The 144,179-nt window shown below is 39.9% G+C and overlaps 5 protein-coding genes across 9 annotated transcripts in view; 1 reads left to right on the top strand and 4 right to left on the bottom strand.

Annotated features, from left to right (window-relative positions):
- Positions 1 to 4,570: 4,570 nt before the first annotated feature.
- On the bottom strand, positions 4,571 to 38,365 carry LOC124128232. Its single transcript, XM_048388833.1, has 7 exons — positions 38,300 to 38,365; positions 34,609 to 34,691; positions 13,827 to 14,975; positions 10,077 to 11,270; positions 8,823 to 8,879; positions 8,156 to 8,252; positions 4,571 to 5,777 (listed from the first exon to the last, which is right to left on the bottom strand). Exons 2-7 carry the CDS (start codon positions 34,673 to 34,675, stop codon positions 5,570 to 5,572), a joined length of 2,772 nt encoding a protein of 923 aa, XP_048244790.1. The 5' UTR covers positions 34,676 to 34,691; positions 38,300 to 38,365; the 3' UTR covers positions 4,571 to 5,569.
- A 2,802-nt stretch (positions 38,366 to 41,167) lies between these two features.
- LOC125376982 lies at positions 41,168 to 52,933 on the bottom strand. The gene is made up of 6 exons (XM_048389736.1): positions 52,876 to 52,933; positions 48,609 to 49,760; positions 46,857 to 48,047; positions 46,091 to 46,147; positions 45,352 to 45,445; positions 41,168 to 43,010 (listed from the first exon to the last, which is right to left on the bottom strand). Exons 1-6 carry the CDS (start codon positions 52,931 to 52,933, stop codon positions 42,803 to 42,805), a joined length of 2,760 nt encoding a protein of 919 aa, XP_048245693.1. The 3' UTR covers positions 41,168 to 42,802.
- Positions 52,934 to 62,423: 9,490 nt separating this feature from the next.
- Positions 62,424 to 88,150, bottom strand: LOC124142484. The gene is made up of 8 exons (XM_048388832.1): positions 88,097 to 88,150; positions 84,926 to 85,008; positions 68,659 to 69,810; positions 67,021 to 68,217; positions 66,177 to 66,236; positions 65,751 to 65,807; positions 65,082 to 65,178; positions 62,424 to 62,778 (listed from the first exon to the last, which is right to left on the bottom strand). Exons 2-8 carry the CDS (start codon positions 84,990 to 84,992, stop codon positions 62,571 to 62,573), a joined length of 2,838 nt encoding a protein of 945 aa, XP_048244789.1. The 5' UTR covers positions 84,993 to 85,008; positions 88,097 to 88,150; the 3' UTR covers positions 62,424 to 62,570.
- Positions 88,151 to 91,083: 2,933 nt separating this feature from the next.
- On the bottom strand, positions 91,084 to 102,140 carry LOC124142488. Of its 5 annotated transcripts, XR_007219269.1 has the most exons (7): positions 101,125 to 102,140; positions 99,048 to 100,193; positions 97,196 to 98,383; positions 96,392 to 96,439; positions 96,110 to 96,312; positions 95,796 to 95,889; positions 93,521 to 93,539 (listed from the first exon to the last, which is right to left on the bottom strand). XR_007219269.1 is itself a non-coding variant. In XM_048388834.1 (6 exons), exons 1-6 carry the CDS (start codon positions 101,180 to 101,182, stop codon positions 93,443 to 93,445), a joined length of 2,628 nt encoding a protein of 875 aa, XP_048244791.1. In that variant the 5' UTR covers positions 101,183 to 102,140; the 3' UTR covers positions 91,084 to 93,442. The 5 variants fall into 5 exon arrangements, 2 of the variants coding, with proteins under 2 accessions (XP_048244791.1, XP_046366935.2); XM_048388834.1 differs by lacking the exon at positions 96,110 to 96,312 and having other exon boundaries at positions 91,084 to 93,539; positions 95,796 to 95,886; XM_046510979.2 differs by lacking the exon at positions 96,110 to 96,312 and having other exon boundaries at positions 91,084 to 93,539.
- A 25,636-nt stretch (positions 102,141 to 127,776) lies between these two features.
- Positions 127,777 to 144,179, top strand: part of LOC124142489 (glutamate receptor ionotropic, kainate 5-like) — a 24,309-nt gene continuing 7,906 nt past the window's right edge. Inside the window, exons 1-2 of the mRNA XM_048388837.1 lie at positions 127,777 to 127,837; positions 134,804 to 134,985. Of these exons, the coding sequence (XP_048244794.1) occupies positions 134,860 to 134,985 (126 nt within the window). The 5' untranslated portion in view covers positions 127,777 to 127,837; positions 134,804 to 134,859. The remainder of the gene's footprint in view (positions 127,838 to 134,803; positions 134,986 to 144,179) is intronic.

Genomic DNA, 144,179 nt, shown 5'->3' on the forward strand with positions numbered 1-144,179 from the left:
TGCTGACCTCCCTTCTGCTGGGTGCACTCTCACTCAGTGACACGGCTGCTGACCTCCCTTCTGCTGGGTGCACTCTCACTCAGTGACATGGCTGCTGACTTCCCTTCTGCTGGGTGCACTCCCATTCAGTGACACGGCTGCTGACCTCCCTTCTGCTGGGTGCACTCACTCGATTAGTGACACGGCTACTGACCTCCCTTCTGCTGGGTGTACTCTCACTCAGTGACACGCCTGCTGACCCCCTTCTGCTGTGTGTACTCTCACTCAGTGACACGCCTGCTGACCTCCCTTCTGCTGTGTGCACTCTCACTTAGTGAGACGGCTGCTGACCTCCCTTCTGCTGGGTGCACTCTCACTCAGTGACACGCCTGCTGACCTCCCTTCTGCTGTGTGCACTCTCACTTAGTGAGACGGCTGCTGACCTCCCTTCTGCTGGGTGTACTCTCACTCAGTGACACGCCTGCTGACCTCCCTTCTGCTGTGTGCACTCTCACTTAGTGAGACGGCTGCTGACCTCCCTTCTGCTGGGTGCACTCTCACTCAGTGACACGGCTGCTGACCACACTTCTGCTGGGTATACTCTCACTCAGTGACACGGCTGCTGACCACACTTCCGCTGGGTGCACTCTCACTCAGTGACAAGCTGCTTACCTCCCTTCTGCTGGGTGCACTTTCACTCAGTGACACGGCTGCTGACCTCCCTTCTGCTTGATGCACTCTCACTCAGTGACACGGCTGCTGACTTCCCTTCTGCTGGGTGTACTCTCATTCAGTGACACGGCTGCAGACCTCCTTCTGCTGGGTGTACTCTCATTCAGTGACACGGCTGCAGACCTCCCTTCTGCTGGGTGTACTCTCATTCAGTGACACGGCTGCTGACCTCCCTTCTGCTGGGTGTACTCTCATTCAGTGACACGGCTGCAGACCTCCTTCTGCTGGGTGCACTCTCACTCAGTGACACGGCTGCTGACCACACTTCGGCTGGGTATACTCTCACTCAGTGACACGGCTGCTGACCTCCCTTCTGCTGGGTGCACTCTCACTCAGTGACACGGCTGCTGACTTCCCTTCTGCTGGGTGTACTCTCATTCAGTGACACGGCTGCAGACCTCCTTCTGCTGGGTGTACTCTCATTCAGTGACACGGCTGCAGACCTCCCTTCTGCTGGGTGTACTCTCATTCAGTGACACGGCTGCTGACCTCCCTTCTGCTGGGTGCACTCTCACTCAGTGACACGCCTGCTGACCTCCCTTCTGCTGTGTTTACTCTCACTTAGTGAGACGGCTGCTGACCTCCCTTCTGCTGGGTGTACTCTCACTCAGTGACACGCCTGCTGACCTCCCTTCTGCTGTGTGCACTCTCACTTAGTGAGACGGCTGCTGACCTCCCTTCTGCTGGGTGCACTCTCACTCAGTGACACGGCTGCTGACCACACTTCTGCTGGGTATACTCTCACTCAGTGACACGGCTGCTGACCACACTTCCGCTGGGTGCACTCTCACTCAGTGACAAGCTGCTTACCTCCCTTCTGCTGGGTGCACTTTCACTCAGTGACACGGCTGCTGACCTCCCTTCTGCTTGATGCACTCTCACTCAGTGACACGGCTGCTGACTTCCCTTCTGCTGGGTGTACTCTCATTCAGTGACACGGCTGCAGACCTCCTTCTGCTGGGTGTACTCTCATTCAGTGACACGGCTGCAGACCTCCCTTCTGCTGGGTGTACTCTCATTCAGTGACACGGCTGCTGACCTCCCTTCTGCTGGGTGTACTCTCATTCAGTGACACGGCTGCAGACCTCCTTCTGCTGGGTGCACTCTCACTCAGTGACACGGCTGCTGACCACACTTCGGCTGGGTATACTCTCACTCAGTGACACGGCTGCTGACCTCCCTTCTGCTGGGTGCACTCTCACTCAGTGACACGGCTGCTGACTTCCCTTCTGCTGGGTGTACTCTCATTCAGTGACACGGCTGCAGACCTCCTTCTGCTGGGTGTACTCTCATTCAGTGACACGGCTGCAGACCTCCCTTCTGCTGGGTGTACTCTCATTCAGTGACACGGCTGCTGACCTCCCTTCTGCTGGGTGTACTCTCATTCAGTGACACGGCTGCAGACCTCCTTCTGCTGGGTGCACTCTCACTCAGTGACAAGGCTGCTGACCACACTTCGGCTGGGTATACTCTCACTCAGTGACACGGCTGCTGACCTCCCTTCTGCTGGGTGCACTCTCACTCAGTGACACGGCTGCTGACTTCCCTTCTGCTGGGTGCATTTCCACTCAGTGACACGGCTGCTGACTTCCCTTCTGCTGGGTGTACTCTCATTCAGTGACACGGCTGCAGACCACACTTCTGCTGGGTGTACTCTCATTCAGTGACACGGCTGCTGTCCTCCCTTCTGCTGTGTGAACTCTCACTTAGTGACACGGCTGCTGACCTCCCTTCTGCTGGGTGTTCTCTCACTCAGTGACACGCCTGCTGACCTCCTTCTGCTGGGTGCACTCTCACTCAGTGACACGGCTGCTGACTTCCCTTCTGCTGGGTGCACTCCCACTCAGTGACACGGCTGCTGACCTCCTTCTGCTGTGTGTACTCTCACTCAGTGAGACGCCTGCTGTCCTCCCTTCTGCTGTGCGCACTCTCACTTCGTGACACGGCTGCTGACCTCCCTTCTGCTGGGTGCACTCTCATTCAGTGACACGGCTGCTGACCTCCCCTGTGCTGGGTGTACTCTCACTCAGTGACACGGCTGCTGACCATACTTCTGCTTGGTTCACTCTCACTCAGTGACACTAATCCCGTCAGCCACACTATCAAACAAGCTTTTATATGTATTTCAATATCTGTCCCGAGTTGAATAACCTTTTACGTTTTACCTGTCCTTATTGTTCCCTTGTTAAGTTCGGGGGAACAATTGATCATGACCAGCCTTTGAATTTGACTTTTCGCTGGCACCTGATTAGGACTATGGAAATGGTTGTGTTCCTTTTATCTGTAACGTGTATGGTTCGGTTTTGGTCCTGTTATTGCATGCAATGATCCACTTTGATTTCAACCAGATTAAGTTTCCTTCCGCAAGTAATCACAACACACCTAACCTCATCTTCCTCATCTTATACCAATAACATACAGGCGACACAGCCCTTTGCCTTAATCACAAGAAACCTCTGCTGAAAGAAAGATACATTGTACGCTTTCGTCTTTATGATGAGCATGTGTTTCTAAATCATTATCAAATAGTGATGATGCATGGCCCCATCTGCGGCACTTGTCACAAACACACGCAGAGGAAGTCAATTATTCACCTGAACAAACACAGGCATATATGATGGTACAAGTCAAGACAAGTAAGGAGTCTGCAGTACCCCGCAGCTGTTACAAATGATGAACGCCGCTTCATACTTTGCAAAGAAGTTTATTGAAAGATGTAAATAAGCTAATTCTAAGAAAATAAAACATTTAAGAAACATTTATGGTTCTAGCATATTAAAATGGGAATGACAATCAATGACAACAATTTGAAGACATCAGATCTTAAACCAAATCATCTCTCAAAAGCATCAAGGTGATTTAATGTTTTTAAGGGGTGGTCTTTAAATTTAGAAATAACCTCTCGCAAATTAAAGAGATACCAATATATCATATATAAAGATATGCATATATGAATAAATGACAAAACTATAAATATAACAAGAGTTAATCATTAGAATGTATTTTAAATGTTGAATCGTATAAGTAAACAATAAACAATATAATCATAAGAAACATGGTCAAATACAATGAAAGGTTGCTAGTCGTGTTAGTCAGTGAGAGTACACTCAGCAGAAGGGGAGACATCAGCCGTGTTAGTGAGAGTACACCCAGCAGAAGGGAGGTCAGCAGCCGTATTAGTCAAGAATTAAACATCTTCAACCGTCAGTTAAAGCTATCCTCCCACATCACCGTATGTGACATAATTTAATCACTGTCAAACTGACACTAGTAACTCAAGTAACCAATTTAAGAAAACTTTAAAAACAAATCTAGCTTGAGACTGCTATAGTGTTGCTCTGTCCCGCTTACATCAATATAGTCACACAGCTTGGGTATAGAACTCTGCAAACTCTGGAATTAAACATAACTATATAATAATATCGATTTAACCCCAGTGCGGTGCTTTTCCTTGAAATGGATGTCAGGGATACTCACTACAACAACTTGAAATGTGTTTTTAAAGAGAGATGCTTTAAGGACGCCCCTTAACACCAAATAGCCTTATCGTGAACGATCCGCGCAACAATGCAATATCTACAAAAACAACACATGCAGATGGGACCAGTTCATAAAGACTTCCTCGAGTACCGCCATATATAACTGGTTTGTAATCAAGTTGGTTTGAGCATGCTGAAAAGTCTTATGTTGAGCATTTTACATAACCTCTTAATATATGGTTACAAATACTAGCTGAAAATGTATTATCTTAAAAAAACATATGTAATAAATGTAATATTAAGTCATTGTATAGCAGTGAAAATATGATAAAACAATCAAACATAACGAATATAATACAAAGTTGCTACACCCAAAAATAAAAAGTATTAAAATCTCCACTGCTGTCAAATCGATACCCAGATTCACAATTGTAGCCCAGTGAGGGAAATGGTACCCTAAAAACTAAAATGAGGCTTCACAATGTTGTTTCCGAAATTCATTCTTCCTTTTCCAATGAGTAGAGGTCGGGGATACTCCTTTACACAAAAACAATTTTGATTAATTATGGTGAGAGAAAGCAGCCTTTCACAGATGCCGATTTAATCAACTGGCAAATCGAAACAAAGAAACCGTTTCCATCTTCAACATGTTGTAGCGGTACTGTGAATGATCCTACTTTACATGATGATATAAATAAAACCACATTTGGTCTGGAACCCGTTCAATAAATACTCCCTCATCTGACAGTTCTAAAAACATATTAGTTAAATGGCACGGTCAGAGATTGTTCCTGAAGACAAAGAACACATTGAAATGTTTCATTCTGTGTTATATAAATTTCAGTTGTTGGGGGCAGCTATGTCCGTGAATCATGTCCTGGTTGATGCCTTGTACTTTACTCAAATTGTAGCAGATGCAATTTCATTACCTTAATACGACAGTACTTACCTTTTGAAATTAAATGTAATACAATCAAAGCTCTTTGTGCCTTCTGATACATGTCCTAATTGTTAAATAAACTCTTAAAAGTCACATGAATACGACTTAAGATTTATCCTTATGAAAATAAAACATATGTACATTTATAACATGAATGTTTACTCAGTGTGTTTGAGAGAATGTATCTACAGTAAAGTATGTTTATAACGAACACGCTTATAACGAACTGACGGATATAACGAAATGATTTTTTGGTCCCGACTATTTGCTATAGTTATGCTGTATATATGCTTATAACGAACTACGGTTATAACAAACTAAAGTTAGTGGTTCCTTCGAGTTCGTTATAACCGTAGTTTACTGTATTTACAATAAGACAGCTAAATGTCTCAGAATCGGTTTCTATAACAGTTCTAATTCATGTTTGCATTGTTTCGAGTTATTTTCCGCCTTCGAAATTGACATATATGGCAGAACTGTCAGCGATGCTAACGTCGACAGGTGTGCAGTTAGTTGTAATCTCCGTGTAGGTGGCCTCATCTGCTACTCCTTCAGCGACACTGTCAGGCACCGTGTAGATATTGGAGGTCGAGGGAGCATCGGCGCCTTGTGCTTCAGCTCTCTTAACTGGCATCATCTTCCTGCGGCTTAAAAAGAGAAACAGTCACAAAAATTACCGTAGTTAATCCAACGTAAGATACATGCAAACAGCGAGTATTAAAGTATTAAATCATTTTCTTCAGATTCACAATGATAAACAGAATAAGATACGCTTGTATCCTTCAAAGAATATATGTGTAGTGACCCCAGAACTTCTAAGGTGTCCAGTGTACAGATTAGCTGATTACCTTATCTGACCAGAAAGACAAAGGGACTTGAAAGAGGAAGGGATTGGACTACAGTGTTAGGCAGTGCACAGGGTGTATTAGAGAGAGAAATAATCTATCATAAAACTCATCACGCAGAAGCTTGCTCAGTTAAATGGCTGTTTGTTATGGTTTATGTTTGAGGGGGGTTGAACAAATAATATAAAAAGGTAGCTAGAACTGTAACTGAGAAAGGATTTCTATATTTACATGACTCATAGTACCTAAGACACTCATATCAAGAAAACTGAAATAATCATATGCTTGTGATACCAGACATATTTAAAATCTGTTACTGCCAGATACATGATATTTAAAAGGGCATGAAATAGTTTCTATATCCTATCAATTTCCTTGTTCACGAAAATATTATTGGGTTTCATCACGCACATACCCTACGACTGATACCGCTATAGTATCACACATATCTCATTCTGTCTGTGTGTACTCCACAATTAACTATGTATGTTACCGGTGGGACAGGATAAGACCGCTGATATCGCGAGCTGTTTCTGTACATGTGATCTTGAATAGAGGTACAGAATACGTCCAAATGACACCCTGTTTGTCATTACAGACGACATAAATTCGGTTCAGATTGTCACAATGCGTGACGTGGCTGATTCCTCATGCTCTCAGTCGCTTGTTCTCATTTATGTACTTACAGCAGTCATATATGCTGCTACTGGCTGCATGCATAGCAGCACTAACTTTATTTTGTTTGGAGTCTTAGTCTTCCAATTGCTGAATTGTAGTTATGGACGATCACTTTCATAAACTATACTCTTAAAAAATTGAGGGGATAATGAAATATAAATGTTAATACCAGTAAAAGAACAGGTGTTGACGACAAACATCCTATGCAAGAACGTTTATGTCTAAAACGTGACGAAAAGACGTATCCCGCAGTTAACACGTGACCCACGCAGTAGCGCCACCCAAAATGTGACAATCGTCAACTTTCTGGGCGTTCCAGGAGGTCAACGACAAGAGTACAGGATCGACTGATCCGAAACCAGACTCTACAAAATCGAGCTCAAACGGCGAATCAAGCTGCCGCAAACTTCAGGCAACTGGAGTACGGGTCAAACGATTAGAAATCGCCTACACGCAGCTCATCATCTATGCTCAGCAGCCACGTGTTGTGCCGCCACTTACAAATCGTCATTTAGCCAACAGAGGTCAATGGGGTAGACAACGTCAAAACTGGGGTAATCGTCGCTGGTCACGTGTCATGGGTTCAGATGAGTCCCGATTCACCTTGCACGTCCTTGATAGGTGTGGTCGTGTCTGGCGACGTCGAAATGAACGTTAAACCTATGTCAACCTGAGACCTCATGACAGACTTGGCGATGGGTCGTTTTTTTGGGGGGTGGCATCACTATGACTGAACGAACCCCACTCCATGTTGTGCAAGGAAGGGTCACCGGAGAGTACAACAGGACAACATACTGAGCCAAGACCTTACCCCCATTAAACACGTCTGGGACGTGATAGGGAGACGTGTGCGTCAACGTCATAGGTAGCCGACCATGTTGGCTGAACTTGGCCAGGCACTGCAAGAGGAGTGAGTCACACTACCACAAATCGCCATTGGGAGTCTCATACGCGGTATGCCTCGTTGATTGAATGAATGTTTGACAAACGTGGTGGTAGTACGCACTACTGATCCAAAAACATCAACTCTCATACTTCACTACCGGTTGTAATGTGTTCCCAATTCGTTATTGTTATTATGCAATTATTACTCGAAACTTAGATCTCATACAAGTTTGGAAATTCTAAGTTATTTCCAAGTATCCCGTACTTTTTAAGAGGGTATTGCTAAGTAACATGTTTAAGAGATAACGTCTTTAAGTGGCTTTTCGAAGTTTGCATAACGAACAAGGGATACAGTTCTATGGATATACAACTTCTTTATTACAATAAAAGCGACGTTCCGGTGTAAGTATCAACACCAAAACGCCGCTTTCATTTTAATAAAGAAGTTGTATATCCATGGAACTATATCCCTTGTTCAAGAGATTGTAATACGTTTCGACGATTTGAATGTTGTGGTTATCGACTTATTTAAGAGTTAAGAACGATCACGTTTGGAAACAAATCTGAGTTAACTACAGTTTTTAAACATATAAACACTTACAAATATAAACACTTACATGTAGAATACATATGATATAAAGGCGACCAGGAGAGCCACAATAACAGTCCCACAGATTATTCCCACGATCAGTGCTGCGTTGGTCGGATTGTCTGCTGAAATGAATATAATTTTTAGAATAATTAAATGTTTTTACACATCAAAAGGACTGTAATATTTCCTTAAAGGCCACATGTCAAGATATACACACATGGCGTTTTGCACTCATCACGTGACTGAATGATGATGTCGTTGGCATGGCAACTATCGTTTTATTCACTGACATTAACGTTGTTGTTTTTGACACAGAAATAATGTCGTTCATGTTTCAGACATAACAAATCAACAGTATAAATGCCGCTGAGCATTGGGGAAGAAGATAGTGAAAGAACATCACTTACAACTTTGTTATTATGCCCTGTCTGCTTAATAAAAGTCTGGTAGTCCAGCGTGTCTGTGACAGCTAATAATCAATCCTTGGCTTTGTTTCACAAAACAATCGCAAATCTGTGTTTAAGTTGTACGATATAATGGTGGTAACTTTTATGATCAGCTCGGAAACAGGTCCGCGTAACGAATACATCAATATATGTTTATAAATATAAGTTTCAAGGCAAAGTAGAATGTAGATACACATGGCAGATGGTGGATGACGGACGAGAAAAGGAATAACATTAAACATTCACCTTGTAAGGAACCCCCTGTATTTAACTTGTTTCCAATTCCATCTGGCGTAGAGGTCGCTGGAATGATCAGTGAAGGTATTCAATGTAAGGAGTGTCTGGCTAAATGACTTAAGAATGGAAGTATACCGAGCAGTACACAGGTTAAAACATACAGAAGTATGAGCTTGTTTGGTTTGAGGCCACTTTGAACATTACTTCAGTATTCAGTACCTACAAATAGTAGACACAATGACTGTTACGCATTATTCAGAAAGTTGTTAGTGGAGACCTACTATTTTTTTCTTAACTCCTTTGACACATTGGTAATATAATATTATATATATATTCATTGGCAAAGAAGAATGTTGATAAACATGGCAGACGATGGACGACGGACGGGAAAAGGAATAACATCACACATTTACCTTGAAAAGAATCACCTGTATTTAACGTGTTTTCAACAATTCCATCTAGCGTGGAGGTTTCTGGAACGAATCAGCAAAGCAATTCAATGTATGAAGTGTCTGGATAACTGACATAAGCATGGCAGTATACCGAGCAGTATATATTACAGAGGGGTGAGTTGGCTTCGTTTATACGAATAATAGGCACAATGATTGTTACATATTATTGACAACGTTGCGTTTGTGGGACCAACTACTATTTTCATCTAAACTCCTTTAACACAATTCCGCAGTCACACGGCAATAAGAGAGTGAGTAAGTATAAGTTGCTTAACGCTGCAATAAGCAATATGTTAGCCTGTAAATAATTATGCTTAGAACAGGCAAACCAGTGACTGAAAGAACGACCGACGATCTCCGTATTCAGGACACAATAACAATCAGCAAAGTCACAGATATCGACTACCCGACCCCAGTTTAATCGGTACATACTGTGTTTATTGTTCAATACACACAACAATATTCCAGGTGTATAACGTTAGCCTAGACATAATCTAGACTGAATCAATCAAGCCAGTGATTAATATTATGAGCATCGGCACATTAAGTACTTGAAAACCATTCCGGTGCGAAATCACCACATGGCATTGGACCTACAACGTCAGGTGTGTTCTCAAATGGCCATGCGAATTCTGTTGATTCTTGCTTCAAAGAATTGCCCTTGCACATCTGTAGGTACATGGACATGTGTCTTGAGGAGAAGGTTGACTCCAAGTGAAGAACTGAAGGACCTACCTACATAAAACAAATAATGCATCGAAGGAATGTAGGCTTTTAAGTTTTACGTATAAATGTACATCAAAAGACCTACCTGCATCAAGATATGTCCTAAAATTGTATCCTCCGTTGTATATGGCATATCTACCGTATCCAAGGACAGCAAAGGAAGAATTTGAACTAATTGTTGTTATGTGTTGACCACTTTGTAATGTTCCCACTTTGTATCTTGTACCTGGAACTTCCTTCCACTTGATTGAGGGACTCAAAACTGTAGAGAGAGTGCTTGAGGTTTCGTGAACGTGTACATTGTTGTTGTCTTTATCTGTCAATATTGTCCTGGTAGCTTGGGCTATTAGGGTTGCTTGTTTAGAGTAGAGGGACACTGGTGGTACTACAATTAACCCATCAGGAAGAAAATTATAATAGGTCCCAATAGTACACAATGTGACCATGGCTGGCCTTGTGGTGTTGAAGTAAAATGTTTCAAAACTTCCACATTGTTCACGGTACAGTCCACCTTTACCCACAGAGACGGAAGAACCGTTATTAAACATGATGCTTGCGTCACTGTGGCCAGTAACAACTTGAAGTTGGTATGGCAGGGTAACCCTATGCATTCGATGGTAAGAAGGATCTTGGATAGCGATAATATACCCACTTCCATAATGTTTCACAGGCAGTAACTGCTCGTAGGTAGAGAAGGCATTGTAGGTCATATCGTATGTTCCACTGTAGACAGCTATTGTTTCCGTTGTTTTAACAATGGTTCTGGTCATATCAGATGAACTGTTTAAGGAGAAAGTCTGATACTTATCTAATCTCATACTGAGGGTGTCCCCGTTGCTGTACGTTCTGTCGTCATAGGTTACGTTGCCCTCCAATCTGAAGATAATGTCAACATCCGTCTTCTTGCTGTGTGTGGCTATCACTAAGATTGCTATGAACCCTGTGTTTCTGTACATGTTGTCAGTAGGAAGACAGGAAGACATGATGTACTTGGTGCCTAGTGCGGACACAGGAAGGGGAGAGAATAATGTGTGATGGGTCATTCCACCACTGATCTGAATAGCCTCATCTCTCACATGCACAAGCATTACATTGGTTGTTGTGGTATTAGGATAAAAGTAGTCTGTGTTGTAAGGATTGAAGCGCCGAGACCAGACACGCCCGGCGAGAGGATCCTGTACCTGCCACTGACCTCCTGTTTCCCCAGCAGTGGCGAGTATAAGGGGACGATCATAAGAGGAGGGACCGTATTCCACCACTGCCATCAAGTAACTTTCACCTGTTGGGCATGTTAATATGTTAATGTTTATGTATTGGATAACCTAATGATTAATGAATTAAAGACGAAGAAATACCAGTGTCGTCTCTGGCACAGATGTATATATTAGAATAAACGATTTAATTTGATTATTACAACATTAAGTTGTTAAAGATTATCAAAAGGCAACAGTCAAAGAGACCCCATCCTTTGACAAGTTTCCTACATGCATAGGTCAAAAAAGAAATTTGTCACAAGTACAGAATTGTGTTTGGCTTTCGACCATTTGTAATGAAATGAGTCTTTAAAGGGGCACTAATCTAAAGCAATTCCCCGGGACTGGTTGTTTCCTTTGTTATTGTTTTTTCCCCATGAGTGCCCGGATGATACGCAACGCAACTTAGCGTGATAAGAGACTGGGCTACCGTCTGTAAACTTGAAGGCAATATTTGTTTTACGCATTTTTGAACACTGATTGATCTATAAAGATTTCGACAAAGGGCGCATATTAATTTATTCCTTCAGTCTAAACAAACGGACAAAAAGAACGGCGGAGCTCATCGGATGTCGTCATTTGGAAATACCCCAGATGGTTATTGTTTAATAATAAAAATGTATTCATGCAGCGAAAGTATTTTCGGATTTTGGATTGCGTCGATAATACGATTACTACTCCCCTGTTGTGATCCACGTTTTCTGGTATAACCCTGCACTTGTGTATTTGTCGTCATTCACTTGATGCTCAGTTAATGCATTTATTACAGGTACAATTAGTGGTAGCATCACTCAGATTACCCGACAAAGGTTCCCATTTGGCATTTATTGTGTCTGGGGTAATTATTCAATCTAAATCCAGGTTTGTAGTGAGGTGAAATGTGTGTAATATAATATGCACGTGGCAGCCCAGCAAGAGATGAACGATCAGTTGATATACTTTTTTTGTAAATCAACGGATCGTTCCTAGTCATCAAAGGATTAACAGAAAATACGTTGATTGATTAATCACTGTTATCTTGTACAATGGATATGTCAAAAGTGAGTGTTTACATGTCTAGGTTTACTAAAAAAAGGGATAAAACTCATGGCGTGAAGTGCCGATGTAAAAACAACATACTTAATTACGATACTACGATAATACGCTGACTGATTTCTCATTGTTATCTAACTCAATGGATTTTTTTAGGAACCGCGGACGTTATGAAAATAGTTGTCACGTGGGCTTTCTCAGCCGACCCTTGAGACTTGACACCTATGTGAAACACCTGAAACAATCTAAGTGATCAGTTGAGAAACGAACACGGGTTATAATATCCCGAAACGAGATATATATTTTAAAATATTTGATTGTTACAGAGACAAGTGACATCGAATAAGTTTCATTGTACAGATGCAGACGTGTGGGATATTGTTCCTTTGCGTGGATATTCACGGATTCATTCCTTGAACAAGGAAGCTGCCTAAAATTATACACATAAATTTGGTAAGTTGTAATTATGATATTTGCATTTTCCTTTCCCTCATTTGCTGTAGCATTGTACAGATTCATTCTTGTTCCCATACGTCTTGGTTGGGAAATTCTTCGATGCGCGATAGACGTTATTTTCACAAGTCGTTTCCTTTGTAAGCGTGAATATATTACAGTCAATTTGTAAAATGTGATTCTTTCAGGGAATTTATAAAATGTGAAAATATTTCAGTAATTTTCACTGAAAAATCTGTCCATTTCATTCACAGATTGACTAAAATTGATTAAGACGATCAAAAGGGCCTAAAACATCACAATAAATTATTGTGTAGGATAAGAAGCCAAACAATATAGAAATGTACTTTTCATCATAGCATTTTCAGTCTCTTGGTGATGATATTAAACGTAAAAATGTTTGGAATTCGTTCAACTTGTCAGAATAATACGGATGGACTTATTTTTCAGTCGATTTGTAAAATAACTGATTATTTAGGCGTTTAATAAAATTCCTAAGTGAAAATTTTGCACATTTTGTCTGTAAAATTATAAACACGATAGAATAAGCAATGCTCAGGAGAAATATTCATTTGTGTTGCAAGTCAAAATAGTGTAAACGAGAATCGCACAATTACCAAGCAAGTGACTTATCAAAACGTCGTCATCATTACCGATGCTACCCACAAAGATACCTACATTTCCTTATTATTTCCAAACCAATATTTCATTTTGTTGATCATTGTGACCATACGCCCTTATACTATCAAATATCAAAAGTGACAAATGCGCTTACGACTTGCGCAGCACAGGTCGCGAACTAGTTTTGATTTCTGCTACATCACCCGGGTACTCACGGGAAAAAACAATAACAAAGGCAACAACCAGTCCCGGAGAATTGCTTTAGATCAGTGCCCCTTTACTTCGCTTTTAAAAATAGTTTAGTAATATAATGGTATGTGAGCTAAATGACACGGCGCCGTAGACAACTGGACACACCATGAAAACATTACACACATGTCCTAACTACACAGGCCATAAACCTTTATCAATGTATTCAAAACGTTGTTCGTTGATAACTATAATTCCATTATCATAACAGAAACTGTGACACATACCTGTATACTGCACTGCTACCTCTGCAGACAAATTGTAGCCGATGTTATGGACCGATCCATTATAAAAGGACAGACCTGTGAAGGGGATGTCGCTGGAAATGAATGTATAAGATGTATACCCTTTGGTTGACTTCACTGTGCCAACTTTGTATCTGCTGCCCGGTACATCCATCCATGTCAGAAGATCGTTTAGTTGTTTGTTTTTAATTAACACTCTCGCTGTCTTCACAGTTATTATCTTTAATGTTGAATTTAGATTGTTACCTTGAAGCCAAACACCCCTGTGTGTGACGTAAGAGTGTACAGGTGGTACAGTTGTGAAGGCACTGCTGTAACCATCTGTTCTACTGAGTGTCACCAGTACCGGGCGTGTGGTGGTGAAGTGAAGACTCTCTCCCTGTTCAAGTGTGCGGTTATAGAGACGACGCTCACCATTAGAGACTGTGGCCCCGGTACTGAACGTGATGTGCACGTGGCTGTGCTCACTGATGATCTGCAGCTCCAGCTTGGTGTCATCTACAGCAACAACATACTCCTGTCCGTGGTGCTTGACAGGCAGTAGTTGGTCATACACAGTGTACTTCGAGGCATAGTCTATACCACTGTAGACGGCCACATTGTGTTCACTGTTAATTACTGTTCCATTCAGATCATGTGGGGTGTGTATCATCAACGTTTGATATGGATCAAGTTTGATGGACAGAGTATCGCCGTCACCATATTCGTAGTTGACAACGTAAACACTTCCTTTTCCCATTTGAAAGAATATTTTAACATCAGTGCTCATGTTGTGTGTAGTTATCAGTAGCAGGGATCGATAATAACTGTTAGGTGCAAGACTGGAAGGTACAAAGTACTTGGTCCCAAGGACAGATACAGGAAGAGGAGAGAATAAACCATCAGCTTCTACCAGAATATTTACATCTTCGTCACTTCCGCTTACAACGACAGCTGTATTTTCTACAACACTAGTGATTTTCATCTTATCGGTTACACTGCGTGAACCACCACTGAAAGGACGCACTTCAATGGATGCTCTGTAGACGAAGTGTGGATACTGTATCTCCATCAGGCCCCCGGTTTCTTCAGCTGTGTACCTGATGTACGAGTATTTGCCTCTATATGCCAGTGCCACCACGTAGTCTTCACCTGTAAAGTCAATTCAATACGATATAACATCCATATATTATGTACTGAATTCTGGTATTGTTAGCGGCGAGATCAAAAGATGACAGATGTGCTGTACCCTTGAACCACACCCTTCGGCAGGACAATGTGCAGAACTAAAAAAACTGTGTCCTGGCTATGACGTGGTCAATATCGCAACAGTTTGAGGAATGTCCGTCACAGGGCAAAGAAATCCTCCAAGTGTAATAACATTCTACAAGGACAGTGCCAATGAAATAACCCCATTATGTACGTCGCTCTATTCAACAACGGCCGTCGATCTGCCGGCTACGGTGGAACCGTCGGTCACAACGACAGACCAACTCAGTGTACCTGATTATTTTAGAGGGGTGCTCTGCTCACATTATGGTGCTGCATGTACTACAAAAAGCTACTCATGACGCCACAAACACTTTCACTTCAATCTCTATATTGTCAGCAGTAAGCGAGAGGAACTGTTGGAGTTACTGCGAAAATGCTTCAAAATTCATCAGGGCCATGGCCACGCAGTGACAAGAACTGAAAATCACCCCTTAATACTTTTGCATTTTGGCGTGTATCCTGGCCCCTTTACGCTTTCGTCATGTCAACAATACTTTTTTAGAAATATTTCATGGATTTATGTGTTAAGTAAAATAATAAAATGACCCTTTTATAAAAATAAATCCTGTATTACCGTCAGTAAGTTAACTAAATGTAAGAGCCAATAGTTGTAACATTCGTGGATGTGTAATAGTAAGGCCCCGCAGTCACAAGATGAGAAAGTCACCAATAAGGGATCAATCAGTTTTTAAAACTAACTTTATTATCATGATCATCTATAGTATTAGTATTATATAGTGTTATTTTTTTGTCGGGATTCCGGTTAAGAATGTGTAGGTCCCCAGCAACCTATTATGGTCGTAAGAGGAGACTGTATGGGTTGGGTAGACAGGTTCGGTGACTTGGTTAATTGCATGTCGTCGTGTCCCAATTACGTTATATAACAAACAAACAAACAACAATTCTGCAGCTAAATTAGCTATATCAATAATCGAATCTGGATCAGGCAAGCAACTATTGAAAGCATGATTGGTGTCCCAAGGCGTCGGGGCAAGTCACACACCCTGACCACTGTTCCTTGCTTTACATGCATGTGAACCAATGCATGTGGTACTGTGAACCTATTCGTACCCGTATTGACCATAGGGAACATGTGTAGAACACGTCCCATTATAATTCTTGAAACCCAAATGTCCAGAAACTCTACGGTCTTTGCCCAGTCTCGGTCAAAGGTATTTACAGAATTAAACATGCTGTTTTCATGGGGACATACCAAGGAAAAAAAATTAAAACAAAATTGTTCAAAAACTCGAAGATTGGCCCATTGTAGGCCCATGGGCAGGTCCATGGGCGAGAATATGTTCCTTTACTTAAAACTCATGTTTTTTTTTCGCAAATACATAAATTTATTTATTTCAAGTATCATGACACAAAATTTAACTCATTTTAACTTTAATTTGCTCCCATTTCATGTTACATTTTTTGCATAAACGGCCGAGTAATTAAAAATAGGTACGAAAATTCATGTATCATAACTTATTGGAACGCGTGATGTTTAAACCTTATTTTCCAGTGGTTTCTGAGTCAAATTTTAACGTTTCGGACAACAAGGAGCATATGTTGAGTCCCACTACCAAGGAAATACATTGTGAAACAGTGTCGACCAAACATTACACAAGTTGCGTAAATTATAATCTTGCCTCAGTTTTGATACCTAAAACCTGTAATACCGACAGTAAGTTAACTAAAAGTAATTGCTTACAGTTGTAACATTCCTGATATCAGCGAGGTGGCTCTTTGGGTGATGTGTAATTGTCATAACATGTAAAATGTAACAAAATCAATTATAGGACAAGACAATAATAGAATCGAAAAACATATGTCTCAGCATATTGTAATAGTTCCTGGCCTGAGAAGAACATCGTCTAATAGACAACAAATAATGCCAAGACATATTAAATTTCTTGGATCGCCAAGGCGAATCTGGGATCATAAACGATCATATGCGTCTTGTTCGCCTGAGGGACTCAACTGTGACAACGAATGGACGATTTTACAATCCTGTAACTTCAGTTAGCGGGTACCCCGTTGCTTCAATCAAACATGCCCCAGACAAACCCCAGAGGACGATCAAGGCAAGGCCGCCACTGTGCTACACCCGCACACCCACCTGAAAGGAATGACATGATTGCTCTACAGATTGGTATATCTTTTGTGAACACAATTATTGTTGTGGTTTGCACCAGGTTTTACCATGTGGGCTTCCCGTGAAAATCAGCCACTTTATCGGAACAACTTTACTATATTATCATACATAGTATTTTAACAATTTCTTTGAGATTCCGGTATAGAATATATAGGTCCCCTGCAACCTATGGTGGTCGTAAGAGGCGACTGGTCAAGGTCAAGGTCATCAAGGTGTGTTGTTTACTTCAGGCTGACAAGAAATTAGTAACGTTCTAAGTATTCACAAACGGTAAGCGGGCAGTTTTATGTATCAACACCGTCTGAAAGCTTCGGGAACGTAAGTGTGCAAATAAGACGCCATGATCGACATAGAAACATGGAGAAAACGTATTGGAAGTCACCCCACCCCACCTGGGACAAGACAGATTGGCAAGATGGCTACCCGCTACGACGCTCGCTCACACTGGTCATTTTGCACAGATCTGAACTTCCGAATGGTAAGCTTACTAATCGAGCCTACATTCTCGATGCTATTCATAACATCGTGTTTTCGGATTCTGTTTGTACATTCACCGATGGCCTTTGTGGACGATATAACATAGCCACAGCAAGTTCTATGTTCCAATATAGGTCATGCACGGACTGCAGTAGCAACGCGTCCAGTGATTTCCTCGTGTCGGGTGAACAGTTTCAACTACCTGTGTCAGTAAATTTACTGTTACTGTGTTCCGGCGATGTTGAACTAAACCCTGGACCAATCAGTCCACAACATCTTGATAAAACTAAGGTGACATCATTGAGGAACTTAGAAACATGAAAACACTCATAAAACAGGACATCACTCAATTGAAAGATGAACTTAAACACGTGCAAGGAGACATAAAGAAAGTAACTGACAATATTGTTGAACTAAAAAATGATATTTCACAAATGAAAGAACAACATATTACGCAACTGGATGTGGATGTGTACACGAGCAACTACAACAACAGGATTTAGCACATAGATAAGACATTAGTGCCATCGAGAACAGGGTTTTGTTTTGTTGATTTCACTAAGGCATTTGATTCCGTTCAAAGAAAAACACTCTGGCACTTATTTGGTAAACATGGGTGGGCATCAAAGATTGAAGAATCATTAAAAGCCATTTACGAATTAGTTAAAGCTTGTGTACGAACCAATGGCAATAACCTTACAAGTATGTTTGATTGCCCTTTCGGAGTGCGTCAGGGTTGTGTATTAAGCCCAATCTTGTTCTCTTTCTTCATAATGAACTCAAAATCTAAAAATGGCATCCAGTTATATCCAGATCTAATAGAAATATTCCTTTTACTTTTTGCTGACGATGTTGTCCTTTTTTCTGATTCGGTAATTGGTATTCAACGTCAAATCAATATTTTGGAAAATTATTGTGATTAGTGGTCACTGTCCGTCAACCTAAATAAAACTAAAGTTCTTGTTTTTAAAAGCGGTGGGAAACTATCAAAATTAGAGAAATGGATATACAAAGACGCACATATAGAGGTAGTTTCATCTTATACTTACCTTGGAATATTGTTTACTAGGACTTTGAGTTGGAATAAATATCTAGAATCTACATCTGTTAAAACAAAGAAAGTGTTGATGTCAATCCTACAAAGTTTGTTAAAATATGATAATCTGCCTTGTAATTTATACTTTCAAGTTTTTGTTAAAAGATAATGCCAATTTTACTTTATGAATCAGAAATATGGGGTTATAGAAAATATGAGTGTGTAGAAAAAGTTCATTTTTATGCGTGTAAACGTGTAATTGGGGTTCGATCCTCCACCCCAAATGGTATTGTACTTGGGGAATGTGGCAGATATCCATTGTATATATTTTCGCTGAAGCGCTGTATATATTGCTGGTTAAAACTAACATGCTGTTCTATCTGGATCAAAATGCCAGTCACTCACGCAATAAAAATAATTGGGCAACAAATATCAAAATCACCCTTTTCAGTTTAGACCTTGGATACGCATGGATGGATCAGGGTGTTGGAAATGTCAAGATGTTTATGTCATTATTACTCCAAAGAGCTAAATATTGTTTTCAGCAAATGTGGATAGAAAAACTAAGAAATAGCAAATGTACATATACCTATTCTCTCTTCAAACAACAATTTATACTCGAAGAATATCTCATATCTGTTTGAATAAAAAAACTTCGAGTATCGCTAGCGCAGTTCAGAGCAGGATATTATGATTAAAAGATCTATAAAGTTATATTTTAAAAGTCTAACAATATCTGTACATCTTGTAACCTTAATGTGTAGAAAATGAGCACATTTTATGCTTGGGTGTAAACTCTATCGTCAATTCAGAAACAAGTATATTCCAAAGACGTTTATACATCATGCACATACATCATGCATTGTTAGTAAGAAGAAACACCCATACCTTGTAAAAACGTTGAACTATGGGCCTATTGCCTTTCAGTTTGCAGTGAATAAAACCATTTGAAGAGGCGACAGGTTCGGTGACTTGGTTAATTGCATGTCGTCGAGTACCAATTGCGTTTCACACCAACAAACAAATAAACAAACAGAAATTTTGCAGCTATGTCACGTCAACCTGTCAATAATCGAATCTGACTAAGGAAAGCACTGGTTGACGCCATAATCAACGTACCAAGTCTTCGGGAATACGACGATTCTAAGCAAATTAACAGTCAGATACTGACCACACGGTCCCCGCTTTACAAGCAAGTGGTACTGTGGACCTATTCCAACCCTAATCCCCATAGGGAACATTATTAAATTATTGTTAGTTACCTTTTGTCTAATACCCAAATATATTAGCAATTGTGGCTGGAGAAGCAAAAAATATGAAGTCACTCCAGCAGACTGCCAATGATTTCGAATAATATCCAAAAAATATCAACAAGTCTTTACTTAACTGAAGGTCCCATTGTTTCACTTATATTTGTAATTCAAACCGTCAACGCCAGAGAAAATGTAAAAAGCAAAGCAGTAAAGAAAAATATATGAATGGATCACTGAAAACCAGTGATGGCGCGTCTGTTTAATATGACGTTCAGACGATCCATTATTTTTCACGAATTGGTCGCCCAACAATTATCTGGTTCTACATTATCTCAATTAATGTAAACATAGAGTTAACAGAAGTATTTTGTTTATATTTTGACACGCAAATCAATGATTTAAAAAAAGTAGGAAAAAATGTGTCGTAAGTAGGACTCGTACCCACACAATATGACTTTGATAGTAGACTTCGATTACGGCGACACATATCAGAACCTTGTGAACTGATAAATATTTTCAAAAGTGTTTAAAATGCATAAAGGTTTAGAAAATAAAAAGCCCATTTTTTACACCCCACGAAATTGCAAGAGCCTTGTTCAATGCATTGTAAAGACTTGGTGATCAACAGGTAACACATTTTCTTTTGAAATCGTGTATGACAAGGTTTAGATTTATCCTATGTTTCTTACGCTCTTAAATATTCGGTCATAGGTAAATGGAAGATTACCATTTTGACAAAAATATTGCAATTATTTCAATGGTTGGGTAATATAACTGCGGCATATTGCCAGCAATGGCTCGTTTGTGTGCAGCAACCACATATGGAGAGGAGATCTACTTATCCACAGACCATTGAAGGTTTCCGTTTACGCTGAGTATTTGTTAACCCTGATTTCCTCGACGCACTGCATTGAATTGCTGTCAGCTTTTTAAGTTACCAATGGCTTTAGGGTGTATACTGAAAAGATTGTGAAGATGACGTGAAACTATAAACATGCTTAAGCATGTGGGTTAACTCCCTCACACGTTGATATGCATGCTGGTTGTGTGTTGAAGCTTTATATAATCTAATGACTATACTCTTGTGTTATGAACAGATATGTTTGTTTTAGGGGATAATTCACATAATTACGTTTCCATAAACATATAAATAATCCTCGCTCCGACATACGTTACCCTCAGAATATTTAAAAGTCAGTTCCTGAGTAAATTCGATGTTATGAATTTTCATTTTCGGTGGACAAATAGTTAAACCAAGGTACCGTCCGTCCGTCCGTCTGTCCGAAAAGTTTGTCCGCTCGATTTCTCTTAAACTATTCAGTGGATTCATCTGAAACTTAGTACTTATAATCTGTGTCATATGGAGGGGTGCAGTCAAAAGAAAAAATGGTTTTGATTAATTTTCCATTTTTTTAATGAATTTTTCAAACCCTAACGTCCGTCCGAAAACTTTGTCCGCGCTATTTTTCTTAAACTATTCAGTGGATTCATCTGAAATTTAGTACATATAATCTGTGTCATATGGAGGGGTGCAGTCAAAAGAAAAAATGTTTTAATAATTTTCCATTTTTTTAATGAATTTTTCAAACCCTAACCCTATCCTAGCTATTTAATTTCAAACTACTGACACACTAGGCGGATCAGGGGTATTAGTGAGCCACGCTCACTTTTTTCTTGTTAGTTTTAGATCTAGTCTGTGTTTACAAAGGAAATTCTTAGTCTTTCACCATCTGCTGTAATTGCCGCCGTGAACAATTCAATAATATGCAAGCTTTTTAAAGGATTGTAGATATTCAGAATAAATTCAGTTGAATACTAAACCAAGTCTAAAGTTTTATTCTATGACTTTTCTGGAGTTTATACAGAATTACAGCTTTTTAAACATTCTGACAACATACACAAACCTGAAATCCACACGTATATGGTACTATCCGGGGGAACTACATGCATTCTTAAAAGAGGGATATGTCCTTATAAGTGAATTTGTAACATCGTACTTGACAGTAACAATATTACAAGTGGTGTTTCAATTTAATCCTCTAGGTCACACTTACTAGCATACAACAGTCTTACCTTATTCGCCTTCAAACTCAGATCTGTACAACTAAGGATACTCTTTCACAGAATGCAGGCGAATGTATTTATAATAATTTATTATACATGCAAGTGTTTTATGCGTAATGTTTTCCTTTATCATTCAAATTAAAGTTCCATATAATTTGTCATTCTTGTTGAGTCTTCGCTCACAACAGAAAACGATTTTCTCGTATCCTTTATTGCATGTATATTTTGTATTGGAATAACGATGATTATTTTTCAATGTCTGTAAAATGACTTTTGAAGATATTGGGATACTCAAATAGCATAAAGTAATCTAATGATCTCTTTCTTTATATTAGAAGTGGGCACTTCCTTTTCCTAGAAGACGTCTAATTGGAAACAACGTTGTAAATAGTGTTTAATCCTTGCCCGATAAGTTAAACGGGTTTTAATGCCTAAATATGTTTGTATCCTAAGCTTGTGTTTGAATTGTTTAGAATGAAAACGTTTCAGATTTAATAAGCAAAGCGAAATGATACGAGAATCATTTAATCAAGTACATTTAATATCGAAATGTGTTTGTGTCGGACGATATTATCTAGTAAGTATATGTGATTGATCACTTACAGTCGTTAATGGTGTCACAAAACGATCGACATTTCTCTTCTGATACGCTTGATTTCATTGCGATTAAATTTCTCCAAGACCCCATGTGTAGACTTTAAGATGTTGAGATCGCGGCATAAGTCATACATGACAAAACATGTTCAGTTAAAATAATCAATAGTCTCTGATCCTTTTGGGACTTAAACATAAAGCTTAAGCACCAGTTTTATACCTCAACATATTTTTTCCGTGTATTAATGTGGTAATATCGTTTGGACACGACCCTTAACATTTTATTATTGCAGCAGATAGCAGAGCAAAATACGAGCAGTTGATATATAATATGATATAATAGATTTGAAAGTGATGCTTAAACAGTTAATTTGAATCTGAAGGGTATTATGTTCAAGTGGTTTCTGTGATTCTGTTCATGCGCGTACATGTAGTGAGTGAGTGAGTGAGTGAGTATGGTTTTACGCCGCTTTTAGCAATATTCCAGCAATATCACGGCGGGGGACACCAGAAATGGGCTTCACACATTGTACCCATGTCGGTAATCGAACCCGGGTCTTTGTCGTGACGAGCGAACGCTTTAACCACTAGGCTACTCGACCGCTCCCGCGTGTACATGTACATGTGGAACGCAATAACTGAGAATATTGATACAGGGAACCTTTCACTGCTATTATTAACTTAATATATACAAACACTTGGAAGGATAATATATGTAATAAAATCATTTTCATTTACGAGAAGGAAGACAAAGACAAAAACTATCACTATTGTTATAATAATATGCGATAACATCTAATCTGATAATGGTGTAAAACACTTTTGGCAATGCTAAATCTGCCCTGGAAATTTCGTATAATACAGGACCGAATCTGGAGAGCAGAACGGGAACACTTCTTACTAAAAGACTTTGAAAGATTGTACTTGTTGTCGGCATGGTACCTCATGATCAGTGGGCTAGCATTATTAAACCGACATTAGTTATGACGAGTACAAACCGTGCTACTAAACCGTTCACTATTAGTTTATAATTTAGAGAGGAACTGTGTCTTCAACGCAGCATGGCCACATATTTACACTATTCTTTCATGTCATGAGAAAATATATTTCTATATTTTTCGATTTTACACTTTTCCCTTTCCTCTGGACATATAATTATTATTCATTTGTTGTTGGTACTTTTTAATAATGATAAGGATGGTGTAAAAGAGTGGATAAATAGAATTTAAAGTCATTAGGAGAAGCTCTTGGAAATCTTGCAGGGAAAGCTGCCTCTGCACTTCATGGTATATTAAGAAGTATTGTATCCTGGCTCTAGATTGTATTCGCTGAGACTGCTACTTAGCTCAGTCAAAACTATTTATCCAAATCATGAATAAACCTGCCGCAATTCCACCTACTCTAAGTGTTGTTTTCTGATCGATATGTTGTTGATTTTGAGTAACAATATGTGGTGTTTATTCAATTATTGAACGTGGTTGAGATGTTTCTTCTGTGTTTGGCTGAATTAGAACAGATGGCTGTGGTTTGACTATTCCTGTCTCACCCGTGCTTGGGTGAGTTATTAAGACAGTGTTAATATCTGAACTAATACCTAGTGTTTGTTTATCAGTAGTAATTACAATTTTATTATTATAACCTACCACTTGAACAATCTAAAGTTCCATGTTACTCGGTAACCTGTCCCCAAAACATAGTCTACATTACCACCAGCATACTGTAGAGCATCTTGATATGGGTTGTTAGCCGAAGGTGGATCAACAGGTGACGAAATAGCATCTTCTACGTTTTCAGCAAACTGTTTTTGTGCAACAAATGCTGCGCATCCACCAATGATGTTTGTACGTGTTTGCGCCTGAGCCCCAACAACAGCCCATACATACGTTCTGACTGAGTCATTAAGTCTTTCAATACCGGGGTGAGTAATAACTTCTGATTTATTTAAGATGAATTCCAAACATTTTCAGCATCTTGTTGCTGCTCAACCTATTGAACAGCGAATACAACTCCACCCTCAAAGCTCATAGGATCATCTCTCCACTCGTTACTCGAGAGAGCAATGTCCTATCGAAGCCAACCACTTTTCAATGAACTATTGCTGACTTCTTGAACAGAACGTGTGCCACTGTATGGGATACCTAGACCATGATTAACTCCATGCAGACGCCAATCTATATGTGTTGAAATAACGAATTCACCACACATATGTTCATATGCCCGCTGATTGTATTGATTAAATTGATGGATTCCACCCTGGGGTAATGGTTGCCTTATATCTGCAAGGATACGTCTAATCTGATAGTATATATGAAAAAAGAAACACACACACACACACACACACACACACACACACACACACACACACACACACACACACACACACACACACACACACACACAGAGAATATGAAATTGTCAGTCCTTTATGGTGTAAAAGACCTATATGGAGTCTCCCTGATCCACACATCATAGTAATTGTAGGTATATTGCGATCAGATCATCTCTGTGCCTGAGATTTCGGTTTAGTCTGTTAAGGTATTAAAAAAACAAGGTGCATTCGCGCATTTACTCTAAAGATATTTCTATCATGTTTCCCGTTCAAGTAATTAGTGTTTACATGAGTTCAATACACAATCTCAGTCTTGTAACTATTTGGGTCTGACAGTACCAATATAATATATTAAGGATTTTTATACCAATTCACTATATTGTTGATGTGAAATTCGTCATTATCAATAAATAGGACAGACTGAATAGGTTATTACAGACAGATGTTCAAAAGTCGCAATGGCCATGGATACTCGTTATGTGTTTTATGTCATGTTCATGTTGTCATTTATGTCAAGTAGGCAGGCACATTCTTGGTATCAATAATCGTGTATATGCTCAAACAGTTTTTGTTTTCACATTGTCAATTCAATTTGAAGGAACATTTCACTTCGTTCACTTCTGTCTCCAAAGTCTGTAGACAACTTTCTGGTTCCACTAGACGGTTACTGTAAAATAATTTGGTTTATCAGGGTTGTGTTATGTACTCCAAGTTGTGGGGAAAACTGATGAAACATATGGCTGACATAATAAAAGCTTTCTGATCCTTTGTTTGTCGTTGTACTAATGACTATGATTCACTGATTGTGGCCAATGGTAACAGTAGCCTCTGTCCCGCTCAGAGACAAACATCAACACATAGAGGTCAGGAAGTTATGTAACCGTCAAGGCAATGAGAGACATGTGGTGGAAGGAATAGCCTTGCTGTGGACCTACTGACATCATGATCAGTCTGGCCAGAATGATTGGAGCGCCATTTTATCTCATTTTGCTGTTAAAATTCTGTGGAAATATGTTTGTCCTATGAAGTAGGACGACTTTATCACTATAATTCGGGTAATCGGGCCACAATAGATAGATCTCATGTGTTAACAATGAAGACCATACACAAGGAGACAGTCCTTGGTTAAAGAATAACACCCGCTGTCCCTGTAAATACATTGACGTGCAACGTGTGTGCAGATGTTTCTACCACTACATATTCGTGTAACACGCATTTAAGAAACAAAATCATATCTGGAAGGTTATTTCGGTATGAACTGCATGTCACCATGATACATGTCAACTTATGAAAAATCGTCAAATTATATATGCGCATAAAGTTAAACTGAAGCAATTTGAAATAATACCACAGATATTATTTAGGTTTTAAGTCTGTGTTGTAGTTATGAATGTAGGACACTGAAATTTAAATAATCAGTCAGGCGCTGTGAAGGGTAAAATGATTAAGTTTATTACCAATTAATATAACGCATTATTTTGGCAATCTTACATTATTCTAATTCAAGGGGCTTTCTTCCCCTGCTTTTGTGTTCCACGGTCAAAGGGACGCTACTCTTCCTGGTTTAATAGTGCAAGGCACGTTATTAGTGTATTATTCAGTCTCTGTTCTTCACATGCACTAAACAAAGTGAAGTAATCCATGTCGCAGCTGAATTTAGTTGCTTCATTCTTTTTTTCATTCACACAACCACACAAGTAACACGCATTTTTATTTCCACACGTAATTTTGTCAATGTTGTTGGGAAGAGAGATGTCGGGTCGTCGGAGAAGCAGGCGGAGGGGTAGTGCACCAAGCAGGTAGTCGTCGTAAGCAAGAAGGTCTGCTCAGTGGCGTCGAGGGTCGCAGAAAGTTGCTCCAAACGATGCGACGTCTGAGAGTGCTTTTCATAGAGACCACGTGGTCCCAGAGGCTATCGACGAGATAACGCCTGTTACCACTACTCCTTCCGGAGGTGAGTCGGTGCAAATTGTTTTTTTATCCTAACAATGCATATACCCCATCAGTTAACTCACAAATGTATCCTCCCGGAATTTCAAATCATGCCCCTCAATCCAAGTATCGTAACAATACTCCTAGCATGGTTAGTAACCCAAATCATGCCTCAATCCAAGTATCGTAACAATGCTCCTAGCATGGTTAGTAACCCAATTGCTCTTCATAATTCACAAGGCATTCCCATGTTTCAAAACGTTGATATGTTAAATATGCCACCACCTACAACAACACAAAGTGTGGATGATAACCTGGATTGTAATGTCGCTGTCAATATTAAAAACAAAATATGGAATGGTGAGTACATTTATTTCGCACTATTGCTTAAACAAGACAGAGATTTGATGGATTGTATGCCAACTTCGGCAGTATTCATCAGTACAGATGGACAGCTGGAGTTGAGGCCCAAGTTTTAAGGCAGGAGAATTGAGAACATTTTTGATTGGACAACGGCTTTCACAACTTACATGAGTATTTATGTCTAGCACAGGATGGACATGGTTCAAGGTTTACTGAAGCACATGAATACTGTCCCTTTAGCAGCGTCTCGTCATACTGGATTTGGATGGAGAACCTATGATGAACAATATCGTCTTCGCCAGGCTCGTGACCTGTCTCTACCCTGGGGAAAATTGAATGTGGATTTGTGGATGTTGTTTGTACAGACACCTTACCATCAACAGGTCAGTTCTGAGTTTTCTGGATTTCAAAAACGACACGTCAGCACATTTCAGGGCAAATTACAACGACCGGCAAGGAACACATGTAACAACTTCAATCAGAGCAAGGGCTTTAGACAAAAGTGCAAGTACCGACATAGCTGTTCCGCGTGTGGAAGCGATGCCCATTCAGCCTGCAGATGTACATCAGCCAGCACTCCTGCCAGAGTTATACAAGCTCGGTCGAACACCAGGCAGTAGTCGAGATCATTAACAAGATGACCTCAAGATCAGATTCAGTTATGTCTTTGATTAGGCACCTTGTCCTAAGTGTTGTTTGGAGTCGAATATCACAATTAGAGGCGAGTACATTGAGGGGAAAAGAATGTTCTTGCTGATGCACTTTCACGTTTTCAGTTAGAGAAATTCCGGCAGATTTGGCGGCAACTTTTATACCAGACTCAGTTTGGAAGATTGTGGAAGAGAAGTAAAACGATTACTAGTGGCGGCTATTTCACACAATATGAGGAAGGCTTACCAGGGAGCAGTAACCAGTTTTTCACGCTTTCGACAACATTTCAACTTTCCTTATCTTTGGCCGGCACCGTCAGGACAACTTACAACATTTATTGCATTTTTGGCCCTAAAAGGTTTGGCCCACTCGACACAGTGTCAGCACCTATCAGCGGTAAGCTACCAACATAAACTCACAGGATTTTAAGATACCACAAGCAATTTTTATCGTCTGAAAGATGTTGGAATGCTCCAAACGACTCAAGGGTCATAGGGACGGCAGGGTTCCAATCGTGTATTCCATATTGATTAAGATGCCTCAAGCTCTTGATGCTCTTTGAAGTTCTCTATATGAAGCTATTTTGTTTACAACAGCATTTTTTCTGGCCTTTTTAGGTTTCAGGAGAGTTGGCGAATTGGTTTACACTGACCATCTTCATTTGGAACGACCTCTTAGGATTTCAGATATCACAGTCCAGAGGACATTTTTAGAAGTAACCGTGAGATCGTCAAAGGCAGATCAGTTAGCAAGTGAAATATGCCGACTAAAAGCAATGAAGCAATACCTTGCGTTTCGTCCAGCGGGTTCAGTTTTTCTGTTTTGCCATTGGAACTGTCAACCTTTAACAAGATACCAGTTTGCAGCTATGGTTTCCAAATGCATCAGATATATGGGACTCGATCCATGTAAGTTCAAACACACTCGTTCCGCATTGGAGCTGCCACTACTGCCGCAGATTTGTGGGGTCGATGGAAGTCTAAGGCGTACTCAACTAACATTAGACTCTTAACTTTGAATGCACAATCAATAACTTCAGGTAATTTGATATTTATAAATGATAACATCTTTCCGAAGTGGGAAATGCATTGTTTGTAAACACTTTACAAGAGGCTTTTCAGCACTTCATGGCAGATACTGAAGTAAAAAGTAAGGTATGTTTTGGCTAATTAATATCTTACACCATAACAGTAATCACACTGCAAGTATTGGAGGAGATGTGTATAGACACATCTCGTGGCGGAACACTTTTGGGCTGGGAGTAGTGATTTTTGTGTTTTTAGGTCTTTGGGGCATACCCTCTAGGCCCTATTGTATAATGGTGGTTGTGGAGCCTACAGCAGACCCCCTATGCGCTTTTCCCTGGGGGGTCCCATCATTTGGCTCCGTATGGATTTGCTGTTCTGTCCGGGCACCTTCGGGTTGACAGTCAGCCTTGTTTAGCGTTTCCCAGCCCAGGAGTGTTCTCCAGTCCTTGTACTTTTCTGTATATAAACCTCTGGCCTTACATCCAACTCAAGTCTTTGTGTTTTTTCTTGCAATGGTGCAGCATCTACTTCTGCAAAAGCATTATCCTAAAATAATTTGGAACAAGAGGTATTTTACTAGATGTTGTTTCAAAGATAATTAATATGACACATCACAGATATTGTCATAAGGACGAAAAAAACATTTTAGCCAAATATAGGAAGAGTATTCCATGTCAGCATCTGTGCTATCGGTGTTTATGTAAGTTGTCACAGATGATTTGTATCACAGCATGAACTCAACAGATCATTATTATATCCCAGTGTTTTTTTAGAGTTATTCAATCTCGTATTCCTTTTTTAAACCTACAAGGTTCTTGTAAACTCACACGCACAAACACACATACACGCGCGCACATACACACCAAAATTTGAACATAGCACAGCACCATTGGTAGATCCCGATTGCAATTTTAACTATATCCGTATATTAAGTGAGCACAGGTCGTTCACCAGAAATTCCCATAGACGACGACAATCACATTGCAGAGAAGTGTTAGTTTGCTAAAGTTTGATGTAATTCCTTTTATATTGATGCATATTCATATCAGCCAGACATGTATTTTATCCGTAGAAAGGCGGTCAAGCCTACCGTACAATTCACAGTTACAATTAATTTATAAACTACCTCGGAACAAAATGAAATGTTTCTTCCTTTATCCTTTCAAACTTGAGAAGCCCGCATGACGTAAATATTTTTAAAATAGATCTCTTGTCTCTGTCCAATAATTAGATTCATGATTTACAGTATTCGTAAAGATTATTTAACAATTAGCCACAATTAGAGCCTTTGGTAGGAGTAGATGATAAGCATAGATTTGCTAAGTATTTTAAGATATTCATGCTAGCTCAAAAGAAACTTTGATTTATGTTTGTAGTACACCCCCAAAATAGGGATTACACAAGTGATATATTAAGATGACATACAACTTATACTTACTTACGTGTATAAACTACTATCAAACAGTGAGGATAACAGGTGTTTGCAAAAAGGTGAGAGTATCCTGCACAACCGGTGGAACAAACACATGCAAAGGCAAGTTAGTTGTTAAACACGAAAAACACGGAAACGTATGGCACAAGTCAAAACAGAGAATTTCATCGGACATAACTCCAGTTGCTATGTGTTGCTGATTAAGCGCAAAGATATAAACTCTCACTGACTGCTCAGAAACATTCATGTAATATTAGTAATATTCAAATAGGTGTACTTATTCTTGGTGTGTGTGACGTGGATGCATATATATATATAAGCAACCAATTTATTTGGATTAGGGTCCACTGGTATCCCTTCAGCAAGTGCGAATCAGGTCCTAACACATCTGTTTTGTCATGTATCACGCGGTATACAGTCTAATCTCGCTTATCCGGACAATTGCTTTTTCTAAAAGGTCTTGAAAGGAAAGTTAACTTACAAAGTTGTAATATACGTGAAAGGCTTATTGTTGCTGATTAAGCGCAAAGATATAGACTCGCACTGACTGCTCAGTGACATTTATGTAATATTAGTAATATTCAAATAGGTGTACTTATTCTTGGTGTGTGTGTGACGTGGATACATATATATAAGCAACCAATTTATTTGGATTAGGGTCCACTGGTATCCCCTTAGCAAGTGCGAATCAGGCCCTAACACATCTGTTTTGTCATGTATCACACGCTGTACAGTCGAACATCGCTTATCCGGACAATTGCCTTTTATAAAATGTTGTCCAGATAAACGAGTTTCTGGATATCTGAATACCTTGTTAATTGACCAGAAGTCCTTCCCCTACCTCAATTCTACCGAGGCATGTGTGAAATGAATGGCAAAAATATGATTTATGAAGGATCGACCATTTACTAATAAAATACATTGTGCTGTACAGACCTACACAGAATGCTTGTGACAGCACACTGCATTATTGAAACGGCTAAAGAAATGCATATGTACCCTAGTTTAGACTATGCACTTGTTTTGTGTACAGATGTGACGGCGAGGTTAGGGCAACCTGACACACATGAGCATTAATAGCCATGTTTACCTGTACTAGTTGACTGCTAAGGTTGAACTCATTCATGTGTGAAAAATGTTGTGGAGGCATCTGTACATCTTCTTTGCATTGTTAAAGTACATCAAGATGAGTCATCATATACATTCATACATATTTGTTGAGCTCGCAACCATGAAGTGTAGCCAGGACATTTCCTCGAAAGTATGGGCGGCCATGTAGCTTCAATATCTTAATAAGTTATATCACTGAACATTAGTCAAGGTGTATTCAGTAAACAAAGATCTGAGGGGCTGTATTTCCTTCATAGAACACGCGCTGCGTTCATCACAGTTTGTGACTTTCTAATCTAATTGGGAATCATGCAGTTGTTAGGCTTACGGATACTAACCAACTAGCACCTGATTCGCAGGTAGGTTTTGTTAAGATTTGTTATCTTGTTCTCTCTCTACCCTCTACTTCCTTAATCACAATTTAAATCCTAAATAGACTTTCGGGCCTAACACTGTGGCAATTTTAGACCCTCTGCTTCTGTATTTACTTGAGCTCATTTCCCCTAATGTTTACATCATCTCATAAGACTAAGTCATCAATGATGTCAAAGCTGTCTGACATGTTTCTTATGAACAGTTTATGAAGCTAAACAATGTCCAATTGATTTAAGCACACAAATATGCGCTATCCATTTGATCGACGTTTGTATGTGATTTTTGGGGAGAGGAGGTGCTAACTACTACTTAAAAACAGCGATCATATTGGATTACAAATGAGATGGTGATAAGGCTCAGGTTATGAAACAATCTGAACTCACAGTATTGAATTACTACACAATACACTGCCTTGGACCCCAGCTTCAATGGCTACATGATCAGAGTGCAAAGATTGTTTGTCAATGAGATAAGCTATATTGTTAGATTTAGTTCTCAGGATATTAGTTCTTGAAATGCATGACGTAGCAGTCCCCTCATGTACTCAATATATGCTATTTCGGTATCCAAGTATCTTCAGGCGACATTTCCCAGACAGTGGAAAATATTCATCCTTATTCCAACACAATATTTACAAGCAAATGAGGAAAAGAGACAAACGATTTCTGTCCACAATGACTTCAAGTGTTCATTTCCGATGTGAGATATTGTGTTTAATTGTATATAGTGAGTGAGTGAGTTGGGTTTAACGCCGCTTTTAACAGTATTCCAGTTTTATCACGGCGTGTCAGCTTAATGTGGGAGGAAAGCCCGAAGTGATGCAGGTCTCAGACGTTTACCACTTCGGTGAAAACCACGAGCACGGGTATGGTTCTGACAAACCTAGACACATAATTGGGGCGAACCGGGATTCGAACCCACAATCATAGGTTTCTGGCGTGCCCAAGGGACGCAACTCTGCACAGCGAATCGCGGCGCCTTAGACGACTGGGCCACCCGTGCCCCCTTAATTGTATATAGCGTGGAAGTGGCAATAAGTATGGCACTTGTGCCCCATCCCTTTCTTTTCTTGGACAATAAAATATATTTGGTACAAATAAGAAAACCCCACATACATCATATCATATTACATGTCTCTTATTCCTGTGTGTAGTATATTAGATAAACTGCAAAAAACAGAATATTATTATTATAACATGGTTTTTATTTGTATTGTTTAGGATGTTACAAAATTAAACATATCTCTTTCTTTTGAGTCATTGTTGTTTAACGCCGCATCAACAATCGTCTAGCTATTCTCGTCTATTGTTTCCAAGAATTATGGCTCACATTTAACCGTCCCGTTATTTTGCAGATTGTTCTCTTCATTGGTGAAATGGCACACACCTAAATCATATTCGCTTCCCCCAACATTGTTAAATATGTATGCAAACTGATCAACATGTCTTTATGATATTTGATAAGAACGTGATTTTATGGAATGTGTCAAGGCTACCATATCGCTTTACTAAGACGCGTGTGCGAGCATGTGCACGTGCATGTATATTTGTATATGCGAGGTGCTCGCGTCTCAGCTTGCATTATAGTGTTTTATTTAACCAGAACCTTCACAGAAAGGTTAATGGGGGCATATGAACCTTGTTGGCAAAGGTTTCAGCATAAGTGAAATTATAGTTAACCCAATATTTAAAATGTTGGAAACGTATCATCATCTTATTTTAGTACCGATAATATGAGCATTAACTATTCAAATGCAAACCCTCGATATCCGGAATGATACATAACTTTCTAAGGCGTGAAAAGATTTGAAAATTATATATTTACAAATGTTTTCCCACCTAAGGAAACGTTCATATTTCAAAACCTAGTACACTTATAAAGGACTAGGAAAGCTCAGTACCTATTACAATTAAAAGGTATGCATTCGAATACTTTATGATCAAGTATTTACTTGGGTATTATTTCGTACCTTGGAAATGTCTAAAAGTCCGGTCAGAGCATTCAGGACAATGGTGCTTGTGCATACAACAATACACGGTGATCATATGTCTCAAAGTTGAAGCTCCATATCAAATAAACGCCCAAAGTGAATTCATATCGGAAAACACCACATAAAGCCGGTCACAGCATACATTTCCTATTATATTTGCGTTTGTTTCAATGGTGTTAAATCCGGCTTTTAGAAACTTCTAATGTGTTTCAAGATAGAGAGCAAACTTGTTACGATTCAAAATATGTATATCAAATACTAATCACAAATAATCAGTCATTGTGTTATGTGTTTAAAATACTACATTGACAATTATCTGGTCATCTCCATTTTATTGAATAACAGTAACTCCAACGTATGTTTCTTGACATCCCCTGAGGCGGTCTGGTAGCTGGGTGGTTAAAGCGTTCGCTCGTCATGCCAAAGACCCGGGTTCGATTCCCGATATGGGTATAATGTATGGAGCCTATTTCTGGTGTCCCCCATCGTGATATTGCTGGAATATTGCTAAAAGCAGCGCAAAACCATACTCACTCACTTGACATCCCCTACAGTGTGAAATCCAAAGCTGAGTGAAAAGCTGACTTAAAGGGCATGTCATTCTTTGTAATAATACAGTTAATGTATAAATTCCAAAAAGAAATTTACTCTGGTAAAGGATCCGTATCAAATGGATGATACATGTTTTTATATTGCAGATACTGGGGTAATAAAGCACAACAGAGATACTTACCCATGCCACTCTGCAGGACCGTCAAAAGAACCACCAAACTGAAGCGCTTGTAAATCATCCTCTCCATAGTCTGTTCCTGGTTCCTATCAAAACAAAGGATGAAGATCCTAAATGTCTACAGAGATGGCTGGTGGGAAAATCATTCCGCATCTGAGGGAGAGAACATCCCGTCACTGATAAGGCCTACATATACATGTACACCAAGGTGTTACATCCTTGTTTTGTTAGTGAGAATATATCAGAAAGAATGTTTCAAAGTCCATGTGTGTCAGATGGCTACAAGGAAGTTCTATTTCATCCCTGCGAGTGAGTACTTTGACGACGCAGTCAACAACGTTCAAGCCAGATCAGGAATCGAATCGTAGAAGTGTGACAGCAGCGATAGTACGACACGACAAGTTGATAGCGTGACACGACATAGGGATAGAACGACATGTTATGGTGATAACATGACATGCTATCACGATGAAGCAAAAGATCCATAAAGCGATATGGTCACGCGATACGATGATATGGCAAAAGAACAGCACGGCAATAGAGTAATAATTTCATATGACAATATGATGGTATGACAACAGACCGATATTGTGTAATTGCGGTATGACCATGTGAGGACATGACAACACTTTTAACTGAAACTGAGGCTGACTGGCCAATTGCAAATGCAAGGAACATAATATTATGGAAATGACCCAAAGTAGTGGCAGAGCGACATCATTACCCGAACCATAAAAATATACATGATATATTTCATACCTTGCTGTCTTCACATACATAGTTAATAATTAAATTTTCATTGTTCGAATCGTTCAAAGCGCAACAACAAGAATGGTAACACCACATTACAATAGGATCAATGCGCGTTCATGGTGGGGTGGTTTTGACTGGTAGCATCTGTTTTACCTGTGACGTCTCACTGATGCTCAACGGAACAACCTCGTAGGTCGATTGGAAACAGAAGACTTGCAGTCAGTTGTAGCCAGGATATTGAAATGTGTGCGAAGACACAAACAATTCCTCTAGTATCGATTCGAAAAGCATGGCACGTCAATTAACTGACCCAGGTCGAGCCGTCCCCGTGTTACAATGGCTTCCAAGGTCCGCTTCATACGGCTACGTTATTTGCAATTCTCAAATTGCGAAAGATATCTGACCAGACAGCGTCGAAACGCCTTCGTAACGCAGAGCTCGACGGCCTGTCAGACAAAGGTGTTGTTTTGACGTCAACTGAGCCGCAAGCAGTATCTGCCCCAAACAGCGATGAAACATTGTTCAGCGACGTTTGGTTAAGTGATTTATGCCGTACTAAGAATATGGGTAAGCCAGGATGCACCAACATCTGCAGATCGACAGATTTGGCTTTGGCAGCAAAATAATGTAGGCGAATTTCTCTCTCACTGGTAGAATATACCTAGTGCCAGGCAACTGAACGACCAAACGCTATTGTGATGAAACACTTCAGCCGCATGTTGTTTCCACCAAGTTATCCTTCAGCACGACAATGCTAGACAGCATACAGCTACATGTGTAACTGTTGATCTAACTTATTTGAAATCAAAAGGCAGGAGAAGTACTAGTATTCTCATCTTTCGGGAAATAAAACATGCAAGAGAAAGAGTTTGAAAGAAAAACAGGCCGCAAACTTTTGAGAATTTATTTTACGCTGCTCCCCATAGTACATAGTGCTTTTTGAAGCTATCTTCTTGGACAAAATAAATGTACTTACCGCAAGCTCCCACTTTGATCTTGTCACTTCAGACAACGAATCGTAAAAGAGAACTCCTGTATATAGACGAATATACATATTATTTTAACAGACGTGTTGTACATGAATACAAAAGAAGGCGTCAAAATCCTTTTTATATACAACCTCGATCAACTTCTTTTCCCTCTTATCAAAATAGGTTCCATACAAATATCTTACATAAGACACAAAACGTGGATTCATAATTCATTGTTAACAATTAATTATAACGAAGCAATGATTATTTTCGACGTTTTTCCGTGGGGCTTCGGGGCAGTATAGGTATCAGATTTGGGCACAGCGTCATTGTTGTCCTAATAACTAGTTTATATCAATCAGCCGTAGCATTTAATGCTCTTTGGTTGATAATCTAAAATACACTTACACTTGCTGCACATTTTAAGTGAGACTGATACCTTAGATTACAGATTAGGTAATTTTAACTGTAGCCCTATCAAGTTAGTGAGCACATGTTTGTGGCCCAAAATTCACGTTCACTACAATCACACTGTAGAGTAGTAGAAGTTGGTGAGCTAAAGGTTCATTTCATTCCCTTTATATTAATGTATATTCATAGCAAACAGACAGGCACTATATTCGTACGAATGTCATGAGGCCCACAGTGCAATTCACACTTACGATTAATTAATAAACCATCTAAGAACGAATGTTTTTTTCTTCTTTTAGCCATTTAAATATAAGTAGTACCCACTAAAATCACTAGAACCATGACCAGTGTATTTAAAACTTTAGTTCTTTGTTCTTAGATGTATGTAATGAAAGAACACTATTTATCAACAATACTTGTTTTTGTGTCAGATATGGATCTATACCTCAATTTTAAGTATTCGAATACTTTTTTTTGTCTTTTTTCGGTAAAAATACATAGTTTGTGCCATTTTATAACAAGAAAAAGATCAAATATAATTTGCTTCCCAAATATTTGTTCAATGAACCGGCAGGTGCGATGAATAAGCCAAACATGGCTTCTGTTGTTGTCGCCCAATTGGTTTGACTTTATATCACCATACCATAAGTGCATATTGTCTGTCAGGATAATTAAAAAATATGACATCTATATGCTGCTTATGATACTAAATTATGTTAAGTACATATGATTGTATGAAGGCTATATCATAAACGTTCTTTCATCTGAAACACTTTTTTGAACTCCAATGTTCAACGTGTGACTGTGAATGTGTCAAACGTAGATTCCTACATGTAGGTGAGGTGAAATTGAGTTTAACGTCGCGTCCAAGATTATTGCACTTATATAGCGACGTGCATGCACGTGTATGTGTGTGTGTGGCTGCTTGTACTAGTCCGGACTGATGCCGATTTATAGTGCTAGCTCACTGAGATACCATGCCGCAGTTTAACATGAATACCCCACTCAGACACAGTATACTGACTCCGAGCCGACCAGTCCTTGTTTTAGCCCCTTAATGCCGAGCGCCAGACAGGGTAACAACAAGTACAATCTTTTAACGTCTTTTTGTATGACGCGGCCCGGGATCGAACCCTGGACCTTCCGCTCTCCGGGCGGACGCTCTACCACAAGACCACGGAGGCGGTCTCCTACATGTAGGTGTACACCTTGAAGAAGATTAAGGGTAGTCCTGATTTCTCAAGCAGAAAGGGCATGTCAAACAAACAACACACCAGGGACTGTCACGTCAAGGCGGAATGACCTACTTTATTTTGTAACTGATACTTCCGCGTTGCCAACTTTGTTAGATCGTAATACGGCCCAGTGATAACACAACAATGTCTTGAGTCAAGGTTGTTTATTCGGTTGTATATTCGATAACATGTGTGCACACATCAGCACTGTCAACCAGACTAACGTTTAACCGCCCCTCAATCACCCCACCCCACCGCACCCCACCAAACACAGCAACTTACCTACCTTACGTCATATATACTATCACATTGAACATTACTTACCAGTTACAAGTTATACTGGCGACATCTAACGCGATCACTCGCTGGGCGCCGTTATCTTGAATGGAGTCTCGCGAGATCTCTTTATATATTTAAGACCTAACGCTTAACATCCCCCCCCCCCCCCCCCCAGCACACACACACACACAAACACCCCTTTGAAACATTGCCCACGCCAGCTACAACAGCTCTAGTGTCAAAGATTAATTCGTCTTGAGTAATCTACATGAATGGAGATAGTCAAAATGAGCTCACAAAAGAATAAGTACTTAAGTATGTATATATACATACACACGATAGGTGCTTTACGCATTGTCTGACAACAATAATGAACGAGATTAATGTAACAGTAAAGAGTTCACATTCAGTAAAATCGCAGTTCATAAAGCATTTAATAAAAGATGCAAAGAAATAATCACAAAAACAACGAGACACTGACATCATAGAGTCATAGTGGATCACTGTTCATTGGACACAGTCCTTCAGCCACAATATGCCGTACGCCTGTGACGTATACATGTTACAGACATTACATATTCACAGTTCATAGTTCATGGTTCACTGTTCACTGAACAGTCACGGCGGGGGCCGTCTCATTCTTCTCCCTTCCTCTAATAGAAGACTGCTGGGTAACACAGGCACAGAGAAGTCAATTTCTGTAAAGGAATGTTACTCATTTCACCGTTGAGAAAGACAAAATCCATTACTACCCGGTACTGTTTTTCACTTGAATGAACAATTCTCGTCTTTAATTTGTTGAGGAGTGTCTGAGGCACAGGGTTGCACATTATTGCTCAATTTGAGTCTATTACTATGGACTACAATCTTCTTATGGTTAAAATTCTATAGTTCACAACAAAAAGGTTTGAAAGTATTTGGGGGTGGTCGGGTAGCCTACTGGTTAAAGCGTTTGCTCGTCACGCTGAAGACCCGGTTTCGATTCCCGACATGGATACAATGTGTGAAGCCTATTTCTGGTGTAAAACCATAACCATCACTCACTTGAAAGTATTTAATAGGGTCCATCCAAATGCAGAAACAATTTATGGCATTCTCCTGTTGGTACAGTAGAACAAAAAAAGTATTTAAAAAATCCCCCGCTTGAAATGGTTTAGCATCAACTTTGCTATCATAATACCAATGATGCTGGGATGATCTTCCTTCACTATTTCATCAGCCTTGGTAATCCGTGACTCCATTTCGTCCACAAATTTCCCCTTTTCTTCCATATTTGTCTGTTCCCCTGTTGGTCCATACATGATATCTATTGGTAGATTAATTACTCTTCCAAGCACATGGTAGTTTGGAGTACTATTGGAAGAACTGTGTACACTGAAGTTATAAGCCTTTGTCACCAGAGACAGATGTTCATCTCAGTCACAGTAATTTTTAGCAATATACTTGCTCAACATATCTCCAATAGTGCTCATAAAGGGCTCCCCCATTCCTTGAGAGTTCGGGTGATATGGACTAGTACGTTTTTTGTGATACCAAGTTCCCCACACATAGATTTGAATACTAGTGATTCAAAGTTTCTCCCTTGGTTAGAATGCAGATTTTTTTTTAACTCCATACCAACTAGCAAAACCGTACACAAGATGTTTTTGGACAGTGTGTGCTCTCTGATCTGGTGTAGGATAGCATTCCACATGCTTTGTAAAATAGTCCATAACCACCACAATAAAACGGTTACCTACTTTCTGTATCTGGCAGCGGGCTTGTAATGTCTACTGCAATCCTTTCTGGTTGATGTACAACTGGACCGGATGTTTTCATTGACAGTGCTTTTTGAGATTTGAAAGCTTTCCTTTTCACACACTGCACATAGCTACCACGTTTCGTCTGAGCCGAATTACATATCCGTTGGCGTTCGCCTGTCTTTTTTGTGGATGCCTCAAAAATAATGTTCAAAGCAATTCCCTATTTTGACTTGTATCATACGTTCCCTTGTTTCTATCAGGTGATCAATTGACAGGTCTTTGCATTTAACTTTTCGCGAACACCTGCTTATGACTATGGAAATAGTTGTGTCGTTTTTATCTGAAACGTGTATAGTTTTTGGTCCTGATATCAAATGGTGATGATGCCAGGACCCACCGGTGGCACTTGTCATAAACACATGCAAAGGGAAATCAATTTTTCACCTGAACAAACACAGGCATATATGATGGTACAAGTCAAGACAAGTAAGGAGTCTGCAGTACCCCGCAGTTGTTACAAATGATGAACGTCGCTTTATAACTTTGCAAAGAAGTTTATTGAAGGATGGAAATAAGCTTATTCTAAGAAAATAAAACATATAAGAAACATGTATGGTTCTAGCAGGTTAAAATTGGAATCACAATCAATATTCAGAAATCTCCAAACGAAACATTACTTTTCAAAGCTTCATGAAATACTTTACTGAAATTTATTTCATGTGAAAACATCAGATCTAAACAAAATCATCTTAAAAAAGCCTCAAGATTATTTAAAAATGTTTAAAGTGGTCTTAAAATTTAGAAACAGCCTCACGCAAATGAAAGAGATACCAGTATATCAGATTAAAAGATATGCATATATGAATAAATGACAAAGCTATATATATTACAAGAGTAAATTATTAGAATGTAGTTTAAATGTTGAATCGTGTCAGTAAACAATAAACAATGAAATCATAAGAAGCATGGTCAAACACAAGAAAAGGTTGCTGCACAAAAAAGTCGACCTAACATCTTCAACGATCACGCAAGGCTATCTTCTCACATTAGGTTACTGTGACATAATTGAATCACTGTTAAAAAAAACCTGACTAACTCTTGTGACCAAATGAAGAAAACTGAAAAAGTAAAAACTAGCTTGAGACTGTTGTCGCGTTGTTCTGTTCTGTGTATACTATATTAATATAGTAACACAGATGGGTATAGATTGTTGAACATACAACATCTAAACTGCAATTTAACTTAACTTTATAATAACATCGATTTAACCCCAGTGCGGAGCTTTTCCTTGAAATGGATGTCAGGGATACTCACCACAACAAATTGAAATTGGTTTTTAAAGAGATGTGCTTTATGCACCACATAGCCTTATCGTGAAGGAGCCGCGCAATAATGCAATATATACAAAAACAAATGGGACCAGTTTCATGAAGACTTCCTCACCTGCTGCCACATGTAACTGTTTTGTAATCAAGATGGTTTGTCGCATGCTGAAAAGTCTTATGTTGAACGTTTTACATAACCTCATAATAACTATTCACAAGTACAAGCTGAAAATATATATAAAACCATATGTAATGAATATCAATGTTAAGTCATTGTGTTACAATGAACATATGCTCAGCACATTAAACATTCATTTGAAACTTAACTGAATGATATCTTCATAGGAACTGCTACTTCACTTTATGGGTACACGTGTTACCAACCTTAAACCAAACCCTCTGTCAAAAGCATCCAGGTTTCTAGTTCCAAAATGAAGAAACAATTGAAAGTGCTTAAGCTGTATGTACATGTGAATGAGTGAGTGAGTTGGGTTTAACGCCGCTTTTAACAGTATTCCAGTTATATCACGGCGTGGCATGGACATGTATGTAATCAAGTAATTGAATACTAAACAACCCAATAAACAACAAGAATAAAATAATAGCAAAAACAACCTTACGAATAAAATAAAAAGTTGCTTAACCAAAAATGAAAAGTTATAAGATCTCTGCTGTGGGTTTGCCCTTATTCTCCCACATGTGACACTGGCAAATCGATCACCTAATTCACAATTGCAGCCCAGTGAGTGAAATGGTACACTGAAAACTAAAATAAGGCTTAAAAATGTTGTTTCAATTCCTTCTTCCTTTTCCAATGATCAGAGGTCAGCGTTACTCGTTTCACCACAAGAAATTTGGTTAATTACTGTCAGTGAAAGCAGCCTTTGGTTTAATCAACCGGTAAATAAAAGTGATAAGACCATTTCCACAATCAACATGTTGTAGCGGTATTGTGAATGATCCTATTTTACTTAAAACCAAATGGGGTCTGGAACCCGTTCAATTAATACACCCTTATCTGACCGTTCTCAAAGAATATTAGTTAAATGGCTCGACAAGAGATTGTTTCAGAAGACAAAGAACATGTTGCCATGTTTCATTCTGTGTTTCATAAATTTCAGTTGTTGCATCCATGTACGTGAGTCATGTCCTGGTTGATGCATTATTCTTTGCTCAAGTAGAATTAAATTCACCACCTACATGTACATACGACAGTAGTTACCTTTTGAAATGTAATGTAATACAATCAAATATCTGTGTGTATTCTGAGACATATACTATTTCTTCATAACCTCTGAATATTCACATATGACAACGTTAGATATATTCTTTGGAAAATATAACATTTGTACATAGATAATAAAGTATAACATGAAGGTTTAGTTAATGTGTGCAGAGAATATACGTTTTTACACTAAGACATGGTAATGTCTCAGAATGTGTTTCCATAACACTTCGATGCATTTGTGTTAACTTTCGAGTTATTTTCCGCAGTCGAAATTAACATATGTGGCAGCACTGTCGACGATGCTGACGTCGACAGGTGTGCAGTTAGTTGTTAGCCCCGTGTAGGTGGCCTCATCTGCTGCACCTTCAGCGACACTGTCAAGCACCGTGTAGATGTTGGAGGTCGGGGGAGCATCGGCATCTTGTTCTGCAACTCTCTTAACTGGCATCATCTTCCTGCGGCTACAAAAATATAGAGAGAAACATAGAAAACTACCGTGGTTAATCCACCTTAAAGTATATTCATCTGAACAGTTGGTATTCAAGGTCGCAACATAAGATCTACGTCATCACATCTTAATGTGTTACAGCCTTTTTATATCTGCAATATTGCTGAGCAACAAACAAAACAATCGTACTATTTTAACAATACCAAACGTTATGAGTGGGTGAGTATAGTGTTACGCCGCGTTTTACAATATTCCAGAAATATCACTGAGGGGATCACCAGAAATGGGCTTCAGTCACCGCACCCATCATAGTGTGGGGTCTTCGGCGTGACGAGCGAATGCTTTAACCACTAGTCTAATCCAACGCCCCCAATGTTATACATGTAGACGTTTTCCACAAGGGCGAAATCCATGGGCATGTGCATGGTGCTGACAAACCAAGAAGATGTTCTCTGTAAGAAACTCTGTTGGGATTCTGGGTCAGTGTAGGGCAGGATGTTGGCCGTAAAGTCCGACTAAAATTGGGACCAGGACCCGTCCCACGAAGCAATCTTAGTGCTACCCTATCATAAATAAATGCGACAACACCCTTTCAAAATTCATCAGAAATCTCCCAAAAGCGATTCCGAACGCGTTTATGAATCACTGTCAAATAGTGATGAAACCAGTTGTTCGCGAAAAGGCGAACGTATCTTACCTGACACACTTTTTTTATAGTTCAGGTGGGTAAGTAAATCAGCGGAAGGGAATTGTCTATTTGATGGTTATTGAACGATATAAGATCATCGATATACCTGAAGCTTAAGTTAAACTTCTTGACCAAACTACGTTGTTTTGACTTTGCCAATCCGAGCGGAAATAAAGAAACATGCAAAAAGAAACAGATCAGCAAGGAGGAAAGCACAACTGGTGACCCTTGGGGATGCCTACTTCTTGCCTGAATATCTTAATCCCAAATGTTACATAGATGGTATCAATGAGGAAGTCCAACATTTCACATATTGTTTTTTCTTTAGATGGCATTTGCTTTCATTTTTGAGCCTATGTTACACTTATGTTACGATCGGTACAGTTCCTGCCTATCATCATAATTTGATGACGTGTATTCTTCTTGTGTTTCATCAATATAAGGCTGACTGCAGATGGAAAACAATATGATCCAAAAGATCTAAACGTGTCCTTCAGATTTACAATGGTAATCGGAATATATGATATACGTGAGGTGAGATGAAATGGGGTTTAACGTCGCGTCCAAGATTATTGCACTCATGTAGCGACGTAGACCCTCTGAGGCGTCCAGTGTTCGGTTTACTTGAATAACTAAGCTGGCCAGAACGACAAAAGGGCTTGAAAAGGAAAGGGGTTCGGCTACTGTGTTAGACGTTATACGGAGAGCGATTTATCCAAACTAATCATGTAGTAAGCATGCTCAATGAATTGGGTGTTCGTAATAGTGTATGTTGGGGTAGGCTGAGCAATATGATATAGACAGATAACTAAAACTGTGGCTGAGAAAACATTTTTTTTTCCATGACTATTAACCAAGGCGGTTATATATCCACAAGATAATCATATACTTAACATGGCAAATACCAGAAATAGTTTAAAGCTTTTACTGCCACTGATATGATGTTTGATTTTTAACAAAGTGGATGAATTAGTTTCATTGTCATAGACATAACCGTTTTCATGACAAGTATTAATGGGTTTCAGCAAGCCTACTGGCTACGACTGGTACCGCTATGTTACTACACATATCTGTTCCTGTCTGAGATCACTCCACAATTATGTTATATGTAACCGATAGGACAGCACAAGATCACTCTTATCGCGATTGGTGTCAGTGATCTTGAATTTGCTATTCATCCTCGATTTGAGTCAGGGGCAGTATACAATATATGACTTGATTGTGTATCTTTGCTCATGCTCTCTACCACTAGATTGGCTGACCCTGTGTCGTTCTGCTATTCATCCTCGATTTGATTCAGGGGCAGTATACTTCCTAATGACACCCTGTTTGACATAACAGCCGACCAAAATGCTAATTGGGTTGACACAATATATGACTTGATTGTGTATCTTTGCTCATGCTCTCAACCACTAGATTGGCTGACCCTGTGTCGTTCATTTACACGCATCAGTCATATAACGCTGCTACTGGCTGCATATACAGCAACATTCACTCCATTGTGTTTGGAAAATATTGTTTAATTGGCATCGACAATCATTTGCATAGATTTTTACCAGATTTGCCACAGTTCAATGAATGTAATAAGTTGTCACCATATTCATGAACTAGGAATCATCATTTTTGAGAAGCAAATGTCATTTACTATACACATATAAATACTTACGTATAGAACGCATATGCCATAAAGACGACCAGGAGAGCCACAATAACAATCCCACAGATTATCCCCACGATCAGCGCCGCGTTGTCCGGTTCTGCTGAAATGAAAAAGGTTGATTATATAAGGAACTGTATATGGAGGCCGTATTATTTTTTAAGATTTGATACGTCAAGATATAAAGACATGTTGCAGTAAAGTGTTGTTGCTCCAAACACTTTGCACGTATCATATTGAATGATGACGTCATTTGCAGCACAAGTGTCGTTTTCTTCACCACATAAAACATAAAAGTTGCTGCCACTGTAAGAATATAATTGTTCTTTTTATCACTCCTGAATGTGTAATAAAAATTATGGTGTTCATGTTCCAGACATGGTCACAAAACAACCGCATTAATGCAGCCTGTATGGGGAAAAAGAAGATAGAAAGAATATAACTCACAACTTTGCTTTTGTAACCTGTCCTTCTTAAAAAAAGTCTGGGATTTATTATTGTCTCGGGCAGAGCTATACAATCGCTCCTTGGTCTAGTTTCACAAAGCAGTTGTAGCACTGCGACTTTCGGATACCAGTGTTTAAGTTGCAAAGCTGTGAAGGTGGTGACGTTTATGATCTGCTCAGAAACGGGGCGCTGTTATGAATGCATCAAGATATGTTTGGGAAATCTGATGGCAAGGAGAATGTTGATAAATATGGCAGATGGTGAACGACGGCCGAGAAAAAGAGTAGCATTAATTATTCACCTTGGAAAGAATCATCTGTAGTCAACTTGTTTCCATTTCCATCTGGTGTAGAGGTCTCTGGAACGAATCAGGGTATGCATTGTCTTGATAACTGACACAAGTATTGCAGTATACCCAGCAGTAAATATATTCCCACACCACAGAGGGATAGGTGGCTTAGTGTAAAGCCACATTATTTCAGTATTCAGTATTTTATGGCGTGGGGTACATTCGAATACTAGGCACAATGATTGCTACATATTATTGACAAAGTTGCGTTTGTGTGAACTATTTTGATGTAAACTCCTTTAACACTACAGCAGCTTGTAGCCAGTGACCGAGTCAAAGATCTATGTCGTCGGAACACATTAACAATCAGCAAAGTCACAGATCTTCGATACCACACCCAAGTTTAGTCGGGACACACTTTGTTTGCCGCACTCAGCAACATTCCAGGAATATTATTACTTCTGGTCTCAGCCAAACAAGCTAATGACTGATATTATGAATATCGACACATTAGCCTACTTGGAACCTATTCTGACCTGAAGTCCCCACATGGCATTGGACCTATTATGACAGGCTTTGTTCTCAAATGACCATGCGAATTCTGTTGATTATTACTTCAAAGAATTACCCTCATATATCTATAGGTACATGGACATGTGTCTTGAGGAGACGGTAGACTCCAAGTGAAGAACTGAAGGACCTACCTAAAATCAAATTAATGCATCACAGGAATGTAGGCTTTTAATTTTTACATATAATTGTACATGAAAAGACCTACCTGCATCAAGATGTGTCCTAAAATTGTATCCTCCGTTGTATATATTATCATAATCGTATCCAAGGACAGCAAAGGAAGAATTAGAACGAATTGCTGTTATGTGTTGACCACTTTGTAATATTCCCACTTTGTATCTTGTACCTGGAACTTCCTTCCACTTTATCGGGGGAGTGAAAACTGTAGAGAGAGTGTTTGGGATTTCTTGAACGTGTAAATTGTTGTTGTCTTTATCTGTCAATATTGCCCTGGTGCCTTGGGCTTTTAGGGTTGTTTGTTTAGAGTAGAGGGTTACAGGTGGTACAACAATTAACCCACCAGGCACAACCTTATAACGCATCCCAATAGAACACAATGTGACCATGGTTGGCTTTGTGGTGTTGAAGTAAAATGTTTCAAAAGGTCCACATTGTTCACGGTACAGTCCATCTTTACCCACAGAGACGGAAGAACCATTATTAAACATGATGCTCGAGTCACTGTGGTCAGTAACAACTTGAAGTTGGTATGGCAGGGTAATCGATTTCCTTCGATAGTAAGAAGAATATTTGATAGCGACAATATACTCACTTCCATAATGTTTCACAGGCAGTAACTGCTCGTAGGTAGAGATGAATTTCGACGTCGTATAGTATGTTCCACTGTAGACAGCTATTGTTTCCGTGGCTTTAACAATGGTTCTGGTCATATCAGATGAACTGGTTATGGAGAAAGTCTGATACTTATCTAATCTGATACTGAGGGTGTCCCCGTTGCTGTACGCTCTGTCCTTATAGGTGACGTTGCCCTCCAATCTGAAGATAATGTCAACATCCGCCTTCTTGCTGTGTGTAGCTATCACTAAGACTACTCTGTATCTTGTGTATCTGTATATGTTGTCAGTGGGAAGACAGGAAGAAATGATGTACTTGGTGCCTAGTGCGGACACAGGAAGGGGAGAGAATGATGTGTAAGGGGTCAGCTTCACATTGATATGAACAGCAGCTCTCACACGCACAAGCACTACCTTGGTTGTTGTGGTATTAGGATAAAAGTAGTCTGTGTTGTAAGGATTGAAGCGTCGAGACCAGACACGCCCGGCGAGAGGATCCTGTACCTGCCACTGGCCTCCTGTCTCCCCAGCAGTGGCGAGTATCCGGGGGTGGTTGTTAGAGGGGGGATCGTATTCCGCCACTGCCATCAAGTAACTTTCACCTGTGAGGCATGTCAATGTTTATGCATTTGATAACCTTATGATTAGACGAAGTAATACCAGTATCTTCTTTGGCACAGATGTCTATGTTAGAATAAAGGATTTTGAGTTATACAACGTTACGTAAGTAAAGCATATCTATAGGCAACGGTAAGAGAGAGCCTATCCTTGACATATCAGTCATATGTTCCCTAAATGCAGAAGTCAAAAAGTAATTTGTAACAGGTAAAACTATAGTGTTTGGCGTGTAATCATTTATAATGAAATGAGTTTTAACTTCCCTTTTATAAAATAAGTTTAGTAATATCATGGCACGTGAGCCAAATGTTAGGAGTATACAAGTTGTATGAAATCTGTATGCAGGGATTTGGTATTAACAAAGAGGAATCCTCATAGGGCGGAATCTACTCCACGCAGCGGCGCCTCAGACAACTGGACAGACCATCAACATATTACACACATTACTACACAGCCCACACGGTATAAACCTACATCAGTGTATTCAAAACATTGTAAGTTGTCGACCATAATGTCATGATCATAAAGGTAACTGTGTCACATACCTGTATAATGTACTGCCTCCTCTGCAGACACATTATAGCCGATGTTATGGACCGATCCGTTATAAAAAGACAGTGCTGTGAAGGGGAGGTCGCTGGAAATGGACGTAAAACGTGTATATTGTTGTGGAGAAAGTGTCACTGTGCCAACTTTGTATCTGCTGCCCGGTACATCTGTCCATGTCAGAACATCGTTGAGTTGTTTGTTTTTAATCAACACACTCGATGTCTTCTCAGTTATTATCTTTAATGTTGTATTTAGATTGTTACCTTGAAACCAGACACCCCTGTGTGTGACGTAAGAGTGTACAGGTGGTACAGTTGTGAAGACACTGCTGTAACCATCTGTTCTACTGAGTGTCACCAGTACCGGGCGTGTGGTGGTGAAGTGAAGACTTTCTCCCTGTTCAAGTGAGCGGTTATAGAGACGACGCTCACCTGTAGAGACTGTGGCCCAGGTACTGAACGTAATCTGCACGTGGCTGTGTTCACTGATGATCTGCAGCTCCAGCTTGGTGTCATCTACAGCAACAACATACTCCTGCCCGTGGTGCTTGACAGGCAGTAGTTGGTCATACACAGTGTACTTCGAGGCATAGTCTATACCACTGTAGACGGCCACACTGTGTCCACTGTTAATGACCGTTCCATTCAGATCATGTGGGGTTGACATCATTACCGTTTGATATGGATCAAGTTTGAGGGGCAGAGTATCGCCGTCACCGTATACGTAGTTGACAAAGTTAACACTTCCTTTTTCTATTCGAAAGGATATATCAACATTGGTGCTCATGTTGTGTGTAGCTATCAGTAGCAAGGATTGATAACTACTGTTGGGTACAAGACTGGAAGGTAGAATGTACTTGGTTCCAAGGGCAGATATAGGAAGAGGAGAGAATACACCGTCAGCGGCTACCACAATGTTTACATTTTCGTCACTTCCGCTTACAACGACAGCTGTATTTTCTACAACACTAGTGATTTTCATCTTATCGCTTACAGGGTGCCAAGTACCCTGGAAGGGACCCAACACATTGGATGTTCTTTTGGCGAAGTGTGGATACTGTATCTCCATCAGGCCCCCGGTTTCTCCGGCTGTGTACCTGATGTACGAGTCTTTGCCTCTATATGCCAGAGCCACCACGTAGTCTTCACCTGTAAAGTCAATTCAAAACGATATTACATCCATATATTATGTAGGCGGCGAGTTCAAAGGACGACGGAAGTGCTGCATCCGTGAACCACACCCTTCGCGGAACCACGTGCAAAACTCGAATACATGTAACTGTGTCCTGACTATTGCAGAGTCAAAATTGATACAGTCTGAATAATGTCTGTCTCTGGACAAAAGGAATCCTAATAGTGTCGTAACATTCAACAAGGTCAATGCCATTCAAATAACTCCGTCATGAACGTAGCTCTTCATTACAACGGTCGTCGATCTGCTGGCTGCATTCGACCAGTCCGTCGCAAATGCAGACAAACTCAATGTTCCTGGTTATTTCCAAGGGGACTACGTTCACACTTCGGGGCTGTATGTATTACATTAAGTTACCCAGGACGTCACAAACGCTTTAATCTTAATCTCTATATTTTCAGGAGTAATCGAGGGGAACTCTCGAAATTGTCAGTGACTAGGTGTAATTGATCACTTTTAACTTTTGCGTTTTGGGGTGTATCTTGGTCCCTTTACGTTTTGTTCATGTGAAAAAAATTAGTTGATAAATCTTTGACGGATTGGGGTGTTGCGTAAAAATTATTATCTTGCATCTGTTTTGATACATAAAATATGTAATAGTAAGTTAACTAAACGTAATAGCTAACAGTTGTTACATTCATTATTATCAGCTAGACGACCCTGTCTGTGGATGTATAATGTTAAGTTTAATATAATCAATAAAGGACAAGACAATAATAAAATCGAAAAACATATGTTTGGGCATCGCCCTCTTAATCTTACTAATTTAATTCGTGGCCTTAAAAGCATCGTCTTATAGACAACAGATAATGCCTGGACATATTATATTTCTTAGACAGCTTGGGCGAATCTGGGATCATTAACAATCATAAGCATCTGGCGCGCAACTCTGCACAACGAAATATGGAGCTTCAGACGACTGGACCATCATACATCCGTGTAATATCAGTTCCGGGTACCCGTTGTTTGAAACAAACATGCTCCAGACAAACCCCAGAGGAATATCTAGGCCAGACCGTCATTATGTCACACCACAGACGCACACGCACACTTTTGAAAGGAGTGAGTGAGTGAGTGAGTGAGTATGGTTTTACGCCGCTTTTAGCAATATTCCAGGAATATTACGGATGGGGGACACCAGAAATGGGCTTCACACATTGTACCCATGTCGGGAATCGAACCCGGGTCCTCGGCGTGACGAGCGAACGCTTTAACAACTAGGCTACCCAACCGCCCCTCCTTTGAAAGGAATAGTGATGATATTGCACTATTGATAGGTATATCTTTTGTGAACACAGTTATTGTTGTGGTTTGCGTTTTGTTTTACCACGTGGGTGTCCCGTGGAAATCAGCCACTTCATGGTGAGAACTATATTATATTACCATCTATAGTATTTTAAAATTTCCTTTGGGATTCCGGTCAAGAGTATTCCGGTCAAGCAACCTATGGAGGCGACTGTATGGATCGGGTGGTCAGGTTCGGTGACTTGGTTTAGTGCACGTCGTCGTGACCAAATTGGGTTTCACAACAAACAAACAAACAAACAACATTTCTGTAGCTATATTAGCTATATAGATAATCGAATCAGGATCAGGCAAGCAATAGTTGATAGCTTTGTCAGCGTCCCAAGTCGTCGGGGCAAAGTCACCGAGACTGACCACACGGTCCCAACTATACTAGCATGTGGTACTGTGGACCAGTTCCGAACCCAAATGTCCATAGGGAACGTGTAAAGTGAGTTGTTGTAAGTTAAGCGTTGTCCAACTCTTAAATATAATGAGCAATTATGAGTGGAGTAACAAAATATATGAAATCACTTTACCAATGTTTTCGAAAAACACCAACAACTATTAGCAAGTCTTTTCATGGCTACATGTCCTCGCCCATGATTTGCCGTACATGATATAATGTAAAACGTCAATGCCAGAGAATAATCAGTCTCCATTATCTGCAGAAACAGATTCCATTGGACGTTGAAGGCAAACTCGTGATTGAAATTATATGAATGGATCATTGAAAATCAGTGATGACACATATGGGGTGACACATCTGTGACGTCAATGTAATGTTTAGGAGATCCAATATTTTCCATGAATGGACCGCTCAACAATCATTCGGTTCTATACTATCTCCATTAATGTAAACATAGATTTTCGGAATTCTTTACTGGTTTTCAATTTGACACTCAATTCAATTATTTCAATATTTGTAGGAAAACATGTGTCGCCAGTAGGACTCGAACCAGGAAAGTATGATTTGAGGACCTTTTGATAGTAGACTTCGCTTACGGCGACACGTGTCACGTGCGCTCTGAAGTGATATTTTTATTTAAAAGTTTGTATAGCGCATGAACGTTTTGAAAATAAACTATTCCTTTTATGCTTTAGAAACTGGTGATGTGTGTTTTTAGATAGAGAACATGCTCGTTACTCGTATGTTTTCCTTAACGTTATATTTGTTTTTCGAATTTTAACACAAAATATTTTTGTCTCCTAAATACAATTCCGAAACATATGCAAAAAATTCAAAAGTGCATAGATCTTAAACATATCTAGTCTGTGCTAAATACCTGATCACCTTTTGTACCGCGTACGATATATTATTTATGGCTGTTTGAAAGTTGTTTTGTTTTCATGAACATAAATGGATGTACTGCAGGTTTGCGTGTTTAATTCCACCAATGGTACATGTAGTCTTGACCTCATACGAGGTAATACAATATCTAATCGTAACAAGACTTGGATCATGTTATCAGATATAAATCACAAATAATTAAGTAATTGTGATCCCAACAAATTATGCGGATTCAATTTTGTGTTCGAAATTATGCATGGACAATTCTCCATTCTATTGAAAAACAATCCCCAACATATGTTTTTTGAAATCCCCAACCGTGTGACATTTATAGTTTTCCTTACGCGTGAAATTCGATCTTGATTGAAAAGCCGATTAAACCATACATCTTTATTCTTTGTAATAATATCAGTTAATAGATCATTTCCAAACAGAGATATACTTTGGTGACAACAGTGTTTTGTAGAAGATACTGGGGAAACAACAGAGTTACTTACCCTTGCCACTTTGCAGCACCGTCAAAAGAACAACCAAACTGAAACACTTGTAAATCATCCTCTCCTTCGGCTGTTTCTGGTTCCCATGAAACTAAGGGATGAAGATCCCAGATGTCTTCCGAGATGGCAGGATGGAAAATCAAATCCACATGTGACAGGGCGACCAAAGCGGGTGTGAGTATGACATCAGTTACACGGCCTCTTATATACAACATTATTTTACATCCTTGTTTTACATACGTCTCGTTTGTGTTGTCAGAATAGACTAGATAAGAATATTTACAAATCCACGAATGCGTAGATAACTACGAGGAAGTGCTATTGAATCACTGTGAGTGAGTGAATGTTATGATGATGCAGTCAGCCAAGTTCGAGCTAGATCATGTTGGTTTATAATCAACATTAGCCTTTGAAAGGCAGGGTTGGTGCACATGAAACATATGTCGTCGATGATCAGATGTATCACAGAGATATTCCTGTTGTAGTTCTCTGCATTTTCTACAACAGGTTATAAAAAGATACAATGTTTTCTGAAGGAAACCGGGGCGGTCGGGTAGCCTAGTGGTTAAAGCGTTCGCTCGTCACGCCGAGGACCCGGGTTCGATTCCCGACATGGGTACAATGTGTGAAGCCCATTTCTGGAATATTGCTAAAAGCGGCGTAAAACCATACTCACTCATTCAGTCACTGAGGGAGACCATCGCCAAAGCAATACTCGAACTGATACGATGTTCCGATACGATACAGTGATATTGCGATACAGACACAAACGACACAGAGAAAACACACACTGAAAAAGCGCTAGAATGAGACGATGCGGTGAATGAACGACACGACATTATGACAGCACAATACGATATGGCGACAGTACAACACGTCATAACGATAGAACGACAAGCCATGACCATAACGCGCCATGACATGGCGATGAAGCGGAAAAAGGTGTAATGCGATATGGTCACGCAATACGACAATATAACAATATATTGCCAAAATGCGATATGACGGTATTGCAATGGAGCGACATTGCATAATTGCGTTGTGACTTTCAAATCTCCAACTCAAACCGCGGCTGATTTGCCCTCTACAAATGCCTTGAGAATAATACAATGAAAATGATCCAAAGTTGTGACAAAGTGACACTACTACCTGCACCATAAACATGTCTGAGTCGTTCAAAGCGCAACAGCAGTTACGTGCATATGAGACAAGTAACACCACATGACAACGTGATCAGTGCACGTGCAGGGTTATGCAGTGGGGTGGTTATGGGTTATCTGAACTGAACTGAACTGAAGTGAACTTTATTTACACTCAGGCCGCCATCAGCGGAATCAGAGGTACAAAAGTATTTCAACAACATAATACATATACATATAAATATAGGATATATACAAAAACATCTTTGCCGAGCAAACATACATGTATATGTATACAGATTTACTATGGCAGCAATATATGTTCAATTCAGAAAGAGGGAGCGTTACTTGATATATTTAAACAATGACATGGTGATTTTACAGAATTTGGACAGTTTTCTCAATGTTCCTAGTCGTGAGTTATTGAAAAGTAAATTCATTTTATGCATATTGGGTTAAATGTAGAATTTGTGTAAAAAATGTTTTATTTCGTGTTCTAACGATGTCAAAATGTTGACTGTTAGCGTCGGTTTAACTATGACGTCATTAGATCATGTTGGTGTATAATCAAAGCTAGCCTATGAAAGGCAGGGTTGGTGCACATAAAACATATGTTGTCGATGGTAAGATGTGTCACAGAGGTATTCCTGTTGTAGTTCTCTGCATTTTCTACAACAGGTTATAAAAAGATACGTTTTCTGAGGTAGGTCATCGCCATATCGCTCCGACATATCAACACGATATCGCGCAACAGAGCGACTGTAACAAACTGATGCGATGTTCCGATACAGTGATATTGAGTTACAGAACCAAAATTGACTAAAAGTTGTCTAAAAGTTGACTGTTAGCATCTGTTTCACTGTGACGTCATTTCACTTCTGACTGAAGCACAGCGGAACAACCTCGTCCGACGATTGGAAGCAGGAGGATTGCAGTAACGATATTGAAAAGTGACGTTTGGTTTATCTATTTATGAGGAACTGAGAATGTTTGAAAGCAAGGGGTGTACCGGCCGACGAAGGCTGATCAACAGAATATGCTTTTGCGGTGTAATAATAGGGGCGGATTTCTTTCACACCGGAAGAACAAACCCAGTGCCAGGCAACAGAACGGCACAACGCTATTTTGATAAAATTGTGTAGCCGCACGTTTTCATCACATTAATTATGTTTCAACCTGACAATGCTGGACTCCATGCAACATGTGCAACAGTAATATTCGTATGAAACAACAATGTACAATGTCCTTCTATGGCTCTTTTGTGATTGTATATGTAAAGCTGTTTTTAAATATAATTATTACTCGTTGATCTTGTGTGGTCATTTATTTATTTCACAATTTAGTTCTGTATGAATAGATTTCTTGTTGAACCTTTGGGTTTAAATTTGGAAATCACCTCGTAACAACAACCTCGTGAGTGCGTTATCAGGCGGTGCCAGGGGATATTGAGATCTCATTACCTTGACATTTTCCGTGTCATGTCTTCATATAGGACACGTGTTCACTTTTGTCCCGTTTGCAATATGTTTTCACACATGAAGCTTTTAGATGTGCAACAAATATGTGTTACTTCCCACATGTGTTACACGTTTCATATTTTGATGAGTATGTATAGATTTTACCATTCATGACTATTATGAGGACTGTAAAACAGAATGCTTATCGAGAACATTGGGTTTGAATTTAATGTTATCATTATCTATTATCTTCTTTATTTACGTTTTTACAAATATATAATAGTATATAATGGTATACATGAAAACTGAAACATAAGTATAAATTGGCGATGGTTTTGCCATTGGAAAACATGTTGTATTATGTTGTTGTAGCCTTACACTTGTGCCTCTTCTAGCAAAATGGTGCTTTCGGGCTTCCTCATTCAATATATAAGCTTATTACTCGACCGTTAAATATGCCATCGTTTAATAACAAAAAGCGCGTGATTATGTACTGCCAATTTTATCAGAACTATTCACTCGTTTGATAAGCTTGGTATTACACGGGAACTCGTTGAGTATTCGATATTTATGCTTGCGTTTATCAAACTTATTCACTGCTAAATCCTGAACATGAAAAGATGCGGAAATCTTATTATAACATGTTCAGTTATGTCACAGACATGTCGTGTCGTGTCATCACAATATCGCTCTATCGTTTCGCAATATCGCCACACCGCAATATCGTAGTGTACTATGGTAAAGGTAAATATTATTTTAGATGCAAGTTTTCCTAATGTTTCAAAGTATGAACTGTTAGTGAAATGACATGAAATCAGGTTAAGATATTACAATTGATTTAACTTATTATCCATGGTGGTCCGATGGTATTACACTAACGTTCTAAAGTTTAATTTCCACGTAGTATTGATCAATTCTAAGATACGTGTTGACCATGTTTTCATGTTCTCAGTAATTTTCCACTACCCCGTGACCTTAACCTTCACGTGCAATGTCAAAGCTCACATGTCACGTCACGACCTCTTCAAAGCTCATGCATTTCGAAGCACATGCTCACCAGTGTGTATTGGACCTCCATGCTGCCAGGTTCTCACCTTACTGTCTGCTATATTTGAACTATGTAAAGACACATGTGAGTACCTTTCCCTTTCATTGTTAGGTTTTATGTTTATTTCTGAACACCCTGAAATTGTACATATACCAAAATATTAAATTAGTGCAAAATTGTTTAGATATTTCACACAACCTTTACATCATATTTGCAAATGTGTGCTTGTTAATTATGCCTAATTTCAATGTAGTCAATATATTTATTGCTTCATTTGGATGTAATTTTGAATGTGTTTAATACTAGGAAAATTGGTAAATATTTTCTGAATTTACAGAAAGCTGTTGTTTATTGTAGTTTTCTGAACCTCATCAACTGTTCAACTCGTTACCGACTCGTCACCAATCGTTCTAAAGCCATGGCTCCAAGTATAATCTGTAAACTGTCAAACGTCACGCAATAAACCCTGTTGATGCGAGTATTAGTTTTGTGTTCTTGCATCCACAATTATGGAATTTTGGAATTGTTCATAAAAGAAAATCTTAGTTCCTCAAACTATCAGAACTAGAAAGGTAAAATAAAATATTTCACATTATGAGTTTTCGACCAAATACATCATTTGTAATCTTGCTGCTGAACATTGGTGTCAGCGTATTATGCATTTCCACTCATTCCACCATACATGTAGTTATGAGTTAAATTTCCTCATACGCATTTATTGATCAGTATTTGATTGCGGATAACTGACGAGATTTATAAACAAAATGGGAACATATTTTACCTGTAACATATATAATTCTCAAACAAATAGAAATGTATAGAAACGTGTTCTGGATTGCACCGACGCATATAGTTCTCAAGCAAATAGAAATGTATAGAAACTGGATTTGGATAGCACTGACGCATTATTGACTACGACAACAAGTTTCCTTGTTACAGTTGACAGTAATATCCTATACAACATAATATTCCTCGTTCCTTATGTGGTTTTCCTCGTCTGTGACAATTAATTATCAACATGTTGGGTGTGTCGACGTATGGTCTAAAACCAGTTAGCTTTTTCGTGGGGCTTCCAGTGCAGAATAGGTACCAGTTTGCTTGCCTCTGTAGTCAATTGGAATCGAGCGTATTTTGTTCTGTTAAATACAATTTTAAACACTTGACACTTCTTAAGACTTTTCCTGTACAATCCTTGAATATTCCCATATATGTGTCAATTAGCTGACTGGTAAACAAGCATGTGCGCGGCATGTCCTGTATCTCAACGAATATGCAAATTATTTATAACAACGCATGCGTTGTAATATAAAGACTAAATCAATATTTAAAGCTCGTATCAACTGATCTTTTATATCTTTGTTGATCTTATCGATTATAACTAAGCAATAATGTTTTTAATAACATGTACATTTAACTTTGATGTTCAGAATTAAGCTTGAATAGAATTCCATAGACCACCCACAACTGGAACGTTTCTTTACAAATGTCCCATGGCTGTCGTTACCTAAGAAACATGACTAGCCTTCAGTGTACTGCATGCTTTGCTATACACGAGATCTCCTAACTTAGCTTAATACAACGTGGGGCGGTCGGGTAGCCTAGTGGTTAAATCGTTCGCTCGTCACGCCGAGGACCCGGGTTCGATTCCCGACATGGGTACAATGTGTGAAGCCCATTTCCAGTGTCCCCCGCCGTGATATTGCTGGAATCTTGCTAAAAGCGGCGTAAAACCATATTCACTCACTCACTCACTCACTCACTTAACACAACGCAAGTGGTCTGTCATAGTGTCAAATAGTTAAAGACTCACGAAACAATTGTATCTGTCTAGGCATCTTCGCGATTGAAATAAATATTCATTTGTGCCATTTTGTTAGATTAAAATTCAAAATGTTATTTCATACTCAGAACAACTCTAAGAAGCAGAAACACCCCTTTTTAATTTCCGTGGTCTGGTAGACAAAGCGCCTGCCCGGAGAGCTGAATGTCGGTGACCAGGTCACGGCCGTGTCATACCAAAGGACCTTGAAAGAAGGTATTTGTTGTTACCCTGCCTGGTCCTCGGCATCAGGGTTTAAAGCAAGTAGTGCCACGGCACTGTTTAAGGATGAACAAAGACAGACACACAACAAAAGCTTTGATATTCAAATATTTTCTACATTAATAATAATCAAATGGAGAAACATACATGCGAAAGTCCAACTCCATCCGTCTGTCAGGGGATGGAGTTAACAGAACCAAAATCATGGTCAAAACAAAGTTAAGATATTAAAAAAATGAACAAGTAAAACAGAACATATTTATTGCTCCCATTTCATGTTACATTTTCTGCATAAATGGCCAGGTAATTAAAAATAGGTACGAACGTTCATGTATCATAACTGATTGGAACACGTGATGTTTAAGCCTTATTCTTCCAGTGGTTTCTGAGTCAAATTTTAACGTATCGGACAACAAGGAGCATATGTTGAGTCCCACTACCAAGAAAATACATTGTGAAACAGTGCCTGAGGCGCACGTAAACTCTCTAACTTCGACCACACATTACACAAGTAAGCTTCTAAACGAATGCTGACCACCATTCTGCAGGGTACAACTCACTCAGTCAAAACGGTTGCTTACCTCCCCTATTCTGGGTGCATTCTCACTCAGTGACACGGCTGCTGACCTCCTCTCCGCTGGGTGCACTCTCACTCAGTGACACGGCTGCTGACCTCCCTTCTGCTGGGTACACACTCACACAGTGACACGGCTGCTGACCTCCCTTCTGCTGGGTACACTCTCACTCAGTGACACGGCTGCTGACCTCCCTTCTTGGTTCACTCTCACTCAATGACACGGCTGCTGACCTCCCTTCTGCTGGATGCACTCTCACTCAATGACACGGCTGCTGACCTCCCTTCTGCTGGGTTCACTCTCACTCAGCGAGAGTTCGGTTTTGGTCTTGTTATTGCATGCATTGATCCAATTTGATTTCCACCAGATTAAGTTTCCTTCCTCAAGTAATAACATCACACCTAACATAACAATAATATACAGGCGACAAAGCCCTTTGTCTTAATCACAAGAAATCTCTTCTGAAAGAAAGATACCTTGTACGCTTCCGTCTATATGATGAGCATGTGTTTCTAAATCATTATCAAATAGTGATGATGCCACGCTCCACCTGCCGCACTTGTCACAAATACACGCAGTGGGAGTCAATTATTCACCTGAACAAACACAGGCATATATGATGGTACAAGTCAAGACAAGTAAGGAGTCTGCAGTACCCCGCAGCTGTTACAAATGATGAACGTCGCTTCATACTTTGCAAAGAAGTGTATTGAAAGATGGAAATAAGCTAATTCTAAGAAAATAAAACATTTAAGAAACATGTTTGGTTCTAGCAAATTAAAATGGGAATGACAATCAATGACAACAATCAGAAATCTCCAAACGAAACATAACATTACAAAGCTTCATGACATTAAATACATGTGAACTATTAAGACATCAGATCTTAAACCAAATCATCTCTCAAAAGCATCAAGGTGATTTAATGTTTTTTAAGGGGTGGTCTTTAAATTTAGAAATAACCTCTCACAAATTAAAGAGATACCAATATATAATATTATAAGGGTAACGCTCTTTTTCAGGGCATTATCATTTGCAGAAGCCCGAGGTTTTCCATTAACTTAAAAAGACCGAGGGCTTCTGCAAATGATAATGCCCTGAAAAATAGCGTTACCGTTATTATAGCTAAAATGGATGAAATTTGTTATCAAATAAAAAGAAACAACAACAACATCGGTTTTGAAACATTTACTGCAATCAACACGAATGTCACTGACCACATTTTACAAATATGGAAACGTCATTGAACAAACAAGATGACGTCACTATAATACGTGACGTCATTTTCTGACCCTATGGCGTCACCGAACAACGGGCTTGATAATGGCCCGTCGTCAAGCAATATGAGGGCATTATCAAGTTACAGTGGCCCGCTTATTTCTGATAACGTGCGGGCGGTTTAGTGATAATTCTATCCATTTTTGCTATAAATAAAGATATGCATATATGAATAAATGACAAAACTATAAATGTAACAAGAGTTAATCATTAGAATGTATTTTAAATGTTGAATCGTGTCAGTAAACAATAATCAATGAAATCATAAGCAACATGGTCAAATACAATAAAAGGTTGCTACACAAAAAGAGTCAAGAATTAAACCTCTTCAACCGTCAGTTAAAGCTATCCTCCCACATCACCGTATGTGATATAATTGAATCACTGTCAAACAAATCTCCATGAGTAACTCAAGTAACAAATTTAAGAAAACTGAAAAATAAAAACTAGCTTGAGGCTGCTATAGTGTTGCTCTGTCCTGCTTACATCAATATAGTCACACAGCTTTGGTATAGAACTCTGCAAACTCTGGAATTAAACCTAACTTTATAATAACATCAATGTTACCCCAATACGGTGCTTTTCCTTGAAATGGATGTCAGGGATACTCACCACAACAAACTGAAATGTGTTTTTAAAGAGAGATGCTTTATGCATGCCCCTTAACACCAGACAGCCTTATCTTGAACGATCCGTGCAACAATGCAATATCTACACTAAAAAAAAACAAATGCAGATGGGACCAGTTCACAAAGACTTCCTCGAGTGCCGCCATATGTAACTGTTTTGTAATCAAGTCGGTTTGAGCATGCTGAAAAGTCTTATGTTGAGCATTTTACATAACCTCTTAATATATGTTTACAAATACTAGCTGAAAATGTATTAACGTAAAAAAACATATGTAATAAATATAAATATTAAGTCATTGTATCGCAGTGAATATATGCTCAGCACATTAAACATTCATTTGAAACTAACTTGGATGAATGCTTACACTTGCGAACGAACCTTTAACCAAACCATCCGTGAAAAGCATCCAGTTTACTACTTCCACAATGACGAAACAATTAACAGTGTGTTCTTAAACTGCATCTACATGTATGTTATCAAGAAAATGTACAAACATGTAACCCCTCTCGCCCGAAAAAAATCCCCCCAAAAACAAACCCAAAACAACAATAAAATGATTACAAAAAAACACTACGAATATAATACAAAGTTGCTACACCAAAAATAAAAAGTATTAAAATCTCTACTGCTGTCAAATCGATCCCCTTATTCACAATTGTAGGCCAGTGAGTGAAATGGTACACTAAAAACTAAAATGAGGCTTCACAATGTTGTTTCCAAAATTCATTCTTCCTTTTCCAATGAGTAGAGGAATAGAAACGAAGAAACTATTTCCACAATCAACATGTAGCGGTACTGTGAATGATTCTGCTTTACATGATAATATAAATAAAACCAAGTTGGTTCTGGAACCTGTTCAATAAATACTCCCTCATCTGACAGTTCTAAAAACATATTAGTTAAATGGCACGGTCAGAGATTGTTTCTGAAGACATAGAACACATTGAAATGTTTCATTCTGTGTTTTATAAATTTCAGTTGTTGGGGGCAGCTATGTACGTGAATCATGTCCTGGTTGATGCCTTGTACTTTACTCAAACTGTAGCAGATGCAATTTCATGACCTTAATACGACAGTACTTACCTTTTGAAATTAAATGTAATACAATCAAAGCTCTTTGTGCCTTCTGATACATGTCCTAATTGTTAAATAAACTCTGAAAAGTCACATGAATACGACTTAAGATATATTCTTATGAAAATAAAACATATGTACACAAATCATTTAATGTTTATAACATGAATGTTTACTCAGTGTGTTTGAGAGAATGTATCTACAGTAAAGTACGTTTATAACGAACACGCTTATAACGAACTGATGGATATAACAAAATGATTTTTTGGTCCCGACTATTTGCTATAGTTATGCTGTATATATGCTTATAACGAACTACGGTTATAACAAACTAAAGTTAGTGGTCCCTTCGAGTTCGTTATAACCGTAGTTTACTGTATTTAAAATAAGACAGCTAAATGTCTCAGAATCGGTTTCGATAACAGTTCTAACTCATGTTTGCATTGTTTCGAGTTATTTTCCACCTTTGAAATTGACATATATGGCAGAACTGTCAGCGATGCTAACGTCGACAGGTGTGCAGTTAGTTGTAATCTCCGTGTAGGTGGCCTCATCTGCTGCTCCTTCAGCGACACTGTCAGGCACCGTGTAGATATTGGAGGTCGAGGGAGCATCGGCGCCTTGTGCTTCAACTCTCTTAAGTGGCATTATCTTCCTGCGGCTTAAAAAGAGAAACAGACACGAAAATTACTGTAGTTAATCCAACGTAAGATACATCCAAACAGCGAGTATTAAAGTATTAAATCATTTTCTTCAGATTCACAATGATAAACAGAATAAGATACGCTTGTATCCTTCAAAGAATATATATGTAGTGACCCCAGAACTTCTGAGGTGTCCAGTGTAGAGATTAGCTGAGTACCTTATCTGACCAGAAAGACAAAGGGACTTGAAAGGGGAAGGGATTGGACTACAGTGTTAGGCAGTGCAAAGGGTGTATTAGAGAGAGAAATAATCTATCATAATACTAATCACGCAGAAGCTTGCTCAATTAAATGGTTGTTTGTTATGGTTTATGTTTGAGGGGTGTTGAACAAATAATAAAATCAGGTAGCTAGAACTGTAACTGAGAAAGGATTTCTATATTTACATGACTTATAGTAACTAAGACACTCATATCAAGAAAACTGAAATAATCATATGCTGGTGATACCAGAAATATCTAAAATCTGTTACTGCTAGATAAAGGATATTTAAAAGGGCATGAAATAGTTTCTATATCCTATCAATTTCCTTGTTCAAGAAAATATTATTGGGTTTCATCACGCACATACCCTACGACTGATACCGCTATAGTATCACACATATCTCATCCTGTCTGTGTGTACTCCACAATTAACTATGTATGTTACCGGTTGGACAGGATAAGACCGCTGATATCGCGAGCTGTTTCTGTACATGTGATCTTGAATAGAGGCACAGAATACGTCCAAATGACACCCTGTTTGTCATTACAGCCGACATAAATTCGGTTCAGATTGTCACAATACGTGACGTGGCTGATTCCTCATGCTCTCAGTCGCTAGTTCTCATTTATTTACTTGCAGCAGTCATATATGCTGCTACTGGCTGCATGCATAGCAACACTTACTTGATTTGGTTTGGAGTCTTAGTCTTCCAATTGCTGAATGGTGGTTATAGACGATCGCTTTCATAAATTATACTCTTAAAAAATGGAGGGGATCATGAAATATAAATGTTAATACCAGTAAAAGAACAGGTGTTGACGACAAATATCTTATGCAAGTGTGACAATCGTCCTCTTTCAGGGCGTTCCAGGAGGTCAACGACACGAGTACAGGATCGACTGATCCGAAACCAGGCTCTACAAAATCGAGCTCAAACGGCGAATCAAGCTGCTGCAAACTTCAGGCAACTGGAGTACGGGTCAAACGATTAGAAATCACCTACAAGCAGCTCATCATCTATGCTCAACAGCCACGTGTTGTGCCGCCACTTACAAATCGTCATCAAGCCAACAGAGGTCAATGGTGTAGACAACGTCAAAAATGGGGTAATCGTCGCTGGTCACGTGTCATGTTTTCAGATGAGTCCCGATTCACCTTGCACGTCCTTGATAGGTGTGGTCGTGTCTGGCGACGTCGAAATGAACGTTAAGCCAATGTCAACCTGAGACATCATGACAGACTTGGCGGTGGGTCGTATTTTGTGGGGGGTGGCATCACTATGACTGAACGAACTCCACTCCATGTTGTGTAAGGAAGGGTCACAGGAGAGTACAATCAGGACAACATACTCAGCCAAGACCTTATCCCCATTGAACACGTCTGGGACATGATAGGGAGACGTAAGCGTCAACGTCATAGGCCGCCGACCACGTTGGCTGAACTTGGCCAGGCGCTGCAAGTGGAGTGAGACACACTCCCTCAAATCACCATTGGGAGTCTCATACGCGGTATGCCTCGTCGATTGAATGAATGTTTGACAAACGTGGCGGTAGTACGCACTACTGATCAAAGAAAATCAACTCTCATACTTCACTACCGCTTGTAATGTGTTCCCAATTCGTTATTATTATCATGCAATTATTACTCGAAACTAATATCTCATACAAGTTTGAAAATTCTGAGTTATTTCCAAGTATCCCGTACTTTTTAGAGGGTATTGCTAAGTAACATGTTTAAGAGATAACGTCTTTAAGTGGCTTTTCAAAGTTCGCATAATGAACAAGGGATACAGTTCTATGGATATACAACTTCTTTATTACAATGGAAGCGACGTTCCGGTGTAAGTATCAACACCAAAACGTCGCTTTCATTTTAATAAAGAAGTTGTATATCCATGGAACTATGTCCCTTGTTCAAGAGATTGTAATACGTTTCGACAATTTGAATGTTGTGGTTATCGACTTATTTAAGAGTAAAGAACGATCACGTTTGAGAAACAAATCTCAGTGAACTACCATTTTTAAACATATAAACACTTAACAATATAAACACTTACATGTAGAATACATATGACATAAATGCGACCAGGAGAGCCACAATAACAGACCCACAGATTATCCCTACGATCAGTGCTGCGTTGTTCGGATTGTCTGCTGAAATGAATATAATTTTTAGAATAATTAAATGTTTTTACACATCAAAAGGACTGTAATATTTCATAAAAGGCCACATGTCAAGATATAGACACATGGCGTTTTGCACTCATCACATCACTGAATGATGATGTCGTTGGCAAGGCAACTATCGTTTTCTTAACTCTCATTAACGTTGTTGTTTTTGACACAGAAATAACGTCCTTCATGTTTCAGACATGATAACAAATCAACAGTATAAATGCCGCTGAGCATGGGGGAAGAAGATAGTGAAAGAATATCACTAACAACTTTGTTATTATGCCCTGTCTGCTTAATAAAAGTCTGGTATTCCAGTGTATCTGTGACAGCTACAATCAATCCTTGGCCTTGTTTCACAAAACAATCGCAAATCAGTGTTTAAGTTGTACGATATAATGGTGGTGACTTTTATGATCAGCTCGAAAACAGGTCCGCGAAACGAATACATCAATATATGTTTATAAATATAAGTTTCAAGGCAAAGTAGAATGTAGATACACATGGCAGATGGTGGACGACGGACGAGAAAAGGAATAACATTTAACATTCACCTTGGAAGGAACCTTCTGTATTTAACTTGTTTCCAATTCCATCTGGCGTAGTGGTCGCTGGAATAAATCAGTGAAGGTATTCAATGTATGTATTGTCTAGATAACTGACACAAGCATGGAAGTAAACCAGGCAGTACATATGTTAAACCATACAGAAGAATGAGCTGATTTGGTTTGAGGCCACTTTGAACATTAATAGTAGACACAATGACTGTTACGCATTATTGAGAAAGTTGTTAGTGGAGACCTACTATTTTTTTCTTAACTCCTTTGACACACTTCCGCAGTAACACGGTAATGAGAGAGTAAAATATGTTTAACGTTGCAATAAGCTGTACCACGACACATATATGGCAAAGAAGAATGTTGATAAACATGGCAGACGATGGACGACGGACGGGAAAAGGAATAACATTACACATTTACCTTGAAAAGAATCACCTGTATTTAACGTGTTTTCATTAATTCCATCTGGCGTGGAGGTTTCTGGAACGAGTCAGCAAAGCAATTCAATGGATGAAGTGTCTGGATAACTGACACAAGCATGGCAGTATACCGAGCAGTATATATTACACAGGGGTGAGTTGGCTTCGTTTATACGAATAATAGGCACAATGATTGTTACACATTATTGACAACGTTGCGTTTGTGGGACCAACTACTATTTTTATCTAAACTCCTTTAACACAATTCCGCAGTTACACGGCAATAAGAGAGTGAGTATAAGTTGCTTAACGCTGCAATAGCAAAATGTTAGCCTGTAAATAATTATGCTTAGAATAGGCAAACCAGTGAATGAAAGAACGACCAACGATCTCCGTATTCAGGACACAATAACAATGAGCAAAGTCACAGATATCGACTACCCGACCCAAGTTTAGTCGGCACATACTGTGTTTATTGTTCAACGCACACAACAATATTCCAGGTGTATTACGGTGGCTTAGACATAATAAGGTCTGAATCAAACAAGCCAGTGATTAATATTATGAGCATCGGCACATAAAGTACTTGAAAACCATTCCGATTCGAAATCACCACATGGCATTGGACCTACAACGTCAGGCTTTGTTCTCAAATGGCCATGCGAATTCTGTTGATTCATGCTTCAAAGAATTGCCCTTATATGTTTATAGGTACATGGACATGTCTTGAGGAGAAGGTTGACTCCAAGTGAAGAACTGAAGGACCTACCTACATAAAAATAATAATGCATCGAAGGAATGTAGGCTTTTAAGTTTTACGTATAAATGTACATCAAAAGACTTACCTGCATCAAGATATGTCCTAAAGTTGTATCCTCCTTTGTATATGGCAAATCTATCGTATCCAAGGACAGCAAAGGAAGAATTAGAACGAATTGTTGTTATGTGTTGACCACTTTGTAATGTTCCCACTTTGTATCTTGTACCTGGAACTTCCTTCCACTTTATCGGAGGACTGAAAACTGTAGAGAGAGTGCTTGGGATTTCGTGAACGTGTACATTGTTGTTGTCTTTATCTGTCAATATTGTCCTGGTACCTTGGGCTATTAGGGTTGCTTGTTTAGAGTAGAGGGATACTGGTGGTACTACAATTAACCCATCAGTAACTAAATTATTATACGTCCCAACAGTACACAATGTGGCCATGGCTGGCCTTGTGGTGTTGAAGTAAAGTGTTTCAAATCGCCCATATTGTTCACGGTACAGTCCATCTTTACCCATAGAGACGGTAGAACCGTTATTTAACATGATGCTCGTATCACTGTGGTCTGTAACAACTTGAAGTATGTATGGGAAGGTAAACCTCTGAATTCGATAGCCAGAAGAATCTTGGATAGCGAGAATATACTCACTTCCATAATGTTTCACAGGCAGTAACTGCTCGAAGGTAGAGAAGGCTTTATAGTTCATATCGTATGTTCCACTATAGACAGCTATTGTTTCCGTGGCATTAACGATGGTTCTGGTCATATCAGATGAACTGTTTATGGAGACATTCTGATACTTATCTAATCTGACACTGAGAGTGTCCCCGTCGCTGTACGTTCTGCCGTCATAGGTGACGTCACCCTCCAGTCTGAAGATGATGTCAACATCCGCCTTCTTGCTGTGTGTGGCTAACACTAAGACTGCTATGTACGTTGAATGCGTATGCATGTGAGTAGGGGGAAGACAGGAAGAAATGATGTACTTGGTGCCTAGCGCTGACACAGGAAGGGGAGAGAATGATATGAAAGTGGTCATTACGCCACTGATCTGAATAGCATCATCTCTCACATGCACAAGCACTACCTTGGTTGTTGTGGTATTAGGATAAAAGTAGTCTGTGTTGTAAGGATTGACGCGTCGAGACCAGACCCGCCCGGCGAGAGGATCCTGTACCTGCCACTGGCCTCCTGTCTCCCCAGCAGTGGCGAGTATCCGCGGGCGTAGGTCGGAATAGTAGGAATGGTATCCCACCACTGCCATCAAGTAACTTTCACCTACAAAGGCATGTTAATGTTTATGTAGTTGATAACCTTATGATTAGTGAATTAAAGACGAATTAATATCAGTATCTTCTCTGGCACATGTGTCTATACATTAGAATAAGTGACTTTGATTAATACAACGATAAGTAAAGCATATCAATAGGCAACAGTAAAAGAGAGCCCATCCATTAACATCATGTTTCCTAAAAAGAAAGAAATTTATCATAAGTAAACTATAGTGTTTGGTAACCATTTTTAATGAGGTGAGTATTTAACTTCGCTTTTAAAATTAGGTAAGTAATATCATGGCTTGTGAGCTAAATGACACTGCGCCTGAAACAACATCATGAAAACATTACACAAGTGTACTAACTACACAGGCCATAAACCTTTATTAATGTTGTACGTTGATAATAATGATGCCATTACCATGAAGGAAACTGTGCCACATACCTGTATAGTGTACTGCCTCCTCTGCAGACAATTTGTAGCCGATGTTATGGACCGATCCGTTATAAAAGGACAGAACTGTGAAGGGGATGTCGCTAGAAATGAACGTAAAACTTGTATATTGTTGTGGTGGATGTGTCACTGTGCCAACTTTGTATCTCCTGCCCGGTACATCGATCCATGTTAGAACATCATTGAGTTGTTTCTTTTTAATCAACACTCTCGCTGTCTTCTCAGTTATAATCTTTAATGTTGTATTTAGATTGTCACCTTGAAGTAAGACATCCCTGTGTGTGACGTAAGAGTGTACAGGTGGTACAGTTGTGAAGACACTGCTGTAACCATCTGCTCTACTGAGTGTTACCAGTACCGGGCGTGTGGTGGTGAAGTGAAGACTCTCTCCCTGTTCAAGCGAGCGGTTGTAGAGACGACGCTCACCAGTGGAGACTGTGGCCCCGGTACTGAACGTGATCTGCACGTGGTTGTTTTCACTGATGATCTGCAGCTCCAGCTTGGTGTCATCTACAGCAACAACATACTCCTGTCCGTGGTGCTTGACAGGCGGTAGTTGGTCATACACTGTGTACTTCGAGGCATAGTCTATACCACTGTAGACGGCCACACTGTGTTCACTGTTAATGACCGTTCCATTCAGATCATGTGGGGTTGACACCATCAACGTTTGATATGGATCAAGTTTGAGGGACAGAGTATCGCCGTCACTGTATTCGTAATTGACAACGTAAACACTTCCTTTTTTCATTCGAAAGAATATATCAACATTGGTGCTCATGTTGTGTGTAGCTATCAGCAGCAAGGATAGATAACTACTGTTAGGTGCAAGACTGGAAGGAACAATGTACTTGGTCCCAAGGGCAGATATAGGAAGAGGAGAGAATACACCGTCAGCGGCTACCACAATGTTTACATTTTCGTCACTTGCACTTACAACGACAGCTGTATTTTCTACAACACTAGTGATTTTCATCTTATCGCTTACACGGTGCCAACTACCCTGGAAGGGACCCAACACACTGGATGTTCTTTTGGCGAAGTGTGGATACTGTATCTCCACCAAGCCCCCGGTTTCTCCGGCTGTGTACCTGATGTACGAGTCTTTGCCTGTATATGCCAGAGCCACCAAGTAGTCTTCACCTGTAAAGTCAATTCAACACGATATAACATCCATATATTATGTAGGCGGCGAGTTCAAAGGACGACGGATGTGCTGTATCCGTGAACCACATCCTTCACGGAACCACGTGCAGAACTCGAATACATGTAACTGTGACCTGACTATTGCAGAGTCAAAATTGATACAGTTTGAATAATGTCTGTCTCTGGACAAAAGGAATCCTAATAGTGTCGTAACATTCAACAAGGTCACTGCCATTCAAATAACTCCGTCATGAACGTAGCTCTTCTCTACAACGGTCGTCGATCAGCCGGCTGCATTCGAACCTTCCGTCGCAACTGCAGACAAACTCAATGTTCCTGGTAATTTCCAAGGGGTACTACGTTCACACTTCAGGGCTGTATGTATTACCCAGGACGTCACGAACACTTTAATTTTAATCTCTATATTTTCAGCAGTAATCGAGGGGAACTCTCGAAATTTGTCAGTGACTAGGTGTAATTGATCACTTATAACTTTTGCGTTTTGGCGTGTATCTTGGTCCCTTTACGTTTTGTTCATGTGAAAAAAATGAGTTGGTAAATCTTTGACGGATTGGGGTGTTGCGTAAATTATTATCTTGCATCTGTTTTGATAAATAAAATATGAAATAGTTAGTTAACTAAACGTAATAGCTAACAGTTGTTACATTCATTATTATCAGCTAGACGACCCTCTCTGTGGATGTATAATGTTAAAAAGTGTAAAGTTTAATATAATCAATAAAGGACAAGACAATAATAAAATCGAAAAACATATGTTTTGGCATCGCCCTCTTAATGTTACTATTTTAATTCGTGGCCTTAAAAGCATCGACTTATAAACAACAGATAGTGCCTGGACATATTATATTTCTTAGATAGCTTGGGTGACTCTGGGATCATAAACAATCATAAGCATCTGGCGCGCGTAAGGGACGCAACTCTGCACAACGAAATATGGAGCTTCAGACGACTGGACCATCATAGAGATCAGTGTAATGTCAGTTCCGGGTACCCGTTGTTTGAAACAAACATGCTCCAGACAAACCCCAGAGGAATATCTAGGTCAGGCCTACTCTGTTTCACACCAGCAGGCGCACACATACACTATTGAAAGGAATAATGATATTGCCCTGTAGATAGGTATATCTTTTGTGAACACAATTATTGTTGTGGTTCACACCATGTTTTACCACGTGGGTTTCCCGTGAATTCAGCCATTGTATGGTAACAACTATACTATATTATCATCTATAGTATCTTAAAATTTCCTTGGGGATACCGGTTAAGAGTATGTAGGTCCACTGCAACCTATGGAGGCGACTGTATGGATCGGGTGGTCAGGTTCGGTGACTTGGTTAAGTGCATGTCGTCGTGACCCAATAGGGTAGCGAGTAGCCGTTCTTTGAATTAAGTATGCCCAACACAAACCCCAGACAATATCTAGGCCAGACGGTCATTATGTCACACCACAGATGCACACGCACACTTTTGAAAGGAGTGAGTGAGAGAGTGAGTTTGGTTTTACGCCGCTTTTAGCAATATTCCAGGAATATTACGGATGGGGAACACCAGAAATGGGCTTCACACATTGTACCCATGTCGGGAATCGAACCCGGGTCTTCGGCGTGACGAGCGAATGCTTTAACAACTAGGCTACCCGACCACCCCTCCTTTGAAAGGAATAATGATGATATTGCACTATAGATAGGTATATCTTTTGTGAACACAGTTATTGTTGTGGTTTGCGTCATGTTTTACCACGTGGGTGTCCCGTGGAAATCAGTCACTTCATGGTGAGAACTATATTATATTACCATCTATAGTATTTTAAAATTTCTTTTGGGATTCCGGTCAAGAGTATGTAGGTCCACTGCAACCTATGGAGGCGACTGTATGGATCGGGTGGTCAGGTTCGGTGACTTGGTTTAGTGCATGTCGTCGTGACCAAATTGGGTTTCACAACAAACAAACAAACAACATTTCTGCAGCTATATTAGCTATATAAATGATCGATTCAGGATCAGGCAAGCAATTGTTGATAGCTTTGTCAGCGTCTCAAGTCGTCGGGGCAAAGTCACCGAGACTGACCACACCATTCCAACTATACTAGCATGTGGTACTGTGGACCAAATATCCACAGGGAACATGTAAAGTGAGTTGTTGTAAGTTAAGCGTTGTCCAATTCCCAAATATAATGAGCAATTATGAGTCGAGTAATAAAATATATGAAGTCACTTGACCAATGTTTTCGAAAAACACCAACAACTATCAACAAGTCTTTTCATGGCTACATGTCTTCGCCCATGATTTGCCATACATTATATAATGTAAAACGTCAATGCCAGAGAATAATCAGTCTCCATTATCTGCAGAAACAGATTCCATTGGACGTAAAAATACTGACTGTAGTTATAGGAATGGATCATTGAAAATCAGTGATGACACATTTGGGGTGACACATCTGTGACGTCTACGTCTTCGGAGATCCATTATTTTCCATGAATGGATCGCCCAACAATCATAGGGTTCTATACTATCTCCATTAATGTAAACATAGATTTAAGTGAATTCTTTGCTGGTTTTCAATTTGACACTCAATTCAATGATTTCAATATTTGTAGGAAAACATGTGTCGCCAGTAAGACTCGAACCAGGAAAGTATGATTTGAGGACCTTTTGATAGTAGACTTCGCTTACGGCAACACGTGTCACGTGCGCTCTGAAGTGGTATTTTTATTTAAAAGTTTGTATAGAACATGAACGTTTTGAAAATAAAATATTCATTTTATGTTTTAGAAACTGGTGATGTGTGTTTTTAGATAGAGAACATGCCCGTTACTCGTATGTTTTCCTTAACGTTATATTTGTTTTTCGACTTTTAACACAAAATGTTTTTGTCCCCTAAATAAAATTCCGAAACATATGCAAAAAAGTCGAAAAGTGCATAGATCTTAAACATATCTAGTCTGTGCTAAATACCTGATCACCTTTTGTACCGCGTACGATATAATTATTTATGGCTGTTTGAAAGTTGTTTTGTTTTCATGAACATAAATGGATGTACTGCAGGTTTGCGAGTTTCATTTCACCTATGGTTCATGTAGTCTTGACCTCATACGAGGTAATACAATATCTAATCTTAACAAGACTTGGATCATGTTATCAGATATAAATCACAAATAATTAAGTAATTGTGATCCCAACAAATTATGCGGATTCAATTTTGTGTTCGAAATTCTGCATGGGCAATTCTCCATTCTATTGAAAAACAATCCCCAACATATGTTTTTGGACATCCCCGACCGTGTGACATTTATAGTTTTCCTTACGCGTGAAATTCGATCTTGATTGAAAAGCCGATAAAACCATACATCTTTATTCTTTGTAATAATACCAGTTAATAGATGATTTCCAAACAGAGATATACTTTGGTGACAACAGTGTTTAATCACATATACTGGGGCAATAAACCCACAACATAGTTACTTACCCTTGCCACTCTGCAGCACCATCAAAAGAACAACCAAACTGAAACACTTGTAAATCATCCTCTCACTCGGCTGTTTCTGGTTCCCATGAAACTAAGGGATGAAGATCCCAGATGTCTCCCGAGATGGCTGGATAGAAAATCAAATCCACATGTGACAGGTCGACCCAAGCGGGTGTGAGTATCACACCAGTGACACGGTCTGTATATACACCAATATTTTACATCCTTGTTTTACATACGTCTCGTTTGTGTTGTCAGAATAGACTAGATAAGAATATTTACAAATCCATGAATGCGTAGATAACTACGAGGAAGTGCTATTGAATCACTGTGAGTGAGTGAATGTTTTGATGACGCAGTCAGCCAAGGTCCAGCTAGTTCATGTTGGTGTATTATCATCACTAGCCTTTGAAAGGGAGGGTTGGTGCACATAAAACATATGTTGTCGATGGTAAGATGTGTCACAGAGATATTCATGGTGTAGTTCTCTGCATTTTCTACAACAGGTTATAAAAAGATACAATGTTTTCTGAGGGAGACCATCGCCATATCGCCCCGACATATCAACATGACATCGCGCAACAAAGCAATACTCGAACTGAAACGATGTTCCGATACGATACAGTGATATTGCGATACAGACACAAACGACACAGAGTAAACACACAATGAAAAAGCGCTAGAATGAGACGATGCGGTGAATGAACGACACGACATTATGACCTCACGACACGATATGGCGACAGTACAACACGTCATAACGATAGAACGACAAGCCATGACCATAACGCGACATGACATGGCGATGAAGCATAAAAGGTGTAATGTGATATGGTCATGCAATACGACGATATAACAATATATTGCGAAAATGCGATATGACGGTATAGCAATGGAGTGATATTGCATAATTGCGTTGTAACGATACTTTCAAATCTCCAAGTCAAACCGGGGCTGATTTGCAATCTGCAGATGCCTTGAGAATAATACGATGAAAATGATCCAAAGTTGTGACAAATGACACTACTACCTGCGCCATAAACATGTCTGAGTCGTTCAAAGCGCAACAGCAGTTACATGCATATGACTGACTGACTGAGTATGGTTTTACGCCGCTTTTAGCAATATTCCAGCAATATCACGGCGGGGGACACCAGAAATGGACTTCACACATTGTACCCATGTCGGGAATCGAACCCGGGTCTTCGGCGTGACGATCGAACGCTTTAACCACTAGGCTACCAGACCGCCCCTCCATGCATATGAGACAAGTAACACCACATGACAACGTGATCAGTGCACGTGCAGGGTTATGCAGTAGGGTGGTTATGTGTTATCTGAATTGAACGGAACTGTATTTACGCTCAGGCTGCTATCAGCGGAATCAGAGGTACAAAAGTATTTCAACAACATAATACATATACATATAAATATAGAATACATACAAAACATCGTTGCCGAGCATACATGTGTATTTATACAGATTTACTATGGTAGCAATATATGTTCAATTCAGAAAGAGGGAGCGTTATATATTGATATATTAAAACAATGACATGATGATTTTACAGAATTTGGACAGTTTTCTCAATGTACCTAGTCGTGAGTTATTGAAATGTAAATTCATTTTATACATATTGGGTTTAATGTAGAATCTGTGTAAAAAATGTTTTATTTCGTTTTCTAGAGATGTCAAAATGTTGACTGTTAGCGTCGGTTTAACTATGACGTCATTAGATCATGTTGGTGTATAATCAACACTAGCCTTTGAAAGGCAGGGTTGGTGCACATAAAACATATGTTGTCGATGTAAGATGTGTCACAGAGGTATTCCTGTTGTAGTTCTCTGCGCTTTCTACAACAGGTTATAAAAAGATACAATGTTTTCTGAGGGAGACCATCGCCATATCGCCCCGACATTTCAACACGATATAGTAACAAACTGATGCGATGTTCCGATACAGTGATATTGAGTTACAGACACAATATTGACTAAAAGCTGACTAAAAGTTGACTGTTAGCATCCGTTTCACTTTGACATCATTTCACGTCTGACTGAAGCGCAGCGGAACAACGTCGTCCGACGATTGGAAGCAGGAGGATTGCAGTAACGATATTGAAAAGTGACGTTTGGTTTATCTATTTATGAGGAACTGAGAATGTTTGAAAGCAAGGGGTGCACCGGCCGACGAAGGCTGATCAACAGAATATGCTTTTGCGGTGTAATTATAGGGGCGGATTTCTTTCACACCGGAAGAACAAACCCAGTGCCAGGCAACTGAACGGCACAGCGCTATTGTGATGAAATTGTGTAGCCGCACGTTTTCATCACGTTAATTATGTTTCAACGTGACAATGCTGGACTGCATACTACATGTGTATTCGTATGAAATAACAATGTACAGATCCTTCTCTTTTGTGACTGTATATCTAAAAGTGTTTTTAAATATAATTAATTACTCGTTGATCTTGTGTGGTCATTATTTATTTCACAATTTAGTTCTATGTGAATAGATTCTTTGTTTAACCTCGTAACAACAATACAGTGTTTGTGAGCTATCAATCTCCAACGTGTACTTCGTACTCCGTGGACAGGCGGTGCGGCTTGCCCTCTGCTGGCCTACACCTTATATCGCCTACACCTCATATTGGCCTTCACTAAATACAAATGGTTACTTCAACACCCCTGTTGTGTAGATTGGTACTGTCCATTAACCCATTAATGATTTCATTCATTAATATCAATTTAATGACCTGAGTACATGGGCCTTTGAACTAATCCGATGTTTTCATAGTGGTGTCTGATCCTTGAGTTTGGTTTGACTGTTTATACAGGATTACTGTCATAACCCACTTTGATCATTTAACAGGTCTACCCATCTCTAATGTTTTGTAAGTGTGTATACATTACCTTACCTGATATAATCCGATTACTCTGTTATTATTATTACTGTTCACCTTGCTGAAGGATGTTGTTGGCACAAGGACTGGTGTAGACCTCTCTCCAGACATCATCCAGACAGACTACGAAGCAGCTGTCATCAGTTCCATCAGCGATGTCTTCCGAGCAAGTTCCGTCAGAGGATGTTTTTTCAACTACGCCCAGGCTCTGTGGAGACAAGTTGTGGACAGAGGCCTAGCCCGAGACTACACCGACAACCCAGCACTGCAGACCCACATCAGAAGAACTGCATCGTTGCCGCTTCTACCCCTAGCTGAAGTCTGGATTGAAGTGATGGAGCACGGACCATATGGGCAGCTGATGGGTTCAACGACTACGTCACCAGCACACAAGTGGACTTCAATGCCACGTTCCCTCGAGCCCTGTGGAATCAACACGAGAACACCGGTCCACGCTCCAACAACCATCTTGAAGGTTTCCACAACGGCCTGAAGAAGAGAATGCCGTGGGCCCATCCCAACATCTTCCAGTTTGTCAAAGAACTCAAGAAGATCGAGACAGCAGATAGTCGGTTAAGAAGGCAGATTGGACTGGTTGGTGCCATGAGACCTCGTGCTCGTGTTGACAGAGACCGATATGCAAGGATCGAGAGACTGAAGCAGCAGCTTGCTGCTGGCAGAAGATCAGTGATCCAGTTTCTGGATGCAGTTGGACATTTCATCAAATTACAGTAATTTTGCTAGTAATGATGTAGTACTAATGTAATAAAACATGAAGATGATGGATATAAATGTACAGTGCTATGATAATACATGTGTATTTATGATATTTGATGTTGTGAAAACATTTGAGTTGTGAAGATGATCTCATATACAAAATGAAATTACAGTATCAAAAGTCATTTACATTCTTTGTTATCTTGTTGCAAGTGTTCATTTTACTTAAGGGATAAGGGTACAAGTGTGATGTGATCTCATCCATAAATTTGTTTTGATAGTAGTGTAGGCGATATGAGGTGTAGGCCAGATGAGGACAGATAGGTGGTGCCAGGCCGTTAATGGTAGAGACATGAGATATTGAGTCCTCATTAACTTGACATTTTGCGTGTCATGTCTTGATACTGGACACGTGTTCACTTTTGTCTTGTTTTATGGCCTTTTATGGCTATTATGAGGACTGTAAAACAGAATGCTTATCGAGAACATTGGGTTTGAATTTAATGTTATCATTATCTATTGTCGTCTTTATTTACGTTTTTACAAATATATAATGGTATATAATCATTATGGTATACATGAAAACAGAAACATTAGTATAAATTGGCGATGGTTTTGCAATTAGAAGGCAATTAGTTTGATGTAGCCTTATAATTGTGCCTCTACTAGCAAAATGGTGCTTTCGGGCTTGCTAATTGAATATATAAGTTCATAACTCGACCGTTGAATATGCCACTGTTTAATAACAAAAAGCGCGTGATTATGTTCTGTCAATTTTATCAGAACTATTCACACGTTTCATAAGATTATTATTACACGGGAACTCGTTGAGTATTCTATCTTTACGCTTGCGTTTATCACACTTACGTACTGCTATTATAAGATGTTCAGTTATGGCATAGACATGTCGTGTCGTGTCGTGTCGTGTCGTGTCGTGTCGTGTCATCACAAAATCGCTATATCGTTTCGCAATAACGCCATACCGCGATATCGTATTGTATGATGGCACTGATAAATGTGATGGAATTTTGGAATTATACATACAAGACAATCTTAGTTACTCAAACTATAAGAAGGAGAAATGTGAAATAAAATAATTTCACATTATAGGTTTTAGACCAAATACATCAGTAGTAATCTTGCTGCTGAACATTGGTGTCAGCGAATTATGCATTTCCACTCATTCCACCATACATTTAGTCATCTATTCCAATTTCCTCATATGCATTAATTGATCAGTATTCGATGACGGATAACTGACGAGATTTATAAATAAAATGGGAACATATTTTACCTGTAACATATATAGTTCTCAAACAAATAGAAATGTATAGAAACTGGATCTGGATAGCACTGACGCATTATTGACTACGACAACAAGTTTCCTTGTTTCAGTGATAGTAATATCCTATACATCATAATATTCCTCGTTCCTTATGTGGTTTTCCTCGTCTATAACAGTTATTATCAACATGTTGCGTGTGTCGACGTATGGTCTGATATCAGTTAGCTTTGTCGTGGGGTTTCCAGTGCAGAATAGGTACCAGTTTGCTTGCCCCTGCAGTCAATTAGGATCGACTGTATTTTGTTCTGTTAAATACAATTTTCAACACTTTAGACGTCTTGTACAATCCTTGAATATTCTCATACATGTGTCAATGAGCTGACTGTGCGTGTAACTGATAGATAATTTGGCAAACGCTAATTCGTTAAGGCCTGGCTCGCAGCATTTGTTTTATCGACAATCAGTGATAATCCGAGCGCAATGTCATGCTCCTGCTCAAATTCAGTGAACATGAATGCAACTGTGAAACAGTGAACGGGACGCTTTCAAGACCGGGGCTCCAACAGCCGTCGATACGATATCTTCCCTCTTCCCCAACCCACACCCCCCCCCCCCCCCCCCCCAACCCCTCCCCCCCACCGTGGTATTGCTGGAATACTGCTAAAAGCGGCGTAAAACCATATTCACTCACTCACTCAATTAACACTGGCAGCCCGACCCACTGTCAATTTGCAGTAGCCTAGTTAAGAAATGCAGTCAGCCAGGCCATGATGGGTTCGCCGTGATCCGACTGATCATGACTATCAGTCAGCTACAAAGTCACACATAGACACTACAGATCTCAAGACTTTGTGTATGACAACATTCCAAGATTGTACAATACAATCCTAAGATTTCTTTTAGATGACGGTTCTTGTATATATCTACTTGTACTTTTGTGATAAAAAATGCACTAACTTCAAACTCCCTTTTCATCTTGTCACTTCAGACAAAGAATCGTACAGATAACTCCTGTACATCAACGAATATGCAAATTATTTATAACAACGCACGCATTTAACTTTGATGCTTCAGAATTAAGCTTGAATAGAATTCCATAGAGCACCCAAAACTGGAACGTTTCTTTACAAATGAATTGTAGACTCGTAATCGTAATTTTTCGATGTAAAAATGTTCACCCGGTGCTCTGTTCCGGTTGTGTGCATGTATGTCCCGTGGCTGTCGTTACCTAAGAAACACGATTAGCCTTCAGTGTACTGCATGCTTTGCTATACATGAGAGCTTCTAACTTAGCTTAACACAGCATAAGTGGTCTGTCATAGTGTCAGAAAGTTAAAGACTTACGAAACAATTGTATCTTTCTACACATCTTCGTGATTGAAATAAATATTTATTTGTGCCATTTTGTTAGATTAAAATTCAAAATGTTATTTCGTACTCAGAACAACTCAGAAGCAGATACACCCCTTTTCAACTTCCGTAGCTGATGGTGAGATATCTGTGGAAGAGTTTTGTTTAGAGCTGTCAGAACTCGCAAAATACAATACAATACAATGAAACAAGAGATTCAATCAAATTTCTGTAAGACCAGTGGCATAAGTAAAGATGGAAAAGGGTCCATAAAACAGGAGAATACTGGAAGGAGATAACGAATATATTAATTTCCTAATATAGGATGGCATCGTGATAAATATTGAAGCCATACATGACGATCCAGTGATCATCAACAGATAATTGGCTAAACCAGACCCCCGGTGAAAGCATTATCATGGGCCGGAGCTGGGATGGTGTAAACCCTCCTCCCTCCCCATATTCTTTATTACTATGTTATTTTGTATTAAAGCTGTGAGCTATTTTTTTCAAAGAAGGACACCTTGCAACAATGTCATCTCTGTGGCAGGCAATCTTTTTAAACAGTCAGAAGCATATTACTTTTTTCAAGAATCTTTTGGGCAATTTATTCTTTCCCAATAAAATCCCAGACCCCTTCCGAGAATACCACATGGTCGTTCCCGCAGTAGCCGAGAATGTTTCTCATTTCACCTTCGCATTTTTTCTTTATGTACATTGTAATTACATGAACATAACGACGTGTAAACTTTACTTAGCAGTTACATCTACCACATTCTTCTCAAATAACAGATGTGGACATGGTAGGAAAAAGCATGGTTATGAAGTAAATTATTTGTCAATTTTCGGTAAAGGTGGCAAAACCCTATATCTTAAGCAACTTGGTAGAATGACATACTTTCAAAGGCATTTTTTCAGGCTAGTTTTCTGAAATTTGAAACAAAATTAAGTGACCGTGATATCATATGAATTTAACACCAGAAGTATTCTAGTTTGGCCTATTTCATCTTCCAGGTGAAGGCTATCATTTGAAATAAAAATAACAAAGCAGATTTTAGTCAAAGACACATCTCTTGGGGTAGAAGTTCATTTCTGTCACCATTCTATGGTATTTTTGGAAAGGATAGTTAACTCGCAAAGTTGTAATATACGTGAAAGTCTTAATGTTGCTGATGAAGCGCAAAGATATAAACTCTCACTGACTGCTCAGTAACATTCATGTAATATTAGTAATATTCAAATAAGTGTACTTGTTCTTGGAGTGTGTGACGTGGATACATATATATATATAAGCAACAAATGTATTATGATCAGGGTCCATTCAGCAAGTGCGAATCAGGTCCTAACACATCTGTTTTGTCATGTATCACGCGCTGTACAGTCGAACCTCGCTTATCCGGACAATTGCTTTTTCTAAAAAAATAGAATACCTTGTTAACTGACCAGAAATTCTAACCCTACCTCAATTCTACCGAGGCATATGTGAAATGAATGGCAAAAATATGATTTATGACGGGTCGACCAATTACTAATAAAATACATTGTGCTGTACAGACCTGCACAGCATGCTGTGACAGCGCACTGCATTATTGAAACGGCTGAAGAAATGCATATGTAGCCTAGTTTAGACAATGCACTTGTTTATGTACAGATGTGACGGCGAGGTTAGGGCAACCTGACACACATGAGCATTAATAGCCATGTTTACCTGTACTAGTTGACTGCTAAGGTTGAACTCATTCATGTGTGAAAAATGTTGCCGAGGCATCTGTACATCTTCTTTGTCGAATTGCATTGTTAAAGTACATCAAGATGAGTCATCATATACATTCATATATATTTGTTGAGCACGAAACCATGAAGTGTAGCCCGGACATTTCCTCGAAATAATGGGCGGCCATGTAGCTTCAATATCTTAATAAGTTATATCACTGAACATTAGTCAAAGTGTATTCTGTAAACAAGATCTGGGGGGCTGTATTTCCTTCATAGAACACGCGCTGCGTTCATCACAGTTTGTGACTTTCTAATCCAATTGGGAATCATGCAGTTGTTAGGCTTACGGATACTAACCAGCTAGCACCTGATTCGCAGGTAGGTTTTGTTAAGATTTGTTATCTTGTTCTCTCTCTACCCTCTACTTCCTTAATCACAATTTAAATCCTAAATAGACTTTCGGGCTTAACACTGTGGCAATTTTAGACCCTCTGCTTCTGTATTTACTTGAGCTCATTTCCCCTAATGTTTACATCATATCATAAGACTAAGTCATCAATGATGTCAAAGCTGTCTGACATGTTTCTTATGAACAGTTTTATGAACCTAAACAATGTCCAAGTGACTTAAGCACAAAAATATGCGCTATCCATTTGATGTGATGTGATTTTTGGGGGAGGAGGTGCTAACTACTACTTAATAACAGCGATCATATTGGATTACTAATGAGATGGTGATAAGGCTCAGGTTATGAAACAATCTGAACTCACAGTCTAGAATTACTACACAATACACTGCCTGGGACCCCAGCTTCAATGGCTACAGTGTGTAAAGATTGTTAGTGAATGAGATAAGCTATATTGTTAGATTTAGTTCTCAGGATATTAGTTCTTGAAATGCATGACGTAGCAGTCCCCTCATGTACTCAACATATGCTATTTCAGTATCCAAGTATCTTCAGGCGACATTTCCCAGACAGTGGAAAATATTCATCCTTATTCCAACACAATATTTACAAGCAAATGAGGAAAAGAGACAAACGATTTCTGTGATGAGTGAAGCACTGTATGTGTGTGTGTATGCGTGTGTGTGCGTGTCTATGTGTATATATGTGTATATATGTGTGTGTGTATATATATATATGTACATATATATATATATGTATATATATATGTGTGTGTGTGTGTGCGTGCGTGCGTGCGTGCGTGCGTGCGTGCGTGCGTACGTGCGTACGTACGTATGTATGGTGCACTATGTTTCCACAATGACTTGTAGTTTTAAGTGTTCATTTCCGATGCGAGATATTATGTTTAATTGTATATAGCTCGGAAGCGGCAATAAGTAGGGCACTTGTGCTCCATCCCTTTGTCTTCTTGGACAATAAAATATATTGGAACAAATAAAAGAAACACATACATCATACCATATTACGTGTCTCTTATTAGTGTGTGTAGTATATTAGATACACTGCAAAAAAAACAGAACAAGTAATTATGACATGGGTTATGTTTGTTTTGTTTAGGATGTTACAAAATTAAACATATCTCTTTCTTTTGAGTGATTGTTGTTTAACGCGAATCAACAATCGTCTAGCTATTCCCAAAAATTGTGGCTCACATTCAACCGTCCCGTTATTTTGCAGATTGTTCTCTTCATTGGTGAAATGGCACACACCTAAATCATATTCACTTCCCCCAACATTGTTAAATATGAATGCAAACTGATCAACATGTCTTTAAGATATTTGATAAGAACGTGATTTTATGGAATGTGTCAAGGCTACCATAGTGCTTTGCTAAGACGCGTGTGCGAGCATATGCACGTGCATGTATATTTGTATACGCGAGGTGCTCATGTATATTTGTATACGCGAGGTGCTGATGTATATCTGTATATGCGAGGTGCTCGTGTGGTATATTCTACGATAATCCATTGGGGTATGGGAGGGGAAGGGGGAGGGGGGGGGTCAGGTCTGTACAAGATAAGCGATTAGGGACAAAACAGGCGAGCGAGCCTGCACGTTTGCTGTTTCATTCCTTCTCGGCCTTCGGTTTCAAAGGGTAGTTTTGATAATGAATATGCATGACGTTACACGTAAACAGAAAGGGAATTCCGTCGACGGTAACATTGGGATTCCCCGACGTTCCGCAGTAATAAAAATAGTGCGCCTCGTTGGGCGTGGCTTAAGTTTTTACATTCATTAGGAAAGGAATGCAATAACAAGTGACCAATTTCGCTAATCAGAATGCAGGAATGAACACAGCGAATATTTAATAATTATCCTATAGACGGGACGAGAGTAATAATACACTGAATACCGCAACAAACCCAATCAATACCCAATGTGAATTATAACATGTGAGTGAACGCTCAATGGCTCAGTCATTTATCTGAAGCCCTGATCTCCCACACTCCCACTCAATTGTCAAAAGAACTGGCAACCTGGTGAAGGGAAGCGATTAAATTGATGACCTAATGGGAACGTTTCAGCTTGCATAATAGTGTTTTATTTAACCAGAACCTTAACAGAAAAGTTAATGGGGGCTTATGAACCTTGTTGACAAAGGTTTCACTATAAGTGAAATTATAACCCAATATTTAAAATGTTGGAAACCTATCGTCATCTTATTTTAGTACAGATAATATGAGCATAAACTATTCAAATACATACCCTTGATATCCGGAATGATACATAACTTTCTAAGGCTTGAAAACATTTGAAAATTATATATTTACAAATGTTTCCCCACCTAAGGAAACGTTCATATTTCAAATCCTAATACACTTAGAAAGGACTAGGAAAGCTCAGCACCTATTACAATTAAAATGAATGCATTCGATCAAGTATTCACTGGGGTATCAACTTTTTATTTTCATGCCTTGGAAATGTCAGAAAATCCGGTCAGAGCATTCAGGACAATGGTGCTTGTGCATACAACAATACACGGTGATTATATGTCTCAAAGTTGAAGCTCCATATCAAATAAACGCCCAAAGTTAATTCATATCGGAAAACACCACATAAAGCCGGTCACAGCATACATTTCCTATTGTATTTGCGTTTGTTTCAATGGTGTAAAATCCGGCTTTTAGAAACTTGTAATGTGTTACAAGATAGAGAGCAAACTTGTTACGATTCAAGATATGTATATTAAATACTAATTACAAATAATCAGTCATTGTGATCCTCACGAGTTATGCAGATTCACGTATCATTCAGTTATGTGTTAGAAATACTACATTGACAATTATCTGGTCATCTCCATTTTATTGAATAACAGTAACTCCAACATATGTTTCTTGATATCCCCTGAGGCGATCGGGTAGCCTGGTGGTTAAAGCGTTCGCTCATCACGATTCCCGATATGGGTATAATGTATGGAGCCCATTTCTGGTGTCTCCCGCCGTGATATTGCTGGAATATTGCTAAAAGCAGCGTAAAACTATACTCACCCACTTGACATCCCCTACTGTGTGAAATCCGATGCTGAGTGAAAAGCTGAATTAAAGGGCATGTCATTCTTTGTAATAATACAGTTAATGTATAAATTCCAAAAAGAAATTTACTCTGGTAAAGGATCCGTATCAAATGGACGATACATGTTTTTTTATTGCAGATACTGGGGTAATAAAAGCACAACAGAGATACTTACCCATGCCACTCTGCAGGACCGTCAAAAGAACCACCAAACTGAAGCGCTTGTAAATCATCCACACCATAGTCTGTTCCTGGTTCCTATCAAAACAAAGGATGAAGATCCTAAATGTCTACAGAGATGGCTGGTGGGAAAATCATTCCGCATCTGAGAGAGAGAACATCCCGTCACTGATAAGGCCTACATATACATGTACACCAAGATTTTACATCCTTGTTTTACAGGATCCTTGTTTCGTTAGTGAGAATATATCAGAAAGAATGTTTCAAAGTCCATGTTTGTGTCAGATGGCTACAAGGAAGTTCTATTTCATCCCTGTGAGTGAGTACTTTGACGACGCAGTCAACAACGTTCAAACCAGATCAGGAATCGAATCGTAGAAGTGTGACAGCAGTATACATGCTGTGGTAGTTCTCATGCACTCCTGCATTTTGTTCAACATGTTATAAGATGGTCACTGAGAGGGGTCCTCGCCATATCGCTCCGAGAAATCCACACAATATCGCGCGACAAAGCAATAATACGAAACACAATGACCAAACAATAGAATTAGACGATGCAGCGATAGAACGACACGACAAGTTGATAGCGTGACACGACATAGGGATAGAACGACATGTTATGGTGATAACATGACATGTTATCACGAAGAAGCAAAAAATCCATAACGCGATATGGTCACGCGATACGATGATATGGCAAAAGAACACCATGGTAATAGAGTAATATTTTGATATGACAATATGATGGTATGACAACAGACCGATATTGTGTAATTGCGTTATGACAATGTGACGACATGACAACACTTTCAACTGAAACTGAGGCTGATTGGTCAATTGTAAATGCAAGGAGCATAATACTATGGAAATGACCCAAAGTAGTGGCAGAGCGACATCATTACCCGAACCATAAAAATAGACATGATATATTTCATACCTTGCTGTCTTCATATATATAGTTAATAATTAAATTGTCATTGTTCGAATCGTTCAAAGCGCAACAACAAGAATGGTAACGGTTTAACCTCGGTTTGCCGGCACCCTGAATGTTATGATAAGAAATTAAATGTGCCAGCAATTTAGAAGTTTATCTAAAGGATTATAAGGACCAGTGAACCCTGCTTCATTAACGGTGACGCGTGGCTGACACGAATTGGTGAAATATTTTCAGTATAATCAGTGTCAAACGTGAGTTTCATATCATGTTGAACGAATCCAAATCCAAATATATTCAAATTCATTGACATTATAAAAAAAGAACAGTGTTTTGTAGAGTCACTGCTCCTGCAAATCCAGGCTGGTGGGCGACTTCCTCCAAATTTGGATCCAAAGAGGAGGAAGTACCGCAATGTGGATACATCAACACATGTATGATTTATAATGTATGCTGTATGTACATGAGAAATAAAATAACAAAAGTCACGTTGCCCTCTTTTAAATCCCTTTTTAATCCTCATAATTCCTCTATTGTACACTTGTCAGTAATGGTTGGATAATTTTTAACCCAGAACAATAGGTGCCGGCAAACCGAGGTGTCACATTGCAATAGGATCAATGCGCGTTCATGGTGGGGTGGTTTTGACTGGTATCATCTGTTTTACCTGTGACGTCTCACTGAAGCTCAACGGAACAACCTCGTAGGTCGATTGGAAACAGGTGACTTATAACCAAGCAAAGACTATTTTCGACGTTTTTCCGTGGGGCTTCGGGGCAGAATAGGTAACTGATTTGGGCACAGCATCATTGTTGCCCTAATAACTAGTTTATATCAATTAGCCGTAGCATGTAATGCTATTTGGTTGACAATCTAATATACACTTACACTAGCTGCCCATGGTGTGGTGATTTTAAGTGAGACTGATACCTTGCATAACAAATACATGTAATTTTAACTATAGCCCTATCAAGTTAGTGAGCACATGTTGGTGGCCCAAAATTCACATACACGACTACAATCACATTGTAGAGTATTAGAAGTTAGCGAGCTAAAGGTTCATTTCATTCCTCTAGATTAATCTATATTTATAGCAAACAGACAGGCACTATATTCGTACGAATGTCATGAAGCCCACAGTACAATTCACACTTACGATTAATTAATAAACTATCTAAAAACGAATGTTTTTTTCTTCTTTTATCCATTTAAATATAAGTAGTACCCACTAAAATGGGCGTGTTGTCTCTAATAACGTTGTCTTATTTTACCATTACTTAGAATGAGACCGTGATATGACAAGACCTATCTGCTTACTGGAATAAGTTACAGTCTCTGGTACAAAGAACCATGACCAGTGTATTTAAAACCTTAGTTCTTTGTTCTTAGATGTATGTTATTTAAGAACACTATTTATCAACAATAGTTGTTTTTGTGTCAGATATGGATCTATGTCCCCATTTTAATTATATTATTCGAATACTTTTTTCTCTTTATTTCGGTAAAAAATACATAGTTTATGCCATATTATAACAAGGAAAAGATGAAATATCATTTGCTTCAAAACAAATTGTTCCATGAATCGGCTGGTTCGATTAATAAGCCAAACATGACTTCTGTTGTTGTCGCCCCATTGGGTTGACTTTATATCACCATACCATAAGTGCACATTGTCTGTCATGATAATAAAAATATGACAACTATATGCTGCTAGTGATACCAAATTATGGAGGACATGAGTGCACAACAACGAATGTTAAGTACATATAATTGTATGAAGGCTATATCACGAACGTTCTTTTATCTGAAGTACTTCTTTGAACTCAAATGTTGAATATGTTAATGTGAATATGTCAAAACGCAGATTCTTACATGTAGCTGTACACCTTGAAGAAGATTAAGGGTAGTCCAGATTTCTCAAGCAGAAAGAGCATGTCAAACAAACAACACACCAGGGACTGGCCATCCAAGCGGAATGACATACTTTATTTTTTAACTGATACTTCCGCTTTGCCCACTTTGTTAGATCGTAATACGGCCAAGTGGTTACACAACAATGTCTTGAGTCAAGGTTGTATATTCAGTTATATATTCGATAACATGTGTGCACACATCAGCACTGTCAACCAGGCTAACGTTTAACCGCCCCTCAATCACCACACCCCACCCCACCAAACACAGCAACTTTCCATACCTTACGTCATATATACTATCACATTGAACATTACTTACCAGTTACAAGTTATACTGGCGACATCTAACACGATCACTCGCTGGACGCCGCTAATTGAGTCTCGCTCTCGCGAGATCTCGTTATATATTTATGAACTAACGTTTAACATTTAACATTACTGGGGCGATCGGGTAGCCTAGTGGTTAAAGCGTCCGCTCGTCACGCCGAAAATCCGGGTTCGATTCCCGACATGGGTACAGTGTGTGAAGATCATTTCTGGTGTCCCCCGCCGTGATATTGCTGGAATATTGCTAAAAGCGGCGTAAAACCATACTCACTCACTCACTTTAACATCACTCCCCCTTTGAAATATTACTCACGCCCGCGTGTTATATCAAAAAAGGGTGTATGTACAACAGCTCTAGTGACAAATACTAGTATTAATTTGTCTTTAGTAACCTACATGAAGATAATCAAAATAAGCTCACAAAAGAATAAGTACATAAGTATGTATATATACATACACACAATAGGTGCTTTACTTGTCTAACAACAATAATGAACAAGATTAATGTAACAGTAAAAAGTTCGCATTCAGAAACATCACTGTACATATAACATTTAATAAAAGATGCATAGAAATAATCACAAAAGCTACAAGACACTGATATGTTAGTATCATAATGGTTCACTGTTCATTGGACATATACCTTCAGGGGGGCACGGGTGGCCCAGTCGTCTAAGGCGCCGCGATTCGCTGTGCAGATTTGCGTCCCTTGGACACGCCAGAAACCAATGATTGTGGGTTCGAATCCCGGTTTGCCCCGATTATGTTTCAAGGTTTGTCAGCACCATACCCGTGCTCGTGGGTTTCACCAAAGTGGAAAACGTCTGAGACCTGCATCACTTCGGGCTTTCCTCCCACATTAAGCTGACACGCCGCAATATAACTGGAATAATGTTAAAAGCTTTAAACCCAACTCACTCATTCACTCATATTCCTTAAGCCACAGAATGGACAATGCGGGATGCCTGTGACGTATGCATGTTACAGACATAACATATTTACAGTTCATAGTTCATGGTTCACTGTTCACTGAACATAGTCCTTCAGTCACTGCGGGGGCCGTCTCATTCTTCTCCCTTCCTCTAATAGAAGACTGCTGGGTAACAAAGGCACGGAGAAGTCAACTTATGTAAAGGAATGCGACTCATTTCACCGTTGAGATACCCGTGAAGATTCCGGGGTAGAATAGGTCTTCAGCAATCCATGCTTGCCGTAAAAGGTGACTATGCTTGTCGTAAAAGGCGACTAGCGGGATCGGGTGGTCAGGCTCGCTGACTTGGTTAATGCATGTCATCGATCCCAATTGCGTAGATCGATGCTCATGATATTAATCACTGGACTGTCTGGTCCAGACTCGATTATTTACAGACCACAGACAACAAACCAACCAACCAACCAACCTTTGAGAAAGACAAAAACCATTACAACCCGGTACTGTTTTTCACTTGAATGAACAATTCCAGTCTTTAATTTGTTGAGGAGTGTCTGAGGCACAAGGGTTGGCATTCAATGAAGATGTGGATGGGTTGTTATTACGAATATTATTGCACAAGTTGAATCTATTACTATGGACTACCATCTTCTTATGGTTAAAATTCTATAGATCACAACAGAAAGGTTTGAAAGTGTTTGGGGGCGGTCGGGTAGCCTAGTGGTTAAAGCGTTTGCTCGTCACGCTGAAGACCCGGTTTCAATTCCCGATATGGTACAATGTGTGGATCCATTTCTGGTGTAAAACCATAATCATCACTCACTTGAAAGTATTTAATAGGGTCCATCCAACTGCTGAAACAATTTATGGCATTTTCCTGTTGGTACAGTAGAATAAAAAATGTATTTAAAAAATCCCCTGCTTGAAATGGTTTAGCATCAGCTTTGCTATCATCATACCAATGATGCTGGGATGATCTTCCTTCACTATTTCATCACTCTCTATACCGTGACTCCATTTCGTCCACAAAAATCCCCTTTTCTTCCAAATTTGTCTGTTCCCCTTTTGGTCCATACATGATGTCTATTTGTAGATTAATTACTCTCCCAAAAACAAGGTAGTTTGGTGTACTCTTGGAAGAACTGCGTACACTGGAGTTATAAGCCATTGTCACCAGAGGCAGATGTTCTTCCCAGTCACATTGATTTTTGGCAACATACTTGCTTAACATAGCTCCCATAGTCCTCATAATGGGCTCCCCCATTCCTTGAGAGTTCGGGTGATATGGACTGGTACGTTTTTTGTGATACCAAGTTCCCCACACATAGATTTGAATACTAGTGATTCAAAGTTTCTCCCTTGGTTAGAATGCCGACTTTTTTTTAACTCCATACCAACTAACAAAACCGTACACAAGATGTGTTTTGACAGTGTGCTCTCTGATCTGGTGTAGGATAGCATTCCACATGCTTTGTAAAGTAGTCCATAACAACCACAATAAAAAGGTTACCTACTTTCTGTATCTGGCAGCGGGCTTGTAATGTCTACTGCAATCCTTTCTGGTTGATGTACAATTGGACCGGATGTTTTCATTGACACTGCTTTTTGAGATTTGAAAGCTTTCCTTTTACACACTGCACATAGCTACCACTTTTTCGCCTGAGCCCAATTACATATCCGTTGGCGTTCGCCTGTCTTTTTTGTGGATGCCTCAAAAATAATGTTCAAAGCAATTCCCTATTTTGACTTGTATCATACGTTCCCTTGTTTCTATCAGGTGATCAATTGACAGGTCTTTGCACTTAACTTTTCGCGAACACTGACTATTGAAATGGTTGTGTCGTTTTTATCTGTAACGTGTATAGTTCGGTTTTTTGGTCCTGATATCAAATGGTGATGATGCCAAGACCCACCGGTGGCACTTGTCATAAACACATGCAAAGGGAAATCAATTTTTCACCTGAACAAACACAGGCATATATGATGGTACAAGTAAAGACAAGTAAGGAGTCTGCAGTACCCCGCAGTTGTTACAAATGATCAACGTCGCTTTATAAAGAAGTTTATTGAAGGATGGAAATAAGCTTATTCTAAGAAAATAAAACATATAAGAAACATGTATGGTTCTAGCAGGTTAAAATTGGAATCACAATCAATATTCAGAAATCTCCAAACGAAACATTACTTTTCAAAGCTTCATGAAATACTTTACTGAAATTTATTTCATGTGAAAACATCACATCTAAATAAAATCATCTTAAAAAAGCCTCAAGATTATTTAAAAATGTTTAAAGTGGTCTTAAAATTTAGAAACAGCCTCACGCAAATGAAAGAGATACCAGTATATCAGATAAAAAGATATGCATATATGAATAAATGACAAAGCTATATATATTACAAGAGTAAATTATTAGAATGTATTTTAAATGTTGAATCGTGTCAGTAAACAAAAAACAATGAAATCATAAGAAGCATGGTCAAACACAAGAAAAGGTTGCTGCACAAAAAAGTCAAGACTTAACATCTTCAACGATCACGCAAAGCTATCTTCTCACATTAGGTTACTGTGACATAATTGAATCACTGTTGAAAAAACCCTGACTAACTCTTGTGACCAAATGAAGAAAACTGAAAAAGTAAAAACTAGCATGAGACTGTTGTCGCATTGCTCTGTCCTGTGTATACTATATTAATATAGTAACACAGATGGGTATAGATTGTTGAACATACAACATCTAAACTGCAATTAAACTTAACTTTATAATAACATCGATTTAACCCCAGTGCGGTGCTTTTCCCCTGAAATGGATGTCAAGGATACTCACCACAACAAATTGAAATGGGTTTTTAGAGAGATGTGCTTTATACACCACATAGCCTTATCGTGAAGGAGCCGCGCAATAATGCAATATATACAAAAACAAATGGGACCGGCTCCATGAAGACTTCCTCACCTGCTGCCATATGTAACTGTTTTGTAATCAAGTTGGTTTGTCGCATGCTGAAAAGTCTTATGTTGAACCTTTTACATAACCTCATAATAACTATTCACAAGTACAAGCAGAAAATATATATAAAACCATATGTAATGACTATAAACGTTAAGTCATTGTGTTACAATGAACATATGCTCAGCACATTAAACATTCATTTAAAACTTAACTGAATGATATCTTCATAGGAACCGCTACTTCACTTTATGTGTACACTTGTCACCAACCTTAAACCAAACCCTCTGTCAAAAGCATCCAGGTTACTAGTTCCAAGATGAAGAAACAATTGAAAGTGCTTAAGCTGTATGTACATGTGAATGAGTGAGTGAGTTGGGTTTAACGTCACTTTCAACAGTATTCAAGTTATATCACGGCGTGGCATGGACATGTATGTAATCAAGTAATTGAATACTAAACAACCCAATAAACTACAAGAATAAAATGACAGCAAAAACAACATTACGATTAAAATAAGTTGCTTCACCCAAAATGAAAAGTTATAAGATCTCTACTGCTGTCGGTTTGCCCTTATTCTCCCACATGTGACACTAGCAAATCGATCACCGAATTCACAATTGCAGCCTAGTCAGTGAAATAGTACACTGAAAACTAAAATAAGGCTTAAAAATGTTGTTTCAACAATTCCTTCTTCCTTTTCCAATGATCAGAGGTCAGCGTTACCCGTTTTCTCCACAACAAATCTGGTTAATTATTGTCAGTGAAAGCAGCCTTTGATAGATGCCGATTTAATCAACTGGTAAATAAAAGCGATGAGACCATTTCCACAATCAACATGTTGTAGCGGTATTGTGAATGATCCTCCTTTACATGATAATATATATAAAACCAAATGGGGTCTGGAACCCGTTCAATAAATACTCCCTCGTCTGACCGTTATCAAAGAATATCGTTAAAGGGCACGGCAAGTGATTGTTTCAGAAGAGAAAGAACATGTTGCCATGTATCATTCTGTGTTTCATAAATTTCAGTTGTTGGTGACAGCTATGTAAGTGAAGCATGTCCTGGTTGATGCCTTATTCTTTGCTCAATTTGTAGCAGATTTACATTCACCTCCTATGTGCGGCAGTACTTTCGTCTTGAAATGAAATGTAATACAATTAAATATCTGTGTGTATTCTAAGACATATGCTATTTTTTCATAACCTCTGAATATTCACATATATGTCGGTAAGTAAAACATTTGTACATAGATCATAAAGTATAACATGAATGTTTAGTTAATGTGTGAAGAGAATATACGTTTTTACAATAAGACATGATAATGTCTCAGAATGGGTTTCCATAACACGTCTGTGAATTTGTGTTACTTTCGAGTTATTTTCCGCAGTCGAAATTAACATATGTGGCAGCACTGTCGACGGTGTAGCTCCGTGTAGGTGCTCTCGGTTGCACCTCAAGCGACACTGTCAGGAACCGTGTAGATGTTGGAGTTCGAAGGAGCATCGGCATCTTGTTCTGCAACTCTATTAACTGGCATCCTCCTCCCCCGGCTTCATAAATACAGAGAGAAACATAGAAAATTACCGTGGTTAATCCATCTAAATATATATTCATTTTATAATGCATCTAAACACTAAACAGTAAAGGTCACAACGTTTAAGATCTACGTCACTTTTAAATGTGTTACAGCCGTCTTACAGCTGGAGTATTGCTGAGCAACAAACAAAACAATCGTAATATGTTAACAACACCCTACGTTATGAGTGAGAGAGTATAGTTTTACGCCGCGTTATATTCCAGAAATACCGCTGAGGGGATCACCAGAAATGGGGAATCGAACCCGGGTCTTCGGCGTGACGAGCGAATGCTTTAGCCAATAGGCTACCCCACCGCCCCAATGTTATGCATGTAGACGTTTTCCACAAAGGTTAAATCCATGGGCATGTGTATGGTGCTGACAAACCAAGAATATGTTGGGATTCTTGGTCAACATAGGTCAGAATGTTGGCCGTAAGGCTCGACTAAAATTGGGACCAGGGCCCGTCCCACGAAGCAATCTTAGCGCTACCCTATCATAAATACATGCGACAACACCCTTTCAATATTCATCAGAAATCTCCCAAAAGCGATTCCAACCAGATCATAAGCACGCGTTTATGAATCACTGTCAAATAGTGATGAAAGCAGGTGTTCCCGAAACGGCGAACGTATCTTACCTGACACACTTTTTTTCTAGTTCAGGTGGATAAATCAGCGGAAGGGAATTGTCTATTTGATGGTTAATTGAACGATATAAGATCATCGATATACCTGAAGCTTAAGTTAAACTTCTTGACCAAACTACGTTGTTTTGACTTTGCCAATCCGAGCGGAAATTAAGAAACATGCAAAAGAAACAGATCAGCAAGGAGGAAAGCACAACTGGTGACCCTTGGGGATGCCTACTTCTTGCCTGAATATCTTAATCCCAAATGTTACTGAGATGTCATCAATGAGGAAGTCCAGCATTTCACATATTGTTTTCTCTTTAGATGGCATTTGCTTTCATTTTTGACAAATTGTAAGCCTATGTTACACTTATGTTACGATCGGTACAGTTCCTGGTTATCATCATAATTTGATGACGTGTATTGTTCTTGTGCTTCATGAATATACGGCTGACTGCAGATGGAAAACAATATGATCCAAAAGATCTTAACGTATCCTTCAGATTTACAATGGTAATCGGAATATATAATATACGTGAGGTGAGGTGAAATGGGGTTTAACGTCGCGTCCAAGATTATTGCACTTATGTAGCGACGTAGACCTTCTGAGGCGTCCAGTGTTCGGTTTACTTGAATACCCAAGCTGGCCAGAACGACAAAAGGGCTTGAAAAGGAAAGGGGTTCGGCTACTATGTTAGACGATATACGGAGAGCGAATTATCCAAACTAATCATGTAGTAAGCATGCTCAATGAATGGGGTGTTCGTAATAGTGTATGTTGGGGTAGGCTGAGCGATATGATATAGACAGATAACTAAAACTGTGGCTGAGAAAACATTGTTTTTTTCCATGACTAGTAACCAAGGCGCTTATATATCAACAAGATAATCATATACTTAACTTGGCAAATACCAGAAATAGTTTAAAGCTTTTACTGCCACTGATATGATGTTTGATTTTTAACAAAGTGGATGAATTAGTTTCATTGTCATAGACATAACCGTTTTCATGACAAGTATTAATGGGTTTCAGCAAGCCTACTGGCTACGACTGGTACCGCTATGTTACTACACATATCTGTTCCTGTCTGAGATCACTCCACAATTATATATATATGTAACCGGTAGGACAAGATCACTCTTATCGCGAGTAGTGTCAGTGATCTTGAATTTGCTATTCATCCTCGAGTTGATTCTGGGGCAGTACACTTCCTAATGACACCCGGTTTGTCATAACAGCCGACCAAAATGCTAATCGGGTTGTCACAATATATGACCATTTTGTGTATCTTTGCTCATGCTCTCAACCACTAGATTGGCTGACCCTGTGTCGTTCATTTACACGCATCAGTCATATCACGCTGCTACTGGCTGCATATACAGCAACACTCACTCCACTGTGTTTGGAAATATTTGTTTAATTGGTAAAAGGTGGCTATCGACGATCATTTGCATAGATTTGTACCAGATTTGTCACAGTTCAAGAGATGGTTGTACGTTGCGGCAAAATGAATGTAATAAGTTGTCACCATATTCATGAACTAGGAATCATCATGTTTGAGAAGCAAATGTCATTTACTATACACACATAAATACTTACGTATAGAACAAATATGCCATAAAGACGACCAGGAGAGCCACAACAACAATCCCATAGATTATTTCCACGACCAGTGCCGCGTTGTCCGGTTCTGCTGAAATGAAAATGGTTGAATATATAAGGAAATGTATATGAAGGCCGTATTATTTTTTAAGAGTTGATATGTCTTATATTTTATGAATATAATTGTTCTCTTTATCGCTCCTGCATGTGTAATAAAAATTATGGTGTTCATGTTTTAGACAAGGTCACAAAACAACAGCATTAATGCAGCCTATATGGGGGAAAAAGAAGATAGAAAAAATATAACTCACAATTTTGCTTTTGTAACCTGTCCTTCTTAAAAAAAAGTCTGGGATTTATTAGTGTCTCGGGCAGAGCTATTCAATCACTCCTTGGTCTAGTTTCACAAAGCTGTTGTAGCACTGATAATTGCAAAGCTGTGAAGGTGGTGACGTTTATGATCTGCTCAGAAACGGGTTGCTGTTATGGCCGCATCAAGATATGTTTGGGAAATCTGATAGCAAAGAAGAATGTTAATAAATATGGCAGATGGCGAACGACGGGCGAGAAAAAGAGTAGCATTAAATATTCACCTTGGAAAGAATCATCTGTAGTCAACTTGTTTCCATTTCCATTTCCATCTGGAACGAATCAGGGTATGCATTGTCTTGATAACTGACACAAGTATGGCAGTTTACCCAGCAGTTAATATATTCCCACACTACAAAGGGCTGAGGGGCTTGGTGTAAAGCCACTTTATTTCAGTAATCAGTATTTTATGGCGTGGGGTACATTCGAATAATAGGCACAATGATTGTTACATATTATTGACAAAGTTGCGTTTGTGGGGACCTACTACTATTTTGATGTAAACTCCTTTAACACAATGCAAAGTAACATGGTAATAGGAGAGTGAGTTGCTGTACTACAGCAGCTTGTAGCCAGTGACCGACGAGTCAAAGATCTATGTCGTCGGGACACATTAACAATCAGCGAAGTCACGGATCTTGGATACCACACCCAAGTTTAGTCGGGACACACTTTTTTGGTCGCACACAGCAACATTCCAGCTATATTACTGCTGGTCTCAGCCAAACAGGCTAGTGATTGCTATTATGAATATCGACACATTAGGTACTTGGAACCTATTCTGACCCGAAATCCCCGAATGGCATTGGACCTATTATGACAGGCTTTGTTTTTGAATGGCCATGCGGATTCTGTTGTTTCTTGCTTCAAATAATTACCCTTACACATCTGTAGGTACATGGAAATGTGTCTTGAGGAGACGGTAGACTCCAAGTGAAGAACTGAAGGACCTACCTAAAATCAAATTAATGCATCATAGGACTGTAGGCTTTTAATTTTTACATACAATTGTACATGAAAAGACCTACCTGCATCAAGATGTGTCCTAAAATTGTATCCTCCGTTGTATATGGCAAATGTATCGTATCCAAGGATAGCAAAGTAAGAATTAGAACGAATTGCTGTTATGTGTTGACCACTTTGTAATGTTCCCACTTTGTATCTTGTACCTGGAACTTCCTTCCACTTTATCGGGGGAGTGAAAACTGTAGAGAGAGTGTTTGGGATTTCTTGAACGTGTAAATTGTTGTTGTCTTTATCTGTCAATATTGCCCTGGTGCCTTGGGCTTGTAGGGTTGTTTGTTTAGAGTAGAGGGTTACTGGTGGTACAACAATTAACCCATCAGGCGCAAAATTATAACGCGTCCCAATAGTACACAATGTAACCATGGTTGGTCTTGTGGTGCTGAAGTAAAATGTTTCAAAACGTCCACATTGTTTACTGTACAGTCCATGTTTACCCACAGAGACGGTAGAACCGTTATTAAACATGATGCTTGTGTGACTATGGTCACTAACAACTTGAAGTTGGTATGGCAGGGAACTGTTGCGATAATGAGACGTATCTTGGATAGCGAGAATATACTCACTGCCATAATGTTTCACAGGCAGTAACTGCTCGTAGGTAGCGATGACATTGTAGTTCATTTCGTATGTTCCACTATAGACGGCTATTGTTTCCGTGGCATTAACAATGGTTCTGGTCATATCAGATGAACTGTTTATGGAGAGAGTCTGATACTTATCTAATCTGATACTGAGGGTGTCCCCGTTGCTGTACGTCCTGTCGTCATAGGTGACGTTGCCCTCCAATCTGAAGATAATGTCAACATCTACCTCCCTGCTGTGTGTGGCTATCACTAAGACTGCTTTGTACTCTGTGCTTCTATACATGTTGTCAGTGGGAAGACAGGAGGAAATGATGTACTTGGTGCCTAGCGCTGACACAGGAAGGGGAGAGAATTGTGAGTAAAATGTCATTTCGCCACTGATCTGAATAGCCTCATCTCTCACATGCACAAGCACTACCTTGGTTGTTGTGGTATTAGGATAAAAGTAGTCTGTGTTGTAAGGATTGAAGCGTCGAGACCAGACGCGCCCGGAGATGGGATCCTGTACCTGCCAATGGCCTCCTGTCTCCCCAGCAGTGGCGAGTATCCGCGGGCGAAAGTCGAGGGAGGGATTGTATCCCGCCACTGCCATCAAGTAACTTTCACCTGTAAGGCATATTAATGTTTATGTAGTTGATAACCTAATGATTAGTGAATTAAAGACGAAGTAATACCAGTATCTTCTCTGGCACAGATATCTATATTATAAACATTTTAAACATTACACACATGTACTACACAGGCCATAAACCTTTATCAATTTATTCAAAACGTTGTACGTTGATAACCATGATGACACTGTGCCACATACCTGTGTATTGTACTGCAGACACACGGTAGCCGATATTATAGACCGATCCGTTATAGAAGGACAGAGCTGTGAAGGGGAGGTCACTAGAAATGATCGTAGAACTAAATGTATATCGGTCTGACTGTACCAGTGTGCCAACTTTGTATCTGCTGTCGGGTATATCCACCCATGACAGACGGTTGTACGGTCGGACGTTTTTAAAAAGCACAGTCGCTGTCCACTCAGTTAATATCTTTAATGTTGTATTAAGATTGTTTTCTTTAGACCAGTAGCCCCATGATGTGGCGTAGGAGTGAGGCATGTGAGATAAATGATAAATGATAGGCGCCTTAGACTACACCATGAACACATCACACACATGTACTAACTACACAGGCCGTAAACCTCTATCAATGTATTCAAAACGTTGTAAGTTGATAACCATAATGCCATTATCATGGAGGAAACTGTGACACATACCTGTATAGTGTACTTCCCCCTCTGCAGACAAATTGTAGCCGATGTTATTGACCGATCCGTTATAAAACGACAGACCTGTGAAGGGGATATCGCTAGAAATGAACGTATTTTCATCTGTATACCGCCTGGTTGACTTCACTGTGCCAACTTTGTATCTGCTGCCCGGTACATCCATCCATGTCAGAAGATCGTTTAGTTGTTTCTTTTTAATCAACACATTCGCTGTCCTCACAGTTATTATCTTTAATGTTTTTGTAAGATTTTTGCCTTGAAGCAAGACACCCCTGTGTGTGACGTAAGAGTGTACAGGTGGTACAGTTGTGAAGACACTGCTGTAACCATCTGCTCTACTGAGTGTCACCAGTACTGGGTGTGTGGTGGTGAAGTGAAGACTCTCTCCCTGTTCAAGTGAGCGGTTATAGAGACGACGCTCACCAGTAGAGACTGTGGCCCCGGTACTGAACGTGATCTGCACGTGGCTGTGTTCACTGATGATCTGCAGCTCCAGTTTGGTCTCATCTATAGCAACAACATACTCCTGTCCGTGGTGCTTGACAGGCAATAGTTGGTCATACACTGTGTACTTAGAGGCAAAGTCTATACCACTGTAGACGGCCACACTGTGTTCACTGTTAATTACTGTACCATTCAGATCATGTGGGGTGTTTATCATCAACGTTTGATATGGGTCAAGTTTAAGGGATAGAGTATCGCCGTCACCATATTCGTAATTGACAAAGTTAACACTTCCTTTTTCCATTTGAAAGATTATGTCAACATTAGTGCTCATGTTGTGTGTAGCTATCAGTAGCAAGGATCGATAACTACTGTTAGGTGCGAGACTTGAAGGTACAATGTACTTGGTCCCAAGGGCAGATATGGGAAGAGGAGAGAATACACCATCAGCGTCTACCAGAATGTTTACATTTTCGTCACTTCCGCTTACGACGATAGCTACATTTTCTAGAACGTTCGTGATTTGCATCTTTTCGCTTACACTGTGGGAACTACAACTGAAGAGATCACAGGATGTTCTATAGGCGAAGTGTGGATACTGTATCTCCACCAGGCCCCCGGTTTCTCCAGCTGTGTACCTGATGTACGAGTCTTTGCCTTTATATGCCACAGCCACCAAGTAGTCTTCACCTGTGAATTCAATTCATCACGATATTACATCCATATATTATGTACTGAATTCTGTTACTGTTGGCGGCGAGATCAAAAGACGACAGATGTGCTGTACCCTTGTACCACACCCTTCGACAGGACCATGTGCAGAACTCAAATAACTGTGTCCTGGCTATGGCGGGGTCAATATCAATATTCTTAACGCAAACCTAAACCTGATGTTTGTCTCCTAAATTAAAATCCTAAACTATTGGTAAAGTTTGTAAAAATCTAAACCTGCTGTTTATGATTTGATCGATTTGAAGAAGTGAAATGAAATTCGAGTACCGTTTGCGTGAATAGATCCTAAACGTCTTTAGAGAAAACACGCAGAAACTGATCCTAAACATGTCTAGCCTGTGCTCAATATCTAAACACTTTGTTCTACAGCGTTCCAGAATTACTTATGGCTGTTTGAAGATGTTTTTTACATGAAAAGAAATGGATGTACTTTAGATTTGAGAAATTTCATTTTATCTATTGTATATTTACGAGGCCATGCAGTATCTAATCTCAACAACACATGGATTCAAGATCATGAATATTAAATACTAATCACAAATAAACCAGTCATTGTGATGCTCACGAGGTGTACAGATTCATATATAATTCAATTACGTCTTAGAAACACTACATAGACAATTATCAGGTCATGTCCATCTATTGATTAATAATAACTCCAACGTATGTTTATTGACATCCCTAACGGTGTGAAATTTACGGATTTCCTCATGTTTGAAATTCGATGTTGATTGAAGAGTTGATTTAAAGCGCATGTAATTCTTTGTAATAATACAGTTAATATATAATATTCAAAAGGAGATTCACTTTGGTGAAGGGTCACTATCAGATGAATGACACATTGTGTTTTATTGTAGATAATGGGGAAATAAAACCACGAGTTACTTACCCATGCCACTCTGCAGCACCGTCAAAAGAACCACCAAACTGAAGCGCTTGTAAATCATCCTCTCCGTGGTCTGTTCCTGGTTCCTATCATTACTTAGAATGATACCGTGATATGACAAGACCTATCTGCTTACTGGGATAAATTACAGTCACTGGTGCAACGAATCATGACCAGTGTTTTTAAAACTTTAGTTCTTTGTTCTTACATGTATGTTATGAAAGAACACTATTTATCAAAAATACTTGTTTTGGTGTCAGATGTGGATCTATGCCACTAGTTTTATTATTCGAATACTTTTTTCGGTAAAAACTACAGAGTTTATGTAATTTTATAACGAGGTAAAGATGAAATATCATTTGTTTAAAAAAATGATGAATAAGCCAGACATGACGTCTGTTGTAGTCGCCCCTTTGGTTTGACTTCATATCCCCTTACCATGAGTGCATATTGTCTGTCAGGAAATTTAAAATATGACAACTATATGCTGCTTATAATTCTAAGTGATGGAGGACTAGAGTGCACATCAACAAATGTTAAGTACATTCAATTTCTATGAAGGCTGTATCATAAACGTTCTAATCTCTGAAGCACTTGTTTGAACTCCCATGCTCAATGTGTGAATGTGAATGTGTCAAAACGTAGATTCTTACATGTAGCTGTACACCTTGAAGAAGATTAAGGGTAGTCCTGATTTCTCAAGCAGAAAGGGCATGTCAAACAAACAGCACACCAGGGACTGGCCATCCAAGCGGAATGACATACTTTATTTTTAACTGATACTCCCGCTTTGCCAACTTTGTAAGATCGTATTACAGCCCAGTGATGACACAACAATGTCTCGAGTCAAGGTTGTATATTCAGTTATATACATTTGTATTCGATAACATGTGTGCACACATCAGCACTGTCAACCAGACTAACGTTTAACCGCCCCTCAATCACCACACCCCAACCCACCCCACCAAACACAGCAACTTTCCATAACTTACGTCATATATACTATCACATTGAACATCACTTACCAGTTACAAGTTATACTGGCGACATCTAACACGATCACTCGCTGGGCGCCGCTATCTTGAATGGAGTCTCGCTTTCGCGAGATCTCGTTACATATTTATGAACTAACGTTTAACATTTAACATTACTCCCCCTTTGAAATATTACTCAAGCCCGCGTGTTATATCAAAATAGTGTGTATGTACAACAGCTCTAGTGACAAATACTAGTATTAATTCGTCTTTAGTAACCTACATGAAGATAATCAAAATAAGCTCACAAAAGAATAAGTACATAAGTATGTATATATACATACACACAATAGGTGCTTTACTTGTCTAACAACAATAATGAACAAGATTAATGTAACAGTAAAAAGTTCGCATTCAGAAACATCACTGTACATATAACATTTAATAAAAGATGCATAGAAATAATCACAAAAGCTACAAGACACTGATATGTTAGTATCATAATGGTTCACTGTTCATTGGACATATTCCTTCAGGGGGGCACGGGTGGCCCAGTCGTCTAAGGCGCCGCGATTCGCTGTGCAGATTTGCGTCCCTTGGACACGCCAGAAACCTATGATTGTGGGTTCGAACCCCGGTTCGCCCCGATTATGTTTCTAGGTTTGTCAGCACCATACCCGTGCTCGTGGGTTTCACCAAAGTGGAAAACGTCTGAGACCTGCATCACTTCGGGCTTTCCTCCCACATTAAGCTGACACGCCGCGATATAACTGGAATAATGTTAAAAGCGTTAAACCCAACTCACTCATTCACTCATATTCCTTCAGCCACAGAATGGACAATGCGGGATGCCTGTGACGTATGCATGTTACAGACATAAAATATTTACAGTTCATAGTTCATGGTTCCCTGTTCATTGGACACAGTCCTCAGCCACAGTATGCGGGATGCCTGTGACGTATGCATGTTACAGACATAAAATATTTACAGTTCATAGTTCATGGTTCACTGTTCACTGAACATAGTCCTTCAGCCACAGTATGCGGGACGCCTGTGACGTATGCATTCTACAGACAAGTAACCTACATGAAGATAGTCAAAATAAGCTCACAAAAGAATAAGTACATAAGTATGTATATATACATACACACGATAGGTGCTTTACTTGTCTAACAACAATAATGAACAAGATTAATGTAACAGTAAAGAGTTGTCATTCACAAACATCACTGTACATATAACATTTAATAAAAGATGCATAGAAATAATCACAAAAGCTACAAGACAATGATATGTTAGTATCATAATGGTTCACTGTTCATTGGACATATACCTTCAGCTACAGAACGGACAATGCGGGATGCCTGTGACGTATGCATGTTACAGACATAACATATTCACAGTTCATAGTTCATGGTTCCCTGTTCACTGAACATAGTCCTTCAGCCACAGTATGCGGGACGCCTGTGACGTATGCATGTTACAGACATTACATATTCACAGTTCATAGTTCATGGTTCACTGTTCACTGAACAGTCACGGCGGGGGCCGTCTCATTCTTCTCCCTTCCTGTAATAGAAGACTGCTGGGTAACACAGGCACAGAGAAGTCAATTACTGTAAAAGAATGTTACTCATTTCACCGTTGAGAAAGACAAAAACCATTACTACCCGGTACTGTTTTTCACTTAAATGAACAATTCTCGTCTTTAATTTGTTGAGGAGTGTCTGAGGCACAAGGGTTACATGAAGATGTAGATGGGTGGTTATTACGAATATTATTGCACAATTTGAGTCTATTACTATGGGCTCCCATCTTGTTATGGTTAAAATTCTATAGATCACAACAGAAAACTTTGTAAAGTATTTGATAGGGTTCATCCCAATGCAGATACAGTTTATGGCATTTTTCCTTTTGGTACAGTAGAACAAAAAAGTAAAAAATTGCCCCCTGCTTGAAATGGTTTAGCATCAGCTTTGCCATCATGATACTTATGATACTGGGATGTTCTTCCTTGAATATTTCATCAGCCTCTGTAATCCGTGACTCCATTTCGTCCACAAATTTCAACTTTTCTTCCAAATTTGCCTGTTCCCCTGTTAGTCCATACATGATATCTATTGGTAGATTAATTTCTCTTCCAAAAACAAGGTAGTTCGGCATACTCTTGGAAGAACTGTGTACAATGGAGTTATAAGCCATTGTCACCAGAGGCAGATTTTCTTCCTAGTCACATTGATTTTTGGCAACATACTTGCTGAACATATTTCCCATAGTCCTCATAAAGGGCTCCCACATTCCTTGAGAGTTCGGGTGATATGGACTAGTACGTTTTTTGTGATACTAAGATGCCCACACATAGATTTGAATACTAGTGATTCAAAGTTTCTCCCTTGGTCATAATGCAGACTTTTTGGAACTCCATATCCACCAACAAACCCGTACACAAGATGTGTTCTGACTGTGTGTGCTCTCTGATCTGGAATAGGATAGCTTTCCACATGCTTTGTAAAATAGTCCATAACCACCAAAGTAAAACAGTTACCTCTTTCTGTATCTGGTAGCGGGCCTGTAATGTCAACTACAATACTTCCTAGTGGATGTACAACTGGACTGGTTGTTTTTATTAACGCTGCTTTTTGAGATTTGAAAGCATTCCTTTTTACACACTGAACACAACCACCACACCATTCTTTCATGGTCATCCCAAAGAATCTGAAATACTCAGATGTACAAAGTATCATTATTTCTTTGTAACAGAAAATGCAATCCACCACTTATTACCATAAAGACCCATTCAGACCAGGAGTCTCACATTTCTTATGACCAATTGCGAATGTTCTTCTAGTCTGACCGATGCCCTTTATTCCCCCACCTTTATCCTCCTGTTGTTTGTCTATCCAGCTCATTTCTGTTTGGGGGGCACGGGTGGCCCAGTCTACTAAGGCGCCGCGATTCGCTGTGCAGAGTTGCGTCCCTTGGATACGCCAGAAACCTATGATTGTGGGTTCTCACTCCCGGTTCGCCCCGATTATGTTTCTAGGTTTGTCAGCATACCCGTGCTCTTGGGTTTCACCGAAGTGGTAAACGTCTGAGACCTGCATCATTTCGGGCTTTCCTCCCACATTTAGCTGACACGCGGAGATATAACTGGAATACTGTTAAAAGCGGCGTTAAACCCAACTCACTCACTCATTTCTGTTTGTCCATCCATTGTACTTCCACTCAGTACGCAATTGACGTAAGAAATGTCTTCAAGAAAAACTTGATGGCATGTGGAAAAAGTTTTTCTTGACATCCTATCTGCATTCCATGTTTCAGGCTGTGTTTAACAGTGTGTTTACAACAGTTTCTGTCACATCTTGCATTTGACTCAAAACTACACCTATTGCTTGCATCTGTGACAAGAAAAATATCCTTCTCAAATTGGGGGTATGAAAAGATAGGAGCTTCTGTTAGTAATCGTTTTAATCTTGAGAAAGAGTTTTCACATTCTGCAGTCCATACAAATGTCTCTCCCTTGTATGAACGTTTGTGTGAGGATGCTGCAAAGAAATCTTCACAAATCGACGATAATGTGAGCACAATATTTGATGTGGTGTCCCATGTTTGGACAGCTTCTGTCTTAGCAGAATTAGCTGAAATACCTTGAACAGAAACAGCAACCTCAATCTATCATGTACATGTGAGAGTTTGTCAAGATGGTCACTGAAATGTTTGCTGTGAACAATCAGATCCATCATTATAGATCAAATAAGCGTCACCAAGTCCAGCTAATACTTTCTGCGTAAGTCAAGAGAAAAATACAGGACCATTTGTGACGCAAAATGGCATTCCAGTGAACTGGTAAAACCGAAATGGTGTAGACAAAGCTGTTTTTTCTTCATCGTCAGGTTGAATTTCAATCCGCCAATAACCAGAAGCACAATCCAGGCAACTGAACAACTGATTCTGACAAACTATTCAGCATATATGAGTAATCGGCTTGCTGTCTTTTCTCGAGTGAAAATTATAACAGCGAAAATCAATGCAAAATGTTATTTCTCCATTTGTCTTGGACACCAACACAATTAGTGATGACCAAGGACTAGCAGATAACACCCTGAATTTGAATTCCTTGAATCGTTTTAATAACTTCCTCTTCTTTATGATATGGTACATGGGGGTTGTTTGATAGGTTTTAAATTGCTAGTATTAATCTCAAATTTGACCAAGTTAGTACATGCTAGATCGGAATCATCCTTAGAGAAAACTTCAGAATATTTCATAAACATCACCTTCAAATGTTTGACAGGTCTCCATGTTGATTCTGTGAAATCCATGCATTATATTCTCTATGTGTAAACTGTCGATCTAAATGAGGTTGCATTGGCAAAGTTGCAATATTTCTGTCAACTGTAGACATGGCAGATGTAGGTAATATCACAGGGTGAAACTCGCCGATGTGTGTATTCTTATATAAAGTTATGTTTATGTGTAATTCATTCATCACTCTAACTGGACAGGTATTGTTTTCTTGATCAGCAGTTAACACCTCCACATTTCTGTTGTGATTTATCTGATGTCTCCCAAATATCAGTTCATGTTCCTCTGGTACTACCAATCACTCGTTAATCTGAACTCTAGCAACCTTCAGTTGTTAATGCAATAGAGTGCCACCCGATCCTCATCTTCCTTTGGGACATATCAGTTGTAGCTTTCATGATTCGCAAAAAGTCAGCACCAAGAATAAGATCACAACAACTATGAGGACATACAAATACCTTTATCCTCTTATTATTCGGTCCAGTTCGGATATTAATGTAAGTGTTACCACGTTTTTCCCTTAATTCCTGTGAATATACTAACCATTCACGACTACTGGATTCCTCAAGATATACTTGAAATCCTAATGAAAGAAGAAATGTTTCATCAATCACAGTAATCGAAGCACCTATATCAACCACCCCATCCACCTGATTTCCTCCCACATAAACATAGGCATACAAGACACATTCTTTCACATTTTCAAATTCTACATTTTGTTTGGTCTCACTATCTTTATCAACGAGAGCTGACGAACGACCCCTTTCCCCTGGCCCCTACCTGTTAAAATTCCTATTCCTGCCTTGATGTCTTTTACAATCCCTTGCCTGGCCGTCCACAGTTTCCTGCCGTCAGTATATCTCTTATGTTCCAAGAGTATTGATTATTTAATAGTATCAGCCATTCCTGAGAGGATATCTTGTTGTGCAACGTAGCCCACATGTTTCTTAGTGTTGAAAAAATTATTTAATGACATCTTTTACAATCGGTGCTGATCTCTGCAGAGTGACAGTGGATCTGAAAGTTTCTGTTGCTTCAATAGATAACCATTCAGATGTTTCTCTCACTGCCTGAGCCAGGGTTCCACTTGTGCATGGTTTACAGAAAGTCTAAGTCCCTTTTGAACTAAACCTTTAATGCATTGGTCCATGGCTAACCAATCAACGTCATATCGCCCTCATATCCGGGTTTTGTGAGCTAACTCTCCAAGCTCTGAAGACAGAGTTTGTTGCCATGTAATAAAAATGGCCTAGCTGACGAATATCACTATAAACTATTAATATGTCCTATTTTGATACATTGCGTGAACTTTATATTCACAAGAAACACCCCACAAGACCTTGTGTGAAATTACGCGATATGTTATTAAATGCTGAAACTTTATTAGAACACAGAAAACTGGCACACTTTGTAAAAGAAATCCTTAACATCTTTAATTAGATAAGTGTGTTGCAGCTAACCATATATCTGATTCAAGCTTATCTCGTGCCTTGTGTCACATATCATATTCTTGGTTTACCTTCAATATGTCACAGCTATGACCTTGAAACGAAATAAACGTTATTGTTGTTGCTGTAACCCTTGGGTATTCTCTATCTACAATTATACAAATACCATTTGTACACTGTACTTCACTATACCCATCTTTCTTTCAACAACGGAAATGTGACAAAGGCTATTCACTATTCTGTGTGAAAACGATGTGCAAAACATGCAATTTCTTTAATTGCGTTTATTGTTCGCGTCTGGGTGATTTCATTTATTTTGTTGTGTGACTTATCTTGTTTGAAAGTTTCGCTGATGTGTGTTTAAAATGATGAAGCATCGTACTTATTTCCTTCCTTTTTTGCTGTATCGTGAGCTCAAATCGATCATAACTACCCGATATGTCCAAATCTGACATAGACAATAATAGAGTTAACATGGAATGTGAATGTTTCTCGGAAGATGAATGGGTTGTTTCTGCGGAAGAAGTTAGCGTGAACCCCTACATGTTTGAGTCTGTGACCGACAATAATGACGAAAATAACCAGGATGATCCCCGTCTTGGACGCAAGGATCACAAGTGATTGCAAAATAAGAGATTGCTTTTTGTGTTTTGTTTGCGTGTTTGAGTGTTTTATGATACCTGGACAAACGTCTGGCATACTTTATGCAATAATCTATTGCAGGCGAGACAAATACTGTTCTGGGTAATTTGCACTAATTGGCTACAAAGAACAATCGATGTCAATAGATGGCAAAACCTTTGTGACGTGATGTCCTGGTTTCCTTTTCAGAGGTGTGGCATTAAATATCAATTCACTCACTCTTATCAAGAGGATATTTATCTGTTTCTTCACTATGTAAGGTGTCAGTTAATTTGCATTTGTTGAGATATGCTTCAGCAGAAAGAATTTCTTGTGTGTTATTTCTGATTTACAGTTCGTAAAAAATACAATCTCATTAAAATCAGATCTTAAGTTTCGCTACCGCCAAACAAAGATCTGAGGACATCCCATCCCATGTTAAAGTTTTCCGAGGTTGCATTATTAGAATTCACATTCCGAATGTCACTTTCATGATCTGGTAGGCGACGCTCTGATTGGTCGGATGAAAGGTCGTTCTGACGTGACCCCTATTGGGATGTCCTCAGACCTTTGTCTGGCGGTAGCGAGAACTGAGATGTGATTTTAATGAGATTGTAACAAATGATATAGAGTGAACAGCAGAAATAAAGTACACAGACAAAATGGTTTTCGTATACTTCGTAACATTAATTTTTAAGTATTTAATTTCCAAAGTGGTTTAACGCCCTCTGTTACAGTAATTCGATTATATCAGGGCTTGACAGCTTCATGTTCGAGTAAACCCTGAAGTGATGCAGATTTTACATGTTTACCACTTTGGAGAAACCCACAAACGTGGGTATGGTGCTGACAAACAAGGAAACATTATCACAGTGGAACATTCGAACCCACAATCACAGGCTTCCGGCACACCTAAGAGATGCAAGTCTGAACTTCTGAACAAACGTCACAAATTAAAATCCATTTTTTCACAATCAACATGTAAATAAACCAAACAACGACGAATATTTCAAATTATCTTGTTTGAGTACAGACCACCCAAAAGATACTAACACTAACGAAGTAATTTACACATCTTTTCACAAGCTAGGAACTTTTCTTCATTTCATCCTTATAAACCCGTGAAAGTAGATGATGTAATTACAAGGGAAGTGTCTTTGGAATTGTCTGAACATCTGGTCATGATATTCATACTTGTGCACAGTTCAATGAAAGATTATTTTGAACATCCGTCTACAGAATTGGTGTGAGAATTATAATATTACTAATGAACAACAAGGTGGTTACAGGTTTCGTTACTCTTCCGTTGAAAAAAATATTTTTTATAACAGGCCATAGTTAAAAAATACATTGACGAGAAAGAGGCAGATTTTACTGCCCCTTCATTCACTTTTCCAAGGTATTTGACATTCTAAAAACAGTTATGTTTTTGCGCCCTTTGTGTGAAGGTGGTTTTAAGGGTATTTTCTTGGATATAATCACATCAAGGTATAATTTATCTGCTTCTGTTAGAACCTCTAAAAGGTATATCTAAGTGTTTAAGTCCACAAATATTTATTATATTAAATATGTATTATGCACCTCCCTTATGGAAGGAGAGGTGGCCAAGGTGTACTGTTACCTTGTCTATCAATGATGTGTGCTCACTCATGTTTGCTGATAATGTCTCAGTAAATAGTGAGTGAGTTGGGTTGAACGCCGCTTTTAACAGTATTCCAGTTATATCGCGGCGTGTCAGCTTAATGTGGGAGGAAAGCCCGAAGTGATGCAGGTCTCAGACGTTTACCACTTCGGTGAAACCAACGAGCACGGGTATGGTGCTGACAAACCTAGAAACATAATCGGGGCGAACCGGGATTCGAACCCACAACCAGTCCTTGTTTTAGCCCCTTAATGCCGAGCGCCAGACAGGGTAACAACAAGTACCATCTTTTAACGTCTTTTGGTATGACGCGGCCGGGGATTGAACCCCGGATCTTCCGCTCTCCGGGCGGACGCTCCACCACTAGACCACGGAGGCGGTCTCAAATGGAGTAGCTTGTCAAGCAGGCAGTACCCTATCATTAACACGAAATCAAATATAACAACGTCTGGTGATGTCACGTTTTTTCTTATAATCGAGGTGATGGTATAGTTATTGGGAATGAAAGATACTTTTACGGGCCAACGGCTCATTGAAAATCATTTTTGAAACTATCTATCTGACTGGTTCTGCACGGACATCATTACGGCACAGAGGTTGATCTGTTACTGAGGCAGCGGTGTACTGGACCATTCGGGTCGTAAAACTTCCACCCATTCCGCTAATGACACATGTAGGTCACATGATGTAGTTACGGAAGAGACAAGTAAATATCGCGGTTAGAATTGGTCTTCAGCAACCCATGCTTGTCGTGAGAGGCGACAACAGGACCTGGTGGTCAGGTTCGCTGACTTGTATACATGTCATCGTATCCCAATTGCGTAGGTCGATGCTCATGATATCAATCACTGGATTTTCATGTCCATTATTATTTACAGACCGCCGTCATATATCTGGCATTCTGCAATCGAACAAGCAAGCAAGCAAGCAAACAAAATAAGGAAGAAAAAAGGATGGCAATATCGAGAAAATATTGTGTTCAGTAGAAATGTTGACATTTAAATATTGAGTGAAATAAACAACAATATAGAATGTATTCACCAGACTGACCTCAACAAATCTCTGCGATTACGAGCTGGCCATTCGGGTGCACTCGTTTTAACCCGCTAACTTCACAGTACATGATAGGGATTGAGACGAGCCGATTGAAGAAAACACTGTGAAAAATGGTTAGAACCTAAACCCAAACCTAAACACGTTTCTTGTCCCATACTTTTGTTTTTAACAGCTAAACATGTACAGGGTCTAAATGTGCGAAAGACCCGTATTATCCCTTGAAATTTTAAAAAGGACCGATTTAAATTGTTTTTTAGTATTTAATAATGGGGATACAGAAGTATATATATAACTAAAACAGGTAAAGGTCTATTGTAATAATCAGATGTACTTTCTTTGTCAGCTCCAGTTTCCTGTATGAGAGAAATGCTGGTCATACAACACATTTGTGAACACAACATATTTAAAAACTCGCCGGACTACAAACCTGCCACCTCTTCATTTGTAATCCCTCACTCCATCACCTGGTACAGAGACTGTTGTCGTAAACACTGTAGATTGTCCTAGTCCTCATCCACTTAGCTTGGTTTATTTGTACATGTTTATGTCAAACTTTAATGTTGTTCCAAGTTCGTTGGTGGTAAATGCGTTATGCAAGTGCACAACATATTATTATAATTGTTATCTATATTCAATATGCCCTTCATTTAAATTATTTAAACATGTTGAAACTCTAAACTTTTTTTGATAATGGGGATGTTGTGTTTAGGTGGCGTTTAACCTGGGATACGATGGCTCACTTCATATGTTTAGACCCTAAACGTGTTCAGATAGAACACACCAAATGCGTATTATGTTTAGGGTTGAACCACATTACTAAACATGTTTAGGTCTGACATGATTACATTCTTAACACATAGTTTACAGAGCAAAAACCACTTATATGGCATAAAACGCTTTGTACATAAAAATTCACGTTTTCATCTTGATTGTTTTGGAATACAACAGAAACTCGATTCTACTGTCAAACGATTTCGACTTACGAACCTGATTTGGGTTTGTTCCTTCTACCCGGAGAGAGTAAGTGAGAGAGTTGGGTTTTACGCCGCTTTTATCAATGTTCTAGCAATACCACGGCCGTAGATAGTAGAAATGAGCTTCACATATTGTACTGGGTACAATCCCATGTGATGAGTCGAACCAGGTTTTCGATGTGACAGGCGAACATCTTAACCACCAGGCTACCGTGGTAGAAATTTGATACTTTTGGTAGAGGAAAACAATAGCGTTTCGGTGTCATTGTTCCAAAGTACAAAATAACTCAAGGGAGGAGTGTTTGCAAACGCAAATTCTGCCATAGTTTCCTTCCCGATCATGTCGCCTTGGCCAAACCTGAAAGTGAACACATCGCCTTGAATCCAGTTAACCCAGAAGGGAGAGAACTCGGTACATACGGTCATGGTCAGGTTTGCGAGGACTTTCTTCTCTTTGCATTCTCTCAAGGTTTGGGAACAGTTGACAAGCGTCATCAACCTTTCTCCGCTTTCAGGTAACGTGACGGATACACTGTTGAAGGCTTTCACACTCAAGCGGTAGCTACGACGTCCTAAGAAAGCAAATTTTACCCTTCGGCAATTCTGAATAGACAGGAATATCCTTAAATTCCGAAACCTCTGACCTTTGACTTGCAGATTTCTGAAGTGATCTGGTTGCACTTGGAATGTCCTTCTAGAAAGGGGAGCACGTGGTCTCTTATCTGGAAGAAGAAACATGCAGGCTCTGACAATGATGAAATGCCATACACCCAGCCTGCTCGCACCAATACCCGGCCTGCCCCTACCACACCCCTCCTGTTAACACCGTCACCCTGCCGACACCTAGCTCTCCCTCCTGTCACCACCGTCATCCTACTGACACCTATCTCTCCCTTCCTGTCACCACCGTCACCCTACCGACACCTATCTCTCCCCTCCTGTCACCACCGTCACCCTACCGGCACCTAGCTCTCCCTCCTGTCACCACCGTCACCCTACCGACACCTAGCTCTCCCTCCTGTCACCACCGTCACCCTACCGACACCTATCTCTCCCTTCCTGTCACCACCGTCACCCTACCGGCACCTAGCTCTCCCTTCCTGTCACCACCGTCACCCTACCGACACCTATCTCTCCCCTCCTGTTACCATCGCCACTCCACCGACTTCTCCCCTCCTGTCACCACATCACCCCACCGACTCCTACCTCTCCCCCTCCTGTCACCACCGTCACCCTACCAACAGCTGCCCCTCCTTTCCTGTCAGCACCGTCACCCTATCAACACCTATCTCTCCCTTCCTGTCACCACCGTCACCCTACCGACACCTATCTCTCCCCTCCTGTCACCACCGTCACCCTACCGGCACCTAGCTCTCCCTCCTGTCACCAACGTCACCCTACCGACACCTATCTCTCCCTTCCTGTCACCACCGTCACCCTACCGACACCTATCTCTCCCCTCCTGTCACCACCGTCACCCTACCGACACCTAGCTCTCCCTCCTGTCACCACCGTCACCCTACCGACACCTATCTCTCCCCTCCTGTCACCACCGTCACCCTACCGACACCTATCTCTCCCTCCTGTCACCACCGTCACCCTACCGACACCTATCTCTCCCTTCCTGTCACCACCGTCGACCTACCGACACCTATCTCTCCCCTCCTGTCACCACCGCCACCCTACCGGCACCTAGCTCTCCCTCCTGTCACCACCGTCACCCTACCGACACCTAGCTCTCCCTCCTGTCACCACCTTCACCCTACCGACACCTAGCTCTCCCCTCCTGTCACCACCGTCACCCTACCGACACCTAGCTCTCCCTCCTGTCACCACCGTCACCCTACCGACACCTATCTCTCCCTTCCTGTCACCACCGTCGACCTACCGACACCTATCTCACCCCTCCTGTCACCACCGCCACCCTACCGGCACCTAGCTCTCCCTCCTGTCACCACCGTCACCCTACCGACACCTATCTCTCCCTGTCACCACCGTCACCCTACCGACACCTATCTCTCCCCTCCTGTCACCACCGTCACCCTACCGACACCTATCTCTCCCCTCCTGTCACCACCGTCACCCTACCGGCACCTAGCTCTCCCTCCTGTCACCACCGTCACCCTACCGACACCTATCTCTCCCCTCCTGTTACCATCGCCACTCCACCGACTTCTCCCCTCCTGTCACCACATCACCCCACCGACTCCTACCTCTCCCCCTCCTGTCACCACCGTCACCCTACCAACAGCTGCCCCTCCTTTCCTGTCAGCACCGTCACCCTGTCAACACCTATCTCTCCCTTCCTGTCACCACCGTCACCCTACCGACACCTATCTCTCCCCTCCTGTCACCACCGTCACCCTACCGGCACCTAGCTCTCCCTCCTGTCACCAACGTCACCCTACCGACACCTATCTCTCCCTTCCTGTCACCACCGTCACCCTACCGACACCTATCTCTCCCCTCCTGTCACCACCGTCACCCTACCGACACCTAGCTCTCCCTCCTGTCACCACCGTCACCCTACCGACACCTATCTCTCCCCTCCTGTCACCACCGTCACCCTACCGACACCTAGCTCTCCCTCCTGTCACCACCGTCACCCTACCGACACCTATCTCTCCCTTCCTGTCACCACCGTCGACCTACCGACACCTATCTCTCCCCTCCTGTCACCACCGCCACCCTACCGGCACCTAGCTCTCCCTCCTGTCACCACCGTCACCCTACCGACACCTATCTCTCCCTGTCACCACCGTCACCCTACCGACACCTATCTCTCCCCTCCTGTCACCACCGTCACCCTACCGACACCTATCTCTCCCCTCCTGTCACCACCGTCACCCTACCGGCACCTAGCTCTCCCTCCTGTCACCACCGTCACCCTACCGACACCTATCTCTCCCCTCCTGTCACCACCGTCACCCTACCGACACCTAGCTCTCCCTCCTGTCACCACCGTCACCCTACCGACACCTATCTCTCCCTTCCTGTCACCACCGTCGACCTACCGACACCTATCTCTCCCCTCCTGTCACCACCGCCACCCTACCGGCACCTAGCTCTCCCTCCTGTCACCACCGTCACCCTACCGACACCTATCTCTCCCTGTCACCACCGTCACCCTACCGACACCTATCTCTCCCCTCCTGTCACCACCGTCACCCTACCGACACCTATCTCTCCCCTCCTGTCACCACCGTCACCCTACCGACACCTAGCTCTCCCTCCTGTCACCACCGTCACCCTACCGACACCTATCTCTCCCTTCCTGTCACCACCGTCGACCTACCGACACCTATCTCTCCCCTCCTGTCACCACCGCCACCCTACCGGCACCTAGCTCTCCCTCCTGTCACCACCGTCACCCTACCGACACCTATCTCTCCCTGTCACCACCGTCACCCTACCGACACCTATCTCTCCCCTCCTGTCACCACCGTCACCCTACCGACACCTATCTCTCCCCTCCTGTCACCACCGTCACCCTACCGGCACCTAGCTCTCCCTCCTGTCACCACCGTCACCCTACCGACACCTATCTCTCCCCTCCTGTTACCATCGCCACTCCACCGACTTCTCCCCTCCTGTCACCACATCACCCCACCGACTCCTACCTCTCCCCCTCCTGTCACCACCGTCACCCTACCAACAGCTGCCCCTCCTTTCCTGTCAGCACCGTCACCCTATCAACACCTACCTCTCCCCTTCCTGTCACCACCGTCACCCTACCGAAACCTAGCTCCCCCCTCCTGTCACCACCTTCACCCTACCGCCACCTAGCTCTCCCTTCCTGTTACTATCCTTACCCCCGAAACCTACTACCCTCTGTCCTGTTACCATCGCCACTCAACCGACTTCTCCCCTTCTGTCGCCACCATCACCCAACCGACACCTACCTCGCGATCGCCCCTATTGCTACCACCATCACCCCACCGACACCTAGCTCTCCCCTCCTGTTCTCTGTACCACCAAAACCTACTACCCTCTGTCCTGTTACCATCGCCACTCAACCGACTTCTCCCCCCCCCTGTCGCCACCATCACCCCACCGGCACCTACCTCTCCCACTCCTGTCACCACCATCACCCTACTGACACCTACCTCTCCCCCTCCTGTCGCCAACATCACCCCACCGGCACCTACCTCTCCCCCTCCTGTCACCACATCACCCCACTGACACCTACCTCTCTCCCTCCTGTCACCACCATCACCCTACCGACACCTACCTATCCCACGACTGTCACCACATCACCCCACTGACACCTACCTCTCTCCCTCCTGTCTACACATCACCCTACCGACACCTACCTCTCTCCCTCCTATTACCACATCACCCCACCGGCACCTACCTCTCCCCCTCCTGTCACCACCATCATCCCACTGACACATGACTAAATGTCTAACCTGTATATGACAACCGGCCATGTGACTATGTCTTACCTGTATATGACAACCGGCCATGTGACTATGTCTTACCTGTATATGACAACCGGCCATGTGACTATGTCTAACCTGTATATGACAACCGGCCATGTGACTATGTCTTACCTGTATATGACAACCGACCATGTGACTATGTCTTACCTGTATATGACAACCGACCATGTGACTATGTCTTACCTGTATATGACAACCGGCCATGTGACTATGTCTAACCTGTATATGACAACCGGCCATGTGACTATGTCTTACCTGTATATGGCAACCGGCCATGTGACTATGTCTTAGCTGTATATGACAACCGGCCATGTGACTATGTCTTACCTGTATATGACAACCGACCATGTGACTATGTCTTACCTGTATATGACAACCGGCCATGTGACTATGTCTTACCTGTATATGGCAACCGGCCATGTGACTATGTCTTACCTGTATATGACAACCGACCATGTGACTATGTCTTACCTGTATATGACAACCGGCCATGTGACTATGTCTTACCTGTATATGACAACCGGCCATGTGACTATGTCTTACCTGTATATGACAACCGGCAATTGTGACTATGTCTTACCTGTATATGACAACCGGCAATTGTGACTATGTCTTACCTGTATATGACAACCGGCCATGTGACTATGTCTTACCTGTATATGACACCCGATCACGTCATTATATGTCTTCACTGAGTGTAAATTATACCCGACCACATGATCATTTGTCTTGTCTACACGTTACACCCGATAACGTGAATATGTCTTTCATGTACATGACACACGACCACGTAACTATATATCTCACCTGTACATGACACACGACCACGTGACTATATATCTCACCTGTACATGGCACACGAACCCGTGACTATATGTCTCACCTGTACATGACACACGACCACGTGACTATATATCTCACCTGTACATGGCACACGACCCAGTGACTATATGTCTCACCTGTACATGACACACGACCCCGTGACTATATGTCTCACCTGTACATGACAAACTGCCACGTGACTATATGTCTTACCAGTACATGACACACGACCACGTGACTATATGTCTGACCTGTACATGACACACGACCACGTGACTATATGTCTCAACTGTACATGAAACACGACCACGTGACTTTATATCTCACCTGTACATGACACACGAACCAGTGACTATATATCTCACCTGTACATGACACACGACCCCGTGACCATATGTCTCACCTGTACATGACACACGACCACGTGACTATATATCTCACCTGTACATGACACACGACCACGTGACTATATGTCTTACCTGTACATGACACACGACCACGTGACTATATGTCTCACCTGTACATGACACACGACCACGTGACTATATGTCTCAACTGTACATGAAACACGACCACGTGACTTTATATCTCACCTGTACATGACACACGAACCAGTGACTATATATCTCACCTGTACATGACACACGACCACGTGACTATATATCTCACCAGTACATGACACACGACCCCGTGACTATATGTCTCACCTGTACATGACACACGACCACGTGACTATATATCTCACCTGTACATGACACACGACCACGTGACTATATGTCTCACCTGTACATGACACACGACCACGTGACTATATATCTCACCTGTACATGGCACACGACCCAGTGACTATATGTCTCACCTGTACATGACACACGACCACGTGACTATATATGTCTCACCTGCACATGCTATCAACACCCATTTTTCCACTCTGGTCGTGTTAGTTGCATCCTTGCCCACTATGTGGTCGGTGACGTTGAGACAAAATCCTGTAATTTGGTCATAAAGGAAGGAGTGACATTTGCCTTCACTGGGAATAGCAAACAGCTGAGCACAGTCAAGTCTAGATCCATTCCAAACTTTAACTGCCGCCTCTGAAACAGGGACCGACTTCTTTTTATAGTAATAGTTCTTAACGGTCTGCCTCCCATGTACCTCAAGGAGGGACAGGCAAATCAAACAGACTGTTGCAGCAGCTGCCATCCTCGACCTACTGGAGATGAAGCCCACGATGCAAATGTTCCTAGATGTCCAATATGTTAAAGGTTGGATGCAAAACTCATCTGATCGATTTCACGTGCCAAGACTATTGGTTGTGATACAGAGATCTGGACGTTTAGGAAAGAGAGGCAAATAAGAGAAATTTCGTAGTTTTTGTCGAAGAATTAACATTGTGCTGTTGAACATACATTGGCTTTTAATTCCTTGTCGGTTTAACGGAGTTATCAATACGTGCTGCATACACCAGTCATACTGGCCCCACGCAAACACTTTATCCTTCTCCAGTAAGATGGTATGGCTTCGGTTGCTGGTAGTCAAGAAGCCCGTATCTTATATTAATAGTATAAAGTGGAGTATTGATAACTATATAACTAAATACTGTTTTAGTACTTGATATGGTTAGTTTTTAGTCTAAATAATGTGATATCGTAACATGTCACTGTCCTTTGTGACAGGTATTTATGTATGTATGCCTGTTCTGGTCACTATATGGCTGAAATACTGCGGATGATTTAACTCACTCACTCATATCCTTCATTCTTTATTTATTTGTGTCGATGTATACACCGTGGGATATTGGTGTAATGGACCACACCATTGTTAACGAAACAGACAGCATATTTACGAGAGATTTAGTGACGTCACTCAAGATGATGACGTTACACCAAAGAATTGTTACGTCATTTGGATACTGTTAGTTTCTATACTTGTGCGTGTGTTTGTTTGTGTTGTAACTGTGGTCAGGAAATGTAACATTTCTGATTCTCTTTCCATAAATCAATATGGCACACACTCATGTAATAGTTCATTTTCGGGTTCTGCAATCAAAATATGTTTGTATTTCCAAAAGCATTGCATTACAAATTAATATAAATATGAAATTAAGTACACATGAAGACTGAAACATGACTCTATAATGCGTCTTGGCATGATATATGGCGGTCGTCTTGAATTATAAACTGGCTTGAATTACAAGAGAACGGACATCGATCACCCAACAGATAATTTAAACTCCGGTTTAGACTTAGTTGTCACGTCATATTCCCGTATAGCAGCATCAAAGAAAAGGGTATCTAATGTGTATCAATCAACACAAAGTAATTGTAGATGGAATATTAAAATAATCAATGCCGTTCCAGTATCGCATGCATCACAATAATTGACAGTACGTGAACATTTTTAAAAGAAAAGAAATTGTACTATTGCATTTGTAATAATTATAATAATAAGTGCATTTATAATGCGCCAGATCCCATTCACCAAGTGGATGCTCATGGCACTACGCCATTGTTACCCCGGTCAATAGATCAGTGAGCACTCGATTTTCATTTTCAGCTCCCTGTGGAGTGTACAACACAAGCTAGAGGGTTCACAGTCACATTACCATCTCATCCTACCGGGTACCCACTCACTGCTGGGTGAACAGAGGCACATTTCGAACAAAGTCACTTGCCTAAGGAGAAACCACATGTGAATAAGAATATTACGAATAAGAATCTCACTAGCGTTTTTTTTTTACTCCTGACATGATCAAGGACGTGGTTAAAATATTATCTTCTGTGACCCATGGTCGTTTGTGTTTCTGTTTTCTTCATTTAATATACATAAGCAGTACAAATACAAGGGACATTACCAGAGAAAATTTAAAGCTAATTCAGGAGGCTTTCGTCAAATTAAAAAGAGATTAGTAATGGGTGATGAAACATCGGTCTACCACTATGATCCCGAGTCAAAACGTCAATCCATGGACTATCACCATTTAACTTCTCCCGCACCAAAGAAATTCAGGTCTTCAAGATCAGTGAAGAAAGTTATGGCCACTGTATTCTGGTATGCAAAGGGTGTGATCCTTGTTGATTACTTAGTAAGTCAAAGACGATTACCGGTGCCTACAATGCTGATCTGCTTCATCTCCTGAGAGATTCTTTCAAAGAAATGTGCCGAGGAATGCTGACTGCTGGAGTTCTACTATTTCATGACAATGCCTCTGCTGACACCTCGCGACTTTCAAAGGCTGCTGTGCGACAATGTGGGTTCGAATAATTTCCTCAACCACCATACTCGCCAGACCTGGCCCCAAGTGATTTCCACCTGTTTCCTAAATTGAAAGAACAACTCCGCGGAAAGTGTTATGACGACAACGTGACTATATATCTCACCTGTACATGACACACGAACCCGTGACTATATATCTCACCTGTACATGACACACGACCACGTCAAAGCTGCCGAGAAGGGTTTTTTTCAGGGTGGCTTCAGAAAACTTATCTCTGACTGGAGAAAAGCGTAACTATCGATATGAAATGTGTATTGAAAATTAAAATTAAAAACACTTTCACAATTGTTGGTTTTGTTTTTTAGGCTTAGAACTTTTTGACCAGCCCTCGTTAAGCTTTCAAAACGTTTTATCGTAGTCATGCGGAGTACATTTCTTCATATGATGCACCAGAGAAAAGGATGATGCCCGATGCTATTCCATATGTTGTGTTTGTTCAGGGAAAGTTTCACTTGCCTCTCCAAATGTATGTGGCCTGTCAGACGAAGGGTCCCTTCGCAATTCTGGAATAGCTGCTCGCCCATTTACGTAATGTAGGACACTGCAGGCATAACCTGGGCTGGTCACGTTATGTACCACGCTGTTGGAACTGATTCCAAAGAGTCTGGAGATGCTGATCTGGGATACATGATTACCCTGGGTACAGACCACTGAGATTCTGCTCCTTCCAATCGTCCGACGACGTTGCTGCTTTTAACTGAACAGTTAGCAAGCAACGATGGAGGCAGGCAGGCAACAAACGAATGTTATTGTAATAGTAAGTGAGTGAGTATGGTTTTACCCCACTTTAAGCAATATTCCAGCATTATCACGTCGGGGGACACCAGAGTGAGTGAGTTAATATTTAAAGTCACATCGGCAGTATTTCAGCCATATCGTGACTTGAACAAGTTAAGCATTGATATTATATATTAAAACCTGCCATCGAAGGACAGTACAACAACCAGCAATATATCACAGATTATAATTTTAAAACTAGTTTTAGAGTAATAAAATAATCAGATACAATTCAAACAATACAATATAAAAACGGGCTGTAGATCACCAGCAACCAAAGTTAGGCCACCATACTAGGGACCATGGGGACTTACGGTACTTCTGCTACCTACATGGTACCCCAGCAGGATTTACACCATCCCTCTGGGCACTGGCGATTATCAGACAGATTAGCCAAAGAGTTAAAATCAACAAAAATACTACGATTAAAATCACAGAGAAAGGAAATGATACCTTGAATGATACTGGACTTACGTACCTTCCCAGGGGGACAATTATTTTACGATACTTCAACCCCCTGTGAAGATACAGCCACCAACAATCTCAGTTATGATTTCATTCCACCAAATTAAAATTTATTTACCTTATACTACACATATTATAATCAAAATTTATCTATTAATTCAATTTCTTTTAAAAAAACGATGATTAAATGAGCACTGATTCGATTAAAAAGATCCTTTATGGATGTAATTTTGAAATATTTATCCCTTGTGATGGAAAAATCAATGCAGTCAAGCAGGACATGCTTGACCGTTATTCTTTCATCACAAGGGATGCAAAATGGAGGATCCTCACCTTTCAATAAATATTCGTGGGTATATCGTGAGTGGCCAATACGACATCGTCGTATAATGACCTCTTCAAATCTGGACTGACAGCCCAAGTAGGTGTAACCGATAGATGGTTTAATTTCATGTAATTTATTGATACCTACTTGGGTGTCCCACTTCTTCTGCATGAGATCCCTGATGTAACATTTAATAACAGGCTTATAATCACTGTAAGGGATAAGAAGTGGTGTCACAGATTTGTTGAGTGCTGCTTTTGATGCAGCATCAGCCATTGTGTTGCCTTTTATGCCCACATGACTGGGCAACCAACAAAAGACGATGTCGTATTGGCCAGTGGAAAGATTATTATAAAGTTCTAAAATATCTAAAATAATTGGATGATAAGAAGAGACTTTTTTCAGTGCCTGAAGACAAGACAAAGAATCAGAAAAGATGATAAATTGTTTATATGCAGACTTTCGTTGAATGTATTTTAAGACTGTAAGAATAGCATTGGCATCAGCAGTGAAAATAGAGCTAGTGTCTGGTATTCTAGATGAGATATGGTTTAATCCAACGACAGTGGCACATGCCACCTTGCCACCGTGCTTGGATCCATCAGTAAAGATTGAACGGTGGGTGTCATATTTATTTCTTAATTGTACATATTCCTGTTAATAGATAAGTTGATTTGTGTCAGATTTAATAAAACGGGTTAGAGAAACGTCTACTTCTGGCCTCACCAGCTGCCAGGGAGGAGTAGACAAGAGACGATATCGTGAGATAATATCTAGATCTATATTTGCAGCAATAATATGTGATTTCATCCGAATTCCAAGTGGTGGAATCAGCTTTGGTTTTTTCTGAAACAGCTCTTCATATAGGGGTTGAAAAACGGAGTCATAAGCAGGATTAGAAGGATTAGAGTGTAATTTAGTGATATATTGAAGAGACAATTTAACACGGCGTTGTTTCAAAGAAGGTTCATCAGCCTCGACATAGAGACTGTCAACAGGAGAAGTTCTAAAAGCACCAAGACACAGTCTGAGTCCTTGGTGGTGGATTGAATCTAGCTTTTTTAAATTACTCTTGCAAGCTCCAGCATACACAATGGAGCCGTAGTCTAATTTAGAGCGGATTAATGATCTATAAAGGTGAAGGAGGGTTGTCTGATCCCCTCCCCACTTAGAATTCGAGACGACTTTTAACAGATCTAGGGCCTTCAGGCATTTAGTCTTTAAATATTTGATATGTGGTAGAAACGTCAAATGGTGGTCGAAAATTAATCCCAAAAATTTGGCTTCTTTAACAACCTTAATTGGAGTGCCATCTAAAGAGAGTTCTGGATCTTTATGGGGTTTATATTTCCGACAGAAATGTATACAATTTGTTTTGGTCTGTGAAAACCTAAATCCATTCTCAAGACACCATTTATGAATTTTATTTAGACACAACTGTAACTGTCTTTCAATGGTATGCATATTTTTACCACGACATGAAATATTAAAATCATCCACAAACAATGACCCATCTATTGAGTCATTTAATACTTTAGATAAACTATTTATTTTGATGCTAAACAATGTGACAGACAAAATACTGCCCTGTGGAACCCCCTGATCCTGATTATAATGATCAGACAGGGTTGATCCAACACGAACTTGAAATTGTCTGTCAGTTAAAAACTGTGATACAAATTGAGGCAAGCGGCCTCTTAAACCAAAGTCATGTAAATCTTTTAAAATACCATGCTTCCAAGTGGTATCATAAGCTTTTTCAAGATCGAAAAAGATAGATACAGCATGTTGTTTGTTTATAAAAGCATTTTTAACAAATGATTCTAAACGAACCAAATGATCAATTGTACTTCGGTTTTTACGAAATCCGCACTGGATATCACTGATTAAATTGTTGGTTTCTAAAAACCAAACTAAGCGATTATTCACCATGCGCTCCATGGTTTTACAAACACAGCTAGTTAATGAAATAGGTCGGTAATTGGATGGATCTGTATGATCCCTGCCAGGCTTTGGTATGGGTACAACGATGGCATGTCTCCACGAAGGAGGAAAATGTCCTGTTGTCCAAATATCATCGAAAATATTCAATAGTGTTGTGAGACAAGATTCAGGCAAGTGTTTTAGAAGCTGATAATGGATATCATCAGCACCAGTTGCAGTATCATGAGCTTGTGCTAAAGCAGTGTGTAGCTCATTTAGTGAAAATACTTCGTTATAATCTTCGCCATTGTCAGAAATAAAATTGACTTTTTTCCTTTCTTGTTGTTGTTTATACTTCTGAAACTTTGGATTATAATTTGACGAAGAAGAATGTTTGGCTAAAGTTTCTCCCAGTTTGTTTGCAATATCTGATTTTTCTGTCAATAAATTATTATCATCTTTGAGATGATGAATACTTGATTTGGAACCTTTGCCTTTGATTTTTTGGATCATGTTCCACACCTTTGACATAGGCGTGCGAGAATTTATTTTGGAAACATAATCCTTCCAGGTCTGTCGTTTAATGAGTTTAAAAGTTCGTCGAGCCTTGGCGTAATTAATTCTTACATTATTCAAATTATGAACAGTAGGATGGCGTCGAAAGTATTTCTCAGCCTTCTTCCTACGCTTTCTAGCTTGTTTGCATTCATAAGTAAACCATGGTTTACGAATATGTGGGTTCACAGAGGACTTAGGAATAGTTTCATCAGCTATACCTATCAGTTGATCGGAAAATAACTGAATCGGGTCAGGAACATCCATAAAAAGGTCGTGTTGCAATTTGTCAGTACATATGTTCTGAAATAACGGCCAATTTGCCTTAGAAAAATTCCATCGTGTTATAGGTGGATCATCAGTGGGGTTTATAGCTGTAATTACTGTCGGAAAATGATCACTTCCACAAAGGTCATCATGGACTGACCATTCAAATTCATTATATAAGTTAGAATCTGTGATTGACAGATCTAATGCAGTGTACGTACCTATTGCAGGATGTAAATATGTGTTCGAGCCATCGTTGAAGATGCATAGATTATTGTCAGCAATAAAATCTTCAAGGATTTTCCCTTTATTATTTATATTGGAACTTCCCCATAGAGGGTTATGCCCATTAAGATCACCCATGATGATACAGGGCTTAGGTAGTTGGTCAAATAAATCCTGAAGTTCAGACTGCTGCAAATTTGAGGATGGAGAAATATATAGGGAACAAAGTGTGAAAGTTACTTGTAGAGTAAGACGGACAGCAACAGCCTGAAGGTTACATTTGAGATGAACAGGACTGTGGATGATGCCCTGCCTCACCAAAATGGAAGCACCGCCAGTGGCTTTATCACCTGGAGGTGAAAAAGAATGATAAGAATTGTACTGACGCAATTCAAATGTATCAGTATGCTTAAGATAGGTCTCTTGTAAACTAAAAGCTGATGGTTTAAAGTCTTGTGCTAATAATTGGACTTCATTAAATTTTTTCCTAAGTCCTCTGCAATTCCACTGAATTATGTTAGGAGATTGAGTCATGGTGGCTCAATCGGTGAACGCTCACGTACACGTGTGGAGGAAGGACTCCTACTACTGCTCTGTGACGATGGGGTGACATCCATGTCCAGAGCATCAAAGGAGTTATGGACAACTATCTCTGAAGAAGAGGAGTTCCTGTTTGTCTGTTTTTTATTTAGTTTTTTCCTTTCTTTTCTGGTCAGAGTAACATCGGCAGATCCAGTTGTTGCTGGTTCAACAGTAGCCTCTGGCTCTTTAGTAGCTGATGCAACAGCATCAGTGTAAACAGACAAAGTTTCAGTTTGACTCGAGGATGAATTTGACGTAATCACAGAAGTTATGCTGATAGGTGTATCTGATTTGATCCAAGTCAATTCTGTTTGAACAGAAATCGATATCGTTGGAGGAGCAGAGATAGTAGCAGCAGCAGCAGCAGCAGAGTAGGTTCTGGTAAGTGGAGTTGACGGGGACTGACTTTCAATAACCTTCTTAGCCTCGTAAAACGAGATATTTTGTTCATGTTTGAGTTTTATGATTTTTGATTGCTTTTGCCACACTGGACATAATTTAGATGAAGCCAGATGTTTGCCGTTACAGTTTGAACATTTAATGTCAGCTGTACATCCAGTGCTGTCATGGTCGTCACCACAGCGCTGACAGACTACAGAGTGATTACAAGATTTTGATCCATGTCCAAATTTTTGGCACTTGAAACATCGGAGTGGATTGGGGACATACACCTCCACTCCAATGTTTAGATAACCAGCTTTAACAGACTTAGGAAGGGCCGACAGGGCAAATGTAAGCATATATGTATTTGACGGGATGATGTCACCGTCTCTGGATTTCATGGTGAAACGCTTAACTGCAGTTACCCCTTGACTAGTCAATTCATCTGTAATGTCTTGCTCCGACATGTCGGACAGGCAACGAGCTCTGTCTCGAACAATGCCTCGGCAAGAATTCAAGGTTTTGTGTACGGACACAGCAACCTCAATATTTGCAAATGTAGTTACAGATAGCAAATTGAGAGATTGCTGTCTCCGTGAACACTCAACAAGAAGAGAGCCACTACGAAGACGTGTTACATTTTTAACTTCTCCGCAAATTCCTGAAACTGCTTTTGAGATGGCGAAAGGATTAAGTTTTAGTGGTTGTTTATCAGCTGCCTCGATCACAATAAATCGGGCCCAGGAATCCAATTCACGAGATAAGTTTTCAGTTATATCAGATACATCTAGATCGACATGTCTGCGTTTCGAACGGTTTGAACCAGGGTATTGGAGAGACATGATGAAAGGAAATAATTCAGCACCTCAGCTCCCCACCCACCATGGAGTGCCACAAAGAGCGATGTTTTATTGCACCGGATCTCCAACATGCAAACATCAGGGTTACAGAGGTGGTATACTCCAGTAAGAACAACATGAATAGCTATATTTGTCTAACAAATAAAATGCCAGGCTGGTCCGGCCCATGACAAGAAATTGAAGACATACAGAACTCAGAGGTCGAAAGTACCAGATTGGACCATGAGCCACCGCCTTCTGGCGTAAGACTCTAGGCAAATTATTACATCCAAAATTGAGAATACACACAAGTTATGGACACCAGAAATAGGCTTAACACATAGTACGAATGTAGGGAATCGAACCCGGGTCTTCGGCGTCACGAGCGAACGCTTTAACTGCTAGGCTACCCTACTGCTACCCTACTGTTTAGACCTATACATAGTGTTCATATGCAAATATGCATGAGCATTTATCCCGAATATAAATCAGTATTGCATATTGACTTCAAATAAGTATGTCAACACCAGTTGCGCGTTTCTGTTTTACGAGTATACAGTACCTCGAGATAATTTTGGAGCTAACTGATCATGATTGCTTATCAGAATATTACCAATAAAACAAACGCATTTCCACCAGACTAATCGAATGAGGGTAAATACAGTGGCAGTAGAAATTCCAGATCGTTACATGGCTGATACAACCGTTCATCAGTTCAGTCTGGCCCGCGTCACTGACAGCACAGCGCCATGTTGGTACAACTTCTGCTTTCATTGAACTGGAAGTTCGTTCTTGTTTTGCATGAACATGATCTAGGTGAGTTTGAAAAGAGAGTGAGTGAGTGAATGGGTTTGAACGCGACCTTTAACTGTTGTATCACGGCATGTCAGCTTGATGTGGGACGAAAAGCCGAAGTGATGCAGGTCTTAGACGTTTACCACTTTGGTGAAACCTACGAGCAAGGGTTTGGTGCTGACAAACCTAGAAACATACACGGGTCAAATCATGATTCAAACCCAAGATGATAGGTTTCTGGCGTGCCCAAGATACGCAACTCGTTCTTAACATAGACACATACACCGCTTATATTTCTTTACAAATTCTATTATTCCGGACATAAAATGAGAGACTAATGTTATGTTCAGTGTTGTGACATAGGATATTAAATGATATTTATTCAATCATATTACTTTGGACATGCACGTCGCTATATAAGTGCAATAATCTTGGACGCGACGTTAAACCCCATTTCACCTCACCTCACCTACTTTGGACATGAAGCAGGGTCCTCAATGATCAAAGAATATATGCCACCGGATATTAAATATTATTACCCACGTGGTGAACATACAGGTGGTAAGATACATGGTTGACTTCGTTTTAATCGTTTTGATTGGATAACTATGACCTCTGTCACATAGGAAGTACTCTTTACAAACCAAACAAGATATAAACAGGCATCAAATTCACTTTCCCTTTTATATTAGTGATGCGTAGAGCTACTAGCGACATTATTTAATCGAGCAATATATGTTTGCAATGTACGACTACCGATGAACACACCCGGCCACTTTTGCGACTTTAAATTTGATTTAAGGTAAAAGGTGGAGCGTGGTGAAATGAAGTCGCTTTAAACTATCTGGACAGATATCTAGACTTACTCTGGATGCTCCGGTTGTGCCATCAGGGTGCCCTTCGAAGCCTATTACGCGGCACTGCTTCCGACAAGATACAGAAGGCTCATGTATAGCCCATGAATACCGGATATTATAGTATATATATTTAGTTATATCACTTCATAGCTTAAGTGGACAGAATTATCCGAACATCGCCTGCATGTTATCAGAAATGCGCTGGCCACTGTAACTTGATAATACCCTCATCTTGCTTGACGACGGGCCATTGTCACGCCCGTTTTTAGGTGACGTCATAGGGCGTGCAGCTTTTGACGTCTGGTTTGTTCTATGACGTTTCTATATTTGTAAAAGTGGGCCAGTGACATTCGTTGTGTGTTGATTGTAGCAAAGATTTCAAAACCAACATTGTTGTGTATTTTTATTTGGTAACAAATGCTATCCATTTTAGCTTTAATAACGTTGACGCTATTTTTCAGGGCATTAGCTTTTGGTCTTTTCAACTGCTCCCCTTCGTCGGGCAGTTAATGGAAGACCTCGGACTTCTGCAAATGATAATGCCCCGAAAGATAGCCTTACGTTTATAATTGACATGAAACAGAAGGCTTATGTAATGTTCAATGCAGATATTATATCATATGTGTTCAAGTTTGTTACTCTGGACATGAAATGATAGGCTCATGCAAGGTTTGATGAATATATGTCATAGGATTTTAAAGTATATGTATTCTACCTTTCAAAATATATAGAGATTTCAGACAAGGTGATCCTTTGTCTCCCTATATGTATATACTATGTGCTGAAATACTAGCAATAATGATAAGAAACAACAATAGCATAAAAGGTATAAAGATTGGTAATATTTAATATTTACTCTCACAATTTGTAGATGACACAACTTGTTCTCTTGACACTTCAGAATGATGCCTGTGTACTACAGGAACTACAGGTTCTTTATGCTAGATTTTCTGTCTTAAAACTGAACATAGACAAAACCAAAACAAGGATACCCTGGATAGGATAAAAAGCGTTCTAGAATAAATCTATGTCAAGAATGGAACCTGTGTTGGATTGAAATGGGATACGTAGACAGTTAATGAGTTACCAAAGAATATTTCCGTCATTAATTGTAATAGAGATTACTTTAATAAGCTTTGGTCAAGCTATCATGATTTATTTCTGTGAATACATTGTCACGCAAAACTGTGTAAATGTTCTAGAAAAATAAACAAATTATTTTATTTATCTGTCTACCTTACTGGTGCTGACATTGGAGGCATCAGGTATTTCGTCTTCCAGATATTACTTTGTTTCCATGCTGTGTGTTATATTGTATGAACAACATGGGCAGTACAGAATAGTCAGTCATGTATATAAAAAACAGTTCTTGACCTTCATTTTTCGTTTTGATTGAGATATAACAAAATAGTATTTATCAATTGAAAGGGCATACAAAGCTTTTATTTGATATGCATCATTACTTCTATGTGTCTTAATGTCAAAGAGAGTTATATGTTGAAATATTACCGATAGCCGATGAGAAATGACGCCATTCGAAATCCAAAACGGCCACCACAAAAGTTCGTTATTTATTCTTAATCAGTGATGTGTTTTGATTATATTAAACCTTGTTGCCAAGATTATACAAAAAAATGTTTCCTCTACATCAGCTGGTACATACAAAAGTACGTGGAACAACTGGCAACAACATTTTTCTTAATCAGTGATGTTTTTTGATGATATTAAGCACTGTTGTCAATTTTCTACTAAGAAAAAAGTCAGCTCGTCAATACCTTACATTAGCCGATATGCTGATATGTAAGTTTGGATATATTTCAAGATATTGTATTTGCAAAGAATGTATGAAAGATGAGTTAAATAATGTAGAGTAATTCTCAGTGATAGCTATTCTTATTTTCTTCGGCGCCATGATAGTGCATTTCACCAAAGTGATAAACAGTTATAAGACCTGCACCACATTTAGCTTTCCTTTAGCTTAGATACTGTGATGTGATTGAAATGATTTCCAAGGTCGGGTGATACCGAACTCACTCACTCACTCATTCACTGAAACTCTTGTACTTCATATTGTGTCAATATATGGTAGCTGGGTGAAAATCCTAAGCACAATAAAAATTAAATTATTAAATTATTAAAATAAAATTGCTGTAGACCTTTAAGAATCATGCATGCTAATCAACACTTTGTCATGATTACCCAATCATGTCATGCATAAAATACCATGAGTAAGAAATTCGTCACACGTAAGCGGTACACATGGGACGGAATCAATTAAAACACCGAGTAATCAAGTGTTAACTGCAAAAAGCAACTTTGTTCACGATCAAACCTCGTGAAGGTGAGCGGTTGTGTGCAATTAGAATGCTTCCCACTGCAATTGCATAAGACGTTGGAGGTCAACTAACTGTACGCCTGGCATGGTACAGGTCACAGGTCTGGAGATATGTTCACTCCACATGTGAGTCCAGGTTTCATCGTGACAGAAGTGATGTCTGTCAGCGGGTTTATCGATATCGACAAACATTGCGGTGCGTAAAGGTGTGGGGAGGCATCGACGCACATCACAGGACCCCTCTGGTGGTCACTGATACAAATTTGATAGTCCTACGTTACCGTTACGGGATTATTCCTTCTCACATCCCCAGTTTACGGACGACACTTTTATGATGAATTCCTGACTCCTTTTGAACTATTATTTTAATGGTTTTACTCAGCCTTTGTAAATTATTGGTATATTCCGGGCACACCAAGACCAAGCTTCCATGTTGTTCAATGAATATATATATATGGATGATGAAGTGATGCGACACGGTTGACATTGCATATCTGTGTGTGTTGATGCACAAAGTGATTATTACCTTTCCAAATAAGCATATCATCTGGAATCGGGGTTATATTTTAGATTAACTACCCACATCATGGTGTGAACTGATAGATTGGCAGGGTCAATCCCAAATCACTCACTCGCCTAACCAATGTTTTGTCCTTCTTTTCAACAGAACTGATGATAGGTTGGTCAGACGCTGCCACATTGATTGATTGGTATGATTAGACCTCGATGGCGTGGATCGTTGGTCACTGTCTTATTTGGCTCAGTCGATTATTGACGGGCCGTCATAAAACAGCATTCATTCACTCACTCATTGGTGAAGATATCATTCAACTTGCTCGTTCTGAAAACTTGCCCCTTGTTGACCAGTTGAGTTAAACGTATGTTCAAAATATGTTGTCCATAGGATTTGGGGATTTGTGAGTTTTCCAATGTAGTTTACCAATATCAAACAACATTGCTGCCTATTTGATAAACATAATTATTATCCCCTACGTCTTATTATGTAATTTTACTGGCAGCAACATTGTTCTGCAAATTCATCTCATAAAATAGCATTTACCACAATATAATAACAGTCATTTCAAGTTAATAATTGTTTTAACAAACACTAAAAACGTAATGAAAATTGTGCGAGTGCCATGGTGTCATCCCGATGTTCAGTCATCCATAAACATGATTTTCACCACTGTTTTAGCATTTAAGCCCAATGGAAACTGTTTCCTAAGATAATCGAGACTGATTTTTCTCTGCCGTTGATGTTTTATATTTATCAAAGACATTTGACATTTGCTTCCAAAATATTGTAAATTCAACATTGACTATTTAAAACAAATTACTATAATCAAGGTCGCTGTCAGTATATTTAAGTTTGACTCAATGTCAACGATTACATCCTGCATTGTCATGTCCAAGTAAACACCCAGACAAATAAACAGAACGAAAACGATGCATACCATGTTTGATCACATCCAATATTCAGAACATATTTATTTTGCTAATGCACTGCTAAACGATCAAATTGATTGTTCATATATGTGGCGTTCTCTGTCTTCCCAGAGTTCAAATTTATAATTTATATATGTGGTATTTCCTGCCTTTCCTCAATGGTAAACCTATTCAGAAGTTTTCCATCACTGAGGACAGAAAAGCACAACGCCATGCTGGGGCATCTTCTGATTTCTCTCAACTGATAGTCCGTTCTTGGATTGAAGAAATATAACACGTTCCTGTGACATTCAGAGCACCGACTGTCAGTGTTGCTTAATTGCTCATCGATATTGTGTTTTGTTTCTTCGTTTGTTGTTTAACGCCGCACTCAGCAATATTCCAGCTATATGGCGGCGGTCTGTAAAATAATCGCGGCTGGACCAGACAACCACTGATTGACATCATGAACATCGATCCACGCAATTGGGATCGATGACATGTATCAACCACGTCAACGAGCCTGACCACCCGGTCCCGTTAGTCGCCTTTTACGTCAAGCATAGTCGCCTTTGACGGCAAGAATGGGTTGCTGAAGACCTATTCTATCCCTGAATCTTCACGGGTCCGATATTGTGAAACAAATCCATATGTTTTGCTCAAAAACCTCCGGAGCAAAATGTATTCTCGTTGAAGTGATATGACCTTACAGATATTGATGTATTTGATGGCTAAACGTAGTGACGATGACATAAAGATAACACTATTAATTGGCATCCCTCTGCTTCTCAATAACAACTGCTTCTTTCTCATGTCGACGTAATCATTGGCAAATTGTATAACTGGATCCAGCTTATGGCGTCTACATTTCACAACTGAGAAACCATTTCAGTGGCTTAATTTGAATCTATGCATAGACATTGAAAATACTGGTAGCCTCTGTACCGATCTGTACAAGTACATGCATGTCAAAAGGGATGTTTTCTATTTTCCAATCGTGGATTTCTCTATCATGTCGTGGAATATACCATCAGCTCTTGCCTATTGGGTTTACATTTCAGAAATGCTTTAGTATTTCAGAGCACGTACTTTTTATTGAAATCTCACGGAAATGCAACTAAGCTCTTCCGTTTCACTATCAAAGGCCTGGTTAAGTAATTCTAGAGTTAAATTTACAAAATATTTCATATCGCTTGGCAACGTTGCTGTCACATGCTTTGACCTTAAAATAGACCTTCCAGACCTCCTTACACAGGTTTGCAGTTACTCTTGTAATGAAAATTGGAGTGAGTGGCGGTTGCTATTGGTAGACAAACATATTTTTAACACCCTATAAAGAACACGCAAGCAAAAGAAAGTATGCAAAACTCAAATATATTAGAATTTGGATTCGACCAAGAAATAATGTCACTAAATCATGTGTAACCAACGGTGGATATGTAACGTGAGTAACAGAACAGCTTGCTCTAGTTCACTGAATTTAATGGAAAATGGTTAAATACGTTAGAACTGGTAATGCATGGAAAGAATGATGACAGGATGCATGTGGGTATAAACACAAAAAAAGGGTATTCATCAATACATGATTGGTTGGTTGGGTTGTTGTTTAACGCCGCACTCAGCAATATTTCAGCTACATGACGACGGTCTGTAAATAATCGAGTCTGGACCAGAAAATCCAGTACGAAATTGGGATCGATGACATGCATCAACCAAGTCAGCGAGCCTGACCACCCATTTCCGTTAGTCGCCTCTTACGACAAGCAAAGTCGCCTTTTACGGCAATCATGGGTTGTTGAAGACCTGTTCTAGCCCGGATCTTCACGGGTCGTCAATGCATGAGGAGTCAAGAAATCAACCGTAACAGAACAGCCATTAGTACGCTGCAGCTGGGAGCCCCACCCTGTCCCTGCCAGACTGGGCAGATAGTGGACAGCCCAAGGACATACAGACTGTTCACAACCAACGAATATCGTCAATTGTATATGCTTTATTTGAGTAACCGCTTCTTGAGTGAATCGTCAGCAGCATTAATTGTCCTAGTACGTGTTGTCAGTCTCTTAACTGTATCCAGACGACTGCATACCAATATTTACAATGGATAATGTGGACACACCAGCATCGACGTCTGGCAGATAAATTCCAACTAAACTACGCGAACGTGTATATATCTAAAATTGTCTTTTGAGCATGTATGTGGGGGAACGTGCCAAAATACGGAAAATGGCCAGGTCATAACACACGTTATGTATAAATGTTCACACGGCCATTTTGGAATGTCCCAGATACCTATATCAATCCATCCATGTAGTTAGAGTGGTATTGTTTATACCCATACATACTGTTCTTAGCATGTTTCATATGTTTCAGATATACACTTCAGCCGCTCGTTGGAAGAATCAGGTATTTTCAGTGTAGACTATGATATGAGCTCCTTCAGAGAAGAGCACCTGCTGACAATCCTGGGAGATGTGGAGAAGCTGCTCCAGCCTCGCCTTAATGTACTTCTTCTCTGTGACGTCACTACCACTGCTTCAGTCTTACGCCATCTGGTTAGTCAAACAATATGCCTATTTATTATCCACGTGGTGACGATACAGGTGGTAAGATACTTAATCCGTACGTCACAAGTGTGTTGCACAAGGTTGACCTCGTTTTATTCGTTTTGATTAGATAACCGTAAAATCTGTTACACTGGGACTACTTTTTTCATTCATAAAAAATCGCAAGACGTCATTCATTTTGCAACTTCAATGCAGAACTGAAGCAATCTCACGAGAAAAGGCGACCGAATTGGGCAACCCGTTTGCTGTGGGTTGCGCCCCTGTGTCGGTGGAGGACGTGATTCTGGTGGTTGAGGACACTGGAGCCAGGAACATTCTTCCTTTTGCCCAACACACCACTTTGACCCTTACTCGACGGGTGGTAGAATTGGCCCGATTCTATCAATCAGCTGTTCAAGCCATGCCCTGTGCATGGATAAGTTGCACTTCAAAACCATTTGCAATAGATATTATCTTCAACATGTAATATTATAATCTAAAAAGTCACGTAGACCAGTTTGTTTCCAATTAATGATGACAAGACCAAACATCTTCACAAACTATACTTTCTACAGAACCTCCCAGAATCTGCAGCTGATTCTGCACCTATCACTGAAATGATGAAAAATGTAACCATGTCAAGAAAAAAAAAAAAAGAATCAAAGGCCCTGCAACATATTGAGGTGCCTTTACCATTGAAAGTCCCTCTGGAGGTCCATAACCCCTTTAAACCTCTTGATATGGAGGTCACTCCATCTCCGCCAATTCAACAGAGAGGACCTTCCTCCCACTCGAGATCTCCAGTTGAACCCCCATGAGTTGCTCTGCTAACTTAATACAATGGAATTGTCGAGGGCTTCGGAACAATTTTAATGACCTTCAGCTACTAATTCAAGATGTAAAACCATCAGCATTTTGTTTACAGGAAACTTTCCTCAAAACCACATATAAATTTGATTTACGACAGTATGACTCCTACCATTGCTTTTCCCCTTCAGGGGATAAAGCAGCTTAAGGATATTCTGTTATGGAGAGGCAGGGTGTCATTCACAGTCCTGTTCCTCTCCATTTTTCAGGATGTTGCAGTACGTGTAACATTGAATACTGTTTTTACTTTGTGCTCTTTGTATGTACCACCTTCCTACTCTCTTCAACAATCTCATCTTCAGACGCTGTATGACCAGCTTCCTTAAACATGTGTCATCACGGGAAATCTGAATGGTCATAACCCACTTTGGGGTGGTAATGACAGCAATACTAAAGGAAAATTACTAGAGGATTACTAACGATTTATGCCTTAAGTTTTTAATGATGTTTCTCACATGTATCGTCATCCTGCAACTGGACTTGTCAGTTGTAGATTCTAATTATCTTGATGAATTTGAATGGTCCGTCCACGATGACCTCTGTAGAAGTAACCATTTTCCTACGCTTTCGAAGTCAGTTAAACCACCTGACGTTCCTCCATCATCAAAGTGAAATTTTATTAAAGACAACTGGGCGATATATGACATCCCTTGTACAAACAAACTACAACCGAAAGTTTTTATTGATGTTCCCGACCTTATGAAACTTTTTCCGCGCTGTATCCACCACATCCTCCACAAACCCTCAAATACGTAAACCATGGTTTACATGATTGCAAACAAGCTAGGAAGGCACATAATCTAAATAAATACAAAATTATAAATGCTAAAGCTCGGCGCATCTTCTAACAAAACAAACGCAAGTCTTGGCAAAATTATGTATCCAAGATAAATTCACGGACGCCAAGGTATGGAATATGATTCAGAAAATCAAAGGTAAGGGTACTAAGTCAAGCATACACTGTCTAAAAGATGGGTATAAATTGTTAACTGGAAAATCAGATATTGCCAATAAACTTTGTGGAACTTTTGCTAAACACTTTTCCTCGTCTAACTATGTCCCTAAATTTAAAAAATACCAAAAGCACCAGGAAAAGAAACCTATAAATTTTAAATCAGATAACGCAGAAGATTACAATGGAGTATTTTCCTTTCATGAGCTCCATACTGCCTTTGGGCGAGCTCATGATACTGCTACAGGGTCTGATAATATACATTATCAATTCCTGAATCATTTACCGCAATCCTGTTTAGAAACCCTTCATGGCATGAAGCTATAATTGTTCCTATATCTAAACCTGGACGTGATCATACTGACCCTTTCAATTATCGACCCATTTCATTGACCAGCAGCGTTTGAAAAAACATGGAATGCATGGTAAATAATAGATAAACATGGTACTTAGAATCCAATAACTTAATCACAAATATCCAATGTGGTTTTCGTACAAAAACATTTAGTCGACTGGAGTCATTCGTTAAGAAAGCCATTATAAGCAAGCAACATGCAGTGTCTATCTTTTTCGAAATAGAAAAAGCTTATGATACAACAAGGCAATACGGTATTTTAAAAGATTTACATGACTTTGGGGTGCGTGGCTCGCTGGTCAGGCTCGCTGACTTGGTTGATACATGTCATCGGTCCCGGTTGCGTTGGTCGATGCTCATGATATTAATCACTGTATTGTCTGGTCCAGACTCGATTAGACCGCCGTCATATAGCTGGAATACTGCCGAGTGCGGCGTTAAACAACAAACCAACCAACCAACGTTATAAAATAGTTTTAAATCCAAAACAAATTGTATACACTTTTGTAGGAAATACGAACCCCATAAATACCCAGATTTAGTTTTAGATAGCCATCCAAAAAACTTGTAAAAGAGGCTAAGTTATCTGGTGTTATTTTTTACACCATTTAACATTTTACCAGACATAACATATTTGAAAAATAAATGCCTGAAGGCCCTTGGCCTACCACCTTGACCGGTGACCTCTTCCAACTGTACAGAGCACTTAGTCGCTTTAAACTGGATTTTGGCTCCATCATCTATGGTGGAGCCTGCAAAAGCAATCTTAAACTTTTGGATTCTATCCACCATCAAGGTCTAAGACTCTGTATTGGATCTTTCCAAGCTTCTCCTATTGACAGTCTTGACGTTGAGGCAGATGACCCATCTCTTAAACAACGTCGAGTTTAATTATCCTTACAGTATATCTCTAAATTACGTTCTAATAAGCGCATCCGGCATCCCCCTTTTAACCCCCTTTTACGAAAAACTCTACAATAAAAAATCATCTATTCGCCCACTCCACTTGGAATAAGACTTCAATCTGATATTTCTGCCGCTCAAATTAGTCTTGAAAATATAGCCCCACGCAGCTTTTGTCTTCTCCACCTTGGCAGTTGGTAAAGCCAGAGGTGGATCTGGTGGACATTAACTAAACTAAAGAAGTCTGAAACAAATCAACTAATTTATCAACAACAATATAATGAGTTAAGAAACACATATGGTACTTTCAAATCTATATTTACAGATTGATCCAAGGATAGTGCTGCTGTTGCCAGCGCCACTGTCATTGGATCGAGGACTGTCTCCTCCAGGTTACCCGATATATTTTCACAACGGAGGCCAATCCAATTTTAAGAGCTTAACAATATATCAGTAAACAGTTAAGAAGTGTATCATATTTTCCGATTCTCTTTCGTGCCTACAGGCTATTCATAACATATCATCTCAGTTTCACTTTTAGTCGAAATTACTGAATTATTTAATGAACTTGCTACTGGCTACTACGACATCGTCTTTTGTGGGTTTTCAGCCATGTTGGGATATTTGGTAACACAATTGCTGATGCTGCAGCTAAAGCAGCACTCAACAAATCTGTGGCACCCCTTTTGGCCCCATACACGATTACAAGCCAGTGATTATAGGCCATTATCCGTGATCTGATGCAAAAAAAGTAGGACACCCAAGTTGGTATCAATAAATTACATAAAATAAAACCAACTATTGGTTACACCTACTCGGGTTGTCAGTCCAGTTTTGAAGAGGTCACAATACGACGATGTTGTATTGGCCATAGCAGGTATACACATGAATATTTATTGAAAGGTGAGGATCCTCCATTTTGTATCCCTTGTGATTAGAGACTCACATTCAAGCATTTCATGCTTGATTGTATTGATTTTGCCATCACAAGGGATAAATATTTCAAATCATCAACTATTAAGGATCTTTTTAAAAGTATTAATTCTCGTTTAATCATTGTGTTTTTTAAGGAAATAGTTCTTTTAAAACATTTAATAGGTGTGTCTTGTGAAATACATATATGTTTTATATGTTTGGTAGATTAGGTTAGCAACTGAGATTGTTAGTGGCTGTATCTTCGAAGGGGGTTAAAGTACTGTAATATTATTGTCCTCCTGAAAGGGTACGTAAGTTCCATATCTTTCAAAGTAAATTTAGAACTACCGCGTTTAAATCGTAGAATATGTGTCATTTCACTACGTTAGGCTTACTTTGCCAATAATCGCTAACACTTGAAGGTAGCAAAGGTATTGTCAGTCCCCATGGTCCCCAGTATGAAGATCTACCTTCAGTGGGTGGCGATCTATAGCCCGTTTGTATCATGATTTTGCTTTGTATAGTGCTATCCGAGTACCGACTATCGCTTGGTCAGATACCATAGAAAGTCCACACGTTTCATCAAAATGGTATCTTATGAGAATTAGTGTAGTCGTCTCTATATACGAATCGCAAAGAAAATAGATCTCCAGCATGATGAGTCGTTGGTTCTATTTCAGTTTTGCTAAGGGTTTCCTTCAGTGTTTCATCAAAGGTATATCTGAACATCTATGAGTAGCATTACTTTTGGCCACCCTGTCACATATTGCTGACCTGAAGTACTCTCCATGGGAGTGTGTCACCGAGTGTTCACTCACTCATGACAACCTCAAACTTCCTTCAAGTCTGGTTTGTTTGCATGTTGTTTAACCGATACTGGATTCCATATCCAATAGAAATCGTTGCACAAAGCAGAATCGATTGCGCAATTCCGACTAAAAATGAGAATGTGTTTATGAATCACTATCAAATAGTAATGATACCAGGTGCTCGCGTAAACAGGCGAGCGTATCCTGCCCCACCGGTGGCACCCATCACAAACACATTCAAAGGCAAGTCAATTGTTCAACTGAAAAAAACAAACATACAAACTTATGGTACAAGTCGAAATAGGGAATTGCATCGGACATCAATTTGTCACTGATGCGTGAAATGAAATGTCCTCCACATGTCTACTATAAAACGTTTTGAAAGCTTTAATGAAGCCTTGAATGTTGTAACCTTGATCAAACATCTTCTGGGCAAGAGTCGTATGACGCTCTTTGAAAAAACCATCCACGCTCTCTGGGTTACGTTGTCATGATATCAACCAAGTCAACCAGGATGATCACGTGATTGAGATGGGGAGCGGAATCTGTCACACATGTGGAGCTTGTCACAAGTATATACATGTAGAAAATTTCACAAAATATCATTTTTGTCATTGATGGAAATATCATCCACATGATATTTACCAAGGCCCTGATTTATGTAGCCCTGATCAAACAGCTTTGGTGCAAGAGTCGTATATAGTTATGAATACACAATGCGATTTAGAAAGTTATCAAATGTAACAAATGTTATATTTGGGATAACACTTTCTTAGTAAAGTACAGATTCTCGTACTTTTAGGGGTTAAGTCCCGTCCGGGATTCGAACCCACACTGCCAGAGTGAGACACCTAATCGCCAACACACACAGTCAGCGATCTAAGCCGAGGCTTCCACAAAAATGAAAGTCCGACAACTGTTAGTCTAGATCACGTACTTTGTGTGCCCCTCTGACAAGTGTGAATTGGCACGGCTCCCATGGCCGCTATGAAGCTATGAATACACAATGCCATTTAGAAAGTGGTCAAATGTAGCAAATGTTATATTTTGGATAACACTTTCTTAGAAAAGTACAGATTCTCGTACTTTTTGGAGAATCTGTACTTTACTAAGAAAGTGTTATCCCAAATATAACATTTGCTACATCGTATAATGTTATTGAAATCATCGCAGGAAGTCACCAAAGGCTGGATCTTTGTTCGTCATAAAGGGAAAGGTGACTATTCGATATTGAATTCTTACAACTTGTCATACAGTCTTGTGAATAGTTTTTGTAACTCTGAATCTTTTGGACAGATCTTAATAGGAAAAAAGATCAGGTGATTTCGCTCGTCTCCTATATTTCTAGTTCAGAGTGATAAATCGGTAGAAGCGCGTTTGACCAATATTGAAGTTTTAGATCATCGCTACACCTGAAGCATAAGTTAAACATCTTGGCCACATTCCCCTTTGAGTTTGCCAATCTGAGCAGAAATATTCCTTGCCTAAATGTCCCCTTCCAAAATTATACAAATATGTTATCGATGAGGAAATCCAACACTCGCATACTGTTTTCTCAGTAAACTGCAGATGACATTTGCTTTCATTTTTGACAAATTGTCCTGAAAATTTGAGTGAGTGAGTGAGTTTGGTTTAACGTCTCTGTGAAGAGTATTCCAGTTCTATCACTGCTTGTCAACTTAATGTGCGAGGAAAGCCCAACGTTATGCAGGTTTTAGACGTTTACCACTTTGGTGAATCCCACAAGCACGGGTATAGTGCTTCAAAACCTAGAAACATAATCGGAACAAACCCGGAAGATCATAGGTTTCTGCACTCTACACAGCGAATTGTAGTACCTTAGACGACTCGGCTCGGCCCCTTCCTGAGATTACAGATCCTTTGAGGTTTTGAGAATCCACAGGGTATTAATTGGACTTGTCTCAAATACTTTCTGTGATTGTTTTAAGGATTATCATGAGTCCTTTAGACATAGATTTGGTGGACCCAGTAATTTCTCTTTTCGTACGTATGTTTATAGAACTTTGATATCCAAAACAAAAAAAGTCGATAGAACCTATACGTGGATATGGCCAATTTCTTCCACAGTTAATACACGCGCCTTATATGTGGCATTATTTGGTATGTCGCTTATACCATACTTTGATCAAACAATTAATGTAGTGATGCTTACATATAATGGTTAAGGTATTTAATGCCTTGTGTATGAAGACCGCCTTCGTGGTCTAGTGGTAGAGCGTCCGCCCGGAAAGAGGAAGGTCCGGGGTTCGATCTCCGGCCGCGTCATACCAAACGTTAAAATGTTAAAAGATGGTACTAGTTGTTACCCTGTCGGCCTTAAGGGGCTAAAACAAGGACTGGTCGGCTCGAAATCAGTATACTGTTTCTGAGTGGGGTATTCATGTTAAACTGCGGAAAGGTATCTCGGTGGGCTAGTACTATACATCGGCATCAGTCCGGACTAGTACAAACAGCCACACATACACACATACACGTGCATGCACGTCGCTATATAAGTGTAATAATCTTGGACGCGACGTTAAACCCCATTTCACCTCACCTTGTGAGTGACAACAAGAAACGTGTCTTGTAGGACAGCGAGACTTTGGATGACAGCCGGCTGGGACAGAATGGGTTCATTCCAGTTCTGTTTCCTCTTTATCGATTTGTCCATTATACCAATGCTAGCCTCAGACCGTGACCCACTCTGAAAGACATTCCAGAGGTTACCCTTCTCTATTGGCCTCTTCGCATACGCTCCGACAGCTAAATGGTTTTATGATTTGTTTCTTTGATTGTTTGTTGTTTAACGCCGCACTCAGCAATATTCCAGCTATATGACTGCGGTCTGTAAATAATCGAGTCTGGACCAGACAATCAAGTGATTAATATCATGAGCATCGATCAGCACAATATGGATCAATGACATGCATCAACCAAGTCACCGAGTCTGACTTCCCGATCCCGTTAGTCGCCTTTTACGGCAAGCATTGGTTGCTGAAGACCTATTCTACCCCGGATCTTCACGGGTGAACCCATTCATTTATCTGATTCCATTGCAAGACGTATCAACTTAATAACTAGCTTTCCTTCGCCAGTCTGGAATTTGTGGAACAAGATCCAACTCCTCGGTCGACTGGTGTCACGTCTCACGGGTGCTGGTTGTCGGGACATCAGATGATTTACCTGTACTCCTGGACAGCAACATCCAGGTGGAGAACGTGGCGCTGGTGGAACTTCCTTCACGTCAGGTGAGCTATTGTTTGTGTGGTGGATCGTAACCTCAAAATAAATATAATGTTGACAATACAAGGCATAAACTCAGAGCTGTTAAAGCCCCGCCCTGTCTATAAATAGTTCGCAAGGTGGCGGTGTTTCAATTTCGAACAGGGACTGACAACGACTACACAACCGAGCGTTGAGAGAAGCTTTATAAAAACCGTATGAAAACAATATCTCTATCATCAAACTTCGTATCAAACGTGAATGACAAACCTTGAATACCAGAAATGGCTCCATGTCTAGCTATAAGTCAATAAATTGTCTAATTTTATCATAAAAAATAGGATCGTTTGTCTTTGAGCGTCTGCCTCAGTGGGCGGAGCTTATTTATGGCTGTGCTATAAATAGCAAAGTACATGGTCATGTGCACATGTGACACATTCGATGCATGTGTGGTCAAATTGTATTGTGGAGTATATATTTATGACATAACAGCAGCACAACAACAGTTTTGGTAAACAAACAGTAACGATAAATAAATACGAAATTGACGTTAGTTACACAAGTATTAGCGACAAGTTCAGTTCAATCCGAAAATGACATATATTTGGGTAGTTGATATGTTTAGTTTTGGTCGCCGCCTTCAACAGTTATACCACACAATAATCAGATTAAATTAGAATTAAGTTAAAACTTATATTATTAAACATATTTTCAACTAGGCTGGTGTTTAGGAAGAAGCCTAAATTGAAACCCCAGAAACTGAGCCAATTTATCTTAGCTTGACAACAATGTAGGAATATGTCACATGTTGTTTGTTTGTTTGTTTGTTTAACGCCGCACTCAGCAATATGACGGCGGTCTGAAACTAATCGAGTCTGGACCAGACAATCCAGTGATTGACAGCATGAACATCAATCCACGCAATTGGGATCGATGACAATGTCACATGTATCACCATAACAGTGCTCATAACCGACTGATTAATAACTTACGAAATAGAACCAGATGTTTAACCTACATCAGGCCTATCTGGATAATAATGTACTTACGATAAAGGATTGATTGTTTGTTGTTTAACGCCGCACTGAGCAATATTCCAGCTAAATGACGGCGTTCTGTAAAATAATTGAGTCTGAACCAGACAATCCAGTGATTAATATGAGCATCGATCCTCGCA

The sequence above is a fragment of the Haliotis rufescens genome, unplaced genomic scaffold (assembly GCF_023055435.1).
Source record: "Haliotis rufescens isolate VD_foot unplaced genomic scaffold, xgHalRufe1.0.p SCAF_8, whole genome shotgun sequence".
In the NCBI taxonomy this organism is placed as follows: domain Eukaryota; kingdom Metazoa; phylum Mollusca; class Gastropoda; order Lepetellida; family Haliotidae; genus Haliotis; species Haliotis rufescens.

Bases quoted from the DNA above. Each gene is read 5' to 3' on its own strand.
- LOC124128232 (XM_048388833.1), bottom strand. From the start codon at position 34,675: ATGGAGAGGATGATTTACAAGCGCTTCAGTTTGGTGGTTCTTTTGACG. The intron at 14,976-34,608 runs GTAAGTATCTCT...TTGACTTTACAG, and splicing joins GGTCCTGCAGAGTGGCATGG to GTGAAGACTACGTGGTGGCA. The intron at 11,271-13,826 runs GTATGTGTCACA...CATGCCCAACAG, and splicing joins GGTAGCAGTGCAGTATACAG to GTGAAAGTTACTTGATGGCA.
- LOC125376982 (XM_048389736.1), bottom strand. From the start codon at position 52,933: ATGATTTACAAGTGTTTCAGTTTGGTTGTTCTTTTGACGGTGCTGCAA. The intron at 48,048-48,608 runs GTATGTGACACA...CATGCCTCACAG, and splicing joins GGAGGCAGTACATTATACAG to GTGAAAGTTACTTGATGGCA. The intron at 46,148-46,856 runs GTAGGTCTTTTC...GATTCGTTCCAG, and splicing joins TAGGACACATCTTGATGCAG to AGACCTCTACACCAGATGGA.
- LOC124142484 (XM_048388832.1), bottom strand. From the start codon at position 84,992: ATGGTGTGGATGATTTACAAGCGCTTCAGTTTGGTGGTTCTTTTGACG. The intron at 65,808-66,176 runs GTAAATGTGTAA...GATTTATTCCAG, and splicing joins TACAGGTGATTCTTTTCAAG to CGACCACTACGCCAGATGGA. The intron at 62,779-65,081 runs GTAAGTGTTTAT...TCTCTTTTTAAG, and splicing joins ATGTCATATGTATTCTACAT to CCGCAGGAAGATAATGCCAC.
- LOC124142488 (XM_046510979.2), bottom strand. From the start codon at position 101,182: ATGATTTACAAGCGCTTCAGTTTGGTGGTTCTTTTGACGGTGCTGCAG. The intron at 100,194-101,124 runs GTAAGTAACTCG...TTGAATTCACAG, and splicing joins GGTGCTGCAGAGTGGCATGG to GTGAAGACTACTTGGTGGCT. The intron at 98,384-99,047 runs GTATGTGTCACA...TATGCCTTACAG, and splicing joins GGGGGAAGTACACTATACAG to GTGAAAGTTACTTGATGGCA.